This window comes from Xiphophorus maculatus, chromosome 8 (assembly GCF_002775205.1).
Source record: "Xiphophorus maculatus strain JP 163 A chromosome 8, X_maculatus-5.0-male, whole genome shotgun sequence".
In the NCBI taxonomy this organism is placed as follows: Eukaryota; Metazoa; Chordata; class Actinopteri; order Cyprinodontiformes; family Poeciliidae; genus Xiphophorus; species Xiphophorus maculatus.
This window is the reverse complement of record NC_036450.1, coordinates 2,184,109-2,327,114: the sequence shown is the minus strand read 5'-3', so window position 1 is coordinate 2,327,114 and position 143,006 is coordinate 2,184,109. Positions and strand designations below refer to the sequence as shown.

Genomic DNA, 143,006 nt, shown 5'->3' with positions numbered 1-143,006 from the left:
AATTTCAGCTTCACTCTGAGACAAAATGGCTTCCAGATCAGACGATGATCTCTGCTGTCCGGTCTGTCAGGAAATATTTAAGGATCCGGTTCTTCTGTCATGTAGCCACAGCTTCTGTAAGGAGTGTCTGAAGAAATGTTGGAGCACAAGAACTGGTCGTTCATGTCCAGTTTGTAGGAAAAGATCTACATCAGATGCTCCACCCTGTAATCTGGCTCTGAAGAATCTCTGTGAGTCTTTCTTACAGCAGAGAGAGCAGAGAGCTTCAGAGGATCTCTGCTCTCTGCACTCTGAGAAACTCAAACTCTTCTGTCTGGACCATCAGCAGCCAGTTTGTCTCGTCTGCAGAGATTCAGATTTACACAAAAACCATAAATTCAAACCCATCGATGAAGCTGCTCAGCAACACAAGAAGAACCTTCAGGAAACTCTGGAGCCTTTAAAGAAGAAGCTGGAGCTCAGGAAGAAAGTTCAGGAGGAGTTTGATCAGACAGCAGAACACCTGAAGGTCCAGGCCCGACACACAGAGAGGCAGATTATGGAGCAGTTTAAGCAGCTTCATCAGTTTCTAGCAGAGGAAGAGGAGGCCAGGCTGGCTGCACTGAGGGAGGAAGAGGAGCAGAAGAGAGGGATGATGAAGGAGAAGATGGAGGCTCTGAGCAGAGAGATAGCAGCTCTTTCAGACACAGTCAGAGCCACAGAGGAGGAGCTGAGAGCTGAAGACGTCTCATTCCTGCACAACTACAAGGCTGCAGTGGAAAGAGTCCAGCGCTGCCCCCTGCTGGAGGATCCACAGCTGCCCTCAGGAGCTCTGATAGACCAGGCCAAACATCTGGGCAACCTGGCCTTCAACATCTGGAGCAACATGGAGAACATGGTAACCTACACTCCTCTGGTTCTGGACCCAAACACGGCTGGTCCAGCACTCCATCTGTCTGAAGATCTGACCAATGGGTGGAGAGAAGAGGATCAACAGCTTCCTGATAATCCAGAGAGGTTTCGTTACTGTTGGCGTGCTGTTCTGAGTTCTCAGGGTTTTAACTCAGGGAACCACAGCTGGGATGTTGATGTTGGAGACAGTTCATTCTGGATACTTGGTGTGTTAGAAGAGTTTGTTCAGAGGAAGAGATATATAGAGTCTGGATTGTTGACTGTAGAGTTTTATTCAGGTAAATACTATGCACAGTCTCCACCAGCTCCTCCCACATGTCTCTCAGTCCAGAAGAATCTCCAGAGGATCAGAGTGAATCTGGACTGGGACAGAGGAAAGCTGTCCTTCTCTGATCTGGATACTAACACACACATACACACCTTCACACACACCTTCACTCACAAGATGTTTCCATTCTTCGCCGCTGATGACACAGTAAAGATCGTACCGATGAAGATCTCAGTGATCAAGCAGCAGCTCTGATGATCTCAGCATGAAGATCACAAAGTCCAAATAAAAACTTATTGATCAGATTGAAACTGTGAGTTTTAAAGAGGAAACTGGAGATGATCTGATCATCTGGAGATTCTTCATCTCTGACTTTCCAACTATTGTTTCCATTCTAGCAGAAATTAATGTCAATATGTTGAATTGAATGCTGTCTATTTGTAGCTGCTTAGTGATAAAACTGAACTACTGAATGAATCTGAAATGACCTTTTCAGTTACTTCTAAGTTTTTATTTGTGTTGCTTTGACTATTTCCCTGATCAATGCTGTGTTTAAACTTTCTATCATCACTTTTATTCTTCAGTAAATACCAGAAAATACTGTGATAATAATCTAAGTCCATGTTGTCCATCGTTAATAACAGGAGATTTTAATCTGGTCTAGAGACTTTCTGTTCAGTTCAGTTCCAAACACTTTGGTTCATCAGACCTTCATAATTAAGAGATTATCATCCAGTTTGTTACTATAAAGATTTCAGAACAATGATAAACTCTACATGATGTTTGTGAAGCAGCAAAAACTGAATATTGTTGCAGGAGGGCAGCGTTAATCTTTCATTTCTGATTCTTTAGTCTGAGTTTAGTTTTGGTTTTGAAACAAAACAGAGGAAGAAGTTTTGGACTTTTCATCTCTGTATAATTTGTTTTCCATTTTTAGGGAGACGATGTATGAAATAAGTGCAGAACTGTAATAAATGTTATTTCCATTCATTTCTTCTCTGAGGTTTTATTTTGGTTTCCATTTCCAGAACTTACTGTCATTTTTAGAGTCTCAGTTTGGATCCACAGTTTGAAAGTCAGAATGTGATGGAATCAATCAAATTAGCATCAAATCATTTCTGATTCATTCACTGTTGTGTCAAATAGTAGAACCTCCTCCAAACTCCAGTTAGTTTCTTCTGATGGTTTTAGTTTCATTTGAAGGCATTTGGTTCAGCCAGCAGGGGGCGCCGAGGCAAGCCGTTCATGTATCTTTCATGGTTCTGGGATCTTTTAAACATATCAGGCTTTTAAATCCTTTTCACATGTGAATCCTTCACTTATGGTCTAGTTAAAGTATAACTGCAATGCTTTGGTCTGATTCCTGGTCATTGTAGCTCCACAGACCCTCATCTTCATGTTCTGAGGCCTTTTAGAGCAACTTGTTTGTAAATTCTTTGTTTTGTTGCAAAGTTGTATTAAATGTCCAGTAATGTTTCCTCTGATTGTGGCAGGTTAATTTCTATCTATTTTAATAATAATGGCCTTGTGGTCTGTAAGGATAGAAGGTTCTATCTCTGAGTTCATCACTTTATCTACAATATCCAAAGAAATCAGCCAAAAGTCAAAGTGAGACTGTTGAGATCTGTCCCTGTTCCTCCATGTTAAACATTGGAATCAAAATGTTTATTTCTCCATATATTGATCAGGTCCGTTCTATTACAGGAAGGTTCTAGACTGGATGCTGATCCGTTTCCTGGTGGCCGTCTGTCTGCTCTCTCGTCCATCAGGGTTAAAATGAATGAATGAAACTTTATTTCCAGCATGATAGTAGTATAAAATCATGCACTAGAACAAGGAATGAAAAAGACATATTTTTGTACCACAGTAATCTTAACATGCTGGAAAAGGAGCAGGAAGAAGAAAGAAACTGATGACCTCTGACCCCATAAACTCAGACAATATTTTCAGATGGACCCTCATTAATAAATCCAATCAAAACTAAAAATAAACTGGTTCATTAATTTTCCATTTTATCTGGGTTTACATATGTCTAAATATATACATCCATACCCACACACTCATATGCGTTAGCCTCAGTTTACGGAAACACATCAGTGCCAACTCTCACCCATATTTCTATATCTTGTGAAAATGACCTCCTTATATTTCCTTTTAAATTGTATTAAATTCTGACTTTGTTTTAACTCCTCATTTAACTTGTTCCATAATTTTACCCCATGAATTGAAATTCAAAACTCTTTCTTGTTGTTGTTAAACTGCGAATCCTTAAGTTTGAGTTGAAGTTTTATCTCCTTCTCTTTCATAAAACTTGCTCTCTATGAGCTCAGGCTGCAGTTTATTAGACGCCTTAAACAGAATTTGACCAATTTTAAATTCCACCAGATCTTCAATTTAGGAGTTTTAGATTTTAATAATAACAGGTTTGTGTTCTCATAATAACCAACATTATGGATGATTCTAATGTTTCTGTAGGAAACTCAGTGGATGTAAAGAGCTTTAATTAATTCCCCACACCTCTGAACAATATGTTAAATATGTTAAATCAGAGAGTTATATAGAATATGAAGTGATTTATTATCCAGAATATGTCCAGCTTTAGCCAGGATTGATTTGCTGCTACTTAGTTTATTCTGTAAATGTTTAATATGAGGTTTCCAACTGATTTTGTTCATCACTCTGAGAAACTTATTAACATAAACCCTTTCTAGAGTTACACCCTCTGTCTGAACTTGAGTATTTTTCTAACAGTTTCCAAAAACCCTGATTTTAGTGATAATTTATTGTCAAACCGTTTCTTTAATTTACTGATTTCTGAGGCGACGATGGAAAGAAGTTGTTGTAAGTTTTCACCAGAGACCAGAATATTTGTGTCGTCAGCAAATAACACAAATTTTAATACATGAAGCTCTTTGCTTATGTCGTTTATATCCAAATGAAACCAAACTGGTCCCAGTTCTGACCCTTGAGGTTCCCCACATACAATCTGCAGACAATCAGATTCAATATCTCCCATTTTCACAAATTGTTTTCTGCTCTTTAAATAATTCCTCATCCAGTTCAAAACTAACGGTCTAATATTGTAATTAAGATATCATGATTTATTGAGTCAGAAGTTTTCTATAGATCTATGAAAACCCCTACAGCTAATTTCTTACTATCTGTTGCTTTAGTCATTTCTTCTGTTCAGTCAGTTACGGCTGGTGATGTTGACCGATTTGCTCTGAATCCATATTGACTGCTGAGTAGTGAATGTTTGTCTATGAATTTTCTCTTCTGAAAAAGTTTTTCTAGGATTTCAGAGACCTGAGGGAGAAGAGAGACAGGCCTGTGATTATTGATTATTGCCAGTTTTATTCATTGGTTTGATCTTTTTTCATTGTGTTGGGAAATTGTCCCGTTTGGAACGATAAATTATAAATGTAAGTTAAAGTTTAGAGATTCCCTCAATCACCTTTTAATGGTTTTCATGTCCAGATCATCAGTCAGTGGAGGCTTTACTTTTACATTTATTCACAATATCAATGATTTCTTTCTCTTAATGGGTTCAGATACATTGAACTTTTATTTTTCTCAACATAATTTAGTTGAGTTGCTGTTTTTATGGCAGGTATTTTTTCTCCTATAATCACAAAATAACTATTGAATTTATATACTCTTCATATTGGTAATATTCTGGTCATTATGTAAAAATACTGTGGATAATTGTTAAAGTTAGAAGTTTTCCTGATAAAACCATTTAAAATGTTCCATGTGGCCTTAGTATTATTTTTATTACTATCCAATAATTTATAATAATATTCCTTTTTAAATGCCTTTATAATATTAGTGAATATATTTTTATATTTCTTATATTTATTTTCTGATTCAGAAGTTTTTATAAACTCCATATAAAGTTTGTTTTTCTTTTTACATGCATTTTGTTTCCACTGCTCATTTTTTTGCTTTTCATCTTATTTTCCTTAATTTAACAGTTTTTATCATATAATAATTTAAATATTGTTAAAAATCCTTCATATGCTGAATTCACATCATTTATTCTATAAATTAATCTCCAATCATTTGCCATCAAATCAGTTTTAGTGCCTTCAGTGAATCTTCTGACCAAACCGTCTGTATTGATCTGATGTTTCCATCAGTTTTTACAGTCAGACTGTGAACACTGGTAAATGATCAGTTATGTCATTTATTAATATTCCACTAGTGAAACTATTTTCAGGAACATTTGTATAAATATTACCAGTTAATGTTGCACAGTGCGATGTAATGCCACTGGGCCTGGTGGTTTTAGGGTTCAGGCTTAGACTGTACATGCTGTTAAATTCTTCTGTCATTCTGTTTATTCGGATCTAGAAGATCAATGTTGAAATCCACACAGATAAATGCAACTTTTTGATGAACTTTTATAAATGTTTCTTCCATCCAGTTATTGAATATTTCTATATTTGATCAGGTGATCTATAAATGTAACTCATAAAGACATTCTTCTTTTTTCCAGGAGTATTTCTAGAGTCACACATTCAGAGACGTTTTCCATGACAGTTGACTTTGTTTCTATCATCCTATAATTAATGTTCTTGTCCACTAAAAGAGCTTCACCACCTCCATTTTTGTTTTCTCTGTTTTCACAAACCATTTCATAACCATCCATTTCAATATTTTCACTATTGAGCCTCGTTTCTGATCATTTATTGATATTAAAGGTCTGAGTTGTTGGAGGGACAGTTTGATGTTGTAGAAATTTGCATACAAGCTTCTGCTGTTAAAGTGGATTATTGAAAGTTTCTGTTCAGTTTTAATGCTGCTGTTGAACTGGTCATCAGTGTAATAGTGACAACTGTAGTTGATACCAGTAAAAACATTGTTATCAGGATCAATATCATTTCCAATATCTTGCTGATGAGAGTCGTTGTACTGAAATGCAGTCAGTTCCACATCCTCATGATCACCGATCCGTAGCAAGTTTTTCCATCAGCTGAAAATCTCCTCCCATATAATTTTATCAGAAGGAAAAGAGGATAATAATGAATTGGTTTTGATTTCTATCAATGAAAATAAGGTGGAATTTTGTTTTTGGTTGTTGAAGCCATAAATATTCATTAATATAAATTGTGTCTGATCAATATCAACATCTAGAATAATTCATCTACCATCGGCGTCTGTAAGCTGCTTCCTCTGAATTTCCCCTGTAGAACAGCGCCCCCTGCTGACCTGTTGTTACCAAAAGACAAACATCTGCTTCCCCCATTGGCTCTTCCAGAATCTGATTCTGTAGCATAAAAATCTGCTCCCTTATTTTGGTAAAACCAACATATCTTTCCTCTTTACTTTATTTCTAATAATCTCAGCATTAATAGAACAGAAACGGACATTAGCTCTCGCAGAGCTCACAGTAAAACAATGTAATGTGCTGAACTGAACTGTAGGAAAGTGTTCAAGTTTTCACCACCGTAAGGAAACTTTACAAATGAAACTGATTAACTTATAACAGTAGATCTGTATTATTAACACTCTAGCTTTATGATTTCTTTCCCATTAATGTTGCTCTGTTGCCAACATAATCGGCCTTTTCTCGGCCTTAAAGCAAAAGACATGTAGCACCTTTTATTTACATTCACTGTACAATAGAGTTAAACACATTAACAGTAAAGATCAGACTGCAGTTTGTTATTTTGACTTTGACTGGATCATGATAAACTGCCTTGTTACGCCTTGGAAATCAAAACTAGCAAAACTGCTACACTGCTTTCATAGACTTAAGCTTTTTTGTCAATGTAGCAAATATCTAATTCATATTTAACTCTTTAACTTTTACGTTAATTAGAAGAGTTTGAAACTGGAGGGAGGGGCTGAGCAAGTGGCCGGAGCCGAGAACAGATAGAAAAAAATAAATTTATTTCTGACCGTCTTCAACGTAGAAACTTTAAAACCACTAAATAAAATCTGAATATTTTCTATATAAGCCCTGGTGCTTTAAGTGTTACATTTAAGTTATGATACTGACCAGATATTAATTTCCATCTACTTGTTGGTTCTCAGCCATCCAGGATATGGCAAAACTAAAAAAAGGTTTAAAAATAAAGCAACTTAACTAGTTATAATTGAAATATCTTGTATTGGGAGAAATGACAATAAATCAGTTTCTGAGGAATTGTAGTAAGAGCAGTTACTCATTAAAACTTTTTTATTTAGAACCTTAAATGTTTGTAAAGGTGTAGCAGAGATAAGATCAGTGACACTGAACAAAACTCGTAAAACTAAAATTCAAATTCAACATTTGAATTTAATTGTACTTTTCAGCAGGCTGCTCACTGAGAAAAACATGTTTGATGTGCATTACTAGTCATGTTTGGTCCTGCAGCTTGAATGTGATTTAAAAACTTTCTAAACCACATTTTACGTTACATTTCAGTGTAACTTTGCCGACCCCCCAAAATTGCTGCATCTCTTTTCCAGGAGTGAGCACTGATCCTTCAGAGCCGTATTCTGATGCTTTAAATCCTCTTTATGGCAGAACTCCAGAGATTTTTCAGCCCTTCAATCTGAAGCGGATTATATTCGACAGCTTCATCAGTTTGATCAGCTCTTGTCGTTTATCTTTCTAGTTGCAGCCGAGATGATCGTGTCTCCATTGGGTCTTAACATCGTGGTCTGACATTAATCTGGTCCTTAGTTGGCTTCTTTGTCTTGAGTTAACTCCATACCTTTGTGGAATAAAATAATTATTCACAATGTGTTTACTTTTATTAGAAGTTTATTTAATATTAATCTTACAATGTTTAATCAGTTTGTATAAAGTTATTGTTTCTCTTTTTAGCCTTCACAGTTTGCCTCAGTGTGTCAGAAGCTTAGCAACAGGCGATCAGTAAATAGTTTTCATACATTGCAGAGTGACAGACCAGACCGAAGGCTCAGCGATTATTATTAGGCACAGAATATTCTGTCTGAAACCCATTTTTAATTGAAAGTTGCATTTTTCTCTGTGTGTGTATTAATCTGATTAGCTCCTTGGGATGTTGGTGATGACACTCTGTCTGTGGGAGAAGGACAGTATACAGTTTATATAGAGAGGTGATTCCTTTGTCTAGTTAGATCTCTTCTGGGTTCTCCATCTGTGCAGATGTGAAATAAAGCTGCGTTTTGTTCTTTCTCTTTAACAAAGTTTGGACTTTGTTCATTTTTCTCGCTCCACACCTTCAACAAAAGTCCAGATTGTCTCCAGATGTTTTAAATAACTGGCTTTTCCCTTTTTGGAGATTTGTTATTTGTTCCAGAGGTAAAGTCTTCAGCATTTGCCTGATCCGATGCTTGATATATGCTATCAGTCCTTCAGCTTGAAGTAGACACATATCAATCACATTTGGTAAACAAAGTATTTTTGGGATACAGATCTAAAATGAGAAAAACCGGATCTAGTACAAAGTCTTTTGAGTCAAGATGTTCCACAGTTTGTTTTATTGCTTTCCATAACGTCAGAATTTCCCTGCATTCCCAGAAACAATGAAACAGTTTCCCTTTTTCTGCTAGGCATTTTGTGCATGTGTCTGGTATATTAGGATTATAGCGATTTAGGGTTAGGGTATAAACAACTCAGTCATCCTTGTTTCATGGGTTTAATTAATGTCTTTCACTGAAGAGTTGCTGATTGTTTGCTGTGAATAATGTTGATCTTTGTCAGTTTTGATGCTTTAATGCTGTGATCTATTTGATTTGTCTCTTAAAGTTTGAACAACATCCTAAAATGAAGCTGCTTTCATATCTGCATTCCTCTCTTTCTCTTTCTCTCTTTCGCTCCATTTTAATAATTTTTTTTCTTGCACACAAAAAGCCCTGAAGTCACGTTTCTGTCAGGTCTAAATACCTATTAAGACAGGAAAGACAAGAGAGTTAGATTCTTTGTTTCTCGCGAGGAGAGCAGACAGAGATGTGCTTTCAGTTACAAATCTCCAACCGCTCTGAAAACACATCTCCCGCTCCCTCTATTTTATTGCTTTTTTAGGGGACCCTCTTACACTGAGCGCTTTGCAACTTCTAAAAGGGAGGGGCAAAACAATTTATCACAATAGTTGCAGCGCTTAATGACTTTTACTATTTAGACACATGTTATCTACAATCTAAATCATTCTTGCTCCAGTTGAGTACCAGACACGGCCGACGTTGAGTAAAACAAGTTGTATATCACACAGGAGGGCAGAGTTTATTGCTGGGCAATAAACTCTGCTAGAAGAGTTGTCTCCGCTATCTCCCAGGCTTTGCTGATGGCATCTCAAGGAAGTCACAGGAAGGAATCAAAGTTATTTAACACACAAAAACATTACTTAAAATAGTAGAAAAAGAGAAAAGCATATAATTAAACATTATTTAAATGTAACTTCAAGACTACATGATACAACGAATATTTGATAAATACTAATAATACAATTTACCTAACATTTCCCTCCTGTTTTAACAAATATTTGGGAGATCATGTTTTGGAAAGCAAACATGATTACACTCAGGGGTCATACCCAGTCCAAAAGCCAGGATCTGGATACCTGTCAGAAGAATCCTCATCAGAGTATTCTTTGTCAACATCAGATTTTTTCTCTAATAAAGGATACATCTGTGCCATCTGGTCCTCCATGGGTGAAATCGCTGTGGTAATGAGACGGTTAAACAAAGAACGCAGGTATGGAACAAAACAACATCCACACAAAGTCAAAATTGCAGCAAAAACTGCAATTGATACTAAGACAGAGGACACAAGGTTTCTATACTTCCCAAAGGCATCCATCCATGCATCCCACATGGAAGTATCCACTCCAGAGTGTTCCTTCATTTTGCCATTAAGGGTACGGAGCCCTGTAATGGCCTTCGTCAAGCTCCCATCAGCTGCTGTATGATTTGGCAAAAATGTGCAACACTTTTCTCCAAAAATCATGCACACCCCTCCTTTCTCAGCCAGCAGCATGTCAAGAGCTATGCGGTTCTGAAAAGCCATCAGTGAAGTTGCAGCCAGCTGTTCATGGACTGCCTCGAACCCAGCCTGTGTCCAGTTGCCCAGTCTTTGTACATTGTAATGGATGTAATTTATTCCGTCTACGTTTTTGTTAATCGTGCACCACCAACAAATTGTAGATTCAAAACCAGCCCAGCAGATGTAGAATAGACATATACAGGTAATAACAGAGAAACTAATGCACAAAACCCTGTAATCACCAGCTTCAAAAGACATGTTTCCAAAGTAATGTTTTGCCAAAATGTTAAACATATGCAGATTTTATAAAATAGAACTAAACAAACAAAACAAAACAATAAACAAAAGCTTAAAATTTGCTGCAGTTGTACACTTTACATTTATCATCAAAACAATGAATATCAATGTGAATTAGACAGTCCAGTTTAAATTACTTTTATAGTACAAACTGGATCTTACTGGTTATTTGTCTAAAACATTCAACATGCTTTCCTTAAACAAAATTCAAAAGCGTTAAACTTGGAGAAATTATAATGTCAATGTATAATCTAACAAATCTAGACATTTTCAAAATATACCAATTTTACCTAGGTCTATTACTTGTCGTTGAATTTAAAGTTTTATTCAAAATCGTTTTAAATGGATGTAAATCAAAACAAAAATCAAGTTTAGAAAAATCATTATAATCCCACCTGAATACTTTTACTGATTAGTGATAACTTTAATCAATAACAGATTCTTCAAAACATTTCTTAAAGCATTCTTGCTCCATTAAATTAATGCTCTGAAAATGGCTAACACAATAATATGTTTAATTTCTATAATTGTTTTCCCAAGTTAATTTATCAAAATATGCTTCATTAATCGCTATAAATTTGTTATCTATCGTTTCAAAATACTTTAGCCCATTATCAGAACATCTTTCAATGGAGAACGACTCAAATCCATTCAAAAGAAACATATTTTCACCAGACCATATCCTTCCTTTCACTTTTTTTTAATGTGTAACACAGATCAAACATGTTCTTCAAAAATAAAAAATATTATTCAAGTAATATAATAGATAAACCTATAACATATTCTCCCCCCTGATGATGCATTATTTGCTAATGCATCACATTTCTACTACTTTAAATAACGATGTTGATAAAACAGGTTTATGATGTTCCCTGAGAAATTCTACCAAATTCAATGCTGCCTTTTCCCTAAAAGGTAAAACTCGTCAAAACAAACAAAACAATTTATGTTAGCATGCTTAAAATCTTCAAGATTACCATTTTCCCAAAACACTTCACATTACAGTGTTAAAGCTCCTTATCTCATTTTACTCTTATGATTGTCATATATTTTATTTTACAAACTCCTCAAAAATTTTCACTAGTGTTTGACAAGGCGTGTTTACCAATGAAGACTCTGTGAAGGTTTTGCATTAACCAGCCAGAGAGACGTTGAAGAAAATTCAAAATATAGTCTACAAAGAAAATCCAAAAATAATAAATTGGGCCCAAACTAAAATCAACATAACAAAGTACAATTCAGTTGGTAACAGAACAAACTCAAGCACAAACTGACCTAACAAGACATGAGGGGAACGTAGATAATGGCTGATCAGACCATTAACACACACTAAGGGGTAATTAAACACACAAAACCCTAACAAATACTGGTCAGTATATCACTAAATCTGCAAATGAAAGAAATTAATTAGTAATATCTAACATAGTAAAAGCACTGATACTTAAAGTTAACTAAATGAGGGCGCAGCAAACAGTCAACCACAGAGTCAGACTCATGAAAACAAATTTAAAAACAAAAATCTAAACCACTCACTACTCAATATATATAGTAATATGAAAGGAAAACAGAAAATCATTAGCAAGAGTATCTGTGTGTGACAGAGTCAGTGTTTAGATGCTAAAATCTTATATTTAACATTTTCCACATTATGCCTTGCTCACTATGCATGTGCTTGTTTAAACTATCTACTGGAAAGAGAAAATGTTTCACTAAAGCTAGGAAACAAAACAGCATCAAAATCCTGCCTCAATGTGATGGTAAAGACTCCCTAAAAATTTATGAAATCCTTATATGTTTAGATTTCACAAGTTATATGTTAAAGTCACTACACTATCCTGAGCAATCTCTATTGTCAGACCACAAAACAAATTCTGAAGCCCACCATAAAACCCCCTTTCACCTCTCGGAGGAGCCGACTTTTATGGCAGGAAAGAGAGCCGATAAGGATGTCAGGAAGAACTCCCAATACTTTAAATACTTTAGTAGGCTTTGGCACGTAAAGCATCAGATATGTGTTAGTCTCTAATTGTAAAATTTGAACTTAAAAAACCTTTCGTCGTACCACTACTAAAATTGTAACTTATATTCAGACTTCTTGTCAAGAGGTACTTTAAATGATGGGAGAGACAATGATGTGCCTTACAGCAGCTTGTACTTTTCTGCTGAACTGCTGTAAGCAGAGGTTACTTCGCACTTAAAAAATAGTGGTATGCAAAAAGGCTTCACATGTTAATTAGTTGAATCTAGTGGGGTAGCAGTTACAGCCCAGCTCTGTGGCCCCCCTGCGGAGCTGCAAGTCCCCTTACAGTTAGAGCCTGTTTCACTAAAGATCTTTGTTTGGTCTGTATCCTCTACCCATTTTAAAAGTCCCATTGTAGCTAATTGTATTTCATTCTATCAACATTTTTATTTCCTTATTTCATTTGCAGCCCTCTTCTTTCTGTAGGCACTTTTGAAATGAAATAACCTTTTGTAATACATTAAAAGTTCTTAAACACGGTGCTCTTTGAATGACGGCATTATTTACTGCTTGTAAATCTTGAGCCATGCGCCATCCAACAGAAGGTAGTTGTTTTGTTTTAACAGGAAAAATAGGAGTGTTACATGGAGAATTTTCACACTACACTATGACTCCTGCCTCAATAAGATCTTTAATTACTGGTTTTATACCCTCCTGTGCATCTGTTTTTAAAGGATATTGCTTAACTTTTGGTCTAAACTCTGTTTTGGGTCTAATTTGCACTGGCAAAGCTTCCTTCACAAGACCCACGTCTGTGGGTCCCTTTGACCATAATTTATCAGGAACGTCTTTTAAAAGAACTTCCTCTTCTTCTGTAAGTAACATTTGTCAGTTTTGTTTGGAGTACAAATGCTGTCCCTTTTGCACCCCTGTTGTCCAGAACAATGCTTTTCTAGTTAAACCAGTAGAAGCACTAGTTTCTATGTTTGAGGAAGTAGTTACCCAATCGGTAGCTGCTTCTCCTTCCTCAACAAGATTACCTAATTGATTCCACTGCTCATTTCTTTGTTTAAACAGAGATACATGCGGGGAGGTCCACGTTCTGTCTAAAGATTTTAAATCATCAGGAAGAGCAACAGCTGCAACGGCTGTGTGTTCTCAACCGCATTTTTGAACCCAAGAATTATGTGTTAGTTGTCTGGAGGCATTTTATCCTAGGGGGCAGAGATGGCTCCCTCAGTCAGGAGTGCCTGAGTAAAGTTAGGTGGGGGTCTGTCGGGCACATCTAATGTATAACAATAGTGTGGATTTCCATTGCCCTTAACAACAAAGAAATCTCCCCTTTTTTTTTATTTCTGACTGCCTTTTAACTGCTATGTGCCCATCAGTGGTTGGAATCAAAGCTAATCCTAGCTACATAAGGCCATCTCTGCATGAAAAGTGTCATTTCTGGTCTTACACTGTCCATAGATAATAAAACCTGTAGATTTAAATTGGACCTCTTCACTCTCTAAACTTTCTTGATAAAATATTTGCTCCTCATCTTGGAAAAAAGCTCCTGAAACCTTTTTCTTTTCTTTTAAGACCTTTTCTGCATGTATAGCGTGGTTAATGTATTCATCTAAAGTCCCAGTCCCCAATCCTATGTAATGTTTAGCTACCCATGTTCTAATCGCATCTTTTGACCCTGCGTGTAATGCATTCTTTAGCTGCTGTTTATATGGACCATTTTCATCATCATTTTCCACCAACCCACTGTGTGTTCTAAATACTTTTGTCATTCTCAGGCTGTATTCGTCAAATGATTCTTCCTCCTTCTGTTTGACTCTACTTATCTCAGTGTAGTTTGCTCTGCGTTGATATCTTTGAACTGTCCTTGCTGCTAAAGCATTAACTCTGTTTGTTAATTCATTACTATTGTGTGCAAGAACTTGAGGAGGGTTCCCTGCTAATAATGGGGTCTAGTCTCCTCGAACATGATGCCAGTCACTGCCTAGAGCAGTCATCCAGGCTTGTTGAACCTCATTTCCGTTTAAATGATAAGATTCACGTATGTTATTCATGTCTTCAACAAAGCGGTTCACATCCTCTTTAAGAGGTGTGATCCCTTCTAGCGCCTTTTTTATATCCTCCAGGGTCCACGTTCTATATACCAGAATCGTGGGCGCTGCTCCATCTTCCCCTGCATTAGGATTTGCTACTTGTATCATAGGATAAAGATCAGTCGTGTGTGGCTGACTATTTGGCTCTTCTGAAGGGCAACATGGAGGAGGGAGATAAGGCTCAGTGGGAGCTGTAGCTCCCTGCACCAAAGTTTCCCCCCAGTTCTTAGACCACTTAAAGTTTACTTTTTGTGATCTAGTGATAGGCCCCTCACTACCTTTCTCTTCATATTGTGGGGGTGAGGGTAAGTCGGGGTATAGTTTTGTAGTTTGTACTATTTGTTTCTCCCCTTCTGTTTTGTTATTTTGATATCTGTTAACTTCAGCTACTTCCCCTCCCCCTCCTGCTGCTTGCTGCTCCGCTGCCTGCCTTTTCACACCTCTAGGCCCTGTCTCATCATCCTCCCTTCTATAGAACATCAGGTTTTTTGATTTCTTTTCCCCCTCTTCTCTGTTTTGTGCTAATTCTAACCAAAATTTTACATCCTCATAGCCTTCTTTACGCATTTTCTTTTGGTTTGAATTTGTTTTTTGTTTTATTTTATCCTGCAGTACTGATAGTTTTTGTTAGTTTAGACGGCCGTCAAAGTTATAGTTTGTTATCCATTTATCTAAATGTTTTATTTTATGCGGATCCTGATTTTCAACATATTTCCAGTCATTTGATTTCAAACTGTGTGTTGGCTTATTCTTGCTTATACTTTTTCCCATTTTTTAATTTTTTTACATTTAAATTTAGCCCAGTTTGTCGACGCCTAGGGAGTCCTAAAAACTGGGGTTCTGTTCAGTAGGCCAGCAATTGAAACAACCTGTTGAGGTAACCCACGCTTCAACTCTTTCGAGTGGGAGTTCTTACCTCTGCATCCTCAAGAGGTTTGCTGGTTACAATCCTACTGTTTTTATATGAGATAAAACACCAAGTGGTATTTATATCTCCAATCACACTCACACGGAATTTAAACGCCCGCCTCGTCGGACTCCGCCATCCGTTCCAATTACAATTTTAGGGCCTGATTTAAATATTTGTATTGTTGTTTAAATTTTATTTTTATATATCGAATTGAAGAAAAAATTTTTTTTTTTTTTTTTTTTTATCGCCTAATTGATTAAATTTATTGCAGGTTTATACTAGGCTCCGTGCGCCTTTTCCACGAAATTTTTGATCAAGGACTTCGGACGCCCTTCACGGATTCTATGTTTTATTTTTACCTGTTAGAGTCTAGAATTTACAGGGTTTTCTTATTCCCGCAATGACCCTCAGTCATTCGCCACACTTTTAAACAAGAATCCACTCACCCTCTGTCTTCCCCTCAGAGCCGTCAACCGTAAGATCCCAGCAGGCAGGCAGAGCGCCAGCCCTTGAACAGGATTTGATAAGTTTCCACTAGGAAACTTGCCGTGCGCACGGTCTTTACTGGGGTCCACCATGCCCGCTGGAATCCTTCCGGTATTTTGGCATCCGGCTCGAAGGACCAAATAATGTCAGGTCTAAATACCTATTAAACAAAACACAGGAAAGACAAGAGAGTTAGATTCTTTGTTTCTCGCGAGGAGAGCAGACAGAGATGTGCTTTCAGTTACAAATCTCCAACCGCTCTGAAAACACATCTCCCGCTCCCTCTATTTTATTGCTTTTTTAGGGGACCCTCTTACACTGAGCGCTTTGCAACTTCTAAAAGGGAGGGGCAAAACAATTTATCACAATAGTTGCAGCGCTTAATGACTTTTACTATTTAGACACATGTTATCTACAATCTAAATCATTCTTGCTCCAGTTGAGTACCAGACACGGCCGACGTTGAGTAAAACAAGTTGTATATCACACAGGAGGGCAGAGTTTATTGTTGGGCAATAAACTCTGCTAGAAGAGTTGTCTCCGCTATCTCCCAGGCTTTGCTGATGGCATCTCAAGGAAGTCACAGGAAGGAATCAAAGTTATTTAACACACAAAAACATTACTTAAAATAGTAGAAAAAGAGAAAAGCATATAATTAAACATTATTTAAATGTAACTTCAAGACTACATGATACAACGAATATTTGATAAATACTAATAATACAATTTACCTAACAGTTTCCTTGTCTAGCTTAAAGCTAGTCCAGAGCATATGTTACATTTATGGCTCATGGAAAATGAAAATCACAGTTTGTGGCATATTTGATTTAAATTTTTGCAAATTTTGTTTCCCAGCAGATGGACGGTTGGTTGGTTGGTTGGTTTGACTGGCTGGTTCTATAATTGACATGTTAACTGGTTGGTTGGTTGGTTTTATGATTAGCTGGCTTGGTGGTTGGTTGACTGTTAGCTTTAGCTTTACTATTAAAAACCACCTAGATTAGTATGAAATAACTGAAGCAACAGTTTGACTTTCCTTCTCTAAAATCTTCATCCATCAATAATTCAGTCGGCTTTAATAATGAATAATGTCTGTGTCGCTGTTTGCCAGCATAAATGGCAGAAGTTCATCAATAGTGGGCGTTTCTTCTACTGTAGTAGATTTTATTTCTATTTACTTAATTTATATTCTCAGATATATTTTATTGTTTGCATTTACAGTATTTTGTGTAATAATTAAAAATTAACATTTTAAGCCTCAGTGTGAAAAAACATTTCAGATTCTAAAAACAATTTTTTGAAAGAAGGAAAATTTTACTCAACACCAAACATTACCTTCACCTCCAGTGCTGTAGTTTTTCTGAAACTGCAGATTTACTGTAAATCCTCTAGAGGGCGCCACATCTCCGTCTAAAGACTGAAATTCCAACAGGAACTGTTAGAAAAAACAGGAAACAGTTGAGAGAAAAAAACTCATTGACTAAACACCCTGAGGATGAACTCTGACACCTGCCTTCGTCTCCGACTGAAATCAAACTAACACTGAACAAGGAGAATAGAGAGAGAACTGAGCAACTAGACACTGAAACACAGACTGCTGCAGGAGGAAAAACAAGACAATCAAAGTCAAAGTAAGTTCAGAAAGTTTCTACAGGAGAGAAACTGACTTCCTGGTTTGACTTTCTGTCTGCTGTGATTCCAGCTTCACTCTGAGACAAAATGGCTTCCAGATCAGACGATAATCTCTGCTGTCCGGTCTGTCAGGAAATATTTAAGGATCCGGTTATTCTGTCATGTAGCCACAGCTTCTGTAAGGAGTGTCTGCAGAAATATTGGAGAGAGAAACCAGGGAGAGAGTGTCCACTTTGTAAAAGGAGATCTTCTAAAGGTCTTCCACCTTTTAATCTGGGACTAAAGAACCTGATTGAGTCTTTCTTACAGCAGAGAGAGCAGAGAGCTTCAGAGGATCTCTGCTCTCTGCACTCTGAGAAACTCAAACTCTTCTGTCTGAACCATCAGCAGCCAGTTTGTGTCGTCTGCAGAGATTCAGATTTACACACCAAGCACAGATTCAGACCCATCGATGAAGCTGCTCAGCATCACAGGAAGAAACTTCAGGAAACTCTGAAGCCTTTAAAGAAGAAGCTGGAGCTCAAGAAGAAAGTTCAGGAGGAGTTTGATCAGACAGCAGAACACCTGAAGGTCCAGGCCCAACACACAGAGTGGCAGATTATGGAGCAGTTTAAGCAGCTTCATCAGTTTCTAGCAGAGGAAGAGGAGGCCAGGCTGGCTGAACTGAGGGAGGAAGAGGAGCAGAAGAGAGGGATGATGAAGGAGAAGATGGAGGCTCTGAGCAGAGAGATAGCAGCTCTTTCAGACACAGTCAGAGCCACAGAGGAGGAGCTGAGAGCTGAAGACGTCTCATTCCTGCACAACTACAAGGCTGCAGTGGAAAGAGTCCAGCGCTGCCCCCTGCTGGAGGATCCACAGCTGCCCCCAGGAGCTCTGATAGACCAGGCCAAACATCTGGGCAACCTGGCCTTCAACATCTGGAGCAACATGGAGAACATGGTGACCTACACTCCTCTGGTTCTGGACCCAAACACGGCTGGTCCAAAACTCCATCTGTCTGAAGATCTGACCAATGGGTGGAGAGAAGAGGATCAACAGCTTCCTGATAATCCAGAGAGGTTTCGTTACTGTTGGCGTGCTGTTCTGAGTTCTCAGGGTTTTAATTCAGGGAACCACAGCTGGGATGTTGATGTTGGAGACAGTTCATTCTGGATACTTGGTGTGTTAGAAGAGTCTGTTCAGAGGAAGACAGTAATAGAGTCTGGATTGTGGACTCTAGAGTTAACTTCAGGTAACTACGCAGCATGTTCTCTAGTAGGTCCAACCCCTCGTCTCTCAGTCCAGAAGAAACTCCAGAGGATCAGAGTGAATCTGGACTGGGACAGAGGAAAGCTGTCCTTCTCTGATCTGGATACTAACACACACATACACACCTTCACACACACCTTCACTGACAAGATGTTTCCATTCTTCGCCGCTGATAAAACAGTAAAGATCGTACCGATGAAGATCTCAGTGATCAAGCAGCAGCTCTGATGATCTCAGCATGAAGATCACAAAGTCCAAATAAAAACTTATTGATCAGATTGAAACTGTGAGTTTTAAAGAGGAAACTGGAGATGATCTGATCATCTGGAGATTCTTCATCTCTGACTTTCCAACTATTGTTTCCATTCTAGCAGAAATTAATGTCAATATGTTGAATTGAATGCTGTCTATTTGTAGCTGCTTAGTGATAAAACTGAACTACTGAATGAATCTGAAATGACCTTTTCAGTTACTTCTAAGTTTTTATTTGTGTTGCTTTGACTATTTCCCTGATCAATGCTGTGTTTAAACTTTCTATCATCACTTTTATTATTCAGTAAATACCAGAAAATACTGTGATAATAATCTAAGTCCATGTTGTCCATCGTTAATAACAGGAGATTTTAATCTGGTCTAGAGACTTTCTGTTCAGTTCAGTTCCAAACACTTTGGTTCATCAGACCTTCATAATTAAGAGATTATCATCCAGTTTGTTACTATAAAGATTTCAGAACAATGATAAACTCTACATGATGTTTGTGAAGCAGCAAAAACTGAATATTGTTGCAGGAGGGCAGCGTTAATCTTTCATTTCTGATTCTTTAGTCTGAGTTTAGTTTTGGTTTTGAAACAAAACAGAGGAAGAAGTTTTGGACTTTTCATCTCTGTATAATTTGTTTTCCATTTTTAGGGAGATGATGTATGAAATAAGTGCAGAACTGTAATAAATGTTATTTCCATTCATTTCTTCTCTGAGGTTTTATTTTGGTTTCCATTTCCAGAACTTACTGTCATTTTTAGAGTCTCAGTTTGGATCCACAGTTTGAAAGTCAGAATGTGATGGAATCAATCAAATTAGCATCAAATCATTTCTGATTCATTCACTGTTGTGTCAAATAGTAGAACCTCCTCCAAACTCCAGTTTGTTTCTTCTGATGGTTTTAGTTTCATTTGAAGGCATTTGGTTCAGCCAGCAGGGGGCGCCGAGGCAAGCCCTTCATGTATCTTTCATGGTTCTGGGATCTTTTAAACATATCAGGCTTTTAAATCCTTTTCACATGTGAATCCTTCACTTATGGTCTAGTTAAAGTATAACTGCAATGCTTTGGTCTGATTCCTGGTTATTGTAGCTCCACAGACCCTCATCTTCCTGTTCTGAGGCCTTTTAGAGCAACTTGTTTGTAAATTCTTTGTTTTGTTGCAAAGTTGTATTAAATGTCCAGTAATGTTTCCTCTGATTGTGGCAGGTTAATTTCTATCTATTTTAATAATAATGGCCTTGTGGTCTGTAAGGATAGAAGGTTCTATCTCTGAGTCCATCACTTTATCTACAATATCCAAAGAAATCAGCCAAAAGTCAAAGTGAGACTGTTGAGATCTGTCCCTGTTCCTCCATGTTAAACATTGGAATCAAAATGTTTATTTCTCCATATATTGATCAGGTCCGTTCTATTACAGGAAGGTTCTAGACTGGATGCTGATCCGTTTCCTGGTGGCCGTCTGTCTGCTCTCTCGTCCATCAGGGTTAAAATGAATGAATGAAACTTTATTTCCAACATGATAGTAGTATAAAATCATGCACTAGAACAAGGAATGAAAAAGACATATTTTTGTACCACAGTAATCTTAACATGCTGGAAAAGGAGCAGGAAGAAGAAAGAAACTGATGACCTCTGACCCCATAAACTCAGACAATATTTTCAGATGGGCCCTCATTAATAAATCCAATCAAAACTAAAAATAAACTGGTTCATTAATTTTCCATTTTATCTGGGTTTACATATGTCTAAATATATACATCCATACCCACACACTCATATGCGTTAGCCTCAGTTTACGGAAACACATTAGTGCCAACTCTCAGCTATATTTCTATATCTTGTGAAAATGACCTCCTTATATTTCCTTTTAAATTGTATTAAATTCTGACTTTGTTTTAACTCCTCATTTAACTTGTTCCATAATTTTACCCCATGAATTGAAATTCAAAACTCTTTCTTGTTGTTGTTAAACTGCGAATCCTTAAGTTTGAGTTGAAGTTTTATCTCCTTCTCTTTCATAAAACTTGCTCTCTATGAGCTCAGGCTGCAGTTTATTAGACGCCTTAAACAGAATTTGACCAATTTTAAATTCCACCAGATCTTCAATTTAAGAGTTTTAGATTTTAATAATAACAGGTTTGTGTTCTCATAATAACCAACATTATGGATGATTCCAATGTTTCTGTAGGAAACTCAGTGGATGTAAAGAGCTTTAATTAATTCCCCACACCTCTGAACAATATGTTAAATATGTTAAATCAGAGAGTTATATAGAATATGAAGTGATTTATTATCCAGAATATGTCCAGCTTTAGCCAGGATTGATTTGCTGCTACTTAGTTTATTCTGTAAATGTTTAATATGAGGTTTCCAACTGATTTTGTTCATCACTCTGAAAAACATATTATCATAAACCCTTTCTAGAGTTACACCCTCTGTCTGAACTTGAACTTGAGTATTTTTGTAACCCTGATGTTAGTGATAATTTATTGTCAAACCATTTCTTTAATTGACTGATTTCTGATGAATATTGCCAGCAATCGTCCCACTTTATGAACGCTACGTCAGAAACCCAGCGAGTGCTGTTAGCATCTTACAAGATGGCGTACCAAACTGCTCAGTGTAAGAAACCTGACACCATAGCGGAGGAGCTGATACTGCCTGCAGCGTTAGACATGGCCTCTACCATGCTGGATGACAAAAGTACTGCAAAAATAAAAACTATCCCTTTGTCCAATGACTCTGTTGCCAGACGTATAAATGACTCTGCTAACAATCTTCAAGAACAGCTGGTAGATGAACTCAAAGACAATGTTTTGCCCTACAACTCGACAAAGCAACTGGCAGCAACCAAGACTGTTTGTTTGTGTCTTATGTACATTTTGATGTGACAAACTCTCTGTGTGAGGATCTACTTTTTAGTAAATATGTCAGAAACAGAGCTATTCAAAATCCTGGACTGCTTCCTGACTGAGAATGGGCTGAAATGGGAGAACTGCATCGGCGTTTGCAGTGATGGTGCTCAGACCATGGCAGGGATGAGAAACAGAGTTCAGGCTCTGATCAAAAAGGCCTCAGCCAATGCTAAGTTTACACACTGTGTTATACATAGAGAAGCACTGGCTTCAAGGCACCTTTCCTCTGAATTAAAGGAGGTTGTGGCTGACATCATAGGTGTGGTCAATTTTATAAAGACCAGACCTCTAAAAACAAGAGTCTTCTCTGCCATCTGTGAGGAGATGGGAGCTGAACACCAAGCTGTGATGTTTCACAGTGAAGCACGGTGGCCGTCACCAGGAAAAGTTTTGTCCTGAGTTTTTGAGATCAGAGAGGAGATGAGAATGTTTTTGGTTCAGGAGCACAAGTATGAAGTCACAGAAAAATGTAGTGATGAGAACTTTCTGGCAAAACTGGCCTACCTGAGTGACATATTAGGAAGGCTTAATGAAGTGAATCTACAGCTGCAAGGGAAAGATAAACCCCTCCCTCAGGTCACAGACAAGATCAGCTCTTTGACTCGAAAGCTCTCGATGTGGAGCAGGCGACTTGATGAAGGAAATACTGACTCATTGGGGAACCTGCATGAATTTGTGGACAGTGCTGAGGATGATGCCACCTCAGTGATTCCCTGCATCAAGCAACATATTTCATCATTGATGGGATTCTTTCCTGAAAACAGTTCCCAGTATGACTGGGTCAGAGATCCTTTTAATGAACCAGCTCCTACTGGTTTCAGCTCTGCAGAGGAGGACCAGTTCATCGACATGACATCTGACTCCACATTGAGACTGAGGTTCACATCACAGACACTGAGTGAATTCATGCTGAGTGTAGAGAGGGAGGATCCACTCTTAGGGCAGAAGGCTGTCGGCGTTTTTATTCCTTTTGCAACATCATATCTTTGTGAGACTGGCTTCTCTGCTGCTGCTGCACTAAAGACCAAGTCCAGGTTTCAGCTAAACATTGAACAGGAGCTGAGAGTTGCCGTGTCATGCTTCAGACCCGCTTCCAAAAGCTGTGCTCTGCAAAACGTGCTCAATGCAGCCATTAGTGGAGCGTGGCCCATCTCTATCCCCCTCAGAACAGAGTTGTAACTACATGTACTCTCATGTGAGAAAAGTAACACATTTCCAAGAATGACTGACTGGGAACCTCCAGGGTCTCTCAGGATACATACTGGCTTTAAATCAGAGGGATCAGCTGTCAGTGAGATTAAGCCATCGAAAATGAATGGTTCAAAACAGGGATCAGGTAGTTTGTCACCACAATCATGTGCTCTTATTACAGGGTTCTTTTTTTCACAAAAACAACACATTTAGTATGCTGTGAATTTGGCTGTTTTGCGTTTTAAAGCTAAACAATCAACGATGACATGTCCAGGTTTGTTACAGTAGAAACATTCACGGTTTTCTTTTGGAACTGTGGTTTTAACCATCGGGGACTGTGGCACAGAGCTAACATGTGACTTTTCATTAAGAATGAAGGACTTATGGGTAAGAGCATACTCATCAGCAAGAACAGTAGCAGACGCTAGAGTAATCACCTTCTGTTCATTTAGATACAACACCACCCGCTCTGGAATGCACTTCTTAAAGTCTTCCAACAACATTAGCTCACGTAAAGTGTCATAATTGTTGACCTTGGATGCAGCACACCATTTATCAAAGAGAATGCATTTCTCTCTGGCAAACTCAAAATGTGTTTTTCCATCAGTTTTCTTCTGCTGTCGAAACTTCTGTATATAAGCTTCTGGGACCAACTCATAAGCTTGTAAGACAACAGCTTTAACCAGATCGTAATCTAAGTTATCTTCTAAAGGAAGAGCTGCCAACACCTCTTGACCTTTACCAGAAAACTTATATTGTAACAAAAGAGGCCAGGTTTCTCTAGGCCATTGCAAAGCACCAGCAATGCATCCAAATGCTGCAAAGTATGAGTCCACCTCAGGTTCTCTGAAAGCAGGTACTAGAGAAATACACTTACTGATGTCGGATGGCATAGCAGACATGGTGGTGGAACCTGGTGTGATAGAGGCAGAGGGTGCTCGAGTCTGGGCCTCCAGCTCAAGTTTGCGCAGCTTTATAGCTTTATCAGCCTCTATTTCCAGCCTCCTGACCTCAAGCTCCAGCTGAGCTCTTCTATCCTGGGCTTTTCCTCAGCCTCCATTTGGAGACGTGCCAACCGCACCTTCAAACGAGCTCCATCTCGTCCTTCTGAACTCACAGAGGACAGTGGATCATAGCGAGGGAGTGTATGAGGTGTCTTCCCCCGGTCACTCACTGCTGCCTCCACACTAGGACCATCTTGGAGATCCTCCACAGACGAGGCCTTTTGGCTCGGCACTGCAACTTCCAGGCAGCCAATCAGAAGATGTGCTCTCACAGCTGAACCTGCATAACAATGAGAAGAGCCTGCACAGCCTCAAGAGGCCAGGGGCCGTAACACACAGAATAATAATTTACCTTATTCTCCATGAAAAGATCAAATTGATCCCACACAGGAGAAATCTTCCTCTTCCTCTGTTGATCCATGCAGGTATTCAAATACGAGCCAAAAACCAACACAGAGCAAAGGACAAAATGTATCTCCATCCAACAAAACCCACAAACGTGACGGCACAGTTTCTCCCTCATAAATACAATTTGATGCGTTCACAACCAAACGACACAGAAAGTGTATCGGTCATGTGGTTTTCCTTAAAGTGATATGGACTCCGACACGGGGGTTCATCTTGTTTGCTTGGCACATGTACCGAGGTTTCTGTGTCGTCTGGCCCATCGCTACTACGGACCCGGCCTCTCTGCACCATTAGCTAGCACCTGCAAGCTAGCACCTTTAGCTCGCGCACTTGGACTGACAGAAGCCCTGAAGTCAAGTTTCCTTGAGAAATCCATTCAGCTGTGAAAAACGCCTGGGTGGACCTAGCTCCGCCTTCAAGACACAGCTCCTCCTCAGAGCTGCAGTTTCAGACCTTCCGCATCATAGAGCTCCCCTCCTTGTTACTCCCCCGCTCAGCTCCTTCAAACTAGCCAGCAACAATTAGCAAACACCTGGTGGAGCATTGTATCTGCTGAGCTCATTATAGGAGCTACTTCTCAGTTCAACACTGGTAAAAATGTTGATAAAGGTTAATAGAGGAGCCATGTTGTGATGATTTCATGAAGCTGGAGTTGGAAAGAATAGGAGGTTCTTAAAGAGACAAAGGCACAAATTCAAGAACAAAATTACAAAAGCAAATTTCTTTTTATTCATATCTGATATAATAAGCATTTTCAAAACAACTGATATAATTTCTTGATTGTGCTACAAAATGGCACCAAGTGACTGGAAATCTCATAGCACTGCCACTTTAGCACATATGTTATTGAAACAATCCAGCTGCCTTTGCTTTAGCTATGGCAACAAAACAGAAATTACCTGACCATAACTATTAGAAGTATGAAATAACTGAAGCAACAGTTTGACTCCTTCACTCAGATCTTCAATTAGCAATCAGTCAGTCGGCTTTAATAAAGAGTAATGTCTGTGTCGCTCTTTGCCAGCTTTGGTGGAGGAGAATCATCAGGTATCAATAGTGGGTAATTCTTCTACTGTAGTAGATTTTATTTTTAATTACTTAATTCATTATTATTATTTATAATTCTAAATATATTTATTTTCAGACAATAAATATATTTTATTTTGGTTTTCATGTATAGCATTTGGTGTAATATTTCCATTATTTGGATTTCCAGGCGCAGTTTGAAAAAAAATGGCAGAAAATTTCATTCAATGCCAAAAACTAATATCACCACCAGAACTATGTTGATTTTCCAAAACTACAGCTTTACATAAAATCCTCTACTGGGCGCCACATCTCTGACTCAAGTTCCTCTTCAAACAGGAACTGTTAGAAAAAACAGGAAACGGTTTAGAAAGAAAAACTCATTGACTAAACACCCTGAGGAGGAACTCTGACACCTGCCTTCGTCTCCGACTGAAATCAAACTAACACTGAACAAGGAGAACAGAGAGAGAACTGAGCAACTAGACACTGAAACACAGACTGCTGCAGGAGGAAAAACAAGACAATCAAAGTCAAAGTAAGTTCAGAAAGTTTCTACAGGAGAGAAACTGACTTCCTGGTTTGACTTTCTGTCTGCTGTGGTTTCAGCTTCACTCTGAGACAAAATGGCTTCCAGATCAGACGATGATCTCTGCTGTCCGGTCTGTCTGGAAATATTTAAGGATCCGGTTCTTCTGTCATGTAGCCACAGCTTCTGTAAGGAGTGTCTGCAGAAATATTGGAGAGACAAACCAGGGAGAGAGTGTCCAGTTTGTACAAGGAGATCTTCAAGAGATCATCCACCTTTAAATCTGGCTCTGAAGAATCTCTGTGAGTCTTTCTTACAGCAGAGAGAGCAGAGAGCTTCAGAGGATCTCTGCTCTCTGCACTCTGAGAAACTCAAACTCTTCTGTCTGGACCATCAGCAGCCAGTTTGTCTCGTCTGCAGAGATTCAGATTTACACAAAAACCATAAATTCAAACCCATCGATGAAGCTGCTCAGCAACACAAGAAGAACCTTCAGGAAACTCTGGAGCCTTTAAAGAAGAAGCTGGAGCTCAGGAAGAAAGTTCAGGAGGAGTTTGATCAGACAGCAGAACACCTGAAGGTCCAGGCCCGACACACAGAGAGGCAGATTATGGAGCAGTTTAAGCAGCTTCATCAGTTTCTAGCAGAGGAAGAGGAGGCCAGGCTGGCTGCACTGAGGGAGGAAGAGGAGCAGAAGAGAGGGATGATGAAGGAGAAGATGGAGGCTCTGAGCAGAGAGATAGCAGCTCTTTCAGACACAGTCAGAGCCACAGAGGAGGAGCTGAGAGCTGAAGACGTCTCATTCCTGCACAACTACAAGGCTGCAGTGGAAAGAGTCCAGCGCTGCCCCCTGCTGGAGGATCCACAGCTGCCCTCAGGAGCTCTGATAGACCAGGCCAAACATCTGGGCAACCTGGCCTTCAACATCTGGAGCAACATGGAGAACATGGTGACCTACACTCCTCTGGTTCTGGACCCAAACACAGCTGGTCCAGATCTCCATCTGTATGAAGATCTGACCAGCTTTAGAATAGGAGAGGAACAGCAGCTTCCTGATAATCCAGAGAGATTTGATTATTACTGGTGCTGGTCTGTTGTGAGTTCTGATGGTTTTAACTCAGGGAACCACAGCTGGGATGTTGATGTTGGAGACAGTAAAGCCTGGAGCCTTGGTGTGTTGGAAGAGTCTGTTCAGAGGAAGGGAGACATAAAGTCTGGATGTTTGGTTATTTATCTCTCTTCAGGTAATTACTCAGCATTTTCTCTACCAGCTCCTTCCACTCGTCTCTCAGTCCAGAAGAATTTCCAGAGGATCAGAGTGAATCTGGACTGGGACAGAGGAAAGCTGTCCTTCTCTGATCTGGATACTAACACACACATACACACCTTCACACACACCTTCACTCACAAGATGTTTCCACTCTTCTCCACTAATAAAACATTAAAGATCGTACCGATGAAGATCTCAGTGATCAAGCAGCAGCTCTGATGATCTCAGCATGAAGATCACAAAGTCCAAATAAAAACTTATTGATCAGATTGAAACTGTGAGTTTTAAAGAGGAAACTGGAGATGATCTGATCATCTGGAGATTCTTCATCTCTGATTTTCCAACTATTGTTTCCATTCTAGCAGAAATTAATGTCAATATGTTGAATTGAATGCTGTCTATTTGTAGCTGCTTAGTGATAAAACTGAACTACTGAATGAATCTGAAATGACCTTTTCAGTTACTTCTAAGTTTTTATTTGTGTTGCTTTGACTATTTCCCTGATCAATGCTGTGTTTAAACTTTCTATTATCACTTTTATTATTCAGTAAATACCAGAAAATACTGTGATAATAATCTAAGTCCATGTTGTCCATCGTTAATAACAGGAGATTTTAATCTGGTCTAGAGACTTTCTGTTCAGTTCAGTTCCAAACACTTTGGTTCATCAGACCTTCATAATTAAGAGATTATCATCCAGTTTGTTACTATAAAGATTTCAGAACAATGATAAACTCTACATGATGTTTGTCAAGCAGCAAAAACTGAATATTGTTGCAGGAGGGCAGCGTTAATCTTTCATTTCTGATTCTTTAGTCTGAGTTTAGTTTTGGTTTTGAAACAAAACAGAGGAAGAAGTTTTGGACTTTTCATCTCTGTATAATTTGTTTTCCATTTTTAGGGAGACGATGTATGAAATAACTGCAGAACTGTAATAAATGTTATTTCCATTCATTTCTTCTCTGAGGTTTTATTTTGGTTTCCATTTCCAGAACTTACTGTCATTTTTAGAGTCTCAGTTTGGATCCACAGCCAGCAGGGGGCGCCAAGCCAAGCTGTTCATGCAGCTTTCATGGTACTGGGATCTTTTAAACGTGTCAGGCTTTTAAATCCTTCCTTTCCACATGTAGATCCTTCATTTATGGTCTATATAAAGTAGATCTGCAATGCTTTGCAGGTCTACAGACCCTCGTTTCCCTGTTCTGAGGCGTTTTAGAGCAACTCATTTGGTTTCGGTCTTTTGAAATATTAATGAGACATTTTATGCTGCGCCATGCTCCAGGTCACAGCATTCCACTCCACCCTGTTTGGACATTTTTGTAGTTTGATACAAGCCATAAAATTATCTACTGACAAAGAAACTTTTTATTCCAAAGTTTATTCAAAATGTCAACAACCATCCAGTTTGCTACCATGTTGGATCCAGACCAGGAGAATGAAGAACCATGCATTCAAATGAACGCACCACAGTGGTGTCATTACTGCATTTACACCCTCACCATCCATACCAACTACCTACAGTACATTATGTAGTGTAGTTTAACTGCAGTGTCCATGCATATCAGATACCTTTTAAAATATTTATGCTTCCACAACATGAATGAAGTAAACAAGACCTCAACATAATTAAGGAGGTAGCTAATGGGGGCATCAAGACTGAATGCATTTGGATCACATGTTCTCCAAGATAAGAATTGTGAAAACAAAGTCAAACTACAAGTGCAAGCAGTTATAATGGGTCCCTCACCAGCCGACCAGCCCTTGGCTCGACTCCCCCATCGCTTCCCATCAGAGCGACTGGTGCTCTGCAAGCCTGAACCGCCTGCAGAGGGCTGGTTTTCATTCCTGAAAGGTTTTCATTCCTGAAAGGTTTTCAGTCCTCAAAGGTTTTCATTCCTGAAAGGTTTTCAGTCCTCAAAGGTTTTCAGTCCTCAAAGGTTTTCATTCCTCAAAGGTTTTCAGTCCTCAAAGGTTTTTATTCCTCAAAGGTTTTCATTCCTCAAAGGTTTTCATTCCTGAAAATAAATGTCCCATTGCTCCAATGTGAGCCACCACCCTTTATTGATGTTCACAGTCAGCTTGTACATGAAACCCATTAAAGTTTATTTAAATGTGTTTAAACACACTGAGCTCTAATTAAGCAGTTTGAGTCCCGTTTGACATGTTGCTGGCCTCCATATTGTGTGTTTGACTCCATTGTGTGGATAAATAAGACGACTGCAGTATGGAGACAATAAAGCCTGTTGAATCTTTGCCATTATTCACTTTTCTAAAGTCTTTAGTCTGATACAGCTGAGATAGTTACTGATATTAGCAACCAGAGAAGAAGAAACAACCAGAAGGCTTTTGGTTGAGAGCAAATGATCACATTTGGTTGGCAGGACTGGATTATTGATTATGGATTAAACTGTTTAAAGTTGATAGAAACAAACTGATCTGAAATGAAGCAAACTGAGTGAAACTGTACACTATTGCTGGCCCAGATAAGGTGGGTTTGGCTCCATCATGTGGCCAAAAAGGATGACTACACTATGGAGGCAATGTGATTCTTCTTTTTTCTATGGATTTTTATATTGTCAGAAATTCAAAAGGTTCGTAAAATGTTCTTTTTGTGCTAAAAATCTGAATATTTTTACAAAATAACCAACATTGCTTGTGTAGAGGAATATAATTATATTCCTCTACATATCTACATAGGGGGGATATGTAGAGGAATATAATTATATTATACATTATAATTATATCTACATAGGGGGGATATGTAGAGGATGGTAATAATATGACATGAAATATGTTAAATGAAATATATATCAGGCCACATGGAAAATCCTTATGTGCAGCTCGCATGCGAGTTATTAATGGGACTTTGGAATCCAATAACGGAGGCATCAAAGATTTCTCTATACAAGTAATGAAGACCTTTTAATTGGAACATATTGTACTACAAGATACTGGTCAGTATTTTCTGTCTTCTCAGGACGACCCAGAGAGACTGGTGGTTCAGGGACCCTTTGTGTGCTGGACTCAGAGACTCATGGACAATGGAGAATGTGTCCCTGAACCAGGACTGTGAGAGGCAGAACAATAAAATCAAAGGAACATCAACCCGGAACAACAATTTACTTCTGCGACCCGAGGACAAGAACTGTGCAACACTACGTTATCCTCCATCGCTGCTAAGAACTTGTTTAGTGTTATAATTCAAGCTTATCTCTACTTGTTCAATTCTTGCCAATGTGACCAATGATGATGTTGGGTGAAAATCATTGCGGGTACTGTGGTCCGCAGTTCCATTTGTGCCTGCAGGTGGTTGCCTCTGGGACCATAGGAGAATTATTTCCCGTGAACGAAAGAAGCACAGACAGGGTTTTTCAATCCTATACAGGTGGAACTGTTGGCCATGGGAGAGCAATGCACTGTAATTATACATTCACTGTAAGATAAACTCGTTAACACCCTCTCCACCACATAGTGGTATTAAAAAAGAGGATAATTTTATGTTAACTTTGGACAAAACGTTTGGCTCTTTCCTCTTTAATCTTCCGAGTCCTCGGCGAGTGGCGGCGGCGTGCACTAAAGTGAGACAACAACAAAGCGCGTTGACGTCACAGATCACAGAGTTTAATCTCATACAAAGCAATCAACAACAAAACTGCAGAGGAACAGAGATATGCATTTTTCTCATAAAAATAAAGACAGACAAGGGGAAGACAGACAAACACAAAAAAAGACAAACAAAAAGCAAAGACGCGTCTTTGGAGAGAGCCGATGTAAAAAAGGCAAAATGGTGGCCGCTCTCTGCATTTTCTCTCCTGACACGTAATCTTATACTAAGGGGGTGTATTTTCTATTTAATTTATGCACTCAAGGCGTTCCTCCTGTTGACCAACTGGAAACTCCCTTCAGCACTCAGAGAAACTTGTAACTCCCCTAATTTACATCAAAGATCCAAGGCCATCTGGCAAAACAAAGAAGCAAACCGCTGCCCTGACCCCCTGTGGCTCCCACGGTCATTCTGGGCACAGTAAAATCCTGAGATAAGACCTCACAGATACCTGTGAAATCTAAAGTCTCTGTTTCCCAAGGAAAATGCTAATTTTATGGCTGCGTGGTTTGGCCTCACAGCAGGGAGACCCCAATGAGTGATCTGCATTTTGGCCCCTGTTTGTCTGAATGCCTGCTCATCTGCTCAATCCCAAATGCTCAACAGAAAACTGTTCCAAATAAGAGTGCTGAATTTACCTTTTACACATGTCGTAAGATTGACTATATTAAGCACTAAAAATAATCATTTTTTCCTTAACAGTCCCCCTTTTGAGGTCTTCATAAAAGACCTCAGTAAAAATTGATTAAGCCTTCTAATACAAAACCAAAAAAACTGTGTATTAAACTAATAAAAAGAAAAAAAAGAAAAAAATAAAAATAAAAAATCCAAAAGAGTGACGTAGCCTAATTATATAACAGTGGACAGACAGCGGAGCACCTTCTCACATAGGCTGCTCCAGCTCTGCTGCCGTAGGGACAGATACAGGAAATCCTTCCTGCCACAGGCCATCTCACTGTACAATAAAAGCTAAATCATTGTTCTGCACTAATCAGTCCGATTTTGCACAACTGCACTATGGCACACTGCTGTAAATATATTTACATATACATATCTGCATTTTTTGAATCTTTGCAAGGACTGCTCTTAGGTTGCTTTTTAAATTAACAGCATTTCATATTTTTACAATTTATAGCATTTTATTTTTTATTTTATCTACAACTACTACTCAGTGGTAGTTGTTATTGTGTCTTGTCTCTTATGCTGTAACTGCGAAGTAATTTCCCTGCTGGGATGAATAAAGTACTTCTATTCTATTCTATTCTATTAACAATATATTGAATAAGCTTGTAATTGTGTTATCTACATTAACATTTTATCTTCACTGGTTCATAAGTAGACTTCTACCCATACAATTCTCTTTAAGAAAATCATTCCTAATTAGAAAATAATTGTACTTATTTTAGGGGGGATATGTAGAGGAATATAATTATATTAATAGTTAAAAATTATGTTGCTTGGTGGGTTCGCACTAAGATATGTTTTAACCTAAAAGAAATGTATTGTGTCAAATGGACTGGGTCAATCTGAAGAAGTGGAAATACTCTTAATGGAGTTGTTTTTTACTGAGGAAATCTGGCGCCATAAAAGGTCAATCGGACTTAGCCTCCCAACTTCTCTGGCGTGCAAAGCCAAAGAGAGACGGAAAGAATGTCTGGGAAATAAACTGTTTGGATAGATAAGAATAATAATTGGCTTGTTTAGCACTTTTGAAACGTAGCAGATGTTGGAGATCAATAGGTCTGAATATGCCCAAAGAAACTCCAATACACACTCATTTAAAAGCTGATGGAGTTCTTACGTAAGGACACACGTCAAACACGGGCAGTAATGCTGTTGGTCAAAACTTACCAACTTACACCAGTGAAAATGAGATTCTATAAAACAGAATGACTCTAAGAATACGGAGAGATTTGGGGGAGTTTTGACTTTGTACTGTAAGATGATCTGTGGAACAATGTAATAAATCTCCACCCGCCATGGCCTGCAGCAAAAGGACTCGTCTCTGAGTATTATTTCTTATCTATAAATATAATTAAGAGCTAAGACCTTTTTCAAACCTACACTTGTCATTTATGCTGGCCTGCTGGTCTGTTGAAGTATAAATGCAGAAAACATTAAACATTAACAGCATTTAAAGTCGATGCTTGATTTGGTGTTATTCTGAGAAAGAAGCTCAGATTCTTCCCAAACATTGCAGAATGACTACGGCTGATGTGTTCCACCACTGGGAGCCATTTATTTATGATTGTGGAAGGATTGTGGAAGATGCAGATATTTGTGTTAAACACAAACTTGTGAAAAACCAGAGTGAACCTTTTGAAGATGTGGCCAGAGAGCATGAAATGTTGAGAACAATTTAATGAAAGCATCCTGAAAATTTGAGCTCATGTGGATGAACGTGTGATTGTTTGGGGTTTTTTAAAGTTTGGAGGTCAGGTGAAGGATTTGTCACATTTTTGAAAATAACACCTCCCCCACTTCAACCAACCATGTTAAAAATGTCAGCTAAGACCTATGGCCTGGAGGTTTGTGCAAAGTTTGGCAAACATCTGATGTGTGGTTTTTGCGCAGCATATTTCACAATTTTACAGCGTCACCTAGTGGTGGATATTGACAAGAACTAGCTAGACATGGTCGATGTGTTTGTAGTTGCTGGTATGAAGGAAATTGTGAGATTTTTTAAGATTCCAAAATTACGGCCAACTTAATGTTCAGCTGCGTGTGTAGCCATGTTTAATTAGCTGTTACGTTCTAATCGGGCAAAAAGTAAAAAAATCTGCCACACTAACTTTTTCTGTTTCTTCTTTAGCGTATATTGTGCTGGTTTCATTGGGCTCAGAACTGATCCTTGGGGCCCAGATTGGTTTTGGCTGATGCAATCTTTGTGCTTCTCTGCTGAAAAATATTAGAGCACCGACATTTTTTGCGCTGTGGCTCATCTGTTGGATAATCTTTCTAAGAAGCTTTGCCCATATCAATTTTGTTAATGTGACTTCTAGTTTTGGAGTTATGAGCTGAAACACATTTCTTACCACAGCGCCACCTGCAGGTGAATGTGGCTGAATTTTTGTATCTGAGAAGTGGGGTGGGTACTTAACCCACACCAAATACAAGTCGTAATAAGTTTCAAGAGGTAGTCTGCATAAGAATATCAGCAGAGAAACATAATAATAATAAGAAGAAGAATGAAAAACGTAGTAAAACCAAAAGGGTTCGCTGGGAGCAGGGAAACTGCCAGGCCTCGTATTGGCCGTCCGCTCACTTCCACGGCTTGGAACCCGAATAATTATATCCAAAACATGCAGCACAGTTATATCCTCCAGGAGGAAGCTAAAAGCTAGCACAGTGCTAAAAGAAACCGAAGGCTCAATGCTACCATCACACCGATGACCAGGACACCATCATGACGCCACGCGGTGAACCGCAGCTTACCGCTTTGCTGTGTTCCTTGTTTCAGTAAACAGAAGCAACTGATGCCTCAATCAGACAAAGTCTTTCACAAAATCCTTCTTGATACCAAAATGGACAAACCTCACTGATGTGGGAAAATTCCTGAGAAAAATAAAATGTAACCAGACACTTTAAAAGCCTCTGATGCCGGGGGGCGATGTGAGGAATCCTGAGTGTTGATACGAGCTACAACCAAACATTTTGACTTGTTGAACTGAACTTGGACTACAAGTTCAGTTCTGCCAAACCTGAGGGAAAAAAAACGAGGATTCACTAAACTGGTTAGCCGGAAGTCATGACCATTTTTAGAAGTTCAAGAGCAAATGCAGCGACATCATAACCAAGAAATGTTAAATAAATAAACTGAAAAATATAACAAAACAATATAAAGGCTGAAAAAAGAAAATGTAGCTCCAACTTTAAAAAAAGTTTAAGTTGTTACATGCAATTAAATTAAGCTTATTAAATGTATTTTATTTATATTTGACATGACAAATTAATAAACTTAATAAATTGGATAAATTTGATTACTTGTAACAGATTATTTTTTAAAGTTAGATCACCTGTGTAGTTTTTTCAGTAAATGTACTGTATGCTGTATTTGGACGCGGTTGCATGGCAACAGTGGCCAGGTGTAGGTTTACCTGTAACCTGAGCCGGATCTCTTATTGTTGGTTTCAGTGAAACAACCAGAGAACAACAGAAGAAGAGACTCTGAACTGAGACCTCCAGATCTCAGCAGGTGAGTTTTATCCTGATTATGGTTTTATGAATCAAACTTTTCTCTGTCTGTAAAACCTGCATCATGATGGGAAGTTATTTGGCAGCTTTTAGTGCCTTCTAGCGGACAAAAGGCGTCATTACATCTAGATTTACCGTTTTGCTACAAACGCAAACAGAAGGAATATGAAAGTAAATATAAAGTATCTGTGATATAAATGTGACAGGAAGAGGAGCAGAAGTGAAATCAGAGGTGAAGATGGCTTTAGCCAGCGGCCACTGGCTGGAGAAAGAAATCAGAGGAGAACCTCCGAGTCCCAGGTCAGTGTGACGAAGGGCCGGCCCAAGGCAATGCAAGTTGAGCGGCTGCTTAGGGCACCAAGAGCACCAAGCTAGCATAATTAAGATATATATATATTTAAAATAACATTAAATAATTCAAACTAAATGCTATTAAACATGGAAAAAACAATTTCCATATTGTTTTTATAGTTGTGACACAATAATAGTTAATCTCTCTCTGTTGATGGCTGCTGCCTCTGTTGGGGAAAAATAAAATATTAACCTGTTTTAATTGTAAATTTAGTGTTTATCACCTGAAGTTACTTTCAAACAGTTAAATTAAATATGGCACCTAAAATACTACTCTGCATTTCAAAATCCAAATAATTATTTTGTTTGTTATTCCTGTAAGTCTAAAATCATCAGCCATAATAACTCTGATGTGATGTAAGCTAATTCCAAATTAAGCTAATGCTAGCAAGTACGCTACACAGAGTAGTTTATGAACGATAAGGCATCTGATGTTGAGATGTTGAAATGGGGCCCCCAAAAATCTGCTTGGGGCCCCAAACAGGCTTGGTCCGGCCCTGAAGTGACGTCAGGAGCAGCTAATTAAAGTGAATAACACTTTGTGACGCCGACGTGTTTTAAACTGAGCATGTTTCTGCAGACATGGTCACGCTGTAGCTGTGGCTGGAAGCATCGCCTTTCTGTTCGGAGGAGCGAGTAGCATCAGCCCAGAGGTGACGAAAACACTCAAACTAAAACAAGAAACACATTTATGATCATTTACTCTCCTTTTGGTACATTTAAAGGAAATTAAATCTTAATTTATTAACTTTGTTTTCCTTCTTTAGGTCAGTCCTGTTTACTTCTCTGACTTCTACATGCTAACAGGTAGCAGACCAATAGCATGTAGCCTTCAGTGTTTCATTTTATGCTTTAATGTTGACAAAAAACACAACAGACTGTCCAGTAAGCCTGTTGTCCATTAAAAATAGTTTTTCTTATTTGCTGTTTCTTGCTAAACGTTGCAGTTTGGCTGTGAACTCATGAAGTTTCTCTGTGACGTAGCTGCGATCTGGAAATGATTCCCAGGTTTGATGATTGCAGTGACTCCTGATGATGTGACCTGGGAGGAGATTCCTCAGAGCGGAGAAATCCCGTCGGCCAGAGAAGGACACACACTCTGGTAAATCCCACTCCAACATGGCCGCCAGCAGGTAGCATGGAGGTAGCGATGAATCAGAACAGGTGACAAAACTTTCTACAGAAACTAAACTGAAGTCATTGTCTGTGAACCTAAAGAGGAACGATCTGGAACCACAGCTTCAGTTATCACAGCTGGAAACCAGAGATCAGGCTGAAATCTGGGTTTGGACATCCAGAGCCACATAAAGACGGTTACAAAATCAGCCTTCTATCACCTGAAGAACATTTCCAGGATTAAAGGACTAATGTCCCAGCAAGATCTAGAGCAGAGGTGTCCAAAGTGTGGCCGTGGGGCCATTTACGGCCCTTGGAACAATTCTGAGTGGCCCTTGATCACAGTCCAGGAAGTTGGTGGAGATTTAAAAACAATATTGGGGTGAATTGCAACACAAAGTATTCATCCAGGTTTTTACTTTAATTTATTTTCCTTTAATAGGAAACAGAGTCACAAAAAACAGTTTCCTTTCCTTTGTTAGGGAAATGAAATGAAACTGCTGAGCAGTCTTCAACCACTTCAAAATAAGAGCATGGACATAAACTTCTAACTACTTCAGATGTCAAACTTTATTCAACTGAAAGTTTACAAAACTGTACAAAAGTTTACAAAAGTAAATTAGTGCTTTAGAATTTATCCAAAAGCTAATGCTAAAGCTAAGTGTGCTAAAGGTGTTCAAAGTTAGCTGTGCGATTAGCGCAGTAGAGGAAGTGTTTCCATCACTGGACTTGGCTAAAGGGTTTACTGTGTTATGATTGTATCCTTGGTTTGTATTTATTATTGGAATCTCCAGAATCATAACTTTCTAAATATTCAAGGATCCTTGAATACTTGAATGGAAAGATTGTTGCAACAAAAAGGACACGCCTCCTTGCTATTTTCTGCCTGCTGGACATAGAAGCGCTAATGAGTTAATCACTAACTGCACAGGTACAAATATGGGACATTAACTGGGGAAAAGCAGCTTATGTCCAAAGAAAGTTTGACCAACCTTTGAAAACCCAACTGCACTGTTGATGTTTGGCCCTGATGTGATGAGACATCGTCTGCTGCTCAGCGTCGTCAGAGGGAAGCTGTATCTGTTTGGAGGATCCTCCAGTCCTGAAGCGTCCGAATGCCTCCCAGGCGTCTACAGCTTCGACGTCGGTGAGGCCAGTGCCCCATCGCCTCCTTCCCTCCTGGTTTGGTCTTTAGCTTCACGTCTCTCGGCGTTCTGATGACGTTCCATGTTCTCTGCAGTGTCTTTGGCCTGGGAATGCCTGTCAGCCGGCGGCGTGGCTCCCAGGGTTCTCCGGTACGGCTCTGCTGCCGCTGGAGACAACATCTACATGTACGGAGGGCGGCTGGAGGGCGAGCCAACCGACGACCTCCTGGTCTTCAACACAGGTTAAAAACTCATCCTGAATCATTTCTGTCCAGAGAAAATGAAGCATGTTGGACTGAAGTCTGGATCCTGACTTTGTTTCAGTGTCTGTCACCTGGACTCCGGTTAAAACCAGCGGATCGCTTCCTCCTGCCCTGTGAGACTCAATCAGATCAAATCACATTGATCCACTTTAATCACTGAGTCACATCCTGGATATTCATATCGTCTGTTTCTGCCTCTCCAGATGGGGGCAGAGTTTCACTCAGGCTGGAGATCAGCTCTTCATGTTTGGTGGTTACGGAGCAGGAGGAACGTTTTGTAAGGACCTTTATGCTCTGAACACAGGTAAACTTTGGCTCAGGTTGGGATCCACTTTGAAGCAACACATCATGACACAATATGTGTTTATTTTAAACGTCTTCAACTCAATAAATAAACATGAAAATGTTGATTCTGATTTCATTACAGGAATGTTAAAATCAGCGGTACAAAACCTGAAAGTATCAAAACTTTTTAAGATTCAAAGAATCCCCATGTAAAAACCAGTTTTTATGGATTTCTAACCAACTCTCCCAGTTTTTGAGACTAAATTCAGACTAAGAAACCAAAAGGAAACCTTTGTGCTCCAAGCTCTGGTTAGTTAGGGAGTCTCTTTGTGTTTTCAGAGAAGCTGCAGTGGCAGAAATGGGAGGTGAAGGGAGAATCCCCTCCAGTCTGTAGTGGACAGACACTGACTGCACACCATGACAAGGTACACACACACACACACACACACCCACACACACACACACACACACACACACACACACACTGAAGAGGTGAACTGGTGTAGAGACACTATTAAACTGCTGAAGAAAAAGTTCTTTAGGGTTTGAAATGTTTCTTTTTTTCATTTCTCATGTTTCATCATGTTTATATGACAATAATGTCCTGGTCAGGCATGAAAAGGGAAAATGTATGGAAAGCAGTTAAAAAATATCCAAAGAAAACCCCTGAAGCATTTTGAGAAATGTGAAGAACTACAGATTAAGACTACTTATTGATTGCATTGATTGATTTATTGATCAGATATTGGATTGGTTGGTTTGTTTAATTACTGGTTGTTTTTACGGACGGACGGACGGACGTTTCCTCAACCAAACTGATTGGACCACATTTCCCAGCATTCACTGCAATGAAGACTAAAACTAACCTCTGCAGTAAAACTCAGAGCATAACAACTGTAGTATTGGACGGAGAAACAGATGGATGTCTTGTTGGATGGAGAAACAGGTGGATGTCTTGTTGGATGGAGAAACAGATGGATGTCTTGTTGGATGGAGAAAGGAAGCTGAAGGACTGAATGTAACCTGGAAACAGTCAGAGTTGGGCTGAACCAGAGACCTGGGAGCCTTGGACTGGTCCTCTGACATCATTTCAAATCTCAGTGAGCCTGATCACCGAACAAGTAGGAAAAACAGCTTCATTATTTAATATGTTGGTTAAATAAATAACTCAGTCATCCTTGTTTCATGTGTTTGGTTAATGGTTTTAATTGAAGAGTTGCTGATTGTTTGCTGTAAATAATGTTGATCTTTGTCATTTTTGATGGTTTAATGCTGTGATCTGTTTGATTTGTCTCTTATGCAAAGTTTGAACAACATCATAAAATGAAGCTGCTTTCATATCTGCATTCCTCTCTTCCTCTTTATTTCTTTCTCTCCATTTTAATAATTTTTTTCTTACACACACTCACTGTGTTTTCATACCATAAAGCCCTGAAGTCACGTTTCCTTGTCTAGCTTAAAGCTAGTCCAGAGCATATGTTACATTTATGGCTCACGGAAAATGAAAATCACAGTTTGTGGCATATATGCAAATTTTGATTCCCAGCAGATGGACAGACGGTTGGTTGACTGGTTGGTCAATTTGTTGGTCAATTTGTTGGTTCTGTGATTGGCTGGTTGGTTTGACTGGCTGGTTCTATAATTGACATGTTGGTTGGTTGGTTGGTTGGTTTTATGATTAGCTGGCTTGGTGGTTGGTTGACTGTTAGCTTTAGCTTTACTATTATAAACCACCTAGATTAGTATGAAATAACTGAAGCAACAGTTTGACTTTCCTTCTCTAAAATCTTCATCTATCAATAATTCAGTCGGCTTTAATAATGAATAATGTCTGTGTCGCTGTTTGCCAGCATAAATGGCAGAAGTTCATCAATAGTGGGCGTTTCTTCTACTGTAGTAGATTTTATTTCTATTTATTTAATTTATATTCTCAGATATATTTGATTGTTTGCATTTACAGTATTTTGTGTAATATTTAAAAATTAACATTTTAAGCCTCAGTATGAAAAAAACATTTCAGATTCTAAAAACTATTTTTTGAAAGAAGGAAAATTTTACTCAACACCAAACATTACCTTCACCTCCAGTGCTGTAGTTTTTCTGAAACAGAAGATTCACTGTAAATCCTCTAGAGGGCGCCACATCTCTGCCTCAAGACTGAAATTCCAACAGGAACTCTTGGAATAAATGAACAGGAAACAGTTGAGAGAAAAACTCACTGACTAAACACCCTGAGGAGGAACTCTGACTCCTGCCTTCGTCTCCGACTGAAATCAAACTAACACTGAACAAGGAGAACAGAGAGAGAACTGAGCAACTAGACACTGAAACACAGACTGCTGCAGGAGGAAAAACAAGACAATCAAAGTGAAAGTAAGTTCAGAAAGTTTCTACAGGAGAGAAACTGACTTCCTGGTTTGACTTTCTGTCTGCTGTGGTTTCTGCTTCACTCTGAGACAAAATGGCTTCCAGATCAGACGATGATCTCTGCTGTCCGGTCTGTCTGGAAATATTTAAGGATCCGGTTCTTCTGTCATGTAGCCACAGCTTCTGTAAGGAGTGTCTGCAGAAATATTGGAGAGAGAAACCAGGAAGAGAGTGTCCAGTTTGTAAAAGGAGATCTTCAAGAGAACTTCCACCTTTTAATCTGGCTCTGAAGAATCTGTGTGAGTCTTTCTTACAGCAGAGAGAGCAGAGAGCTTCAGAGGATCTCTGCTCTCTGCACTCTGAGAAACTCAAACTCTTCTGTCTGGACCATCAGCAGCCAGTTTGTCTCGTCTGCAGTCATTCAGATTTACACAAAAACCATAAATTCAAACCCATCGATGAAGCTGCTCAGCAACACAAGAAGAAACTTCAGGAAACTCTGGAGCCTTTAAAGAAGAAGCTGGAGCTCAGGAAGAAAGTTCAGGAGGAGTTTGATCAGACAGCAGAACACCTGAAGGTCCAGGCCCGACACACAGAGAGGCAGATTATGGAGCAGTTTAAGCAGCTTCATCAGTTTCTAGCAGAGGAAGAGGAGGCCAGGCTGGCTGCACTGAGGGAGGAAGAGGAGCAGAAGAGAGGGATGATGAAGGAGAAGATGGAGGCTCTGAGCAGAGAGATAGCAGCTCTTTCAGACACAGTCAGAGCCACAGAGGAGGAGCTGAGAGCTGAAGACGTCTCATTCCTGCACAACTACAAGGCTGCAGTGGAAAGAGTCCAGCGCTGCCCCCTGCTGGAGGATCCACAGCTGCCCTCAGGAGCTCTGATAGACCAGGCCAAACATCTGGGCAACCTGGCCTTCAACATCTGGAGCAACATGGAGAACATGGTGACCTACACTCCTCTGGTTCTGGACCCAAACACGGCTGGTTCAGGACTCCATCTGTCTGAAGATCTGACCAGCTTTAGAATAGGAGAGGAACAGCAGCTTCCTGATAATCCAGAGAGATTTGATTTATTGTATTCTGTTCTGAGTTCTGATGGTTTTAACTCAGGGAACCACAGCTGGGATGTTGATGTTGGAGGCAGTGAAGCCTGGAGCCTTGGTGTGTTAGAAGAGTCTGTTCAGAGGAAGGGAGACATAAAGTCTGGATTGTTGGTTATTGGGTTCTCTTCAGGTAAATACTCAGCACGTTCTCTACCAGCTCCTTCCACTCGTCTCTCAGTCCAGAAGAAACTCCAGAGGATCAGAGTGAATCTGGACTGGGACAGAGGAAAACTGTCCTTCTCTGATCTGGATACTAACACACACATACACACCTTCACACACACCTTCACTCACAAGATGTTTCCATACTTCGCCACTAAAAAAACATTAAAGATCGTACCGATGAAGATCTCAGTGATCAAGCAGCAGCTCTGATGATCTCAGCATGAAGATCACAAAGTCCAAATAAAAACTTATTGATCAGATTGAAACTGTGAGTTTTAAAGAGGAAACTGGAGATGATCTGATCATCTGGAGATTCTTCATCTCTGACTTTCCAACTATTGTTTCCATTCTAGCAGAAATTAATGTCAATATGTTGAATTGAATGCTGTCTATTTGTAGCTGCTTAGTGATAAAACTGAACTACTGAATGAATCTGAAATGACCTTTTCAGTTACTTCTAAGTTTTTATTTGTGTTGCTTTGACTATTTCCCTGATCAATGCTGTGTTTAAACTTTCTATCATCACTTTTATTATTCAGTAAATACCAGAAAATACTGTGATAATAATCTAAGTCCATGTTGTCCATCGTTAATAACAGGAGATTTTAATCTGGTCTAGAGACTTTCTGTTCAGTTCAGTTCCAAACACTTTGGTTCATCAGACCTTCATAATTAAGAGATTATCATCCAGTTTGTTACTATAAAGATTTCAGAACAATGATAAACTCTACATGATGTTTGTGAAGCAGCAAAAACTGAATATTGTTGCAGGAGGGCAGCGTTAATCTTTCATTTCTGATTCTTTAGTCTGAGTTTAGTTTTGGTTTTGAAACAAAACAGAGGAAGAAGTTTTGGACTTTTCATCTCTGTATAATTTGTTTTCCATTTTTAGGGAGATGATGTATGAAATAAGTGCAGAACTGTAATAAATGTTATTTCCATTCATTTCTTCTCTGAGGTTTTATTTTGGTTTCCATTTCCAGAACTTACTGTCATTTTTAGAGTCTCAGTTTGGATCCACAGTTTGAAAGTCAGAATGTGATGGAATCAATCAAATCAGCATCAAATCATTTCTGATTCATTCACTGTTGTGTCAAATAGTAGAACCTCCTCCAAACTCCAGTTTGTTTCTTCTGATGGTTTTAGTTTCATTTGAAGGCATTTGGTTCAGCCAGCAGGGGGCGCCGAGGCAAGCCCTTCGTGTATCTTTCATGGTTCTGGGATCTTTTAAACATATCAGGCTTTTAAATCCTTTTCACATGTGAATCCTTCACTTATGGTCTAGTTAAAGTATAACTGCAATGCTTTGGTCTGATTCCTGGTTATTGTAGCTCCACAGACCCTCATCTTCCTGTTCTGAGGCCTTTTAGAGCAACTTGTTTGTAAATTCTTTGTTTTGTTGCAAAGTTGTATTAAATGTCCAGTAATGTTTCCTCTGATTGTGGCAGGTTAATTTCTATCTATTTTAATAATAATGGCCTTGTGGTCTGTAAGGATAGAAGGTTCTATCTCTGAGTTCATCACTTTATCTACAATATCCAAAGAAATCAGCCAAAAGTCAAAGTGAGACTGTTGAGATCTGTCCCTGTTCCTCCATGTTAAACATTGGAATCAAAATGTTTATTTCTCCATATATTGATCAGGTCCGTTCTATTACAGGAAGGTTCTAGACTGGATGCTGATCCGTTTCCTGGTGGCCGTCTGTCTGCTCTCTCGTCCATCAGGGTTAAAATGAATGAATGAAACTTTATTTCCAACATGATAGTAGTATAAAATCATGCACTAGAACAAGGAATGCAAAAGACATATTTTTGTACCACAGTAATCTTAACATGCTGGAAAAGGAGCAGGAAGAAGAAAGAAACTGATGACCTCTGACCCCATAAACTCAGACAATATTTTCAGATGGACCCTCATTAATAAATCCAATCAAAACTAAAAATAAACTGGTTCATTAATTTTCCATTTGATCTGGGTTTACATATGTCTAAATATATACATCCATACCCACACACTCATATGCGTTAGCCTCAGTTTACGGAAACACATTAGTGCCAACTCTCACCCATATTTCTATATCTTGTGAAAATGACCTCCTTATATTTCCTTTTAAATTGTATTAAATTCTGACTTTGTTTTAACTCCTCATTTAACTTGTTCCTTAATTTTACCCCATGAATTGAAACTCAAAAACTCTTTCTTGTTGTTGTTAAACTACGAATCCTTAAGTTTGAGTTGAAGTTTTATCTCCTTCTCTTTCATAAAACTTGCTCTCTATGAGCTCAGGCTGCAGTTTATTAGACGCCTTAAGCAGAATTTGACCAATTTTAAATTCCACCAGATCTTCAATTTAAGAGTTTTAGATTTTAATAATAACAGGTTTGTGTTCTCATAATAACCAACATTATGGATGATTCTAATGTTTCTGTAGGAAACTCAGTGGATGTAAAGACCTTTAATTAATTCCCCACACCTCTGAACAATATGTTAAATATGTTAAATCAGAGAGTTATATAGAATATGAAGTGATTTATTATCCAGAATATGTCCAGCATTAGCCAGGATTGATTTGCTGCTACTTAGTTTATTGTGTAAATGTTTAATATGAGGTTTCCAACTGATTTTGTTCATCACTCTGAGAAACTTATTAACATAAACCCTTTCTAGAGTTACACCCTCTGTCTGAACTTGAGTATTTTTCTAACAGTTTCCAAAAACCCTGATTTTATTGATAATTTATTGTCAAACCGTTTCTTTAATTTACTGATTTCTGAGGCGACGATGGAAAGAAGTTGTTGTAAGTTTTCACCAGAGACCAGAATATTTGTGTCGTCAGCAAATAACACAAATTTTAACACATGAAGCTCTTTGCTTATGTCGTTTATATCCAAATGAAACCAAACTGGTCCCAGTTCTGACCCTTGAGGTTCCCCACATACAATCTGCAGACAATCAGATTCAATATCTCCCATTTTCACAAATTGTTTTCTGCTCTTTAAATAATTCCTCATCCAGTTCTAAACTAACGGTCTAATATTGTAATTAATATATCATGATTTATTGAGTCAGAAGTTTTCTATAGATCTATGAAAACCCCTACAGCTAATTTCTTACTATCTGTTGCTTTAGTCATTTCTTCTGTTCAGTCAGTTACGGCTGGTGATGTTGACCGATTTGCTCTGAATCCATATTGACTGCTGAGTAGTGAATGTTTGTCTATGAATTTTCTCTTCTGAAAAAGTTTTTCTAGGATTTCAGAGACCTGAGGGAGAAGAGAGACAGGCCTGTGATTATTGATTATTGACAGTTTTATTCATTGGTTTGATCTTTTTTCATTGTGTTGGGAAATTGTCCCGTTTGGAACGATAAATTATAAATGTAAGTTAAAGTTTAGAGATTCCCTCAATCACCTTTTAATGGTTTTCATGTCCAGATCATCAGTCAGTGGAGGCTTTACTTTTACATTTATTCACAATATCAATGATTTCTTTCTCTTAATGGGTTCAGATACATTGAACTTTTATTTTTCTCAACATAATTTAGATGAGTTGCTGTTTTTATGGCAGGTATTTTTCCTCCTATAATCACAAAATAACTATTGAATTTATTTACTCTTCATATTGGTAATATTCTGGTCATTATGTAAAAATACTGAGGATAATTGTTAAAGTTAGAAGTTTTCCTGATAAAACCATTTAAAATGTTCCATGTTGCCTTAGTATTATTTTTATTACTATCCAATAATTTATAATAATATTCCTTTTTACATATCTTACGGAGCCCCTAAGGGGACATGGAGAGAAAAAAAAAAGGAAAGAAATCCCGACTTATTATCTCGAGATCCCGACTTATTATCTCGAGATCCCGACTTATTATCCCGACTTATTATCTCGAGATCCCGACTTATTATCTCGAGATCCCGCGACATTTCTGAAAAATCGCGAGTTACTTTTTTTGGGGGGAAAGGCATGTTTTTATGCGGTAAACGTGGGGGAGTGTGTCTACATTGATTATGGAGGACGACTTATATCATTTTCTGCGGTCCAGAGATGTCCCAGAGGAGGATATCATGCACATGCAATTTAGCGTACATCCATCGGTAACCGTGAAGCTGTCCAGAGGACTGTAGCTGGTTATTAATGAATTCTACCAAAACTGCCAAGTCGGAAAAGGACTTGCGCCGAATGAGTCCCCGCGCTCTGAAAACTCTCTTCAGATGTCTCTCACTAATACTAAATCCATGTCTGCTGTCAAGCGCTGATTTAATGTGTTTATACTCAAGCCCAAGCTCGAAATAAAAATCTATATATCTACCCCCACAGTGATGGAGGACACCCACATGGGTGGGTGTCCTCCATCACTGTGATTAGGTCGTTATGTACTGATGTCGGGATCTCGAGATAATAAGTCGGGATCTCGAGATAATAAGTCGGGATTTCTTTCCTTTTTTTTTTCCTCTCCATGTCCCCTTAGGGGCTCCGTAATATCTTTATAATATTAGTGAATATATTTTTATATTTCTTATATTTATTTTCTGATTCAGAAGTTTTTATAAACTCCATAAAAAAAATTGTTTTTCTTTTTACATGCATTTTGTTTCCACTGCTCATTTTTTGCTTTTCATCTTATTTTCCTTAATTTAACAGTTTTTATCATATAGTAATTTAAATATTGTTAAAAATCCTTCATATGCTGAATTCACATCATTTATTCTATAAATTAATCTCCAATCATTTGCCATCAAATCAGTTTTAGTGCCTTCAGTGAATCTTCTGACCAAACCGTCTGTATTGATCTGATGTTTCCATCAGTTTTTACAGTCAGACTGTGAACACTGGTAAATGATCAGTTATGTCATTTATTAATATTCCACTAGTTAAACTATTTTCAGGAACATTTGTATAAATATTACCAGTTAATGTTGCACAGTGCGATGTAATGCCACTGGGCCTGGTGGTTTTAGGGTTCAGGCTTAGACTGTACATGCTGTTAAATTCTTCTGTCATTCTGTTTATTCGGATCTAGAAGATCAATGTTGAAATTCACACAGATAAATGCAACTTTTTGATGAACTTTTATAAATGTTTCTTCCATCCAGTTATTGAATATTTCTATATTTGATCAGGTGATCTATAAATGTAACTCATAAAGACATTCTTCTTTTTTCCAGGAGTATTTCTAGAGTCACACATTCAGAGACGTTTTCCATGACAGTTGACTTTGTTTCTATCATCCTATAATTAATGTTCTTGTCCACTAAAAGAGCTTCACCACCTCCATTTTTGTTTTCTCTGTTTTTACAAACCATTTCATAACCATCCATTTCAATATTTTCACTATTGAGCCTCGTTTCTGATCATTTATTGATATTAAAGGTCTGAGTTGTTGGAGGGACAGTTTGATGTTGTAGAAATTTGCATACAAGCTTCTGCTGTTAAAGTGGATTATTGAAAGTTTCTGTTCAGTTTTAATGCTGCTGTTGAACTGGTCATCAGTGTAATAGTGACAACTGTAGTCGATACCAGTAAAAACATTATCAGGATCAATATCATTTCCAATATCTTGCTGATGAGAGTCGTTGTAGTGAAATGCAGTCAGTTCCACATCCTCATGATCACCGATCCGTAGCAAGTTTTTCCATCAGCTGAAAATCTCCTCCCATATAATTTTATCAGAAGGAAAAGAGGATAATAATGAATTGGTTTTGATTTCTGTCAATGAAAATAAGGTGGAATTTTGTTTTTGGTTGTTGAAGCCATAAATATTCATTAATATAAATTGTGTCTGATCAATATCAACATCTAGAATAATTCATCTACCATCGGCGTCTGTAAGCTGCTTCCTCTGAATTCCCCCTGTAGAACAGCGCCCCCTGCTGACCTGTTGTTACCAAAAGACAAACATCTGCTTCCCCCATTGGCTCTTCCAGAATCTGATTCTGTAGCATAAAAATCTGCTCCCTTGTTTTGGTAAAACCAACATATCTTTCCTCTTTACTTTATTTCTAATAATCTCAGCATTAATAGAACAGAAACGGACATTAGCTCTCGCAGAGCTCACAGTAAAACAATGTAATGTGCTGAACTGAACTGTATGAAAGTGTTCAAGTTTTCACCACCGTAAGGAAACTTTACAAATGAAACTGATTAACTTATAACAGTAGATCTGTATTATTAAAACTCTAGCTTTATGATTTCTTTCCCATTAATGTTGCTCTGTTGCCAACATAATCGGCCTTTTCTCGGCCTTAAAGCAAAAGACATGTAACACCTTTTATTTACATTCACTGTACAATAGAGTTAAACACATTAACAGTAAAGATCAGACTGCAGTTTGTTATTTCATTACTTTGACTGGATCATGATAAACTGCCTTGTTACGCCTTGGAAATCAAAACTAGCAAAACTGCTACACTGCTTTCATAGACTTAAGCTTTTTTGTCAATGTAGCAAATATCTAATTCATATTTAACTCTTTAACTTTTACGTTAATTAGAAGAGTTTGAAACTGGAGGGAGGGGCTGAGCAAGTGGCCGGAGCCGAGAACAGATAGAAAAAAACTAAATTTATTTCTGACCGTCTTCAACGTAGAAACTTTAAAACCACTAAATAAAATCTGAATATTTTCTATATAAGCCCTGGTGCTTTAAGTGTTACATTTAAGTTATGATACTGACCAGATATTAATTTCTATCCACTTGTTGGTTCTCAGCCATCCAGGATATGGCAAAACTAAAAAAAGGTTTAAAAATAAAGCAACTTAACTAGTTATAATTGAAATAACTTGTATTGGGAGAAATGACAATAAATCAGTTTTTGAGGAATTGTAGTAAGAGCAGTTACTCATTAAAACTATTTTATTTAGAACCTTAAATGTTTGTAAAGGTGTAGCAGAGATAAGATCAGTGACACTGAACAAAACTCGTAAAACTAAACTTCAAATTCAACATTTGAATTTAATTGTACTTTTCAGCAGGCTGCTCACTGAGAAAAACATGTTTGATGTGCATTACTAGTCATCTTTGGTCCTGCAGCTTGAATGTGATTTAAAAACTTTCTAAACCACATTTTACGTTACATTTCAGTGTAACTTTGCCGACCCCCCAAAATTGCTGCATCTTTTTTCCAGGAGTGAGCACTGATCCTTCAGAGCCGTATTCTGATGCTTTAAATCCTCTTTATGGCAGAACTCCAGAGATTTTTCAGCCCTTCAGTCTGAAGCGGATTATATTCGACAGCTTCATCAGTTTGATCAGCTCTTGTCGTTTATCTTTCTAGTTGCAGCCGAGATGATCGTGTCTCCATTGGGTCTTAACATCCCTCAACCTCCGTTCCCTGTTGTCTGAGACATTCACTGAGCACATTGTCTGTTGAGGCTTTGTCCCTGATGTATTTATGGATCTTAGTTGTTTCGTCCTGGACTGTGGTTCTCACACTCACTAGTCCTCTGCCTCCTTCCTTGCGGCTCGTGTACAGTCTCAGGGTGCTGGATTTGGGATGGAACCCTCCCTGCATTGTTAGTAGTTTTCTAGTCTTAATATCCGTGGCTTTTATCTCCTCCTTTGGCCAGCTAATTATTCCAGCAGGGTATCTGATTACTGGCAGGGCATAGCTGTTTATCGCACGGATTTTGTTCTTGCCATAGAGCTGGCTTCTCAGGACTTGCCTTATTCGTTGGAGGTATTTAGCTGTGGCTAAATATATATATATATATATATATATATATATATATATATATATATATATATATACAGTACAGACCAAAAGTTTGGACACACCTTTTAATTCAATGACTTTCGTTTATTTTTATGACTATTGACATTGTAGATTCACACTGAAGGCATCAAAACTATGAATAGCACATGTGGAAATATGCACTAAACAATAAAGTGTAAAACAACTGAAAATAGCCCTTATATTCTAGTTTCTTCAAAGTAGCAACCTTTTGCTGTGATTACTGCTTTGCACACACTCTGCATTTTCTTGATGAGCTTCAAGAGGTCGTCACCTGAAATGGTTTTCACTTCATAGGTCAACCTGCCCTGTCAGGTTAATAAGTGGGATTTATTACCTTATAAATAGTCATGAAAATAAAGAAAACCCATTGAATTAGAAAGGTGTGTCCAAACTTTTGGTCTGTACTGTATATATATATAAATATATCTATCTATCTATCTATCTATCTATCTATCTATCTATCTATCTATCTATCTATCTATCTATCTATCTATCTATCTATCTATCTATCTATCTATCTATCTATCTATCTATCTATCTATCTATCTATCTTTATGTATATATATATAGATATGTATATCTATATATATATATATATATATATATATATATATATATATATATATATATAAATCTAGAGAGAGATATAGATATAAAGATATAGATATATCTATACTAATATAGACATATATATATCACAACTAATAGGATTATTTGTTTATATCTTAAACAAATAATAAATGAATAGAAAGTATCACATATGTAGATAGATCGATAAATAGATCTATAGATAAATCTATCGATTGATCTATCTATAGATCTATATATATAGATAGATTGATCTATCTATAGATCTATATAAATATATATATATATTTATATATATATAGATGGATAGATATAGATTGATATATATAGATACGTAGATATAGATATATCTTTTGATTGATAGATGGATAGATATATCTATTTATATATAGTAATGGTAATATTAATAATAATAATAATAATTATTATTATTATTAACATCCATCCGTTATAAATCACACTAAATCTTTTTGGACTGTGGGAGGAAGCCGGAGCGCCCGGAGAGAACCCAAATATGGACAATGGAGAACCAGAAAACCCCATGCAGACAGAACCAGGCTGGGATTCAAACCCAGGACTTTTGGGTCCTGGGTTTGGACCCAAAACCCAGGACCCAAGGCAGCAGGCAGCAGTGTTACCCACTGAGCCACTGAGCAGCCCTGATGTTTTATTTACACCAAAGGAGAATTTAGAAACTAATTAACCAAACAGTGATGACTTTAGATTGTGGCAGGAAGCCGGAGCGCCCGGAGAGAAACCTGCAAACAGGATGTTAACTTTTGATAGTTTATTCACAAAATTCAATGTTTCTTCCTCCTCTAAAAAAACAGCTTTGTTGTTTTGGAGGTTAGTGGCAGGAGAAACCATTAGGTGGGATTTTCTGTGGAGTGTGGCGTTTCTCTTCATGTGTTTGCTTCTCATTATGAATCCTGCTTTTGTACACGTTTTCTTGAGAACAGGTTCAGAAAGCTTTAAAAACTGAGAACCATTTCTGAACCTGTTGGGAAATTTTACAGAGGTTGTCCTCTGCAGAGGACTTTATGGCAGCTGGAGTCTCAGGATGATCTTTGCGCTGATCCTAGAAAACTTCACAATCTCTATCAGATTTTCTTTTAGGCAATCGGAAACATCCGTTCCCAAATTAATTTTTTCGTCATCTTCTGAGGTTGAATATATATATATATATATATATATTAATATATATATAGCTCCACAGCTATACTGTTCTGCATAGGCCTGAACCCCCTCAGCCAAATTATCAACAAGACTGGCTACGGATACCGACTCAAAAATGGGGCCAACATCAGCCACCTTCTCTACATGGATGACATCAAGCTGTATGCCAAGAGTGAGCGAGACATCGACTCACTGATCCACACCACCAGGATCTACAGCACGGACATTGGGATGCCATTCGGACTAGAGAAGTGTGGTCGGCTGATCACAAAGAGGGGGAAGGTCATCCGCACAGAAGGGGTCTCACTCCCAGAAGGACCAATAGCAGACATAGAGGACAGCTACAAGTACCTAGGTATACCACAAGCAAATGGCAAGGAGCCACAGCTAAATACCTCCAACGAATAAGGCGAGTCCTGAGAAGCCAGCTCAATGGCAAGAACAAAATCCGTGCGATAAACAGCTATGCCCTGCCAGTAATCAGATACCCTGCTGGAATAATTAGCTGGCCAAAGGAGGAGATAAAAGCCACGGATATTAAGACTAGAAAACTACTAACAATGCAGGGAGGGTTCCATCCCAAATCCAGCACCCTGAGACTGTACACGAGCCGCAAGGAAGGAGGCAGAGGACTAGTGAGTGTGAGAACCACAGTCCAGGACGAAACAACTAAGATCCATAAATACATCAGGGACAAAGCCTCAACAGACAATGTGCTCAGTGAATGTCTCAGACAACAGGGAACGGAGGTTGAGGTGCCAGAGATACCATCATGGGAGGACAAGCCCCTACATGGGATGTACCACCAGCAAATAACCCAAGTGGCTGATATCAGTAAATCCTACCAATGGCTGGAAAAAGCTGGACTCAAGGACAGCACAGAGGCCCTCATCCTGGCCGCCCAGGAACAGGCCCTAAACACCAGAGCAATAGAGGCCCAGATCTACCACACCAGACAAGACCCAAGGTGTAGGTTGTGCAAGGAGGCCCCTGAGACAGTCCAGCACATAACAGCAGGGTGCAAGATACTGGCAGGGAAAGCGTACATGGAACGACATAACCAAGTTGCAGGCATAGTGTACAGAAACATCTGTGCAGAATATGGACTGGAAACCCCGAGATCAAAGTGAGAAACACCCCCAAAGGTGACGGAGAACGCCAGAGCTAAGATCCTGTGGGACTTCCAGATCCAGACAGACAAAATGGTAATGGCGAACCAACCAGACATTGTCGTAGTGGATAAACAACAGAGGAAAGCCGTTGTGGTAGATGTAGCAATACCAAGCGACTGCAACATCAGGAAAAAGGAGCACGAGAAACTAGAGAAATACCAGGGCCTCAGGGAGGAACTGGAGAGGGCCTGGAAGGTGAAGACCACAGTGGTGCCTGTGGTCATCGGGGCCCTCGGGGCAGTCACCCCCAAACTGGACCAATGGCTACAACAGATCCCAGGAACAACATCAGACATCTCAGTCCAGAAATGTGCAGTCCTTGGCACAGCCAAGATACTGCGCAGGACCCTCAAGCTCCCAGGCCTCTGGTAGAGGACCCGAGCTCAGAGGATAAGAACCACCCGCGGTGGGTGAGAAGGGAATTTTTTATATATATGTATATATACTGTATATATACAGTATATATAGTGGTTCAAACTCCACTCATCAGTTTTAGCTCACAGAAAAAGCAAACTGACCAATAAGATTTAGGCGTTGGCATGCCCTTTGACCCCCACAGACTCAGACTGATGTTTGCTACAAACAAGATGTTTTGGCACAAAAGAACTTTTTCTTCTCTCCACAATTTTAATAGTAAAGTAAAATACAATAACTTTTCTTTTTTTATTTAAAAGAAAATCTCTCAGTGCCTCCAGCTGCAGCTGCAACAATCCAGACTCTCAGTGACTTGTGGGTAATTTAGAATCACACAGAAAAGTTTCAAAAGGGAATCAAACTTAAAACTCTGAACTGAGAACTTCTGATCACATAATAGCAATTAACCATATCTGCATGGTAAATTATTACTGATAACTATTGTCAATAGTCCCTAACATTAATCTGATCAGGCAGCATGTAATCATATATACATATATGTATTATTGTTATAAAGGCTGAGCCAAGAAAATTTATGTCTGTATCAAACAAGTAGCCCTTCGTGTTACTCTGGACCAGTGAAGCAGCTCCCAGTCTCAGAGAGGTTGGTGACCCCTGACCTATTCGTATGCTTTGTTCTTTAAATGAGCACTTATTTTGGTTATTGCTATTATTTATTAAATATCACCAACTCGACATCCTAAACAAAGAATCAGACCGCAATAATCAGCTAAAATCACAATAAGAAACTTAAATCAGAGCTAAATGTTCTGTACCATGTCAGCCTCAGGAGATGATTGATGATCAAGAGATGCTGATTTCTGGTTCTTAAGGTTCTGATGGGTCTGCAGTTCCTCTCCTGATCCTTTTATTTATTTATTTTTTTGTCTTTCGATGTACACAGTATCCATCCTCTCTGAAATTGTTCAGCTTATAATGCGCGTCTTTTCACGCATTGTATTTTTAAAAGCGTTTTTGCGACAGTGAATCGGGTCGAGGACGTTTAAAAAAACGCGGGTTGATAGCAGCTCACCGCGGCTGCGCAGTGTCCGTCGCTAGGCAACGGTGACGTTCAGCGTCGGTCCGTACCGTCCTGGGGTCCTTTAGCTCCCGCCACAAGAATTTAGCTGACCTTAATATTTCCTGTGTTTTGTTTTGGTCATTATTGTTAAACTTAGTGTTGATGTGTGTATGATAGGCGTTTCTATCGGACAGTTATGTATCGGTTCAATACGGGACGCACATTTAACGGCCAAATATGGGACGACTCTGTATTCTACGGGAAGGGTGGCAAACTGATTCAGGGGTGCTGAGATGCAGTTTTAGGGGCTAAAGCCCCTAATACAGGCCTAGATACGCCACTGGCTAAGATTGAGTTTTGTTCAAACGTCTGAGTGTGTTGTTGAACCTTGAGGTAACGTAGCTGTAGAACTGGCAGTTTGGGTCCCAGGTGCAGGCGTTCTCACACGACTCAGCGTTGTTCAGTGGGAAAGAGAGCAAGTCAGAGTTTGGGAAATCCACTCCTTCATACATTGTAATGTGACCTGGTGAGGATGGATTCATCTCTGGAACAGGAAGTTTGCAGAAGTGGAGTTGGTGGGGATGAAGAGGAGCGTGGGGGGAGGAGGGGACAGGGTGCTGATGCACTCCTGGTCGCTGGAAGGCCTTTTCTTCTCTAGTGCTAAGAATAAAGCCAAAACTTGCATGTGAATGCCAGACGGTCTTATTCAACAAATTAGGATATACGTCCTGATCAGGGTTGTCAGATTAATAGTACCTTTCGAAAATAATATTTTACTAGGTTATAAACATACTACAAAATATAAATATGTTAAAACAGAAGTAATCTAATTCATCTACATAATGTCTTTCACTTGGTGATGGAACTACCAACAAAGTAACTTTTCAGTCATATTCTAGTTTATGGAATCAGCCTGTGTTTGCTGAAGGCTTACCTGCTGTTGAAAACAGTTTCACAAGTCAGTCATATTTTTGTGAAGAATTATCATATAGTTGCCTTTTGTTGTCTGATTTTATCAAGTGCCAAAAACATCAACAACATGAGATTCTGTAACAATCAAAATGTTATTAAACATTTCAAAAGCAGAATAAGTAACTTCTGTGTAAACAAATGAATCCTTGTCAGTGCAAACTTTGTATTTTTCAATGATGTGATTCTGACTCCACAGCTGTCCCTCAGTTGGTTGGCAAAACCTTTTGTCCTGCTGAATTACACATAGCAGATGAGATATGATGTGTGTTTAATGAAGCAAATATTAAAGAAGCAAAACCTTTTTGGGTCTGGTTGGAGCAGTTGGTAAGTAGAGTGACCATCAATATCACTGGATTCTATAAAATGTGGCTTAAAGCTGAGATGCTGATGTTTGGATATGTAAAATATATATTCTCTCTGCTAATAAATCTATAGTTTGGTTTCTGTCAGTTCTAGAAATAAGAGAGAACAAAGCAAATTTCTCTTTATAATGGCCCATAATTTAATTTGACTTAATAGGAGCCATGATTTAAAATTTTAACAAACTTTGGCTCCTATATCCTTTATGAAATATTTCATCCTATTTGATGATTGCTCTGAATATCGCCACGTCCTACAAACAAATGATGAAATTTTTCTTTGCCTTCTTTTTTCTGATTCTTTGCTTGATTGTGTCATTTCCCCACCCCTGAAATTCCTGACTCATTGTAAAGCAATAGCGCATGTAGCGCACAGTGAGTGACGTGATGTCCAATCCACTAGATCGCTGAGCGGACTTGCCATTTACGTTTTACAAAGGAATTTTAAAAAGCATCACCTGGCTGGTGATGCTTTGAATACAGCGTGCAGCTGCTGCCGAGTTACACAGATGCAGGCATATGAAGAAAAAAAAGATGCAGGAAATATTGGTGGGGACTGTCCCCTTCATGCCAGAGTTGGTGGGGACATGTCCACACCAGTCCTTCAGGAAGTTATGCCTATGCTTCTTATCGACATCAATACAGCTCACTTGATTCAAGCATGGTGCATAAGTTTTCAATAGAGTTCATTTCTGGGTTATTCTTGAAGCTTCAAGTTTGCCTGCTTTGTCCATTACAGACCAAACTGCAAGTGGTGTGGTGACATGCTTCGTAACTGATGAGATCCTGCTGAGTTTCTTGGATGGTGGTCACGTAAACAAACAGAATACATAGAAAAGGTGCAAAATAGCACCACTAAGCTGATGATGCTGTTCTTTACCATTCTAAATTAGCTCAAATGATCATCAATTTACAGTCTATATTTAATATTTTTGAGCATAACTTGGTCACTTCAGAATTATGATTAAATTCTAAGAAAACTAAACGGATGAGCTTTTCTCTGGATAAACAAATTAAACAAACGAGTTGAAATTGAGATAAGTCCTTTTTTTATACAATTAAGTCTTGTCTTTTGGAGCAAGAAGCATTTTATAAATCAACCTATAAATACTGCTTTTTGATCTTTTATTCGTCATTGATTATTGTCCTCCCAGGTTGCTTTTCTGTTTCCTTTCGATGTTGGATTCACTGGCATCATCTTATTTATAAGGATTTACAAAGATCATCCCATGACTTATTTTTATTGACTGTTCCTAGAGTCTGCACTGACTTTGGTAAAATAACTTCATTTTGCAGCAATTCTTTAGTTGAACTCTCACCGTCACCACAATGTAAAGCACGTGACTGGTCAGAAGTATTTCTAGTAAAACACTATGGTATTTAAGTCCAAATTCTCCAAAGATTTGACAGAACTAGATAAAAAAGAAAGAAAACCTGTCAGCATGATTCCACTCAGACTACAGTGAGTTTACCCATAGTAAAACTGCAACTTTGAATCAATAGAAGCTATAATGCTCCAGACAAATAATTACATTGAATGCATTAAATTAGATTTTCAAACAGCACAAGAAAGTTTATATTATCCTCTCCAAAACTGACAGAATTAGAATTTTAATGCATCTTTATTAAGCAAGCTTTTAGCAGGGATAAGTGACAGACAGATTAATTATCAATGATTACAAAATAAGAATAAAAATTAAAATCATTATAAACCTCCTTCATTCTAGCCTAACTTCTTTCCCTAAACTGTGTCACTAATTTACTGAGCGAGGCTTTGGGGAGCAATTCAACTCATACCCAGAGGATGGATGATCTTGGCAACAGAAAACTTCAAATGTCCTTGGTCAGAGTCTTTGTCTTTGTACGGCAAAATCCTCTTCAGAATAGAAGCACAGCAGAACTGGTTGTTGTCTTCTGAACGCTCAGATCTTCCACTGGCTATCTGGCTTACTTCCTTAATTTAATTTTGAAGAAAACATCTTACTCCCTCTTTGGAGCTCTCCTACCTCCCCACTCAGCTCAGTTTTGACATCTGCTCTAGTTTCAACACAGTCTGGGAAAAACATGTCACTTCACTTCACACAATGTATCATTACTCCAGTTACAATTCTGTAGATCATCATAAATCATTAAACATAATCAACTTTACAATCAGGGTGAAGTAGACATTAGCTTCCTTAAACTAGAAAAGGAGACTCTGTTCCCTAAGAGATCGATTTTAAAATATAGCTGAGCACTTAGTCCTGATCGCACAAATACAATGAAATGAAACCCTAACCCTTTCATATTGTTAACCCTTACCCTAAACAATATGGAAATTGAAAGCCAGCACTTTATTATTCATGGAAATCCATAGATAATAAGAATAACTATTTCTCAAGCACTTAAAACTCTAAGCATTTGGCAGTTGAAAGTTGTTAATCTTGCTATAAAGTTGTGTAAGAAGCCCAGTCATTAAAAAGTTTAATGCAGCTGCAGGATTCAAAGGAAACAGTTCCTCAGGGTGAAGCCCGACACCACGCCAGCTAGGTTGGCCACTTTGGGAGGAGCAGGCATGGTGATAACACGCTTCAGATAGCAGAGACGGCTGTAAAACAAAAACAATTATTTTAGTTTAAAGCTCTTTAGCTGTCTACCAGGCTTTATTGTACAACAACAACAATAATAATATTAACAAGGCCATCTATTATTAAACTTACTGAAGGTGTATTAATTTCATTTATTTTTTTTGTTTGTTTGCACTGAAACAGATGCTGTCGTAGACACTTCATGAGGATATTATCATGATAATTATCAAAACCATTCAGGACAGAAAAAGCATAGTTTAAAATATTGCTCTATTCTTTGCCAAGGAAAGGGTGTAATCAGATTTTAAGTATGTAAAATTGCACATCCCAGATTTCACCATCCTGTTATTAATAAGTCAAAGACGTCAAAATGGGAAATGTTTGGAAACAAGTAATAAAAACAATAAAGCACAAATAATTAAGACGGTTCTGTTTACTGAATAATAGCTAAGATTGAGTTTTGTTCAAACGTCTGAGTGTGTTGTTGAACCTTGAGGTAACGTAGCTGTAGAACTGGCAGTTTGGGTCCGAGGTGCAGGCGTTCTCACACAACTCAACGTTGTTCAGTGGGAAAGAGCGAATGTCAGAGTTTGGGAAATCCACTCCTTTATACATTGTAACGTGACTTGGTGAGGTTGGATTTATCTCTGGAAAAGGAAGTTTGCAGAAATGGAGTACATTTTGTAAGCCAACAGGACCATCCGACAGAGACTGTGTGTGTTTCTCCAACATGACTTTCCTCTAAATGCTAAAGCTAGTTTTGCATTGCCTACATACCGTTACGCAGCGGACAGGATTGGGATGGCAGCCCAGATGTTACACCATTCTCAACTTTGGGGACCATTTGATTTGGATTGTTCTTCAGATAACATTTAAATTGGTTGCTAGGGTAAACAAAAGATATGCATTTCTCATTCTGTTAAAGTCCTCAAAATGTTCTCTTGTTACTGTCTGTTGTTTCTGATGGAAAGTAAAACCAACATTGCTTACCTGACAAAAGAGAAGTAAGTGCATTTTGGGTGAGCGGAGCACAACACCTGACACAGTTCAGGAGAGCCAGCTTGGTGAACCTCGATGTCGTAACCAGGAAAGTTAGTGTTTGGAAATAGTGTGTCCTCACACTCTGTAGGATATAAACAGTACAATTAAAAGGCTGACGGATGGCATCCTGATATTTTTACCTTGTTAGAGAGGATTTGATTACCTGTGTGACAGGATGGAATTATTTGTAATTCACGAGAAAATCCAGATATTCTGTCAGCAAGAGCTATGACAGCTGGGGTTCTTGGTACTGACCAGCTGTATTTAAGGTAGCACTGGTGCCTAAGCACAAATAGGTTTGTCAGACTTGCAGAATATCTACAGTCAAAGCAGAAAATATTTTTTTAGCTTCTGCTAACTTACCGGATATTTGTGTCGCTAAACTTCTCATTGACGAAAGTGAAGAACTGGCAGAAAGGATCGTCAGTGCAGGCTTTCTGACACGCCTTGTAATCCACCGTGAAGATGCTTCTGTAGTCCGCTTCAGGGAAGTCCACATTCTCATAAACTTTGGATAGTGACAGAGCTGCCAGGAAGTGAACAACAGTGAAAAGTTTTACTGCTTAATTACCAATACATTTCAAATGTTATAAATGGCTGTGTGCTTACTCGGTAGTGGATTGCAGGACTTCAGAGAATAACCAGCAGTGGTGCCCTGCTTGGGATTCTGATTGTCCGGTTTTCCTGAGGAGGAGGCCTTAAGGAAGCAGTAGTAGTATCTGGCGAGAAGACAGGAAGTGAGGTCAATGAGCTCAGGACAATATCTTATTCAGTTCCATCAAGGGCAATCTTTTTCAATCTGTTTACACCCCAAACACCACAGTCTGTATTACAGTTAGACATTTCTAAAACAGACAAATGGACCCAGTCATTTTTTGGAGTGGGACAAAAAATTGACTCTGGGATTTATTGGCCATGCCGACTAAATACAATTTAGTATTAAATTGTATTACATGTATACAGTTTAACTGACAACAGTTGATGGTTTTGTTGGATTTAGATTTGAATTCATCTTTTCATTTCCCAAACATATTCCTTCTGTAACTTTTCAAACTTCAGTAGCTTTGAGCTTAATCTTGAAAATACTGGGGGAAATGTCAACCAATTAAATTTTATTTGTATAACAATCAATCAATCAATCAAATTTTATTTGTATAGCACATTTCAGCAGCAAGGCATTTCAAAGTGCTTTACATCATTACAAACACAGAAACACAATGCAATATAGAATCAATCATTAAGTCAAGTTCCATCAATAAATTTGTAATTGATTACATTTCAAATACAATCCTAAACAGGTGGGTTTTTAGTTGAGATTTAAAAGAAGTCAGTGTTTCAGCTGTTTTACAGTTTTCTGGAAGTTTGTTCCAAATTTGTGGTGCATAGATGCTGAAAGCTGCTTCTCCTCGTTTGGTTCTGGTTCTGGGGATGCAGAGCAGAACCAGAACCAGAACCTGAGAGGTCTGGAAGGTTGATACAACAACAGCAGATCTTTAATGTATTGTGGTGCTAAGCCGTTCAGTGATTTATAAACTAACAACAGTATTTTAAAGTCTATTCTTTGAGCTACAGGGAGCCAGTGGAGGGACTTTAAAACTGGTGTTATGTGCTCTATCTTTCTGGTTTTAGTGAGAACGCCAGCAGCAGCATTCTGGATCAGCTGCATATGTAAAACTTTGGTCATTGAAGATTTTTACATTGATTTATTCATATTATTATTATTATACATGTTTTTTGATGAAAAGTAAATAAAAACAGAGAAACATGTTTTTTTCTAAAGGAAAAAACAAAACAAAAAAAAGACATGCTCCTTTTATCATGTTTTATTACACTTTTCAAAATACTTATCTCATAGCATATAAAACATGGAATGAAATCATTTGAAGTCTAAATCTGCCACAGGTGTAAAAAACAAACAAAAAAAGTGTGGCTTTTCTTTGCAGAGTTTTTCAGCAGTGAACCGAGGAAAACATGTTCATTTCCTTTGGTCGTTGCGTACCTGTTATCAATCTTGGAGTCAGGACGAATAAACGCCCAGAAGAGACAAGGCGCCTCCTGAGTGCAGAGGAACTGACAGTGTTCAGCATCCGGAGAGAAAAGGCTTTTGAAGTCTGAACCTGGAAAGTCCCAATCCACCCAAAGTCCTGAGTCACATCCTGGGAAAAAAAATATTTAAACTAGTTTTAACATTAAAACAAATACTAACACCTGAACTTAATACACAACTCTTACCAAAGCTGCCAGCACAGAAATAGAGCAGAGCCACTAAAATGAAGAGAGTCTTCATCTTGTCAGTCAGCCAGGAAGGTCTCAGTGGAAACAGCAGCAGATATTGATGTCAACTAGCTGAGGAACGACTGCAGGTCGTATTTATATGTTTCATGGGGGTGTGACCAGGGCTGGACTGGGACCAAAAAAATGACTGGAATTTTTTGGCCATGCCGGCTCATCATTAACATGTACATGATACATGAGCTACTGAAGGCACACTGTATTGTTTCAAAAATAAAAAATAAAGTACATCACTGTACGCAAGAGGAGAGGAGCCATGTTAAATCGATAGGCTCTTTCACTACGTAGATATTTTCATATTGGATGTCAAAAAACTCCACAAGAGATGTAATGTTTGTACAAACACACAGTTATGGCCGTAGCAAGACCATATATCAATGTAAAATAAAGCTAATCACAGCTGTACGTTGTAAGACCTGCAAAAATATATGTGTCCAAGTAACCAGTAACCTTGGCTGTCAGGATGTTATAACATTTTAGCCCGCATCAGAACTGCAGAACTGTACAAAACTGCATTTGAGGCAATCCAGGTGGCGACTTCTTTTTTGGCCAGGCAGTGTATTCATATGTATTATATTCTATCTCTGTGTGAGTTTATTTGCTATCATTGCTTTTTGTTGCATAGAAATGTTCCCATTGTGGGATAATAAGGAATATCTTATTCTATTCGTAATTTGTATTCAGTTGAGCTTGGTGTTATTCTGGAGGCTTAAAGTTTTCCTGCTTTTTCCCTTAGAGAACCATCAGCATGGCTGCACATAGTTTCGATGGTGACATTTTGTATGATTTATGGGCCCTTCCTGAGTTTCCTGGTGCAAGTGACATCAACAGAATAAATAGAAAAGAGCAAATATGAAGCTAATCAAATAAGAAAGGTTTGCAAAAGAGAAGAATTTATACTTGATTCTTCCTACTTTTGTTTCCTAATCATGTTTTATTTAATTTTGCCTGTTTGTGCATTGAAATTAATTTTACTGTCACTCTGTTTTGGGCGGTTTGTTGTTTTTTTGTTGTTTATTTCTACAAAATTATTATTTATTAAAGAAATGTGGGGATTTTAGGTAGGGTAGCACCAGAGTATTTAATATTAAAATAATCACTTAAACCTTCATTTATTGAGTTTTATTTGAATTGTTTGAATGGAAGCCTGCTTTTGGTCAATGTGAAGTCTTATAGCCATAATGTGGATTATCAATGCTCTGTGGTGGTTGTTGTGACAACGGTTTTGAAACTTTTTTTTATTATTTGACAAGGGAGATACGGGTGGAGCGAAACTTTATATGCTGCACACATCTTTCCCAAACAATATCTTATTCACAGTGATGACATTTACCTTCTACACATGGAAGGTTTTGCTTGTATTCTGCTGAATTATATATATTAACTTGCTTATTAAAGTACTGAGGCTTTAATCATACAATCCACACAGAGCTGCTCCTGAATCGTTCTTTTGGTTACATCAGAACATATCACAACAGTTATACTGTGAAACATGTAATGATATTTAATAAATGTAGCTGTTTGATCATACATTTCTGAAAAAATTTGTTATGTAACCAGTAACCTTGGATGTCAGGATGTTGTATAACATTTTAGCCCGCATCAGATTATTTATTTTTTTTACATATATTGACTGAAGGCCCAATTAGTCAACAATTAAAAAAAGACAGTTTTACTAGCTGCTTGATTTTTACACAACTTTAAAATCAGGTTTAAGTGGACATTCGCCTTCTTAAACTAGATAAGGAAACTCTGTCCCCTATTTTGACAAGTTCAAGAGTTCGATTTTAAAATATAGCTGAGCACTTAGTCCTGATCCTACAAATCCAGTGAAATGGCCCCATACCATAATATGAAAATGAGAGCCAGCACTGTATTATTCATGGAAATCCATAGATAATAAGAATAATTAAAGCTGCAAGCAGCCTCGGGCGGCCCTCGCAGCAAGCGCCGCTCCGGCCTATTGGCCACCGCGGGGGTTCCGGCCACCGCAGAAGCTCTCGCGCGTTTTCCAGAGCCGCAGCCAACTCCCCACCGCAGAAGCTCCGCCGCAGTTTCCAGCACCGCCGCCCGCTAGCCGCCGCAGTAGCTGTCGCGCATTTTCTCCGCCCGTCCACCGGGCGACACGCGTGAATGCGTTCGGCGGCGCTCCCCGACGACTGTCAAAAAATCTGGTGCAGATCGGTCCATGCGTCGAGGAGATACGGCCGATGTATTACCTTAGGGGGCGCAGTGGAGTCAAATTACATCTCAAACCCGTCGGGCTCTTTAGAGGTGAACAAAGATCATACATATCCAGTTTGGTGCCAATCGGATGATCCATGCGTGAATTAGAGCCAAACGTATGCATATGGCGAGGGACTGATATTCGCCATTTGGCCACGCCCACACGGTTCAGCCAGCAGCGAGCATTGACAGAGTTTATCATCCGAATCACCTTGATTAGGTCAAGAGAGCCATAAACAGAGCTTTCCAAGGAAAAAAACGGCACTTCCGGTTCTGAGGGGGCGGGGCTTAGATGACGTCATAATATGATGACATGGGGTCGTCAGGGTCCCGCCAGGGTCACTCGTGCAAAGTTTGGTGCAGAAGCTATCGACCGTTCACAGTAGAATTACAAATTTTTAATTTTTTCCTACATTACAAAATTGAACTCTGTCTTTCCGTAGGGCAATGCTGCCCTCTGGTGTCGAATTACTGAAATAATGAAACTATTTCAGTAATTTCAGTAATTCGACACCAGAGGGCAGCATTGCACTACGGAATGATAAAGGATCCCCTTTGTAATTACATATTACACAGTCGATCACAGGGGAACTTTGAGCCCTGCTAACCCCGCTTCAACATGCTCCAAAACTCACCATATTGATAACTTTACATCAGACATGCCTTATGATCAGACTGACCGAGTTTGAAGCCGATCAATCGAAATCCCTAGGAGGAATTCGATCAAATACGAAGGCTCTAAATGTCAAAATCGAGGTCAAATGAACTTCAATCTAAAATGGCCGACTTCCTGTTGGGTTTAGAGCATGGCTCCAAGAGACTTTTTTGTACGTCCCGACAAGATACACATGTGTACCAAGTTTCGTAATTCTAGGATAAAGCATGGCTTGGGGCTGATTTTTTAAAATATTCCAGGGGGAGATGTAGAGAAATTAGGCTACGCCCACCAAATTTCGCTATGGATTCCTGTTCGGGGATGGATAAGGATCCATCCTAGTGAGTTTGGAGCAGCTCACCCCGAAACTGTGGAATTCAGAGCCAAACGAAATTCGATGGCGTTCGCAACGCCGCCATGCCCACCTGCTTCATCGCAGCCGGTCGGGGTTGGAATCCACAACACACCAACATGTCTTCTGTCTCTGGACACAGTTTCATGTTGATTAGGTCAAAGGGCTAAGATAGCGACCGTTCACAGTAAAACATGACACTTCCTGTTCTCAGGGGGCGTGGCCTACGTAAAAAAATAATTTCACCACAGGGTATTTTAGGTAACCCCATAACGATCAATCCCAGAAAGTTTGGTCCCTCTATGTGTTTTTATATAGGAAATATAAGAGTTTCGTGTTTCATGGCGAGTAGCTGAACTTTGACCCCTGGTAACCCCCCTTCAGCAAGCTCATACAGTCACCAATTTGATAACTTTAAATCAGACATGCCTTATGATCAGACTGACCGAGTTTGAAGTCGATCAATCGAAATCCCTAGGAGGAGTTCGATCAAATGCAAAGGCTGTAAACGTCAAACTCGAGGTCCAAAATGGACCTTCAATACAAAATGGCCGACTTCCTGTTGGGTTTAGAGCATGGCTCCAAGAGACTTTTTTGTACGTCCTGACATGATACACATGTGTACCAAGTTTCGTAATTCTAGGTTTAAGCATGGCTTGGGGCTGTTCATTTAAAATACTCTAGGGGTCGCTATAGAAAAATTAGGCCACGCCCACCAAATATCGCTATGGATTCCTGTTCGGGGATGGATAAGGATCCATCCTAGTGAGTTTGGAGCAGCTCACCCCGAAACTGTGGAATTTAGAGCCAAACGAAATTCGATGGCGTTCGCAACGCCGCCACGCCCACCTGCTTCATCGCAGCCGGTCGGGGTTGGAATCCACAACACACCAACATGTCTTCTGTCTCTGGACACAGTTTCATGTTGATTAGGTCAAAGGGCTAAGATAGCGACCGTTCACAGTAAAACATTACACTTCCTGCTCTCAGGGGGCGTGGCCTACGTAAAAAAAAAATTTCACCACAGGGTATCTTAGGACACCCGATGACGACCAATCACTGAAAGTTTGGTCCCTCTATGTGTTTTTGTATAGGAAATATAAGAGTTTTCTGTTTCATGGCGTGTAGGTGAACTTTGACCCCTGCTAACCCCCCTTCAACATGCTCCAAAACTCACCAATTTGATAACTTTAAATCAGACATGCCTTATGATCAGACTGACCGAGTTTGAAGCCGATCAATCGAAATCCCTAGGAGGAGTTCGATCAAATACGAAGGCTGTAAACGTCAAAATCGAGGAAAAAAATGGACGTTCAATACAAAATGGCCGACTTCCTGTGATAGTTGCACTATGACATTACTTGTAAATTCTGAGCGTCTTAGTGAGCTCTACAACTGTACCGAATTTCAAGTCTCTACGATGAAGTAAGTGAATAGCAATGGGTCTGTTGAAAATTGCTAGTTGCTGCCGTTGAGCAATTTTTTTTGCGATTTTTGCGGCGACCTTAAAATTCAAAATTTTTAAACCGCCTAGTCGCTTCCGCCAAGTTTGGTGAGTTTTTGAATATGATAAAGCCCCCAAAAAGGCTCCTCTTTGGGGGGGCAGAATAATAATAATAATAATAATAATAAACAGTACAGATACAATAGGCCTTCGCAGCGCTTTGCTGCTCGGGCCTAACTATTTCTCAAGCACTTAAAACTCTAAGCATTTCACAGTTGAAAATTGTTAATATTGCTATAAAAGTTGTGTAAGAAGCCCAGTCATTAAAAAGTTTAATGCAGCTGCTTAAGCTAACATGGGAGTCAAGGAAGTGTTTGTATTAGCAGAAAACTGTCAATATTCTTAAGTTACAGGTAATCGTGTTTATTGATGACCAGATAGCCATGCCCATGCTCAGCTGCGTCTGGCTTTAGAATCAAGAGGCATGAGATTTACCTTTTAATCATGCATGTCAGTGGGAAATCACCTGACTGCAAGTCATGTCCTTGAAAAGTCAGAAGAAGGAAACTATTGTTGATAGAAAGTTATGATAATGACAAACTGCAGAGGATACAAACGGACTGAGAACAAGCCGCTTAGCAAAGAAGAAACATATTTAAAGTCACTCTAAAGATGTAAAAGAAAATTTTAAAAAAGAATGAAGGCATAAAATTACAAGAATAAAGTTTGATGAGAGTAAAGTTGAAATAAAGCGAGAATAAAGTCATAATTTTACAACTTTATTTTCATATTATTTTGTCTTCTTCTCGTATGACTTTATTCTGGCAATATTATGACTTTGCTCTCATATTACAACTTTTTTCTCACAATAGCATGGCTTTGTTCTCGTAATTCTATTGCTTTATTCTCATAATTGTACCTTTATATTTCTGATTTTTTTTTTTTGTTTGTTTTTTTGTTAGTGTGACCCTAATACTTCATCGAAGAGTTTTAGGGCCATTTTTATATATACTGATAAGACTTCAAGCTAAACATGTTGAATTTTGTGGGTGTAATGTGACATATTGTGAAAGCCTTAAAGAGATATGAATGCATTTCCAAATCGTTGCCTAATCCCACTATTGTTTGGACATAGAATGCTTTTAATACATTGCTGAGGAATGATTTTCTGTTTGGAGCCGAATGCAAATATATGGTCTGAATCCAACAGGATATTTAACCAATTTTCTCATCAGCCTATTTGATTTGTTCAGTTTTCTGATAAAGACTGTTTGCTTTTTTTTTTTTTCTATGTGTGTGACAAATGTTGACATTGGTTTTGTGAATGTGTATTTCATATTTCCTGGTCAGAGAGTGTGGAGACATTTTGTATAGACATTTTTTTAAATTTTTTGGAGGTTTACATGTATGTTTTATTTAGCTGATTGAAGTCTTGGGAGGTGATTAACATACAGAATGAAATAACGACATTTCATTTTGACTGGCCATCACTGAATTATAAAACGAAACGTGGTTTCATTGTTGTTGAACTTGTGCTTTGTTTGTGATCTAGAGTTGTTTTCCAAAACCAACCAATCTTCTGCTCCTTCAGAACATTCTTTCTCCTCTCATCATGGGGTCGGTGGAGTTCAGAGCTAAGTAGAGCTAACAATTGATTCCTGGTGTGTGGTTGCTAATGTGTTGCTTGAAAATTAATAATAGTAAAGATAGCACGATAAGGAAATTCTCTTTTGGTTTCATAATTCAGTGACCAATAAAAATGAAATGCCAATATTTCATTATGAGCAGGTAAAGTTAGGTTTATTGACGCGTCGAGTAGTGAGTAGTGAATGTTTGTCTATGAATTTTCTCTTCTGAAAAAGTTTTTCTAGGATTTCAGAGACCTGAAGGAGAAGAGAGACAGGCCTGTAATTATTGATTATTGCCAGTTTTATTCATTGGTTTGATCTTTTTTCATTGTGTTGGGAAATTGTCCCGTTTGGAACGATAAATTATAAATGTAAGTTAAAGTTTAGAGATTCCCTCAATCACCTTTTAATGGTTTTCATGTCCAGATCATCAGTCAGTGGAGGCTTTACTTTTACATTTATTCACAATATCAATGATTTCTTTCTCTTAATGGGTTCAGATACATTGAACTTTTATTTTTCTCAACATAATTTAGATGAGTTGCTGTTTTTATGGCAGGTATTTTTTCTCCCATATTCACAAAATAACTATTGAATTTATTTACTCTTCATATTGGTAATATTCTGGTCATTATGTAAAAATACTGTGGATAATTGTTAAAGTTAGAAGTTTTCCTGATAAAACCATTTAAAATGTTCCATGTGGCCTTAGTATTATTTTTATTACTATCCAATAATTTATAATAATATTCCTTTTTACATGCCTTTATAATATTAGTTAACATATTTTTATATTTCTTATATTTATTTTCTAATTCAGAAGTTTTTATAAACTCCATAAAAAGTTTGTTTTTCTTTTTACATGCATTTTGTTTCCACTGCTCATTTTTTTGCTTTTCATCTTATTTTCCTTAATTTAACAGTTTTTATCATATAGTAATTTAAATATTGTTAAAAATCCTTCATATGCTGAATTCACATCATTTATTCTATAAATTAATCTCCAATCATTTGCCATCAAATCAGTTTTAGTGCCTTCAGTGAATCTTCTGACCAAACCGTCTGTATTGATCTGATGTTTCCATCAGTTTTTACAGTCAGACTGTGAACACTGGTAAATGATCAGTTATGTCATTTATTAATATTCCACTAGTTAAACTATTTTCAGGAACATTTGTATAAATATTACCAGTTAATGTTGCACAGTGCGATGTAATGCCACTGGGCCTGGTGGTTTTAGGGTTCAGGCTTAGACTGTACATGCTGTTAAATTCTTCTGTCATTCTGTTTATTCGGATCTAGAAGATCAATGTTGAAATCCACACAGATAAATGCAACTTTTTGATGAACTTTTATAAATGTTTCTTCCATCCAGTTATTGAATATTTCTATATTTGATCAGGTGATCTATAAATGTAACTCATAAAGACATTCTTCTTTTTTCCAGGAGTATTTCTAGAGTCACACATTCAGAGACGTTTTCCATGACAGTTGACTTTGTTTCTATCATCCTATAATTAATGTTCTTGTCCACTAAAAGAGCTTCACCACCTCCATTTTTGTTTTCTCTGTTTTCACAAACCATTTCATAACCATCCATTTCAATATTTTCACTATTGAGCCTCGTTTCTGATCATTTATTGATATTAAAGGTCTGAGTTGTTGGAGGGACAGTTTGATGTTGTAGAAATTTGCATACAAGCTTCTGCTGTTAAAGTGGATTATTGAAAGTTTCTGTTCAGTTTTAATGCTGCTGTTGAACTGGTCATCAGTGTAATAGTGACAACTGTAGTTGATACCAGTAAAAACATTGTTATCAGGATCAATATCATTTCCAATATCTTGCTGATGAGAGTCGTTGTAGTGAAATGCAGTCAGTTCCACATCCTCATGATCACCGATCCGTAGCAAGTTTTTCCATCAGCTGAAAATCTCCTCCCATATAATTTTATCAGAAGGAAAAGAGGATAATAATGAATTGGTTTTGATTTCTATCAATGAAAATAAGGTGGAATTTTGTTTTTGGTTGTTGAAGCCATAAATATTCATTAATATAAATTGTGTCTGATCAATATCAACATCTAGAATAATTCATCTACCATCGGCATCTGTAAGCTGCTTCCTCTGAATTTCCCCTGTAGAACAGCGCCCCCTGCTGACCTGTTGTTACCAAAAGACAAACATCTGCTTCCCCCATTGGCTCTTCCAGAATCTGATTCTGTAGCATAAAAATCTGCTCCCTTATTTTGGTAAAACCAACATATCTTTCCTCTTTACTTTATTTCTAATAATCTCAGCATTAATAGAACAGAAACGGACATTAGCTCTCGCAGAGCTCACAGTAAAACAATGTAATGTGCTGAACTGAACTGTAGGAAAGTGTTCAAGTTTTCACCACCGTAAGGAAACTTTACAAATGAAACTGATTAACTTATAACAGTAGATCTGTATTATTAACACTCTAGCTTTATGATTTCTTTCCCATTAATGTTGCTCTGTTGCCAACATAATCGGCCTTTTCTCGGCCTTAAAGCAAAAGACATGTAACACCTTTTATTTACATTCACTGTACAATAGAGTTAAACACATTAACAGTAAAGATCAGACTGCAGGTTGTTATTTCATTACTTTGACTGGATCATGATAAACTGCCTTGTTACGCCTTGGAAATCAAAACTAGCAAAACTGCTACACTGCTTTCATAGACTTAAGCTTTTTTGTCAATGTAGCAAATATCTAATTCATATTTAACTCTTTAACTTTTACGTTAATTAGAAGAGTTTGAAACTGGAGGGAGGGGCTGAGCAAGTGGCCGGAGCCGAGAACAGATAGAAAAAAACTACATTTATTTCTGACCGTCTTCAACGTAGAAACTTTAAAACCACTAAATAAAATCTGAATATTTTCTATATAAGCCCTGGTGCTTTAAGTGTTACATTTAAGTTATGATACTGACCAGATATTAATTTCTAGCTACTTGTTGGTTCTCAGCCATCCAGGATATGGCAAAACTAAAAAAAGGTTTAAAAATAAAGCAACTTAACTAGTTATAATTTAAATAACTTGTATTGGGAGAAATGACAATAAATCAGTTTCTGAGGAATTGTAGTAAGAGCAGTTACTCATTAAAACTTTTTTATTTAGAACCTTAAATGTTTGTAAAGGTGTAGCAGAGATAAGATCAGTGACACTGAACAAAACTCGTAAAACTAAAATTCAAATTCAACATTTGAATTTAATTGTACTTTTCAGCAGGCTGCTCACTGAGAAAAACATGTTTGATGTGCATTACTAGTCATGTTTGGTCCTGCAGCTTGAATGTGATTTAAAAACTTTCTAAACCACATTTTACGTTACATTTCAGTGTAACTTTGCCGACCCCCCAAAATTGCTGCATCTTTTTTCCAGGAGTGAGCACTGATCCTTCAGAGCCGTATTCTGATGCTTTAAATCCTCTTTATGGCAGAACTCCAGAGATTTTTCAGCCCTTCAGTCTGAAGTGGATTATATTCGACAGCTTCATCAGTTTGATCAGCTCTTGTCGTTTATCTTTCTAGTTGCAGCCGAGATGATCGTGTCTCCATTGGGTCTTAGCATCGTGGTCTGACATTAATCTGGTCCTTAGTTGGCTTCTTTGTCTTGAGTTAACTCCATACCTTTGTGGAATAAAATAAATATTCACAGTGTGTTTACTTTTATTAGAAGTTTATTTAATATTAATCTTACAATGTTTAATCAGTTTGTATAAAGTTATTGTTTCTCTTTTTAGCCTCCACAGTTTGCCTCAGTGTGTCAGAAGCTTAGCAACAGGCGATCAGTAAATAGTTTTCATACCTTGCAGAGTGACAGACCAGACCGACGACTCAGCGATTATTATTAAGCACAGAATATTCTGTCTGAAACCCATTTTTAACTGAAGGTTGCATTTTTCTCTGTGTGTGTATTAATCTGATTAGCTCCTTGGGATGTTGGTGATGACACTCTGTCTGTGGGAGAAGGACAGTATACAGTTTATATAGAGAGGTGATTCCTTTGTCTAGTTAGATCTCTTCTGAGTTCTCCATCTGTGCAGATGTGAAATAAAGCTGTGTTTTGTTCTTTCTCTTTAACAAAGTTTGGACTTTGTTCATTTTTCTCGCTTCACAATTTGGCGTCACGAACAGGATTGTTCCCGGTTCGTCCTTCCAGTGGACAGCCAGGAGGTTGATTTAGAAAAATTAGAGGATAAATAAGAAAATAAATAAAAACATAAATAAAAAAAAAAAAGAAAATGTGAGGATCTTTTAATAAAGGTCAAAATACTGAAGAATACGTTCCATGTGGCCCAGAAATAGATCATATGGTTAGAATTCATGGCAGAGTTTGTTGTCAACATGTTCCACAGTGGCACACAGAGTTTGGTTTTCCTAAGAATGGCAGCTTAGAGGTAGACCACATCAGAGACTTAGAGCAGAAACTCTTAGCACAACGCGCCAAACTGATGCAACACACAAAGATTTCAAAGACACACCTGCAAGCACTACAATCACACAAAGAAACGTTCAATCTCTGGGAAAGAGAAGCCTTTTGCAGGGATCAAAAACACCAGAGCAAACTACAGATGGTTCAGAAATTTGCACACAAGGGGAATGAAAAATATAAGACTAAAAAAGAACAGGAAAAATCTAATAAAACAAAATGTGTTTCTTCTCACGCATGTACATCACTGGCTGTACCTGGCTTGAGTCCAACGGCACCAACTGACCCTTCAGCAAACCCATCTGTGGCTCCACTCTACCCAGTGCTCCAAGTCCTTGGAACTCCACCACCGTACCGTCCAAAGACTGATGGTCCAGGACTGAAGAATCCATTCTGGGATCCCTCGGACGACTCCCTGCCTCTGGCTATCCTCCACCAATCAAAGACTGAGCAGAAACCCCGTCCTGTTGACCTTGAGCAACAACAGGACCAGGACAGAGTTCCCTCACGAGGCGTAACCCTGCCAGGCCCGCCACCACGACCCCCTACAACTGAACATGGTCGTTACCTTCGCTCCAAAGACCAACCCCTGACCCCACCATCACCTGGCATCTCTGGAAGCCGGTACCAAGGACAGAAGGTTGAAATCTATCCCATGGTTGAAGTCCCTGGCCTCAAAGGCCCTGACCTTCTCTACAGAGCTTGGGGACCAGATGACCTCATTGCTGTAGCCAAACAGCACCTTCCCCCTATTGAGAAAGGAGGCAGAGTCATCGCTGAAGCCCTAGAGTATCTCAGCAAAACCATGAGACCAACCATCTACGAACTTAAGACTGTTTTGCTCCATGTTTATGGTCCAACTGTGGTTTAACTTCTTCTCCATGCCCAACACAATGAGAAGCTCTGCAACGATCGCCAAAAGAAGAACAAAGACCACAAAGAAAAGCTCATGGAAGATGCTCAGCTCACCCTGATTCAACACATCACTGCTCAGAACTCCAACCACCGCCCACCTGCAGTTGATCAATATGGAGGTCCCTCACAAGATCCATGTTTCAACTGTGGCCAGATTGGACACTGGGCTCGAGAATGCCCTCAGAAGAAGTGAGACAGAAGCAGAGGCAGAGGTTTCCACCACCATCAAGGACGTCCAAACCCACGTGGTGGCTTTGGCCCACGTGACCGAGGGTTCCTAACTCGGGGTGGTTTCAACAATCAAAGAGGACGTTACTAGAGCCAGCAGCTAGCCCGGTGCCGTTGGATCAACCCATGGTTCAGCAAACTGCAAGTACCAGCACACACACATATATGGTATATCATCAAAATGCATATCAGAAGTTGCCAATGTTGACAGTGCAAGTTAAAGGGGTTGACATACATTTTTTAGTAGATTCTGGTGCTACCAACTTAGCAGCTCTAACATTACATCCGAAATGTGCTCTGTTGCAGTATGTTGACAATCCCCTATTGGCAGCACCTGATGCTGAACTCTGTAAAAATGAAATTACTCCATTTTCTTGCTGATAATGGACACAAAGTTAGCAAAACCAAATTGCAGTTTGTGCAACCTTGTGTGACATTCCTGGGACACGTGATTTCAGAGCAAGGCAGAACTATTTCTGAAAAACGCATTTCAGCAATAGTTCAGCTGCCCCTCCCACAAACAAAGAAGCAGTTAATGTCCTTTCTAGGACTGTGTGGTTACTGCAGGCATTTTATCCCAAATTATGCTGAGGTTGAGAAACCATTAAGAGAAATATGTCATGAAAAAGGGTTATTAATGAGCTCGAAGGTTACATGGACAGCTGAAGCATTAACATCATTTGAAGCGCTGAAAAAACAATTACAAAAAGCACCCACTCTAGGCATTCCTGATCCAACTTGTCCGTTTACACAGACAGTGGATGAGCGGGGTGGCTGTATGACGTCAGTTTTGCTCCAAAAACATGGTGACAGATTGAAACCAGTCGCCTACTTCTCCTCCAAATTGGATGTTGTCACAGCTGGGCTTCTACACTGTGCGCGAGTGGCAGTCGTATAAAAAGCTGTTTTAGCATCCAGAGACATTGTGGGTTATTCTGATCTGACCCTACTCGTTCCCCACTCTGTCACACTCATTCTAAATGAGCAGAGGACGGCGCATCTGTCAACTGCCAGATGGCTGCGTTACCACTGTGTTCTTTTAGATATGTCAAACATAACCATTAAACGCTGCACAGTTTTAAATCCAGCTTCTCTTTTGCCAGCACCTGTGGAAGGCCAACCACATGACTGTGTTGCTAAATGGGACGTCCTGTGTTTTCCCCGTCCTGATCTGAAGCAGGAACCGCTCTCAGATGCAGAACTCACATTGTTTGTTGATGGAAGTGCATCCAGAGATCCGCACTCTGGCACCATCTTGCTGCCTTCGGCTATTGCTGTGGTTAAATGTGCAGCTCACACCACTTCAAAAGACCCAGTTTCTTTAGGCAACGAGGCAGCTGCTGCTGCTGCAAAATCTGCAGCCAGAAGGTCTCTACCCAACACTCATTCGCCACTAAAAGTAAAAACACTAGCACCATTGCCTCTTACTTTACAAGATTTTCAATCCCATGCAAATCCCAAAGAAAAGTCTGTCTGGAAGTCTCATGGTGCTGAACTTAAAGATGGTGTTTGGATTGGTCCAAATGACAATCCCTGCCTCCCTGAAAAGTTTTTCAGACCCTTCTGCGTGACGTCACATGGTGTTGACCATGTGTCGAAGGGAGGAATGTTGAGGGAGATGGACAAATTATGGTTTACAGTAAATTTTTCAAAATCAGCTCAAACCTTTTTGAAAATTGCATTATTTGTGCTCAAAACAAATAACCTCAGTCCATTTGAAATTCTCTTTGCAGGTCCTCCAAACATGGGGATGGGACCCCCAGATAGTTCTGGGAAAGATCTAACCACATGTGATGATAACATGATTAACTATTGCATTTCTCTAACAGATCAACTGAAAACCATTAGACAACAGGCCCAAGATGACCAGCAGTACCAGCTACTAAACCACTGCATGATATACAACCAGGAGATTTTGTGTTTATTAGGAATTTTAGGAGGAAAAACTGGTGATCCCACCGGGGCCGTCCATCAGAGGGTGGCATCCCAGGGGCTTACAAAAAAGCCTCCAACAAAGCATCTCTGAAAAAATAGAGTTGCCAACATCAGCTCACTCAGTAGGTCACCCAGTACCTAGCTGAGGCAGCATTAAGAACATGGAGGGAACCAGACGACATCATCAGCGACACTGGATCACAGAGGCCATCTGGTGTTGGTGTTTCCTCGTGGCATTTGCATTAATTGTGGTGGAAGACAGAAAAGACAGCGACAATGAGGAGTTATTACTTAATCCAAGTTTTTATTGCTCTAAGTATCGTTGTATTATCATATTATCAAGGAATTTGAAGTTTCTAACTCTATTGAAACTTTTTGTTGTACGTGTTTTCATCTTTATTTTTATTCATCTTACCTTAGGAATAATTATTTTTAAGTTGTTTCAAGAGAAACAAAAGGGAGGAATTGTGGAATAAAATAAATATTCACAATGTGTTTACTTTTATTATAAGTTTATTTAATATTAATCTTACAATGTTTATTCAGTTTGTATAAAGTTATTGTTTCTCTTTTTAGCCTTCACAGTTTGCCTCAGTGTGTCAGAAGCTTAGCAACAGGCGATCAGTAAATAGTTTTCATACCTTGCAGAGTGACAGACCAGACCGACGACTCAGCGATTATTATTAGGCACAGAATATTCTGTCTGAAACCCATTTTTAACTGAAAGTTGCATTTTTCTCTGTGTGTGTATTAATCTGATTAGCTCCTTGGGATGTTGGTGATGACACTCTGTCTGTGGGAGAAGGACAGTATACAGTTTATATAGAGAGGTGATTCCTTTGTCTAGTTAGATCTCTTCTGAGTTCTCCATCTGTGCAGATGTGAAATAAAGCTGCGTTTTGTTCTTTCTCTTTAACAAGGTTTGGACTTTGTTCATTTTTCTCGCTCCACACCTTCAACAAAAGTCCAGATTGTCTCCAGATGTTTTAAATAACTGGCTTTTCCCTTTTTGGAGATTTGTTATTTGTTCCAGAGGTAAAGTCTTCGGCATTTGCCTGATCCGATGCTTGATATATGCTATCAGTCCTTCAGCTTGAAGTAGACACATATCAATCACATTTGGTAAACAAAGTATTTTTGGGATACAGATCTAAAATGAGAAAAACCGGATCTAGTACAAAGTCTTTTGAGTCAAGATGTTCCACAGTTTGTTTTATTGCTTTTCAAAACTTCAGAATTTCCCTGCATTCCCAGAAACAATGAAACAGTTTCCCTTTTTCTGCTAGGCATTTTGTGCATGTGTCTGGTATATTAGGATTATAGCGATTTAGGGTTAGGATATAAACAACTCAGTCATCCTTGTTTCATGTATTTAATTAATGTCTTTCACTGAAGAGTTGCTGATTGTTTGCTGTGAATAATGTTGATCTTTGTCAGTTTTGATGCTTTAATGCTGTGATCTATTTGATTTGTCTCTTAAAGTTTGAACAACATCCTAAAATGAAGCTGCTTTCATATCTGCATTCCTCTCTTCCTCTTTCTCTCTTTCGCTCCATTTTAATAATTTTTTTCTTGCACACATAAAGCCCTGAAGTCACGTTTCCTTGTCTAGCTTAAAGCTAGTCCAGAGCATATGTTACATTTATGGCTCATGGAAAATGAAAATCACAGTTTGTGGCATATTTGATTTAAATTTTTGCAAATTTTGATTCCCAACAGATGGAGAGACGGTTGGTTGACTGGTTGGCCAATTTGTTGGTTCTGTGATTGGCTGGTTGGTTTGACTGGCTGGTTCTATAATTGACATGTTGACTGGTTGGTTGGTTGGTTTTATGATTAGCTGGCTTGGTGGTTGGTTGACTGTTAGCTTTAGCTTTACTATTAAAAACCACCTAGATTAGCATGAAATAACTGAAGCAACATTTTGACTTTCCTTCTCTAAAATCTTCATCTATCAATAATTCAGTCGGCTTTAATAATGAATAATGTCTGTGTCGCTGTTTGCCAGCATAAATGGCAGAAGTTCATCAATAGTGGGCGTTTCTTCTACTGTAGTAGATTTTATTTCTATTTATTTAATTTATATTCTCAGATATATTTTATTGTTTTCATTTACAGTATTTTGTGTAATATTTAAAAATTAACATTTTAAGCCTCAGTATGAAAAAACATTTCAGATTCTTAAAACTATTTTACTCAACACCAAACATTACCTTCACCTCCAGTGCTGTAGTTTTTACTAAAACTGCAGGTTCATAGTAAATCCTCTAGAGGGCGCCACATCTCTGCCTCAAGACGGAAATTCCAACAGGAACTTTTAGAAAAAATGAACAGGAAACAGTTGAGAGAAAAACTCACTGAGTAAACACCCTGGGGAGGAACTCTGACTCCTGCCTTCGTCTCCGACTGAAATCAAACTAACACTGAACAAGGAGAACAGAGAGAGAACTGAGCAACTAGACACTGAAACACAGACTGCTGCAGGAGGAAAAACAAGACAATCAAAGTGAAAGTAAGTTCAGAAAGTTTCTACAGGAGAGAAACTGACTTCCTGGTTTGACTTTCTGTCTGCTGTGATTCCAGCTTCACTCTGAGACAAAATGGCTTCCAGATCAGACGATGATCTCTGCTGTCCGGTCTGTCTGGAAATATTTAAGGATCCAGTTATTCTGTCATGTAGCCACAGCTTCTGTAAGGAGTGTCTGCAGAAATATTGGAGAGACAAACCAGGAAGAGAGTGTCCACTTTGTAAAAGGAGATCTTCTAAAGATAGACCACCTTTAAATCTGGCTCTGAAGAATCTCTGTGAGTCTTTCTTACAGCAGGGAGAGCAGAGAGCTTCAGAGGATCTCTGCTCTCTGCACTCTGAGAAACTCAAACTCTTCTGTCTGGACCATCAGCAGCCAGTTTGTCTCGTCTGCAGAGATTCAGATTTACACACCAATCACAGATTCAGACCCATCGATGAAGCTGCTCAGCAACACAAGAAGAACCTTCAGGAAACTCTGGAGCCTTTAAAGAAGAAGCTGGAGCTCAGGAAGAAAGTTCAGGAGGAGTTTGATCAGACAGCAGAACACCTGAAGGTCCAGGCCCGACACACAGAGAGGCAGATTATGGAGCAGTTTAAGCAGCTTCATCAGTTTCTAGCAGAGGAAGAGGAGGCCAGGCTGGCTGCACTGAGGGAGGAAGAGGAGCAGAAGAGAGGGATGATGAAGGAGAAGATGGAGGCTCTGAGCAGAGAGATAGCAGCTCTTTCAGACACAGTCAGAGCCACAGAGGAGGAGCTGAGAGCTGAAGACGTCTCATTCCTGCACAACTACAAGGCTGCAGTGGAAAGAGTCCAGCGCTGCCCCCTGCTGGAGGATCCACAGCTGCCCTCAGGAGCTCTGATAGACCAGGCCAAACATCTGGGCAACCTGGCCTTCAACATCTGGAGCAACATGGAGAACATGGTGACCTACACTCCTCTGGTTCTGGACCCAAACACGGCTGGACCAGGATTCTATGTGTCTGAAGATCTGACCAATGGGAGGTGGGGAGAGAAACAGCAGCTTCCTGATAATCCAGAGAGATTTGATGCATGGCGTGCTGTTCTGAGTTCTGATGGTTTTAACTCAGGGAACCACAGCTGGGATGTTGATGTTGGAGACAGTAAAGACTGGTTACTTGGTGTGTTAGAAGAGTCTGTTCAGAGGAAGGGATACATAAAGTCTGGATTGTTGGTTATATTTTTCTCTTCAGGTGAATACGCAGCATGGTCTACACCAGCTCCTCCCACATGTCTCTCAGTCCAGAATCTCCAGAGGATCAGAGTGAATCTGGACTGGGACAGAGGAAAGCTGTCCTTCTCTGATCTGGATACTAACACACACATACACACCTTCACACACACCTTCACTCACAAGATGCTTCCATTCTTCGCCACTTGTAAAACATTAAAGATCGTACCGATGAAGATCTCAGTGATCAAGCAGCAGCTCTGATGATCTCAGCATGAAGATCACAAAGTCCAAATAAAAACTTATTGATCAGATTGAAACTGTGAGTTTTAAAGAGGAAACTGGAGATGATCTGATCATCTGGAGATTCTTCATCTCTGACTTTCCAACTATTGTTTCCATTCTAGCAGAAATTAATGTCAATATGTTGAATTGAATGCTGTCTATTTGTAGCTGCTTAGTGATAAAACTGAACTACTGAATGAATCTGAAATGACCTTTTCAGTTACTTCTAAGTTTTTATTTGTGTTGCTTTGACTATTTCCCTGATCAATGCTGTGTTTAAACTTTCTATCATCACTTTTATTATTCAGTAAATGCCAGAAAATACTGTGATAATAATCTAAGTCCATGTTGTCCATCGTTAATAACAGGAGATTTTAATCTGGTCTAGAGACTTTCTGTTCAGTTCAGTTCCAAACACTTTGGTTCAACAGACCTTCATAATTAAGAGATTATCATCCAGTTTGTTACTATAAAGATTTCAGAACAATGATAAACTCTACATGATGTTTGTGAAGCACCAAAAACTGAATATTGTTGCAGGAGGGCAGCGTTAATCTTTCATTTCTGATTCTTTAGTCTGAGTTTAGTTTTGGTTTTGAAACAAAACAGAGGAAGAAGTTTTGGACTTTTCATCTCTGTATAATTTGTTTTCCATTTTTAGGGAGATGATGTATGAAATAAGTGCAGAACTGTAATAAATGTTATTTCCATTCATTTCTTCTCTGAGGTTTTATTTTGGTTTCCATTTCCAGAACTTAATGTCATTTTTAGAGTCTCAGTTTGGATCCACAGTTTGAAAGTCAGAATGTGATGGAATCAATCAAATTAGCATCAAATCGTTTCTGATTCATTCACTGTTGTGTCAAATAGTAGAACCTCCTCCAAACTCCAGTTTGTTTCTTCTGATGGTTTTAGTTTCATTTGAAGGCATTTGGTTCAGCCAGCAGGGGGCGCCGAGGCAAGCCCTTCATGTATCTTTCATGGTTCTGGGATCTTTTAAACATATCAGGCTTTTAAATCCTTTTCACATGTGAATCCTTCACTTATGGTCTAGTTAAAGTATAACTGCAATGCTTTGGTCTGATTCCTGGTTATTGTAGCTCCACAGACCCTCATCTTCCTGTTCTGAGGCCTTTTAGAGCAACTTGTTTGTAAATTCTTTGTTTTGTTGCAAAGTTGTATTAAATGTCCAGTAATGTTTCCTCTGATTGTGGCAGGTTAATTTCTATCTATTTTAATAATAATGGCCTTGTGGTCTGTAAAGATAGAAGGTTCTATCTCTGAGTCCATCACTTTATCTACAATATCCAAAGAAATCAGCCAAAAGTCAAAGTGAGACTGTTGAGATCTGTCCCTGTTCCTCCATGTTAAACATTGGAATCAAAATGTTTATTTCTCCATATATTGATCAGGTCCGTTCTATTACAGGAAGGTTCTAGACTGGATGCTGATCCGTTTCCTGGTGGCCGTCTGTCTGCTCTCTCGTCCATCAGGGTTAAAATGAATGAATGAAACTTTATTTCCAACATGATAGTAGTATAAAATCATGCACTAGAACAAGGAAGGCAAAAGACATATTTTTGTACCACAGTAATCTTAACATGCTGGAAAAGGAGCAGGAAGAAGAAAGAAACTGATGACCTCTGACCCCATAAACTCAGACAATATTTTCAGATGGGCCCTCATTAATAAATCCAATCAAAACTAAAAATAAACTGGTTCATTAATTTTCCATTTTATCTGGGTTTACATATGTCTAAATATCCGGGGTGATTCTAGGATCTGCTTAGCCCCCAGCAGGGCTTATTTACATTTGTTCACAAACAAAATTAACATGTTGTCAGTAAAAAAAGAAAGAAAAATGTTCGTTTTATTTAAACATATACCTACAAAGAGTCAAATCAGAGAAACTTTACATTTTTCCCAGAGGTGTATAAACTCAGTGTGAAACAGAATCAGACCACATCATACCTGCTAACATCTGCTAACATTAATGAGACACAAGCAGCTGTGGAGTCACACAGTCCTAGTGTGGAAATTAAAATAAAATCTACTTAAAACTATGCATTTCTAGTTATTTGAAGAACATTTTACTAAATGCATAGGACTAATAAACCTAAAACCAGTTTATCATCAAGGTAAAAGTTCAGGTTAAGGACTAGTGGAAACTAGTCCTTAACCTGAACTTTATTTGAAAATCATACTTAGAAATTGCATTACCCTTATTTTTATCTGAACCTTATGCGACTGTTGGCCTTTTTTCTTTAAATATGAATGTTTGTCCATCTATAGAAAAGTACAAATTATGAGTCGGGTTTTACTGTTTCAGTTCACAGATCATGAAGTGGGTATGTCATAGTTTCAGTACCAAACACCTTTCTGTTCACACAGAACCAGCCTGACATTCTGCACTGGTCTTTAGTTTGACCTTATTTAAGTGACTCCAGAGAGATTTGGGAAATTAATTACAAAACAACACAACAGTCACTAATCAAACTTAAAAAAAGACCAATAAGAGTAATTAACAAGGCTAAGGACCAGGATCAGACTAACACATTATTTATCCAAATATTTTGCACATATACAATATTTTGTACTGAAGTACAAAATACTCTTCAAATAAATAAAGCCAATACTGTACACAATTTCATTCATAAATATAAAAGTAATTCTAAATTAATTAAGTACTGCATTGCCCACTGCAAAACACCACTAAGCATAATATTTGGCATTGCAAATTGTCATCTGATTAAAGATGCTGATGATACAAGTCTGACCCCTTATAGCTGGTTAAAATTATCTATCTATATATATATATATATATATATATATATATATATATATATATATATATATATATATATATATATATATATATATATATAGTGGTTCAAACTCCACTCATCAGTTTTAGCTCACAGAAAAAGCAAACTGACCAATAAGATTTAGGCGTTGGCGTGCCCTTTGACCCCCACAGACTCAGACTGATGTTTGCTACAAACAAGATGTTTTGGCACAAAATAACTTTTTCTTCTCTCCACAATTTTAATAGTAAAGTAAAATACAATAACTTTTCTTTTTTTTATTTAAAGGAAAATCTCACAGTGCGTCCAGCTGCAGCTGCAACAATCCAGACTCTCAGTGACTTGTGGGTAATTTAGAATCACACAGAAAAGCTTCAAAAGGGAATCAAACTCAAAACTCTGAACTGAGAACTTCTGATCACATAATAGCAATTAACCATATCTGCATGGTAAATTATTACTGATAACTATTGTCAATAGTCCCTAACATTAATCTGATCAGGCAGCATGTAATTATATATACATATATGTATTATTGTTATAAAGGCCAAGCCAAGAAAATTTATGTCTGTATCAAACAAGTAGCCCTTCGTGTTACTCTGGACCAGTGAAATAGCTCCCAGTCTCAGAGAGGTTGGTGACCCCTGACCTATTCGTATGCTTTGTTCTTTAAATGGCCACTTATTTTGGCTATTGCTATTATTTATTAAATATCACCAACTCGACATTCTAAACAAAGAATCAGACCGCAATAATCAGCTAAAATCACAATAAGAAACTTAAATCAGAGCTAAATGTTCTGTACCATGTCAGCCTCAGGAGATGATTGATGATCAAGAGACGCTGAGTTCTGGTTCTTAAGGTTCTGATGGGTCTGCAGTTCCTCTCCTGATCCTTTTATTTATTTATTTTTTTGTCTTTCGATGTACACAGTATCCATCCTCTCTGAAATTGTTCAGCTTATAATGCGCGTCTTTTCACGCATTGTATTTTTAAAAGCGTTTTTGCGACAGTGAATCGGGTCGAGGACATTTAAAAAGACGCGGGTTGATAGCAGCTCACCGCGGTTGCACAGTGTCCATCGCTAGGCAACGGTGACGTTCAGCGTCGGTCCGTAGCGTCCTGGGGTCCTTTAGCTCCCGCCACAAGAATTTAGCTGACCTTAATATTTCCTGTGTTTTATTTTGGTCATTATTGTTAAACTTAGTGTTGATGTGTGTATGATAGGCGTTTCTATCAGACAGTTATGTATCGGTTCAATACGGGACGCACATTTAACGGCCAAATATGGGACGACTCTGTATTCTACGGGATGGGTGGCAACCTGGATCAGGGGTGCTGAGATGCAGTTTTAGGGGCTAAAGCCAGTTTGAATTTTCTACGCCACTGGCTAAGATTGAGTTTTGTTCAAACGTCTGAGTGTGTTGTTGAACCTTGAGGTAACGTAGCTGTAGAACTGGCAGTTTGGGTCCCAGGTGCAGACGTTCTCACACGACTCAGCGTTGTTCAGTGGGAAAGAGCGAATGTCAGAGTTTGGGAAATCCACTCCTTCATACATTTTAATGTGACCTGGTGAGGTTGGATTCATCTCTGGAACAGGAAGTTTGCAGAAGTGGAGTTGGTGGGGATGAAGAGGAGCGTGGGGGGAGGAGGGGACAGGGTGCTGATGCACTCCTGGTCGCTGGAAGGCCTTTTCTTCTCTAGTGCTAAGAATAAAGCCAAAACTTACATGTGAATGCCAGACAGTCTTATTCAACAAATTAGGATATACGTCCTAATCAGGGTTGTCAGATTAATAGTACCTTTCGAAAATAATATTTTACTAGGTTATAAACATACTACAAAATATAAATATGTTAAAACAGAAGTAATCTAATTCATCTACATAATGTCTTTCACTTGGTGATGGAACTACCAACAAAGTAACTTTTCAGTCATATTCTAGTTTATGGAATCAGCCTGTGTTTGCTGAAGGCTTACCTGCTGTTGAAAACAGTTTCACAAGTCAGTCATATTTTTGTGAAGAATTATCACATAGTTGCCTTTTGTTGTCTGATTTTATCAAGTGCCAAAAACATCAACAACATGAGATTCTGTAACAATCAAAATGTTATTAAACATTTCAAAAGCAGAATAAGTAACTTATGTGTAAACAAATGAATCCTTGTCAGTGCAAACTTTGTATTTTTCAGTGATGTGATTCTGACTCCACAGGTTGGCAAAACCTTTTGTCCTGCTGAATTACACATAGCAGATGAGATATGATGTGTGTTTAATGAAGCAAATATTAAAGAAGCAAAACCTTTTTGGGTCTGGTTGGAGCAGTTGGTGAGTAGAGTGACCATCAATATCACTGGATTCTATAAAATGTGGCTTAAAGCTGAGATGCTGATGTTTGGATATGTAAAATATATATTCTCTCTGCTAATAAATCTATAGTTTGGTTTCTGTCAGTTCTAGAAATAAGAGAGAACAAAGCAAATTTCTCTTTATAATGGCCCATAATTTAATTTGACTTAATAGGAGCCATGATTTAAAATTTTAACAAACTTTGGCTCCTATATCCTTTATGAAATATTTCATCCTATTTGATGATTGCTCTGAATATCGCCACATCCTACAAACAAATGATGAAATTTTTCTTTGCCTTCTTTTTTCTGATTCTTTGCTTGATTGTGTCATTTCCCCACCCCTGAAATTCCTGACTCATTGTAAAGCAATAGCGCATGTAGCGCACAGTGAGTGACGTGATGTCCAATCCACTAGATCGCTGAGCGGACTTGCCATTTACGTTTTACAAAGGAATTTTAAAAAGCATCACCTGGCTGGTGATGCTTTGAATACAGTGTGCAGCTGCTGCCGAGTTACACAGATGCAGGCACATGAAGAAAAAAAAGATGCAGGAAATATTGGTGGGGACTGTGCCCTTCATGCCAGAGTTGGTGGGGACATGTCCACACCAGTCCTTCAGGAAGTTACGCCTATGCTTCTTATCGACATCAATACAGCTCACTTGATTCAAGCATGGTGCATAAGTTTTCAATAGAGTTCATTTCTGGGTTATTCTTGAAGCTTCAACTTTGCCTGCTTTGTCCATTACAGACCAAACTGCAAGTGGTGTGGTGACATGCTTCATAACTGATGAGATCCTGCTGAGTTTCTTGGATGGTGGTCACGTAAACAAACAGAATACATAGAAAAGGTGCAAAATAGCACCACTAAGCTGATGATGCTGTTCTTTACCATTCTAAATGATCATCAATTTACAGTCTATATTTAATATTTTTGAGCATAACTTGGTCACTTCAGAATTATGATTAAATTCTAAGAAAACTAAACGGATGAGCTTTTCTCTGGATAAACAAATTAAACAAACGAGTTGAAATTGAGATAAGTCCTTTTTTTATACAATTAAGTCTTGTCTTTTGGAGCAAGAAGCATTTTATAAATCAACCTATAAATACTGCTTTTTGATCTTTTATTCGTCATTGATTATTGTCCTCCCAGGTTGCTTTTCTGTTTCCTTTCGATGTTGGATTCACTGGCATCATCTTATTTATAAGGATTTACAAAGATCATCCCATGACTTATTTTTATTGACTGTTCCTAGAGTCTGCACTGACTTTGGTAAAATAACTTCATTTTGCAGCAATTCTTTAGTTGAACTCTCACCGTCACCACAATGTAAAGCACGTGACTGGCCAGAAGTATTTCTAGTAAAACACTATGGTATTTAAGTCCAAATTCTCCAAAGATTTGACAGAACTAGATAAAAAAGAAAGAAAACCTGTCAGCATGATTCCACTCAGACTACAGTGAGTTTACCCATAGTAAAACTGCAACTTTGAATCAATAGAAGCTATAATGCTCCAGACAAATAATTACATTGAATGCATTAAATTAGATTTTCAAACAGCACAAGAAAGTTTATATTATCCTCTCCAAAACTGACAGAATTAGAATTTTAATGCATCTTTATTAAGCAAGCTTTTAGCAGGGATAAGTGACAGACAGATTAATTATCAATGATTACAAAATAAGAATAAAAATTAAAATCATTATAAACCTCCTTCATTCTAGCCTAACTTCTTTCCCTAAACTGTGTCACTAATTTACTGAGCGAGGCTTTGGGGAGCAATTCAACTCATATCCAGAGGATGGATGATCTTGGCAACAGAAAACTTCAAATGCCCTTGGTCAGAGTCTTTGTCTTTGTACGGCAAAATCCTCTTCAGAATAGAAGCACAGCAGAACTGGTTGTTGTCTTCTGAACGCTCAGATCTTCCACTGGCTATCTGGCTTACTTCCTTAATTTAATTTTGAAGAAAACATCTTACTCCCTCTTTGGAGCTCTCCTACCTCCCCGCTCAGCTCAGTTTTGACATCTGCTCTAGTTTCAACACAGTCTGGGAAAAAATGTCACTTCACTTCACACAATGTATCATTACTCCAGTTACAATTCTGTAGATCATCATAAATCATTAAACATAATCAACTTTACAATCAGGGTGAAGTAGACATTAGCTTCCTTAAACTAGAAAAGGAGACTCTGTTCCCTAAGAGATCGATTTTAAAATATAGCTGAGCACTTAGTCCTGATCCCACAAATACAATGAAATGAAACCCTAACCCTTTCATATTGTTAACCCTTACCCTAAACAATATGGAAATTGAAAGCCAGCACTTTATTATTCATGGAAATCCATAGATAATAAGAATAACTATTTCTCAAGCACTTAAAACTCTAAGCATTTGGCAGTTGAAAGTTGTTAATCTTGCTATAAAGTTGTGTAAGAAGCCCAGTCATTAAAAAGTTTAATGCAGCTGCAGGATTCAAAGGAAACAGTTCCTCAGGGTGAAGCCCGACACCACGCCAGCTAGGTTGGCCACTTTGGGAGGAGCAGGCATGGTGATGACACGCTTCAGATAGCAGAGACGGCTGTAAAACAAAAACAATTATTTTAGTTTAAAGCTCTTTAGCTGTCTACCAGGCTTTATTGTACAACAACAATAATAATAATAATATTAACAAGGCCATCTATTATTAAACTTACTGAAGGTGTATTAATTTCATTTATTTTTTTGTTTGTTTGCACTGAAACAGATGCTGTTGTAGACACTTCATGAGGATATTATCATGATAATTATCAAAACCATTCAGGACAGAAAAAGCATAGTTTAAAATATTGCTCTATTCTTTGCCAAGGAAAAGATGTAATCAGATTTTAAGTATGTAAAATTGCACATCCCAGATTTCACCATCCTGTTATTAATAAGTCAAAGATGTCAAAATGGGAAATGTTTGGAAAAAAGTAGATAAAAAAAATAAAGCACAAATAATTAAGACGGTTCTGTTTACTGAATAATAGCTAAGATTGAGTTTTGTTCAAACGTCTGAGTGTGTTGTTGAACCTTGAGGTAACGTAGCTGTAGAACTGGCAGTTTGGGTCCGAGGTGCAGGCGTTCTCACACAACTCAACGTTGTTCAGTGGGAAAGAGCGAATGTCAGAGTTTGGGAAATCCACTCCTTCATACATTGTAACGTGACCTGGTGAGCATGGATTCTTCTCTGGAACAGGAAGTTTGCAGAAATGGAGTACATTTTTTAAGCCAACAGGACCATCCGACAGAGACTGTGTGTGTTTCTCCAACATGACTTTCCTCTAAATGCTAAAGCTAGTTTTGCATTGCCTACATACCGTTACGCAGCGGACAGGATTGGGATGGCAGCCCAGATGTTACACCATTCTCAACTTTGGGGACCATTTGATTTGGATTGTTCTTCAGATAACATTTAAATTGGTTGCTAGGGTAAACAAAAGATATGCATTTCTCATTCTGTTAAAGTCCTCAAAATGTTCTCTTGTTACTGTCTGTTGTTTCTGATGGAAAGTAAAACCAACATTGCTTACCTGACAAAAGAGAAGTAAGTGCATTTTGGGTGAGCAGAGCACAACACCTGACACAGTTCAGGAGAGCCAGCTTGGTGAACCTCGATGTCGTAACCAGGAAAGTTAGTGTTTGGAAATAGTGTGTCCTCACACTCTGTAGGATACAAGCAGTACAATTAAAAGGCTGACGGATGGCATCCTGATATTTTTACCTTGTTAGAGAGGATTTGATTACCTGTGTGATAGGATGGAATTATTTGTAATTCACGAGAAAATCCAGATATTCTGTCAGCAAGAGCTATGACAGCTGGGGTTCTTGGTACTGACCAGCTGTATTTAAGGTAGCACTGGTGCCTAAGCACAAATAGGTTTGTCAGACTTGCAGAATATCTACAGTCAAAGCAGAAAATATTTTTTTAGCTTCTGTTAACTTACCGGATATTTGTGTCGCTAAATTTCTCATTGACGAAAGTGAAGAACTGGCAGAAAGGATCGTCAGTGCAGGCTTTCTGACACGCCTTGTAATCCACCGTGAAAATGCTTCTGTAGTCCGCCCCAGGGAAGTCCACATTCTCATAAACTTTGGATAGTGACAGAGCTGCCAGGAAGTGAACAACAGTGAAAAGTTTTACTGCTTAATTACCAATACATTTCAAATGTTATAAATGGCTGTGTGCTTACTCGGTAGTGGATTGCAGGACTTCAGAGAATAACCAGCAGTGGTGCCCTGCTTGGGATTCTGATTGTCCGGTTTTCCTGAGGAGGAGGCCTTAAGGAAGCAGTAGTAGAATCTGGCGAGAAGACAGGAAGTGAGGTCAATGAACTCAGGACAATATCTTATTCAGTTCCATCAAGGGCAATCTTTTTCAATCTGTTTACACCCCAAACACCACAGTCTGCATTACAGTTAGACATTTCTAAAACAGACAAATGGACCCAGTCATTTTTTGGAGTGGGACAAAAAATTGACTCTGGGATTTATTGGCCATGCTGACTAGATACAATTTAGTATTAAATTGTATTACATGTATACAGTTTAACTGACAACAGTTGATGGTTTTGTTGGATTTAGATTTGAATTCATCTTTTAATTTCCCAAACATATTCCTTCTGTAACTTTTCAAACTTCAGTAGCTTTGAGCTTAATCTTGAAAATACTGGGGGAAATGTCAACCAATTAAATTTTATTTGTATAACAATCAATCAATCAATCAAATTTTATTTGTATAGCACATTTCAGCAGCAAGGCATTTCAAAGTGCTTTACATCATTACAAACACAGAAACACAATGCAACATAGAATCAATAATCAAAACATGACATTAAGTCAAGTTCCATCAATAAATTTGTAATTGATTACATTTCAAATACAATTCTAAACAGGTGGGTTTTTAGTTGAGATTTAAAAGAAGTCAGTGTTTCTGCTGTTTTACAGTTTTCTGGAAGTTTGTTCCAAATTTGTGGTGCATAGATGCTGAAAGCTGCTTCTCCTCGTTTGGTTCTGGTTCTGGGGATGCAGAGCAGAACCAGAACCAGAATCTAAGAGGTCTGGAAGGTTGATACAACAACAGCAGATATTTAATGTATTGTGGTGCTAAGCCGTTCAGTGATTTATAAACTAACAACAGTATTTTAAAGTCTATTCTTTGAGCTACAGGGAGCCAGTGGAGGGACTTTAAAACTGGTGTTATGTTCTCTATCTTCCTGGTTTTAGTCAGAACGCCAGCAGCAGCATTCTGGATCAGCTGCATATGTAAAACATTGGTCTTTGAAGATTTTTACATTGATTTATTCATATTATTATTATTATACATGTTTTTGATGAAAAGTAAATAAAAACAGAGAAACATGTTTTTTTCTAAAGGAAAAAAACAAAACAAAAAAAGACATGCTCCTTTTATCATGTTTTATTACACTTTTCAAAATACTTACCTCATAGCACATAAAACATGGAATGAAATCATTTGAAGTCTAAATCTGCCACAGGTGTAAAAAACAAACAAAAAAAGTGTGGCTTTTCTTTGCAGTTTTTCAGGAATGAACCGAGGAAAACATGTTCATTTCTTTTGGTCGTTGCGTACCTGTTATCAATCTTGGAGTCAGGACGAATAAACGCCCAGAAGAGACAAGGCGCCTCCTGAGTGCAGAGGAACTGACAGTGTTCAGCATCCGGAGAGAAAAGGCTTTTGAAGTCTGAACCTGGAAAGTCCCAATCCACCCAAAGTCCTGAGTCACATCCTGGGAAAAAAATATTTTAACTAGTTTTAACATTAAAATAAATACTAACACCTGAACTTAATACACAACTCTTACCAAAGCTGCCAGCACAGAAATAGAGCAGAGCCACTAAAATGAAGAGAGTCTTCATCTTGTCAGTCAGTCAGCCAGGAAGGTCTCAGTGGAAACAGCAGCAGATATTGATGTCAACTAGCTGAGGAACGACTGCAGGTCGTATTTATATGTTTCATGGGGGTGTGACCAGGGCTGGACTGGGACCAAAAAAATGACTCTGGAATTTTTTGGCCATGCCGGCTCATCATTAACATGTACATGATACATGAGCTACTGAAGGCACACTGTATTGTTTCAAAAATAAAAAATAAAGTACATCACTGTACGCAAGAGGAGAGGAGCCATGTTAAATCGATAGGCTCTTTCACTACGTAGATATTTTCATATTGGATGTCAAAAAACTCCACAAGAGATGTAATGTTTGTACAAACACACAGTTATGGCCGTAGCAAGACCATATATCAATGTAAAATAAAGCTAATCACAGCTGTACGTTGTAAGACCTGCAAAAATATATGTGTCCAAGTAACCAGTAACCTTGGATGTCAGGATGTTGTATAACATTTTAGCCCGCATCAGATTATTTTTTTACATATATTGACTGAAGGCCCAATTAGTCAAAAATTAAAAAAAGACAGTTTTACTAGCTGCTTGATTTTTACACAACTTTAAAATCAGGTTTAAGTGGACATTCGCCTTCTTAAACTGGATAAGGAAACTCTGTTCCCTATTTTGACAAGTTCAAGAGTTCGATTTTAAAATATAGCTGAGCACTTAGTCCTGATCCTACAAATCCAGTGAAATGGCCCCATACCATAATATGAAAATGAGAGCCAGCACTGTATTATTTATGGAAATCCATAGATAATAAGAATAACAATTTCTCAAGCACTTAAAACTCTAAGCATTTCACAGTTGAAAATTGTTAATCAAAAGCAGCATTCTGTAAGGAAAAGACTGGGTTTATTTGATTGCACACCTGGTGACAATAAGGAGATTTTGGACTGATGTGCAAAATTTGTAGCTACAGAAACAACAGATGTTCAAAATCGGGTTTGATTAAATGATTTCTCTTTTGTTTTGTTTTTCTCACATTTTTAGATTTTTCCTTTTTTTAGACTACCTAACAAATGACATTTTGTTATTCTTAGATAAGGTGATATAAAATAGATTATAGATCATTTAATTCCTTCATTGTCTTTTCCATGCAAGATAATGATTGTTTAAATACATAAAAATATTTTTCATGCTGTTAAGACAACAGACAGCACATCTGAGGTAAAGGAGGAAAACCTTTTGAATTTTAGATTTTACTGAATACGTGAGTGAAAATTATCCCAGCAATGTGTTTAGTTTACAAACTAAATATTTATTTTGCTAACTAAAGTATTTTTCTGCTAGGTGAATATTAATTTTCTTTTTTCTGATTTTGTTATTTTATGTTACAGTTATAGATAATCATCATTTTAGTCCTTAAAATACCAAAACTTCTTCATAAGTTTATATTTGCTCCATCGGATGATGTAATTTTTAGATATTAAATTATCTTTTGATCCGTACTTGAGTCGCTTTTTTACCAAAGAGATTTTTACTCTATTGAATCATTTATTTAATGGAAACTTTTGACTTTTGAGTAAATAAATGTTGAAGTAGTACTACTCTTACTGCAGTACAACTTTTGGCCATGAGTAGCTATATTAAATGCTTAGGGTAATTATAAATAAAACTACTTATTTAGATTTTGATCCAAGATTGAAAGAAGAATTTGAAGTGAAATAAACGGTTATTTTAACTTGATATTGTCAATGAAAATAATAAAGCAATGTTTGCTCTTTAACCAGGTGAGGACAGTTTTTTTCTGGCATATTGTGAAATAATCATTTGATTTAAATTGCAACACTAAGCCGAAACTTAACTCAAGATTTAAAAACTTAAAAAACAAAGTTTAGATGACTTATCTTGTTAAATCAACTTCACGAACTTTAATTTCTGGGTTAAAACACAAACAATTTTCTTGTTGAATTAAATTAGATTTTAAACGCAGCAGGTGGACTTTGATTTTCAAGTTAAACCACCTTCAAGTGTTTTACTCAAACTTAATGTAATATTTTGCATGTAATACAGTTTTTAATGAGTTAATATTTACTAATAAAAGTTTAAATAATTAAAGTTGTAAAATAAACAATTACGTGATTGGGTTTCATTGAAGTTATGAGGAGTGAAATGGGGAATCGGACACAATGTCCTTCACCAGTAGGTGGCAGTAAAGTCCCTTTAAGTTGGTTGCCGTCGGTCTTACGACAGGAGAAGAAGGAAGAGGTTGAACTTTCCCAGGACTCCGGTCCAAGTTATGGTGAGCAAGGAGAAGAGGTTGAACTTTCCCAGGACTCCGGTCCAAGTGACGCTGAGCAGCAAGCAGAGAAATCCTGTTCTGTTGCTTCCAAATGTGTCATAATCGGTCGGTTTATATCAAACCACATCAATATGGATTCATTTATCTGGTTAGTGTTTAACTTAAGAGGTTTTATGTGGGTTAGTGTTGGGTAAATGAGGCGTCATGTATCGTTCAACCCATAGCAAGACTGTATTGATACTGCATCAATTCTGTGTCACTGAATACTGACACCTGCTGGACATTAAAAATCCCTACAGGCAAAGCAGTTCACAGACTGATTTGATGACTTAGTCTACACAATAAGATTTAAGTCATTTTATTTTATTGTATATTATATATTGTATTATGTCATATCCCCAGTTAAAATCAAAATATATTTGATATTCTTCAATACAGTCAATAAATAATGTGAACATGTACCAAGTGATGAAAATGAAAGTGAACGTGTTTGGAATGAGGATGTTTGTGGACTGGGTTGTTTTTTCCCCCAAAACTTTTCATTAAAAAAATAAGTTTTTCTAATATTTTGAAATTTAGTCTGTTCTGTTTTTTTGACACAACTTCTCCTGCTGTAGAAAAAATTAAAAAGTAAACAATACATTTATATGAAATAATTCATAAAAAGCAACTGAGTAGAATGGCTGTATACCTGAGTTTATCCAGGTGTATCTGCGACTTCATTCTGATGCCCTATGCCTCAGCATTGAGGAGGTGAATTTATTTAAATAAAGCAGCTTTTAGTGACACTGTATATTGTTCACATAACTTACATATTTTGTACGCAGATCTTTATGGATGTGTTTTGCTGGAAATGTCTTTTTTTGTATTTATTTATAGCGGGATTCTCTTTATTTTCCTTTTTCTGCCTAAAGATTTTTATTTATGGAGGGTAATTTAAGAATAAAATTATAAAATGTATAATTTCAAAGGAGAAACATATGCAAAGCTTAACCTGCAGAACATAATATGAAAGTAAACTAAGAGTCAATTTCAGCTGAATTTGGATTCAGAAAGATCGAGTAGAAAAGTAGAAACTGAAAAGAACCGAATGAAACAGCTACGAAGTGATAACCAATACCTTATTTTCTGACGTAAGATTAAAATGGTCCCAAACTACGAAACCTTTCGTTTGCCTTGAGGCTCCATAGTTGACGCTGTACCGTAAAAGATCAAGAATTATTTTGGCAAATGCATCCAAGTGCATCCCGTTGACAGTTTCGCTTCCGTATATACACAGTTTGGCGCGTCAGTCTCATTTCAAAACAGTTCCTGTAACTGTCACGTGACTTGCTGAAAACAACACGCGCACCGACGCGGGTTTTGGTCTATGAGCTTGACACATGCGCCGACGCATCGGTGTTGCCGGACCCATCACTAATATGGGTCACGTTGCTATACTAGACAATACCAATGCACGCTAGCATCACAGCTAACAAACTAGCTACTTGACACCATCTTGGTTAGTTTGGTAATGCAGCTTGATACTGGGTTAAATTAACCCTTTGCAGTTGGTTTTCATGCTGGTTAAAATAACTAGTAGCATCAGTAGCTAAGCAAGTTGGATAGCTTTACCTTTGTTCACAACATTTAGCATATTCATTTAGTAATAAGTCACGTGGGAGGTTCCTGTTTCTGTATAATATATTTTTAGGTGGTATTTTGTTAACTGCATTTTTTCTGGCATGTGAAAGACTTCATTAGGAAAATATCAGTCTGCAGTTTCCCTGGAAATCCCTCCATATTAAGGAGCACAAAGCCTAACTATCACTGGTGGATCGACCCATAAACAAGTGAGAACAAGACGACTAACTGTAAGAGATAAGAGTCAGTTTGTAGTTGTTGATATCTTGATAGAAAGGTGAACATTTTGTGAGTATGCTGTGTGTAATGTCATGTTAACAAGAACATAAAATTGATCCTTATGACTTTTTAGAAAATGTTTTATTAGAACAATTTCTTGACATGGTCCACACATAAGTATGAACACATTGCCCCATTTTCACAGAATTAGCTCTACAGACATGTAGTTAAGATCATTTTCCCCAAATATCACAAAGACTGAAGTCCATTGTTCCAGGTAAGAGATAACAGAAGACCATCTTCTTATATAAATGTCCTTCCTCAGTCTCAGAGTTGCAGTTATTTCCTCCATTAAGTTGACAGTCTTCAGCTCTGAATCCATTGTTCCAGGATTGGTGGATGTGGTTTCAGCCAGTTTGCAGTAATAACCTGATGAGCAATTAGCACAAGGGCTTCAGCATATAAACTGTATCAATTTCTCCAGCAGCAAAGTTTATATCATCCAAAACTAAATGGTGAATTTCCAACGTTGTAGTGAAGTTTAATATTTTCCCTATTTCTCCTTTTACCCAACAGAGTTTCACCACAGGACACGCCCAAAATATATGGGAAAAATCCTCCATCTGTCCACATCTTGACCTGCAGAGGGCGCTAGTGTTACTCTCATAACTTTGTATTACCATTGGGGTTTTAAAAAATCTCATTCTTAATGCTGTAGTTCCATTCTAATTTAAATTGAATTTTTAGTGTGAATATTTAGTTAGTAGGGTTTTTCTTTGCTACCGTATCAAACCTCAAACCTCCAACCTGTAGCAAACATAAATAAAAGTTTTAAATCCATAAATAAAATACAATTGACTTACTAAAGATACTATAATTGCTGCAGAGTTATCAGAAAATGTAGATTCCCCCTAGCAATATTAAGTAATGTTACCTAGTGAAGTGCACCTGAAATATATTTATTAAGACATAACAAACAAACCAATAATAATTTTTCTCTTGCTTCTTTTCAGTAAATGGAAGAGTTATACGTTGGACAGTTTCATTCAAAGGATTCCTGGATGTTCGGTTGTTCATGCAGCATAGTTCAGAAAGAGCATTTTAAATCTGATCATCACAGACATGCAGCCGCTGTCCGTGGTGGAAGATGAAGGATTCCAGAAGATTATCTCCACCTTCAATCCAAATCATGTCCTTCCTTCCAGGACCTACTTTGTAAAAATGGTGGAGGAAAAAGTCTGAGAAAATTAAAGACGAGTTGAGAAACATCGTAAAAGAGACGGACAGCATTGATCTCACAGCAGACATTTGGACCAGCGTTGCCACAGAGGCGTATTTTGTTGTGACGAGCCGCTTTGTTGGAGAGGACTGGAAAATGGAGTCCACAGCCTGACGACAATGAAGAGAGACACAGCAGCAAACATTGCAAAGTGGCTGGAGGATGTTATTGCAAAGTTTGATGTTCCACCTGAGAAAGTCAAAGCTGTCATCCATGACAATGGTGCCAATATTGTAGCAGCAGTGAAGATTTTGGCAGGAAAGCATAAATGGGCATCTGTGAGGTGTGCAAAGCACACCCTGAACCTGGTGGTACAGAACGCTCTGAAGAGCAACCAGAGCATCTCCAAGTGTGGCAGCTGCAAGATGTCTAGTTCAACATTTTAAAAAGTGAACTGGCTTCACAAAGCTGAAGGATGAGCAGCAGCAGATGGAACAGCAGCACACAAGCTCAGACAAGATGTAAGGACTCGTTGGAACAGGACTTTCTACAGACTGTCCAGGCTGATGGAGCAAAGATGGCCGATAACTGCTGCTCTATCCTATGATTCCTGTTCCTTAAGATTACAGAGATATAATGACTTAATCTGAAAAGTTTTGTAATTAAGCCTCTGTCTGCCCATTTACCAAATCCCCCACCGAGTTTCGTAGGTATAAAATTAGCGATGCCGGTTATTCTTTACGAAATTTCGTTCTGTATACACCCTGTGCATGCAAAATGAGTTTTTCTAAAACTGCAGATTAAGATTATATCCTCTAGAGGGCGCCACATCTCTGCCTAAAGACTGATTCCAACAGGAACACCTGAGGAAAAAACAGGAAACAGTCCCCATCAGGGACTGTGGCACAGAGCTAACATGTGACTTTTCATTAAGAATGAAGGACTTATGGGTAAGAGCATACTCATCAGCAAGAACAGTAGCAGACGCTAGAGTAATCACCTTCTGTTCATTTAAATACAACACCACCCGCTCTGGAATGCACTTCTTAAAGTCTTCCAACAACATTAGCTCACGTAAAGTGTCATAATTGTTGACCTTGGATGCAGCACACCATTTATCAAAGAGAATGCATTTCTCTCTGGCAAACTCAACATGTGTTTGTCCAGCAGTTTTCTTCTGCTGTCGAAACTTCTGTATATAAGCTTCTGGGACCAACTCATAAGCTTGTAAGACAACAGCTTTAACCAGATCGTAATCTAAGTTATCTTCTAAAGGAAGAGCTGCCAACACCTCTTGACCTTTACCAGAAAACTTATATTGTAACAAAAGAGGCCAGGTTTCTCTAGGCCATTGCAAAGCACCAGCAATGCATCCAAATGCTGCAAAGTATGAGTCCACCTCAGGTTCTCTGAAAGCAGGTACTAAAGAAATACACTTACTGATGTCAGATGGCATAGCAGACATGGTGGTGGAACCTGGTGTGATAGAGGCAGAGGGTGCTCGAGTCTGGGCCTCCAGCTCAAGTTTGCGCAGCTTTATAGCTTTATCAGCCTCTATTTCCAGCCTCCTGACCTCAAGCTCCAGCTGAGCTCTTCTATCCTGGGCTTTTTCCTCAGCCTCCATTTGGAGACGTGCCAACCGCACCTTCAAACGAGCTCCATCTCGTCCTTCTGAACTCACAGAGGACAGTGGATCATAGCGAGGGAGTGTATGAGGTGTCTTCCCCCGGTCACTCACTGCTGCCTCCACACTAGGACCATCTTGGAGATCCTCCACAGACGAGGCCTTTTGGCTCGGCACTGCAACTTCCAGGCAGCCAATCAGAAGATGTGCTCTCACAGCTGAACCTGCATAACAATGAGAAGAGCCTGCACAGCCTCAAGAGGCCAGGGGCCGTAACACACAGAATAATAATTTACCTTATTCTCCATGAAAAGATCAAATTGATCCCACACAGGAGAAATCTTCCTCTTCCTCTGTTGATCCATGCAGGTATTCAAATACGAGCCAAAAACCAACACAGAGCAAAGGACAAAATGTATCTCCATCCAACAAAACCCACAAACGTGACGGCACAGTTTCTCCCTCATAAATACAATTTGATGCGTTCACAACCAAACGACAGGAAGTGTATCGGTCATGTGGTTTTCCTTAAAGTGATACGGACACCGACACAGGGGTTCATCTTGTTTGCTTGGCACATGTACCGAGGTTTCTGTGTCGTCTGGCCCATCGCTACTACGGACCCGGCCTCTCTGCACCATTAGCTAGCACCTGCAAGCTAGCACCTTTAGCTCGCGCACTTGGACTGACAGAAGCCCTGAAGTCAAGTTTCCTTGAGAAATCCATTCAGCTGTGAAAAACGCCTGGGTGGACCTAGCTCCGCCTTCAAGACACAGCTCCTCCTCAGAGCTGCAGTTTCATACCTTCCGCATCATAGAGCTCCCCTCCTTGTTACTCCCCCACTCAGCTCCTTCAAACTAGCCAGCAACAATTAGCAAACACCTGGTGGAGCATTGTATCTGCTGAGCTCATTATAGGAGCTACTTCTCAGTTCAACACTGGTAAAAATGTTGATAAAGGTTAATAGAGGAGCCATGTTGTGATGATTTCATGAAGCTGGAGTTGGAAAGAATAGGAGGTTCTTAAAGAGACAAAGGCACAAATTCAAGAACAAAATTACAAAAGCAAATTTCTTTTTATTCATATCTGATATAATATGCATTTTCAAAACAACTGATATAATTTCTTGATTGTGCTACAAAATGGCACCAAGTGACTGGAAATCTCATAGCACTGCCACTTTAGCACATATGTTATTGAAACAATCCAGCTGCCTTTGCTTTAGCTATGGCAACAAAACAGAAATTACCTGACCATAACTATTAGAAGTATGAAATAACTGAAGCAACAGTTTGACTCCTTCATTCAGATCTTCAATTAGCAATCAGTCAGTCGGCTTTAATGAAGAGTAATGTCTGTCGCTGTTTGCCAGCTTTGGTGGAGGAGAATCATCAGGTATCAATAGTGGGTAATTCTTCTACTGTAGTAGATTTTATTTTTAATTACTTAATTCATTATTATTATTTATAATTCTAAATATATTTATTTTCAGAAAATAAATATATTTTATTTTGGTTTTCATGTATAGCATTTGGTGTAATATTTCCATTATTTGGATTTCCAGTTGCAGTTTGAAAAAAAATGGCAGAAAATTTCATTCAACGCCAAGAACTAATATCTCCACCAGTACTATGTTGATTTTCCAAAACTACAGCTTTACATAAAATCCTCTACTGGGCGCCACATCTCTGACTCAAGTTCCTCTTCAAACAGGAACTCTTAGAAAAAACAGGAAACGGTTTAGAAAGAAAAACTCATTGACTAAACACCCTGAGGAGGAACTCTGACACCTGCCTTCGTCTCCGACTGAAATCAAACTAACACTGAACAAGGAGAACAGAGAGAGAACTGAGCAACTAGACACTGAAACACAGACTGCTGCAGGAGGAAAAACAAGACAATCAAAGTCAAAGTAAGTTCAGAAAGTTTCTACAGGAGAGAAACTGACTTCCTGGTTTGACTTTCTGTCTGCTGTGGTTTCTGCTTCACTCTGAGACAAAATGGCTTCCAGATCAGACGATGATCTCTGCTGTCCGGTCTGTCTGGAAATATTTAAGGATCCAGTTCTTCTGTCATGTAGCCACAGCTTCTGTAAGGAGTGTCTGCAGAAATATTGGAGAGACAAACCAGGGAGAGAGTGTCCAGTTTGTACAAGGAGATCTTCAAGAGATCAACCACCTTTTAATCTGGCTCTGAAGAATCTGTGTGAGTCTTTCTTACAGCAGAGAGAGCAGAGAGCTTCAGAGGATCTCTGCTCTCTGCACTCTGAGAAACTCAAACTCTTCTGTCTGGACCATCAGCAGCCAGTTTGTCTCGTCTGCAGTCATTCAGATTTACACAAAAACCATAAATTCAAACCCATCGATGAAGCTGCTCAGCAACACAAGAAGAACCTTCAGGAAACTCTGGAGCCTTTAAAGAAGAAGCTGGAGCTCAGGAAGAAAGTTCAGGAGGAGTTTGATCAGACAGCAGAACACCTGAAGGTCCAGGCCCGACACACAGAGAGGCAGATTATGGAGCAGTTTAAGCAGCTTCATCAGTTTCTAGCAGAGGAAGAGGAGGCCAGGCTGGCTGCACTGAGGGAGGAAGAGGAGCAGAAGAGAGGGATGATGAAGGAGAAGATGGAGGCTCTGAGCAGAGAGATAGCAGCTCTTTCAGACACAGTCAGAGCCACAGAGGAGGAGCTGAGAGCTGAAGACGTCTCATTCCTGCACAACTACAAGGCTGCAGTGGAAAGAGTCCAGCGCTGCCCCCTGCTGGAGGATCCACAGCTGCCCTCAGGAGCTCTGATAGACCAGGCCAAACATCTGGGCAACCTGGCCTTCAACATCTGGAGCAACATGGAGAACATGGTGACCTACACTCCTCTGGTTCTGGACCCAAACACAGCTGGACCAGATCTCCATCTGTATGAAGATCTGACCAGCTTTAGAATAGGAGAGGAACAGCAGCTTCCTGATAATCCAGAGAGATTTGATTATTACTGGTGCTGGTCTGTTGTGAGTTCTGATGGTTTTAACTCAGGGAACCACAGCTGGGATGTTGATGTTGGAGACAGTAAAGCCTGGAGCCTTGGTGTGTTAGAAGAGTCTGTTCAGAGGAAGGGAGACATAAAGTCTGGATGTTTGGTTATAGATTTCTCTTCAGGTAAATACTCAGCATTTTCTCTACCAGCTCCTTCCACTCGTCTCTCAGTCCAGAAGAATCTCCAGAGGGTCAGAGTGAATCTGGACTGGGACAGAGGAAAGCTGTCCTTCTCTGATCTGGATACTAACACACACATACACACCTTCACACACACCTTCACTCACAAGATGTTTCCACTCTTCTCCACTAATAAAACATTAAAGATCGTACCGATGAAGATCTCAGTGATCAAGCAGCAGCTCTGATGATCTCAGCATGAAGATCACAAAGTCCAAATAAAAACTTATTGATCAGATTGAAACTGTGAGTTTTAAAGAGGAAACTGGAGATGATCTGATCATCTGGAGATTCTTCATCTCTGACTTTCCAACTATTGTTTCCATTCTAGCAGAAATTAATGTCAATATGTTGAATTGAATGCTGTCTATTTGTAGCTGCTTAGTGATAAAACTGAACTACTGAATGAATCTGAAATGACCTTTTCAGTTACTTCTAAGTTTTTATTTGTGTTGCTTTGACTATTTCCCTGATCAATGCTGTGTTTAAACTTTCTATCATCACTTTTATTATTCAGTAAATACCAGAAAATACTGTGATAATAATCTAAGTCCATGTTGTCCATCGTTAATAACAGGAGATTTTAATCTGGTCTAGAGACTTTCTGTTCAGTTCAGTTCCAAACACTTTGGTTCATCAGACCTTCATAATTAAGAGATTATCATCCAGTTTGTTACCATAAAGATTTCAGAACAATGATAAACTCTACATGATGTTTGTGAAGCACCAAAAACTGAATATTGTTGCAGGAGGGCAGCGTTAATCTTTCATTTCTGATTCTTTAGTCTGAGTTTAGTTTTGGTTTTGAAGCAAAACAGAGGAAGAAGTTTTGGACTTTTCATCTCTGTATAATTTGTTTTCCATTTTTAGGGAGATGATGTATGAAATAACTGCAGAACTGTAATAAATGTTTTTTTCCATTCATTTCTTCTCTGAGGTTTTATTTTGGTTTCCATTTCCAGAACTTACTGTCATTTTTAGAGTCTCAGTTTGTATCCACAGCCAGCAGGGGGCGCCAAGCCAAGCTGTTCATGCAGCTTTCATGGTACTGGGATCTTTTAAACGTGTCATGCTTTTAAATCCTTCCTTTCCACATGTAGATCCTTCTTTTATGGTCTATATAAAGTAGATCTGCAATGCTTTGCAGGTCTACAGACCCTCGTTTCCCTGTTCTGAGGCGTTTTAGAGCTTCGGTCTTTTGAAATATTAATGAGACATTTTATGCCGCGCCATGATCCAGGTCACAGCGTTCCACTCCACCCTGTTTGGACATTTTTGTAGTTTGATACAAGCCATAAAATTATCTACTGACAAAGAAACTTTTTATTCCAAAATTTATTCAAAATGTCAACAACCATCCAGTTTGCTACCATGTTGGAGCCAGACCAGGAGAATGAAGAACCATGCATTCAAATGAACGCACCACAGTGGTGTCATTACTGCATTTACACCCTCACCATCCATACCAACTACCTACAGTACATTATGTAGTGTAGTTTAACTGCAGTGTCCATGCATATCAGATACCTTTTAAAATATTTATGCTTCCACAACATGAATGAAGTAAACTAGAAAAACAAAATTTCGGAAGAAATTTAGCCGGGGCCTGCCAAGGCGCGCCCGTGGGGTTTGGGCCCGGCGTCGTCACGCCACAAATTGGCATCGACGCTAAAGAACGCCGCAACGTAATCAATGGCACGCGGAGAACCACAAGAACGTTAAGTAAGGTGGACGTGCACCATTCAGTATGATTTAAAATTTTTGTCAAGGCTTTTATTTTGGAAGTTTTGTTAAACTTCATTTCAAAGGGCCAAACTAATCCCATGCGTAATAGTCATTGGGTTAAATCAGTTATATAATGCTCAACAGAGCAATTATCTGATTTAAAAATATTCAAGGGTTTTATTTTGAAATTTGCAGTATGCTTCATTTCAGAGGGCCAAACTATTCCATTGTGTAACAGTGCTTTGGATAAAAAAGTCACATAAAGCCAAAAAGCGCAATTACCTGATGTAAAAATATTCAAGGCTTTTATTTTGAAATTATTATTATGCTCCATTTTAAAGTTCCGAACGAATCCCATGTGTAACAGTGCTTTGGATGAAAAAGTCATATAAAGCCAAAAAGAGCAATTACATGATGTAAAAATATTCAAGGCTTTTATTTTGAAATTTTCAATATGCTTCATTTTAAAGTTCCAAACTAATCCCATGTGTAACAGTTACTGAGTTAAATCAGTTATATACAGCCCATAGCAGCACGTAGTTCTAAAGGCCAGTTCAGTCCTGATCTGTTTCAACTGAGTGTTCCACTATAGATAGAACTACAGTGATGCGTATTTGTAGTCCTAATCAGCAGCCAATAGCCTCTTGAGTTCCGTTGCTATGGTAAATAAGTTTCTCACCAAGGTGTGAAGTGTTAGTGAAAGAGCCTGAGAGCCTCAGAAAATCCTGTTGCATGACTTTGCTCTGAAGCACCGTGACAGAAAACCGTACGGTCTAGATAAATTTCGAAAACATTTTACCGGAGCAGACAGGCGTATCAATGTCAGGACCGATTTTGATACTAATCGTGCGATATTTGTGGGCGTGATGGCGATTTGAAAATTATCTTGGGCTCAAAAAATCTCTCCATTTCTCACTCTAGCCGGGATGGGCTCTCACTCTAATTTTAGGAAAAAGGAGAAACTTTGGGTCGCTTAGAGGCAAATTGTGGACAAACCGTAACTGGTATCGACGAGCCGTCTTCACTTTCGAAGAGATCACAGACGTATCTACAAAATGAAATTTGAATGGCATTTCTACGTGAATTTGTGACGACACAGAAAATCCTCAAAAATAGGGTATTTCCAGGATTTTTCCCATTGACTTATAATGGGGGTTTTTTCGTAGTTTTTTGCGAATTATGTCACCATGTTAACCCCAAATCCCACCAAAAGTAATAGCAACAATGGCGTGAATTTTCTGCACGTTTTGATACCTCATTTGTAGGTGTGCACCCAGCGGTATGAGCCGCATTAACGGTTACGGAAGAAAAATAAAGAATAAAGAGACGCTTCTCTCCGACTAACACTGAACAAGGAGAACAGAGAGAGAACTGAGCAACTAGACACTGAAACACAGACTGCTGCAGGAGGAAAAACAAGACAATCAAAGTCAAAGTAAGTTCAGAAAGTTTCTACAGGAGAGAAACTGACTTCCTGGTTTGACTTTCTGTCTGCTGTGGTTTCTGCTTCACTCTGAGACAAAATGGCTTCCAGATCAGACGATGATCTCTGCTGTCCGGTCTGTCTGGAAATATTTAAGGATCCAGTTCTTCTGTCATGTAGCCACAGCTTCTGTAAGGAGTGTCTGCAGAAATATTGGAGAGACAAACCAGGGAGAGAGTGTCCAGTTTGTACAAGGAGATCTTCAAGAGATCAACCACCTTTTAATCTGGCTCTGAAGAATCTGTGTGAGTCTTTCTTACAGCAGAGAGAGCAGAGAGCTTCAGAGGATCTCTGCTCTCTGCACTCTGAGAAACTCAAACTCTTCTGTCTGAACCATCAGCAGCCAGTTTGTCTCGTCTGCAGTCATTCAGATTTACACAAAAACCATAAATTCAAACCCATCGATGAAGCTGCTCAGCAACACAAGAAGAACCTTCAGGAAACTCTGGAGCCTTTAAAGAAGAAGCTGGAGCTCAGGAAGAAAGTTCAGGAGGAGTTTGATCAGACAGCAGAACACCTGAAGGTCCAGGCCCGACACACAGAGAGGCAGATTATGGAGCAGTTTAAGCAGCTTCATCAGTTTCTAGCAGAGGAAGAGGAGGCCAGGCTGGCTGCACTGAGGGAGGAAGAGGAGCAGAAGAGAGGGATGATGAAGGAGAAGATGGAGGCTCTGAGCAGAGAGATAGCAGCTCTTTCAGACACAGTCAGAGCCACAGAGGAGGAGCTGAGAGCTGAAGACGTCTCATTCCTGCACAACTACAAGGCTGCAGTGGAAAGAGTCCAGCGCTGCCCCCTGCTGGAGGATCCACAGCTGCCCTCAGGAGCTCTGATAGACCAGGCCATTTGTATTGCGTATTTGTAGTCCAAATCAGCAGCCAATAGCCTCTTGAGTTCCGTTGCTATGTTAAATAAGTTTCTCACCAAGGTGTGAAGTGTTAGTGAAAGAGCCTGAGAGCCTCAGAAAATCCTGTTGCATGACTTTGCTCTGAAGCACCGTGACAGAAAACCGTACGGTCTAGATAAATTTCGAAAACATTTTACCGGAGCAGACAGGCGTATCAATGTCAGGACCGATTTTGATACTAATCGTGCGATATTTGTGGGCGTGATGGCGATTTGAAAATTATCTTGGGCTCAAAAAATCTCTCCATTTCTCACTCTAGCCGGGATGGGCTCTCACTCTAATTTTAGGAAAAAGGAGAAACTTTGGGTCGCTTAGAGGCAAATTGTGGACAAACCGTAACTGGTATCGACGAGCCGTCTTCACTTTCGAAGAGATCACAGACGTATCTACAAAATGAAATTTGAATGGCATTTCTACGTGAATTTGTGACGACACAGAAAATCCTCAAAAATAGGGTATTTCCAGGATTTTTCCCATTGACTTATAATGGGGGGTTTTTCGTAGTTTTTTGCGAATTATGTCACCATGTTAACCCCAAATCCCACCAAAAGTAATAGCAACAATGGCGTGAATTTTCTGCACGTTTTGATACCTCATTTGTAGGTGTGCACCCAGCGGTATGAGCCGCATTAACGGTTACGGAAGAAAAATAAAGAATAAAGAGACGCTTCTCTCCGACAATAGTAATAGGTTCCTGCCATTGCTTTGCATGGCAGGCCCCAACAAGACCTCAACATAATTAAGGAGGTAGCTAATGGGGGCATCAAGACTGAATGCATTTGGATCACATGTTCTCCAAGATAAGAATTGTGAAAACAAAGTCAAACTACAAGTGCAAGCAGTTATAATGGGTCCCTCACCAGCCGACCAGCCCTTGGCTCGACTCCCCCATCGCTTCCCATCAGAGCGACTGGTGCTCTGCAAGCCTGAACCGCCTGCAGAGGGCTGGTTTTCATTCCTGAAAGGTTTTCATTCCTGAAAGGTTTTCAGTCCTCAAAGGTTTTCATTCCTGAAAGGTTTTCAGTCCTCAAAGGTTTTCAGTCCTCAAAGGTTTTCATTCCTCAAAGGTTTTCAGTCCTCAAAGGTTTTTATTCCTCAAAGGTTTTCATTCCTCAAAGGTTTTCATTCCTGAAAATAAATGTCCCATTGCTCCAATGTGAGCCACCACCCTTTATTGATGTTCACAGTCAGCTTGTACATGAAACCCATTAAAGTTTATTTAAATGTGTTTAAACACACTGAGCTCTAATTAAGCAGTTTGAGTCCCGTTTGACATGTTGCTGGCCTCCATATTGTGTGTTTGACTCCATTGTGTGGATAAATAAGACGACTGCAGTATGGAGACAATAAAGCCTGTTGAATCTTTGCCATTATTCACTTTTCTAAAGTCTTTAGTCTGATACAGCTGAGATAGTTACTGATATTAGCAACCAGAGAAGAAAAAACAACCAGAAGGCTTTTGGTTGAGAGCAAATGATCACATTTGGTTGGCAGGACTGGATTATTGATTATGGATTAAAGCAAACTGATCTGAAATGAAGCAAACTGAGTGAAACTGTACACTATTGCTGGCCCAGATAAGGTGGGTTTGGCTCCATCATGTGGCCAAATAGGATGACTACACTATGGAGGCAATGTGATTCTTCTTTTTTCTATGGATTTTTATATTGTCAGAAATTCAAAAGGTTCGTAAAATGTTCTGTTTGTGCTAAAAATCTGAATATTTTTACAAAATAACCAACATTGCTTGTGTAGAGGAATATAATGATATTCCTTTACATAGGGGGGATATGTAGAGGAATATAATTATATTATACATTATAATTATATCTACATAGGGGGGATATGTAGAGGATGGTAATAACATGACATGAAATATGTTGAATGAAATGTATATCAGGCCACATGGAAAATCCTTATGTGCAGCTCTAATGCAAGTTATTAATGGGACTTTGGAATCGAATAACGGAGGCATCAAAGATTTCTCTATACAAGTAATGAAGACCTTTTAATTGGAACATATTGTACTACAAGATACTGGTCAGTATTTTCTGTCTTCTCAGGACGACCCAGAGAGACTGGTGGTTCAGGGACCCTTTGTGTGCTGGACTCAGAGACTCATGGACAATGGAGAATGTGTCCCTGAACCAGGACTGTGAGAGGCAGAACAATAAAATCAAAGGAACATCAACCCGGAACAACAATTTACTTCTGCGACCCGAGGACAAGAACTGTGCAACACTACGTTATCCTCCATCGCTGCTAAGAACTTGTTTAGTGTTATAATTCAAGCTTATCTCTACTTGTTCAATTCTTGCCAATATGACCAGTGATGATGTTGGGTGAAAATCATTGTGGGTACTGTGGTCCGCAGTTCCATTTGTGCCTGCGGGTGGTTGCCTTTGGGACCATAGGAGAATTATTTCCCGTGAACGAAAGAAGCACAGACAGGGTTTTTCGATCCTATACAGGTGGAACTGTTGGCCATGGGAGAACAACGCACTGTAATTATACATTCACTGTAAGATAAACTCGTTAACACCCTCTCCACCACATAGTGGACAGACAGCGGAGCACCTTCTCACATAGGCTGCTCCAGCGCCGCTGTCATAGGGACAGATACAGGAAATCCTTCCTGCCACATGCCATCTCACTGTACAATAAAAGCTAAATCATTGTTCTGCACTAATCAGTGCACTGTGGCACACTTGCTGTACATATATTTACATATACATATCTGCATTTTTTTTTTTATCTTTGCAAGGACTGCTCTTAAGTTGCTTTTTATATTAACAGCATTTCATATTTTTACAATTTATAGCATTTTATATTTTATTTTTTATTTTATCTACAACTACTACTCAGTGGTAGTTGTTATTGTGTCTTGTCTCTTATGCTGTAACTGCGAAGTAATTTCCCTGCTGGGATGAATAAAGTACTTCTATTCTATTCTATTCTATTAACGATATATTGAATAAGCTTGTAATTGTGTTATCTACATTAACATTTTATCTTCACTGGTTCATAAGTAGACTTCTACCCATACAATCCTCTTTAAGAAAATCATTCCTAATTAGAAAATAAGTGTACTTATTTTAGGGGGGATATGTAGAGGAATATAATTATATTAATAGTTAAAAATTATGTTGTTTGGTGGGTTCGCACTAAGATATGTTTTAACCTAAAAGAAATGTATTGTGTCAAATGGACTGGGTCAATCTGAAGAAGCGGAAATACTCTTTCTGGAGTTGTTTTTTACTGAGGAAATCTGGCGCCATGAAAGGTCAATCTGACTTGGCCTCCCAACTTCTCTGGCGTGCAAAGCCAAAGAGAGACGGAAAGAATGTCTGGGAAATAAACTGTTTGGATAGATAAGAATAATAATTGGCTTGTTTAGCACTTTTGAAACGGAGCAGATGTTGGAGATCAATAGGTCTGAATATGCCCAAAGAAACTCCAATACACACTCATTTAAAAGCTTATGGATTTCTTACGTAAGGACACACGTCAAACACGGGCAGTAATGCTGTTGGTCAAAACTTACCAACTTACACCAGTGAAAATGAGATTCTATAAAACAGAATGACTCTAAGAATACGGAGAGATTTGGGGGAGTTTTGACTTTGTACTGTAAGATGATCTGTGGAACAATGTAATAAATCTCCACCCGCCATGGCCTGCAGCAAAAGGACTCGTCTCTGAGTATTATTTCTTATCTATATATATAATTAAGAGCTAAGACCTTTTTCAATCCTACACTTGTCATTTATGCTCGATTTTTTCCTGCTGGTCTGTTGAAGTATAAATGCAGAAAACATTAAACATAAACAGCATTTAAAGTCGATGCTTGATTTGGTGTTATTCTGAGAAAGAAGCTGTTAAGGAAAAATGATTAATTTTAGTGCTTAATACAGTTAATCTACGACATATGTAACAGTTATATTCAATACTCTTATTTGGAACAGGTTTCGTCTGAGATGCGGTAAGGAGCTGAATAAGCAGGCATCAGATAAGCAGGGCCCTTTTCCTCCCCCAAAGACAGAGCAATAAAATTAACATTCCAATGGGAGAAGAGACTTCAGAGGTGTCTGTGAAATCTCATCTTAGGACGTTTGGCGCCAGGGATCTGCCCGTATCAGACAGAGATGAGCACGAAGTGGTCCGCCCTTTTACTTAGACAAAAACCAGACACCTTTGCCATAAATGAGGGGAGTTTCCAAGTTTCTCTGAGTCCCTACGGAGTTTCTAATAGGTCAAAGAACGGAACGCCTTGACTGCATATATTAAATAGGGAAACACCTCTTTAGTTTAAGATTCCGTGTTAGAAAAAAATCCAGAGAGAGAGAGAGAGAGCGGCCGCTATTTTTTGCCTTTTTTGTCTTTGTTTTATGTTTGTTTGTCTTCCCCTTGTGTGTCTTTATTTTTATGAGAAAAATGCAATCTCTGTTCCTCTGCAGCTTTGTTGTCGATTGCTTTGTATGAGATTAAACTCTGTGATCTGTGACGTCAACACGCTTTGTTGTTGTTTCGTTTTAGCAGCACGCCGCCACTCGCCGAGGACTCGGAAGATTAAAAGAGGAAAAAGCCAAACGTTTTGTCCAAAGCTAGCATTCAATTATCCTCTTTTTTAATAATTGGGGGCTTCGTCCGGTTCTGGAATCTTGGCGGGTGGCGGTCTCTCCCCGATCGGCTCGACGGCTTGGTGCGGTAAGATACTATTTAATTATTTTTTGGTCGTCTGTAGCGCTGTGTGGTCGAGCCGGCGTGGATTGTCGTAGCCAGCTGCAGCTGTTCGGAGTTTTGAAGCTGCAGGAGAGGATAGATTGTTTTTAAGAGTTTGTTGACTTATAATTGGATTAAAAGGCTGGAACGCTTGTCTGGGGTAGACTTTGACAATTGGTGTGTGGTACACTTTATGGAAAATACACTACAGGGAATCGTAGCGGATTCAGACAGAGGATTTTGTGCTACCTCTGCCGTAAAAAGGCTGGGTTTATTAATTATGTTCTTTGCCCTGGGAATTCATTACTGGGTCCCTAAAAAAGGAATTTAGGAATTGTGTATTTAACGATAGCCTGCGGTAGGCTTTGAGCAATAGTCTGAGGTAGACTATTAAGGAAAATAGCCTGAGGTAGGTTTTACGTTTGAGTGTGTGGTACACTTTAAATAGTCTGAGGTAGACTGTTACATTTTAATTTATGCATTTTTGAAGCCGGCATTTTATTTTTATTTTTCCCCTTTGTCTCTTTTGTTTGTTTGTAACTGTGTTTGTGTTCTCTGTATTTCTTTGTGTGTGGTGATGTGTGAGCCGGCTGCTGTGGAAGCGTGAGGTGTGCATTTTCAAGAGGTGTGAAGCTGCAGAGCTCCGTGTGTCTCCGTGCGTGTGTATGCGTTAATTGCTTTGTGCGGAACGCTGTGTTTGAAAAGCACCGTTTGTGTGGATGTGAGTTGCTTTTGCTGCGTTATATTGTAAAGTTATTATGGACACTGAGTTGCGAAATGTGCTATATGCTATTTTTATGGTCGGGGTTCGTGGAAGAGTCTTAAAGGGGGAAGTAGAACGAAGGCGAAACGTGGTGTTTTAGTTTTAAAATAAGAGTTAAGTAAATAAAACTGGTACCAGGAAACGGGAAATTATTGGTTGCTGTTAAATTTTAACATAGGTTTGACATGTCTCTTTTTAAACGTGCACGGGATTTAAACAGGTTCCTGAAGATTGGAGTTTAAAATTAATTAAATGGACACATTAAAATATATTAATAAAACATTGGACAATTTCTGAAGCTTCAGTAAATTTGATATAAATTTCAGTAAAATTTGATAAAAATTACAGTAAAATTTGATAGAATAATGACCACAGACTGACACTTGGGGACTGATGAAATTTTGACTGACTATAAAACTTGGCCAGATGTGTTGTGTTTTGTGTTTTTTGTAATGTGCTTTGTGTTTTTGTTTGTGTTACAATTCATGTTGGTGTGACAGAGTGTGTGATTGGAGATAAAATACCATTTGGTACCAAAATACCATTTGGTATTTTATGTCATATAAATACTGAATTTTTCTTAGTGCTGTTTCATGGTGCAAAATTTCCAGTTTTTACAAACATCCTCTGTGTTAAATTGGACTAAATTATTAAAAGTAAGCAATAACAGCAGTAAGTGTGACCTGCAGTGTAAAGATTGGAAGGTGATTAAAGGATAGAATCTTGATAAAATAAATCATCTGAACAAATTGAAAATAAATTATGGGTTCTAAGGTTAAATAAATGAATAAATAAATAAAGAAAGAAAGAATAAGCCAAGAAAATTAGGTCACAGAGGATTGTAGAAATGCTGTCTTGGCAATTTAATAGATAAATACACACATGATTAGGTAGACAAATAAATAAACTAAAAAGTATATAGCATTGACAACTAAAATATTAGCTTAAATGTTAAGTATTCCTTTTAGGCTGACGAGGTAGGAGGAAAATAGAATAAAATACAATGAGTAAAATAGGACTTTTTTTTCATGAGTTGAGGATAAGAAAAAACGTAGATTTTCAGGGAAACAGGCTCTAACTGTAAGAGGAATTGCTCAGATAACAACAAACTGTAATATGCAGCTGATTCTAGATATTTTCACAATCAGTCCTTTTAAAACTGACCAAAACTTTAAGATAGATAAATATCATTAAATCTACAGGACTTACTGATGATTAGACAGGATAAATTAGAAGTAACTCTCTTGTTAAATAGAAATTGATTAAATATAGAAAAGTTTGCTAAAATTTACAAATTTGTTGTTGAAGGATAATATTCAGTTAGAAATAACTTATGGGTAAGAGGATCTGGTGGAATTTTTGTAGAGAATAATGTAGATCAGGGGACTTGCAGCCCCCCCCTTGCAGCAGCTCCGCAGGGGGGCCACAGAGCTGGGCTGTAACTGCTACCCCACTAGATTCAACTAATTAACATGTGAAGCCTCTTTGCAAACCACTATTTTTTAAGTGCGAAGTAACCCCCACTTGCAGTAGCTCCGCAAGACAGAACTGGAAGGTGTGATGTAAATCACTTTCTCTCCCATCATCTAAAAGTACCTCTTGACAAAATTTCAGACTATTAGTTACAATTTTAGTAGAGGAACGACAAAAGATACCCCAAAAAGGTTTTAAGTTCAAATTAAAATTAGATGAAACCAAAACATATCTGATGATTCAAGTGCAAAATAAAGTAGTAACAGAATTGGGAGTTCCTCCTGCAAATCCTTATTGGCTCTCTTTCCTGCCATAAAGTCGGTCCCTCTGAGAGGTGAGGGAGGGGTTTTGTGGTAGGCTTAAGGATTTGTTTTGTGATCTGACAATAGTAGTTGCTCAGATTAGTGTAGTGACTTTAAAATATAAATTGTGAAATCTAAAAATATAAGGATTTAATTAATCTTAGAGAGTCTTTACCATCACATAAGGCAGGATTTTGATGCAGTTTGGTTTCCTAGATTTAGTGAAACATTTTCTCTTTAAAGTAGATAGTTTGAACAAGCAAATACATAGTGAGCAAGGAATAATGTGGAAAATGTTAAATATAAGTTTTTAGCATCCACACACTGAGTCTGTGACAGCTGTCCTGACTGTCACACACAGATACTCTTGGTAATGATTTTCTGTTTTCCGTTCATATTACTTTATATATTGATTAGTGAGTAGTTTAGATTTTTATCTTTAAATTTGTTTTCATTAGTCTGACTCTTTAGTTGGCTATTTGTTGTGCACTCATTTAGTTAACTTTAAGTGTCCGTTCTTTATATTTTGTTAAATATAACAAATTAATTTCTTTCTTTTGAGTTACCAGTTTCCTCTGGACCCGTTCACCAGGGGACAGGAAAATTTGGTCTTTAGTTTAATTTCTTTCATTTGTAGATTTGGTAATATTCTGACCACTATTTGTCAAAATTTATAATTTTTGGATTTTCTTAACTAAGACTATATTTTGAATTTTTTTCTTCAACGTCTCTCTGGCTGGTTTATGCAAAACTTTCACAGAGTCTTAATTGGTAAACATGCTTTGTCAAACGCTAGTGAAAATTTTTGAGAAGTTTGTGAAATGAATTATTTGAAAATCATAACAGGAACATGAAATAATGAGTTTTACAACTGTACTGTGAAATATTTTGGGAAAATAGTAATCTTGAAGGTTTAAAGCCTGCTAAAATAAATTGTTCTGTTTGTTTTGGAAGTTTGCCTTTTAGGACGGGGGCAGCATTGAATATGGGTGGATTTTCTCAGCTAAAATAATAACCCTGTTTCAGCAACATCGTTATTTAACATAGTAGAAATTGTGATACATTAGCAAGTAATGTATCATCAAGGGGGAGAATATGTTACGGGTTTATCTCTTATATTGCTTAATTACAATACTGAAACTTATATTACTTAAACAAAATTTTTGAAGAACATGTCTGATCTGTGCTACACATAAAAGTGAAAGGAAAATATTGTTTGGTAATATATGTGCTTATTTTAAATGGATTTGAGTTGTTCTCCATTAAAAGATGTTCTGACAATGGGTTAAAGTATTTTGAAACCAATAGACAAATTTATAGTGATAATGAAGTATATTTTGGTTAATTAACTTGGGAAACAATGATAGAAATTAAAAATATTATTGTGTTAGCCATTTTCAGACCATTAATTTAATGGAGCAAGAATGTTTTAAGAAATGTTTTGAAGAATCTGTTGATTAAAGTTATCACTAATCAGTAAAATAACTCAGGTGGGTCTGAGATGTGGGAGTATAATGATTTTTCTAAACTTGATTTTGATTTTTTTTTTTTTTGATTTACATCCATTTAAAACGATTTTGAATAAAACTTTAAATTCGACGACAAGTAAAAGCCCTAGGTAAAATTGGTATATTTTGAAAATGTCTGGATTTGTTACATTATAATTTCTCCAGGTTTGACTCTTTTGAATTTTGTTTAAGGAACGCATGTAAAATGTTTTAGATAAACGACCAGTAAGATCTAGTTTGTTCTATAAAAGTAATTTAAACTGGACTGTCTAATTCACATTGATATTCATTTTTTGATGGTAAATGTAAGCTTTACAACTACGTTTTTAAGCTTTTGTTTTTGTTTTGTTTCGTTTGTTTAATCCTATTTTTACAAGATTGGTTTAAGAGGAAGATCTGCATATGTTTAATATTCTGGCAAAACGTTACTTTGGAAACATGTCTTTTGAAGCAAATGATTACAGGGTTTTGGTGTTTTCCATCGGTTGGAGCTATAGTATATAAATAATAGAAACGTAAATTGAAGGGATCATATCCACCATTTAATGAGCAGAACTGGACAAAGTAGGAGATAAGGCTTCACGTGATGAGTTGCTCATGGTTTTACACACAGACTGGCCTGGAGTTCCGAGCTCCAGGTAGGACTCTGGACTCTGCAACAAAGGCTGTTGTCATTCGAGGCGGAGTGGGACTGCTTGGAGAAGCGGTCTCACACTTATTTCGACGATAGCAGCCACAGAGCCACGAGTGTTGGAGAATTCACTCGGACACACAGTGAATTGAAGATATTTGTGATGATTACACAAATGAATGATGCCTTTGGAGAATCTGATCTCTGTTTTGTCATTACAGTTTTGCAGCTGTTTTCCTGGTGCCCTGCGGATGTGGTCTCATTCAAAATCTGCGTTCTTTGATAAAAAGGATTAAAGTAATTCCCCGGATGGAAAATAACAAAGCAAATTTATTTTTTTTAGGTGAAACCATCGTTTGATTATGCTGACAGTAATGAAGATGATATTAAAGAATGTTGTAATTGTGTTTCTGATGCTAATGAAATTCATGTTGAAAACAAAATGTCTGTTTAATAACCTGTGACAGGTCATTTCACAAGATCTAGTTTCCTCACGAGGAGATTTCACTTTCTCCTTAAAACTCACTGTTATATTGGCATAATAATCCAATTTTCAGTGAGCAACGGACGCTAAGGTGGAAACCTGAGGTTTCCCACCGAAGAAGATCAGGCTGCAAGAGGATCATCATTAACTTTTTATTGCGTGTTTTCGTTCGTTGCGAACTCTGAAAAGGACTTTCGTTTCGTTTTTTTGCGCGCATTTTTTTGAACATTTCCTGACGAAGACTTCATATTTTTTGAGAGACTGTCGACGGACATTGAAAAAAAAAAAAAACAGAAAAAAGACGAGCAGCAGATTGTAACTTTGTGTGTTTCTCATTTTTTGGCAGATTGTAATTTTGTGATGAATGTTGTCTTTTAAGTTGCAGTGCATTTCTTACTAATTTTTCTATGTATGTCCCTGTTTTATTTTTTCATTTTACACTTTGGGTTTTTGTTTGTCCTGTGTTTTGGTTGTATTGTGATAATTTTGTTTTATGATTTTATATTTTTGGAAGGATATGTATTTCTTACCCTTGGGTTTTGTTTAAAAAGGGGGACTGTATATAATTAGGGTACGTCACTCTTTTGTTTTCTATTATTTCGTTTTTTCTTTTTATTAGTTTAATACATAGTTTTGGTTCTGTATTAGAAGGCTTAATCAATTTTTTGTGAGATCTTTGGTGAAGATCTCAAAAGGGGGACTGTTAAGGAAAAATGATTAATTTTAGTGCTTAATACAGTTAATCTACGACATGTGTAACAGTTATATTCAATACTCTTATTTGGAACAGGTTTCGTCTGAGATGCGGTAAGGAGCTGAATAAGCAGGCATCAGATAAGCAGGGCCCTTTTCCTCCCCCAAAGACAGAGCAATAAAATTAACATTCCAATGGGAGAAGAGACTTCAGAGGTGTCTGTGAAATCTCATCTTAGGACATTTGGCACCAGGGATCTGCCCGTATCAGACAGAGATGAGCACGAAGTGGTCCGCCATTTTACTTAGACAAAAACCAGACACCTTTGCCAGAGCTAGCATTCAATTATCCTCTTTTTTAATAAAGCTCAGATTCTTCCCAAACATTGCAGAATGACTACGGCTGATGTGTTCCACCACTGGGAGCCATTTATTTATGATTGTGGAAGGATTGTGGAAGATGCAGACATTTGTGTTAAACACAAACTTGTGAAAAACCAGAGTGAAGCTTTGAAGATGTGGCCAGAGAGCATGAAATGTTGAGAACAATTTAATGAAAGCAATCTGAAAATTTGAGCTCATGTGGATGAACGTGTGATTGTTTGGGGTTTTTTAAAGTTTGGAGGTCAGGTGAAGCATTTGTCACATTTTTGAAAATAACACCTCCCCCACTTCAACCAACCATGTTAAAAATGTCAGCTAAGACCTATGGCCTGGAGGTTTGTGCAAAGTTTGGCAAACATCTGATGTGTGGTTTTTGCGCAGCATATTTCACAATTTTACAGCGTCACCTAGTGGTGGATATTGACAAGAACTAGCTAGACATGGTCGATGTGTTTGTAGTTGCTGGTATGAAGGAAATTGTGAGATTTTTTAAGATTCCAAAATTACGGCCAACTTAATGTTTAGCTGCGTGTGTAGCCATGTTTAATTAGCTGTTACGTTCTAATCGGGCAAAAAGTAAAAAAATCTGCCACACTAACTTTTTCAGTTTCTTCTTTAGCGTATATTGTGCTGGTTTCATTGGGCTCAGAACTGATCCTTGGGGCCCAGATTGGTTTTGGCTGATGCAATCTTTGTGCTTCTCTGCTGAAAAATATTAGAGCACCGACATTTTTTGCGCTGTGGCTCATCTGTTGGATAATCTTTCTAAGAAGCTTTGCCCATATCAATTTTGTTAATGTGACTTCTAGTTTTGGAGTTATGAGCTGAAACACACATTTCTTACCACAGCGCCACCTGCAGGTGAATGTGGCTGAATTTTTGTATCTGAGAAGTGGGGTGGGTACTTAACCCACACCAAATACAAGTTGTAATAAGTTTCAAGAGGTAGTCTGCATAAGAATATCAGCAGAGAAACATAATAATAATAAGAAGAATGAAAAACGTAGTAAAACCAAAAGGGTTCGCTGGGAGCAGGGAAACTGCCAGGCCTCGTATTGGCCGTCCGCTCACTTCCACGGCTTGGAACCCGAATAATTATATCCAAAACATGCAGCACAGTTATATCCTCCAGGAGGAAGCTAAAAGCTAGCACAGTGCTAAAAGAAACCGAAGGCTCAATGCTACCATCACAACGATGACCAGGACACCATCATGACGCCACGCGGTGAACCGCAGCTTACCGCTTTGCTGTGTTCCTTGTTTCAGTAAACAGAAGCAACTGATGCCTCAATCAGACAAAGTCTTTCACAAAATCCTTCTTGATACCAAAATGGACAAACCTCACTGATGTGGGAAAATTCCTGAGAAAAATAAAATGTAACCAGACCCTTTAAAAGCCTCTGATGCCGGGGGGCGATGTGAGGAATCCTGAGTGTTGATACGAGCTACAACCAAACATTTTGACTTGTTGAACTGAACTTGGACTACAAGTTCAGTTCTGCCAAACCTGAGGGGAAAAAATGAGGATTCACTAAACTGGTTAGCTGGAAGTCATGACCATTTTTAGAAGTTCAAGAGCAAATGCAGCGACATCATAACCAAGAAACGTTAAATAAACTGAAAAATATAACAAAACAATATAAAGGCTGAAAAAAGAAAATGTAGCTCCAACCTTAAAAAAAAGTTTAAGTTGTTACATGCAATTAAATTAAGCTTATTAAATGTATTTTATTTATATTTGACATGACAAATTAATAAACTTAATAAATTGGATACATTTGATTACTTGTAACAGATTATTTTTTAAAGTTAGATCACCTGTGTAGTTTTTTCAGTAAATGTACTGTATGCTGTATTTGGACGCGGTTGCATGGCAACAGTGGCCAGGTGTAGGTTTACCTGTAACCTGAGCCGGATCTCTTATTGTTGGTTTCAGTGAAACAACCAGAGAACAACAGAAGAAGAGACTCTGAACTGAGACCTCCAGATCTCAGCAGGTGAGTTTTATCCTGATTATGGTTTTATGAATCAAACTTTTCTCTGTCTGTAAAACCTGCATCATGATGGGAAGTTATTTGGCAGCTTTTAGTGCCTTCTAGCGGACAAAAGGCGTCATTACATCTAGATTTACCGTTTTGCTACAAACGCAAACAGAAGGAATATGAAAGTAAATATAAAGTATCTGTGATATAAATGTGTGACAGGAAGAGGAGCAGAAGTGAAATCAGAGGTGAAGATGGCTTTAGCCAGCGGACACTGGCTGGAGAAAGAAATCAGAGGAGAACCTCCGAGTCCCAGGTCAGTGTGACGAAGGGCCGGCCCAAGGCAATGCAAGTTGAGCGGCTGCTTAGGGCACCAAGAGCACCAAGCTAGCATAATTAAGATATATATATATATTTAAAATAACATTAAATAATTCAAACTAAATGCTATTAAACATGGAAAAAAACAATTTCCATATTGTTTTTATAGTTGTGACACAATAATAGTTAATCTCTCTCTGTTGATGGCTGCTGCCTCTGTTGGGGAAAAATAAAATATTAACCTGTTTTAATTGTAAATTTAGTGTTTATCACCTGAAGTTACTTTCAAACAGTTAAATTAAATATGGCACCTAAAATACTACTCTGCATTTCAAAATCCAAATAATTATTTTGTTTGTTATTCCTGTGAGTCTAAAATCATCAGCCATAATAACTCTGATGTGATGTAAGCTAATTACAAATTAAGCTAATGCTAGCAAGTACGCTACACAGAGTAGTTTATGAACGATAAGGCATCTGATGTTGAGATGTTGAAATGGGGCCCCCAAAAATCTGCTTGGGGCCCCAAACAGGCTTGGTCCGGCCCTGAAGTGACGTCAGGAGCAGCTAATTAAAGTGAATAACAGTTTGTGACGCCGACGTGTTTTAAACTGAGCATGTTTCTGCAGACATGGTCACGCTGTAGCTGTGGCTGGAAGCGTCGCCTTTCTGTTCGGAGGAGCGAGTAGCATCAGCCCAGAGGTGACGAAAACACTCAAACTAAAACAAGAAACACATTTATGATCATTTACTCTCTTTTTGGTACATTTAAAGGAAATTAAATCTTAATTTATTAACTTTGTTTTCCTTCTTTAGGTCAGTCCTGTTTACTTCTCTGACTTCTACATGCTAACAGGTAGCAGACCAATAGCATGTAGCCTTCAGTGTTTCATTTTATGCTTTAATGTTGACAAAAAACACAACAGACTGTCCAGTAAGCCTGTTGTCCATTAAAACAGTTTTTCTAAAATAATAATCAGAATAAAATCCATTCTTGACTCTTATTTGCTGTTTCTTGCTAAACGTTGCAGTTTGGCTGTGAACTCATGAAGTTTCTCTGTGACGTAGCTGCGATCTGGAAATGATTCCCAGGTTTGATGATTGCAGTGACTCCTGATGATGTGACCTGGGAGGAGATTCCTCAGAGCGGAGAAATCCCGTCGGCCAGAGAAGGACACACACTCTGGTAAATCCCACTCCAACATGGCCGCCAGCAGGTAGCATGGAGGTAGCGATGAATCAGAACAGGTGACAAAACTTTCTACAGAAACTAAACTGAAGTTATTGTCTGTGAACCTAAAGAGGAACGATCTGGAACCACAGCTTCAGTTATCACAGCTGGAAACCAGAGATCAGGCTGAAATCTGGGTTTGGACCTCCAGAGCCACATAAAGACGGTTACAAAATCGGCCTTCTATGACCTGAAGAACATTTCCAGGATTAAAGGACTAATGTCCCAGCAAGATCTAGAGCGGAGGTGTCCAAAGTGTGGCCGTGGGGCCATTTACGGCCCTGGGAACAATTCTGAGTGGCTCTTGATCACAGTCCAGGAAGTTGGCGGAGATTTAAAAACAATATTGGGGTGAATTGCAACACAAAGTATTCATCCAGGTTTTTACTTTGAATTTATTTTCCTTTAATAGGAAACTGAGTCACAAAAAACAGTTTCCTTTCCTTTGTTAGGGAAATGAAATGAAACTGCTGAGCAGTCTTCAACCACTTCAAAATAAGAGCATGGACATAAACTTCTAACTACTTCAGATGTCAAACTTTATTCAACTGAAAGTTTACAAAACTGTACAAAAGTTTACAAAAGTAAATTAGCGCTTTAGAATTTATCCAAAAGCTAATGCTAAAGCTAAGTGTGCTAAAGGTGTTCAAAGTTAGCTGTGCTATTAGCGCAGTAGCGGAAGTGTTTCCATCACTGGACTTGACTAAAGGGTTTACTGTGTTATGATTGTATCCTTGGTTTGTATTTATTATTGGAATCTCCAGAATCATAACTTTCTAAATATTCAAGGATCCTTGAATCCTTGAAGGGAAAGATTGTTGCAACAAAAAGGACACGCCTCCTTGCTATTTTCTGCCTGCTGGACATAGAAGCGCTAATGAGTTAATCACTAACTGCACAGGTACAAATATGGGACATTAACTGGGGAAAAGCAGCTTATGTCCAAAGAAAGTTTGACCAACCTTTGAAAACTCAACTGCACTGTTGATGTTTGGCCCTGATGTGATGAGACATCGTCTGCTGCTCAGCGTCGTCAGAGGGAAGCTGTATCTGTTTGGAGGATCCTCCAGTCCTGAAGCCTCCGAATGCCTCCCAGGCGTCTACAGCTTCGACGTCGGTGAGGCCAGTGCCCCATCGCCTCCTTCCCTCCTGGTTTGGTCTTTAGCTTCACGTCTCTCGGCGTTCTGATGACGTTCCATGTTCTCTGCAGTGTCTTTGGCCTGGGAATGCCTGTCAGCCGGCGGCGTGGCTCCCAGGGTTCTCCGGTCCGGCTCTGCTGCCGCTGGAGACAACATCTACATGTACGGAGGGCGGCTGGAGGGCGAGCCAACCGACGACCTCCTGGTCTTCAACACAGGTTAAAAACTCATCCTGAATCATTTCTGTCCAGAGAAAATGAAGCATGTTGGACTGAAGTCTGGATCCTGACTTTGTTTCAGTGTCTGTCACCTGGACTCCGGTTAAAACCAGCGGATCGCTTCCTCCTGCCCTGTGAGACTCAATCAGATCAAATCACATTGATCCACTTTAATCACCGAGTCACATCCTGGATATTCATATCGTCTGTTTCTGCCTCTCCAGATGGGGGCAGAGTTTCACTCAGGCTGGAGATCAGCTCTTCATGTTTGGAGGTTACGGAGCAGGAGGAACGTTTTGTAAGGACCTTTACGCTCTGAACACAGGTAAACTTTGGCTCAGGTTGGGATCCACTTTGAAGCAACACATCATGACACAATATGTGTTTATTTTAAACGTCTTCAACTCAATAAATAAATATGAAAATGTTGATTCTGATTTCATTACAGGAATGTTAAAATCAGCTGTACAAAACCTGAAAGTATCAAAACTTTTTAAGATTCAAAGAATCCCCATGTAAAAACCAGTTTTTATGGATTTCTAACCAACTCTCCCAGTTTTTGAGACTAAATTCAGACTAAGAAACCAAAAGGAAACCTTTGTGCTCCAAGCTCTGGTTAGTTAGGGAGTCTCTTTGTGTTTTCAGAGAAGCTGCAGTGGCAGAAATGGGAGGTGAAGGGAGAATCTCCTCCAGTCTGTAGTGGACAGACACTGACTGCACACCATGACAAGGTACACACACACACACACAGTGTTGTATAGTAACGAAGTAAAAATACTTCACTACTTTACTTAAGTATATTTTGGAGTACTTCATACTTTCCTCAAGTATGAACATTTTTGATGACTTTCACTTTTACTTCACTATATTTCCGAACTTAATTGCGTACTTTTACTCCGATACATTTTCAATGTGTGGTTTAGTTACTCGTTACAAAAAAGCGAGAGAGAGAAACAAAGTGTTTTGATCCCACCTACTGATTAGCAAGTAGCAAGCAGGCTACCGAACAAAGTCGGTAGCCTACTTGCCTGGGCTTGTTCATCACCACCAATAGGATACACCTGTTTCGCTTCTCCCATTAAACACAAAGCAAGTCTCGCAATCAGCAGCAGCCACATGGAGGAGGAGACGGAGACCACAACGACTGCAACTACGTCGGACACGGCTCCAGGGGAACCACCAGCTGGTGATGAGAGCCCATGGCCTTATTTAAACACAATATACTCTTTCGTAGGTGTTAAAGATTCGTCGTACCGCATGCAGTTTATGTTATTCCTGCCCGAAAATGTGGAAATTCTATCTTACAAAAACTCCCCATCCAACTTGAAGAAACACATCGAGGTAACGTCTTATGAAATGGTTATAATCCTCCTGTTTCAGTAACTATAGCTTGGTCACTAGGCACTACTGTATTGTGAAATCTTGACCATAAATGAACTTTGTTTGGCATTGTTTCAGTTCCATACGTGGTGTATTTAGCTTAGGCCTAATGTTGACTGTAGCAGGCTACCTAGACTCCTCTGTTCAAGGGGGACAGAAGCCATAGCGATAGCAATTTAGACTAAATTTAAAGAAGATAGGAAAGGCATGCAAGTTCAAAACCAGGTTTACAGATGCCAATAAGCTGCATTTCCCTCCCAATTCTTTTTTTCTTTTGCATAATGACCAGTTGTGTGCACCACCTACTGACTGTAGGATTGACTGATTCACTGATTTGTGAAGTAGAGTAATCGTAACAGCTCTTTTTCTTCATGTTGGCCGCATTTTCTGTACTATTTATTTTTCTCATTTTCAGCACTGACCTTACTAAAAGGGAAAACTTGAGGCTTACAAAAACTTTGTATTTTCTGTCCTGGAGGGTTTACTAAGAAGCTGGTTCAGTTGTAAAGCAGGTTAAGTTAACCTTGTGCTATAGGTAAAGCACCTAATTTTCTTAACTAAATGATGCCTGCAGGTATATCTATTAGCAGGTTTAATTTTGCCTGTACTTGGTTGGGTACATTATTTTAAGTGTATTTGACAAGTTGACCAAAATATAAAAAATGTCATTCAAACTGCATTTGCCTTGTTTTACTTTTCATTACATTACTTGAGTACATCCATTTTTACAGTAATTTCCATACTTAAGTACAAGAAGTTTCAGATACTTTAAGACTTTAACTCAAGTAACATTTCAGTCAGTGACTTGGACTTTTACCAAAGTCATATTTTGGAGAGGTACTTATACTTTTACTTGACTCTGAGATTTCAGTACTTTATACAACACTGCACACACACACACACACACACACACACACACACACACACTGAAGAGGTGAACTGGTGTAGAGACACTATTAAACTGCTGAAGAAAAAGTTCTTTAGGGTTTGAAATGTTTCTTTTTTTCATGTCTCATGTTTCATCATGTTTATATGACAATAATGTCCTGGTCAGGTACGAAAAGGGAAAATGTATGGAAAGCAGTTAAAAAATATCCAAAGAAAACCCCTGAAGTATTTTGAGAAATGTGAAGAACTACAGATTAAGACTACTTATTGATTGCATTGATTGATTGATTGATCAGATATTGGATTGGTTGGTTTAAGTCTTATATTCTCAGATATATTTCATTGTTTTCATTTACAGTATTTTGTGTAATATTTAAAAATTAACATTTTAAGCCTCAGTGTGAAAAAACATTTCAGATTCTAAAAACTATTCTTTGTAAGAAGGAAAATTCTACTCAACACCAAACATTACCTTCACCTCCAGTGCTGTAGTTTTTCTGAAACTGCAGGTTGACTGTAAATCCTCCAGAGGGCGCCACATCTCCGTCTAAAGACTGAAATTCCAACAGGAACTCTTGGAAAAAATGAACAGGAAACAGTTGAGAGAAAAACTCACTGAGTAAACACCCTGAGGAGGAACTCTGAGTCCTGCCTTCGTCTCCGACTGAAATCAAACTAACACTGAACAAGGAGAACAGAGAGAGAACTGAGCAACTAGACACTGAAACACAGACTGCTGCAGGAGGAAAAACAAGACAATCAAAGTCAAAGTAAGTTCAGAAAGTTTCTACAGGAGAGAAACTGACTTCCTGGTTTGACTTTCTGTCTGCTGTGATTTCAGCTTCACTCTGAGACAAAATGGCTTCCAGATCAGACGATGATCTCTGCTGTCCGGTCTGTGTGGAAATATTTAAGGATCCGGTTATTCTGTCATGTAGCCACAGCTTCTGTAAGGAGTGTCTGCAGAAATATTGGAGAGAGAAACCAGTAAAAGAGTGTCCACTTTGTAAAAGGAGATCTTCTAAAGATATTCCACCTTTAAATCTGGCTCTGAAGAATCTCTGTGAGTCTTTCTTACAGCAGAGAGAGCAGAGAGCTTCAGAGGATCTCTGCTCTCTGCACTCTGAGAAACTCAAACTCTTCTGTCTGGACCATCAGCAGCCAGTTTGTCTCGTCTGCAGAGATTCAGAAAAACACACCAATCACAGATTCAGACCCATCGAGGAAGTTGCTCAGCAACACAAGAAGAACCTTCAGGAAACTCTGGAGCCTTTAAAGAAGAAGCTGGAGCTCAGGAAGAAAGTTCAGGAGGAGTTTGATCAGACAGCAGAACACCTGAAGGTCCAGGCCCGACACACAGAGAGGCAGATTATGGAGCAGTTTAAGCAGCTTCATCAGTTTCTAGCAGAGGAAGAGGAGGCCAGGCTGGCTGCACTGAGGGAGGAAGAGGAGCAGAAGAGGGAGAAGATGGAGGCTCTGAGCAGAGAGATAGCAGCTCTGTCAGACACAATCAGAGCCACAGAGGAGGAGCTGAGAGCTGAAGACGTCTCATTCCTGCACAACTACAAGGCTGCAGTGGAAAGAGTCCAGCGCTGCCCCCTGCTGGAGGATCCACAGCTGCCCTCAGGAGCTCTGATAGACCAGGCCAAACATCTGGGCAACCTGGCCTTCAACATCTGGAGCAACATGGAGAACATGGTGACCTACACTCCTCTGGTTCTGGACCCAAACACGGCTGGGTCAAGACTCCATCTGTCTGAAAATCTGACCAGCATTAGAGTAGGAGTGGAACAGCAACTTCCTGATAATCCAGAGAGATTTGATTATTACTGGTGCTCGTCTGTTCTGAGTTCTGATGGTTTTAACTCAGGGAACCACAGCTGGGATGTTGATGTTGGAGACAGTGAAGCCTGGAGACTTGGTGTGTTAGAAGAGTCTGTTCAGAGGAAGGAAAGCATAAAGTCTGGATTGTTGTTTATAAATAATTACTATGCATTTTCTCCACCAGCTCCTTCCACTCGTCTCTCAGTCCAGAAGAATCCCCAGAGGATCAGAGTGAATCTGGACTGGGACAGAGGAAAGCTGTCCTTCTCTGATCTGGATACTAACACACACATACACACCTTCACACACACCTTCACTCACAAGATGTTTCCATTCTTCGCCACTGATAAAACATTAAAGATCGTACCGATGAAGATCTCAGTGATCAAGCAGCAGCTCTGATGATCTCAGCATGAAGATCAGAGAGAGAAAGAACCTCAGAGGACACAAGTCAACAGTCTAACTGTCTAATTTTACACCGACAGAAAGAGAAACAAAAGACAAACCACAGCAAGAAAAGATGTATTCATATGTAATAACAATTATAAAATTGCTGAAAAGTACATGGTACAAATTAATAGAAGGTATATTTGGTGACGACCGTAGCCCAACGTGAAGTTTATCTGAATTCAAACTTGGTTTTTGTTTTAATACAACTCAGAGTGAGAGGTCTTTGTTTCTGTTCTAGTCTCTGGATATTTTTTATGCTTTTAGGGAGCTGATGTATAAAAATATGTGAAGTTTAATTAAAATGTGATTTAAAAAGATCCCAGCAGAACCTGCAAGTTTTCATTTGGTATTTGCTTTTGTTTCACATGTTACATGTTTGGACCTTTAGAAAACAAAATGTCACTTTGAGTGCTGCTGTTTAGCTGCGTGCTAACAGTTTTAACATGTGGAGTCTGTTTTGTCTCTTACAATCAATAAAAACATCCCGTGCCATAACACAGATATTTCTTGTATACGGTTGTTGGATAAATTGTATTTTTAGTAATTATCAAATATTCGTTGTATCATGTAGTCTTGTAGTTACATTTAGAGAATGTTTAATTATATGTTTTTTCTTTGTTTCTTCTTTTTTAAGTAATGTTTCTGTGTGTTAAATAACTGATTCTTTCCTGTGACTTCCTTGAGATGCCATCAGCAAAGCCTGGGAGATAGCAGAGACAACTCTTCTAGCAGAGTTTATTGCCCAGCAATAAACTCTGCTCTCCTGTGTGATATACAACTTGTTTTACTCAATGCCGGCTGTGTCTGGTACTCGATTGGAGCAAGAAGGATTTAGATTGTAGATAACATGTGTCTAAATAGTAAACGTCATTAGCGCTGCAACTATGTGATGAATTGTTTTTCCCCCTCCCTTTGAGAAGTTGCAAGCGCCCAATGTACGAGGGTTTCTGAGAGTAATAAAAAGAGAGGAGCGGACAGATGTGTTTCAGAGCGATAGGAGATTTGTAACTGAAAGCACATCTCTGTCCGTTCTCCTCGCGAGTACAAAGAATCTAACTCTCTTGTCTTTCCTGTGTTTGTTTAAATTGTCTCTAATAGGTATTTAGACCTGACAACAGTCTTTGTTGTGTTTCTTCCCTTGAAGGACATCTATCTGTTTGGAGGACAAATCTGCAGTAAGGAATCCACAGCAACGTCGTCCAATGAAATCCATAAACTCAGTATTGGTATGTGGTAGTAAAAGTGTCAGTTTGATGTAAATAAATGCAGAAGAGTGAAATATTTCATTCTGTGTCTCCAGCCAAGATGAAGTGGAAGGTTCCTCTGTATGTTGGGATTCCTCCGGCCCGTCGGCACGGCCACGCTGCCTTCATCCTGCACAGTCACGTCAGATGGCTTCTCATATTTATACTCATATATATATATTTATATATCAGAATGACATCACATGTTCTCCAACACCACGTTTCTGTTCGCTGGTCCACAGCTGTATGTGTTTGGAGGGAAGAATGAAGAGCAGGATTTGAATGACTTGAAGGTGATGAAGCTGATCAATCCGTCTGAGAGACAACCAGGTACATTAACCACCTGTCCTTCCTGTCTGGAGTCAACAAAGTATAAAAACCTTTAAAGTGATTCAAGTTTCAATAAAGTCAAAAAATCTCCCACTAAAAAACTTTCAAAAACTCAAGTGCTACACCTAAAAATAGAGCATTAATTCATCATAAATAGTGTAAAATACGATGTAGTCTGAATATATAATATTATAGAATAACAATATTAATGTGATTTAAAGATAGTAAACATTTGGATCACACTGAAGCTGGACAATATTATACAGAATAGAAGGCATCATTTGTTTATTTCTCATTACTTGCAACATTTGAACAATTTGAGACTTTCAGAATTAAAAAATAATATTACAACTTTTAGAAAGAGCATTAAAAAGTAACTTTGTTCTGATAAGAAGTGAACTGAATACATTGGTTGGTTGGATCTTTGCTTTGTATTATTTCAAAATCAGTGATTAATTGGTTGTTTACCTGGTTGGATGATTGATTTGTTGGATGGTTGGTTGGATGAACAATTGGTTCGATGAGTATTGACTGGTGGTTGGTTGTTTGGATGGTTGATGTACCATTGATTGGTTGATTGGTTGAATGAACTTTGGTTTTGGTTGAGTTTGATTAGTTGGGTGGCTAATTGGTTGGATGAAAGGTTGGTTGGTTTTTGGAGAGCTGGTTAGTTAGATGAATGATTAGTTGGATGGATGATCGGTTGGCTGGTTGGTTAAATGGATGGTTAGTTGGTTGATTGGTTGGTTGGTTGATTGGTTGGTTGTTTGGATGTTTAGCTGGTTGTCTTCCTGTGTGATTGACTGACTGACTGGTTTGATGAACTGGTTTTTCCCCAGTGATGAAGGAGATCCTGTCAGAGTTCGGTCTGCAGGGCGTCAGCCACAGGTTGGTGGTCCAGCAGCTGTTTCTCTGTTTCAGGTGGAGCTGATCGTCGCGCTCCACCAGAGTCTCATCTCTCAGTTTTACAAACGTTCTTTCACTCTGGTTTTTACTGCCAACAGCTTCACTCCCACTAAGGTTCCCAACGTTCGCTATGAGCTGAGCGACGCGGCTCCGTCCACCCAGCCCAGAACAGCAGCAGCAGCTAATATACAGGTGGAGCACACACACACACACACACACGCCCACACACACACACACACTTCTGTTTCGGGTTTGGGTTGAAACTCTGCGATGACTCAAACTTTTCCTGCTGCAGGTTTGTGTCCACAGAGACTTCAGCGCCGTTCGAGATCAGGCCATGAAAATGATCCAGGCAGCCTTCACTCTGTTGGACCAGGAGTTTCAGAAACTAGATCGGTTCATTCATTCATTCATTCATTCATTCATTCATTCATTCATTCATTCATTCATTCATCTCTTTGTAGCTTCTGTATCGACTAACTCTACAGATGATTTATTTTCTTTATTCAGGGAGAAGTTAGAAGTTTCTAAAGCCGCTGCAGCTCTACACAGGGACAGAAAGGAGCATGAAGCTCACAGAGAACGACAACAACAGGTTAATCTGGTTTAATCCTGTTCACTCTAATTTACAGCAAATAAAGAAATGTATGGTGCAGTTTATATAGGTGTCTGTGTAATTGGGGCCTGCCATGCAAAGCAATGGCAGGAACCTATTGCTATTGTCGGAGAAAGTGTTTCTTTATTCTTTATTTTTCTTCCGTAACCGTTAATGCGGCTCATACCGCTTGGTGCACACCTACAAATGAGGTATCAAAACCTGCAGAAAATTCACGCCATTCCAGCTATTACTTCTGGTGGGATTTGGGCTTAACGTGGCGACATAATTCGCAAAAAACTACGAAAAAAAACCCATTATAACTCAATGGGAAAAATCCTAGAAATACCCTATTTTTGAGGATTTGCTGTGTCGTCACAAATTCACCTAGAAATGCCATTCAAATTTCATTTTGTAGATACGTCTGTGATCTCTTCGAAAGTGAAGACGGCTCGTCGATACCAGTTACGGTTTGTCCACAATTTGCCTCTAAGCGACCCAAAGTTTCTCATTTTTCTTCACATTAGAGTGACAGCCCATCTCGGTTCATATCTGGGCACAACATTTCTTTCTCTCATCACTGTAAATGCTCTGAGTGAGGTACAGATATGAATCTCGGGACTATCGCAGAAGACACATTGAACTGTCATACGCTTAAAACGCTTTTCGAATATGTATTACGGTTCCCGAACAAGAAGGATTTGTTTCCAATGCTTTTTTTCAGTAAAGTGTGTTTGCTCAAACACACTTGTGTGTTTGACAGCTCAGAGCTCAGAGCTCACACCTGCTGAGACCATTATTTGCCATAGCAACGGAACTCAAGAGGCTATTGGCTGCTGGTTAGGACTACGAATACGCATCACTGTAGTTCTATCTATAGTGGAATACTCAGTTGAAACAGATCAGGACTGAACTGGCCTTTACAACTAATTGCTGCTTTGGGCTGTATATAACTGATTTAACTCAGTAACTGTTACACATGGGATTAGTTTTACACTTTAAAATTAAGCATATTGAAAATTTCACAATAAAAGCCCTGAATATTTTTACATGACGTAATTGCTCTTTTTTGGCTTTATTTGACTTTTTCATCCAAAGCACTGTTACACATGGTATTAGTTTGGCCCTTTAAAATGAAGCTTAACAAAAATTTCAAAATAAAAGCCTTGAATATTTTTACATGACATAATTGCTCTTTTTGGCTTTATTTGACTTTTTCATCCAAAGCACTGTTACACATGGTATTAGTTCAGAACTTTAAAATGAAGCATACTGAAAATTTCAAAATAAAAGCCTTGAATATTTTTACATCATGTAATTGCTCTTTTTGGCTTTATATGACTTTTTCATCCAAAGCACTGTTACACATGGGATTAGTTTGGAACTTTAAAATGAAGCATACTGAAAATTTCAAAATAAAAGCCTTGAATATTTTTACATCATGTAATTGCTCTTTTTGGCTTTATTTGACTTTTTCATCCAAAGCACTGTTACACATGGTATTAGTTTGGAACTTTAAAATGGAGCATAATAATAATTTCAAAATAAAAGCCTTGAATATTTTTACATCATGTAATTGCTGTTTTTGGCTTTGTATGACTTTTTCATCCAAAGCACTGTTACACATGGGATTAGTTCGGAACTTTAAAATGAAACATACTGAAAATTTCAAAATAAAAGCCTTGAATATTTTTACATCATGTAATTGCTCTTTTTGGCTTTATTTGACTTTTTCATCCAAAGCACTGTTACACATGGGATTAGTTTGGCCCTTTGAAATGAAGCATACTGAAAATTTTAAAATAAAAGCCTTGAATATTTTTACATGACGTAATTGCTGTTTGTGGCTTTATGTGACTTTTTCATCCAAAGCACTGTTACACATGGGATTAGTTTGGCCCTTTGAAATGAAGCATACTGAAAATTTTAAAATAAAAGCCTTGAATATTTTTACATGACGTAATTGCTCTTTTTGGCTTTATTTTACTTTTCCATCCAAAGCACTGTTACACATGGGATTAGTTTGGAACTTTAAAATTAAGCATACTGAAAATTTCAAAATAAAAGCCTTGAATATTTTACATGACGTAATTGCTTTTTTTGGCCGTATATGACTTTTTCATCCAAAGCACTGTTACACATGGGATTAGTTCGGAACTTTAAAATGGAGCATACTGAAAATTTCAAAATAAAAGCCTTGAATATTTTTACGTCAGCTACTTGTGTTTTGAGCATTATATAACTATTTTAACCCAAGGACTATTACGCATGGGATTAGTTTGGCCCTTTGAAATGAAGTTTAACAAAACTTCCAAAATAAAAGCCTTGACAACATTTTAAATCGTACCGAATGGTGCACGTCCGCCTCGCTTAACGTTCTTGCGGTTCTCCGCGTGCCACTGGTTACGTTGCGGCGTTCTTTGGCGTCGACGCCGATTTGTGGCGTGACGACGCCGGGCCCAAGCCCGACGGGCGCGCCTTGGCAGGCCCCGGCTAAATTTCTTCAGAAATTTTGTTTTTCTAGTTTAATCTAATCTAATCTAATCTGAAGAAATAATTTTGCCTAATCTGGAGAAACTCAAATCTAATCTAATCTTGATCAACTTGAATTTAAGCTCGCCTAATTTGGGCACACACCAATTTAGTGCAATATAATGTAATCTGGAGAAACTTTAATCTTTTCTAATCTAATCCAGAAAAACTCTAAACTCATCTGGACAAATACGAGTACAGTGTAATCTAATCCAACCTGGAGAAACTAATCTATTCTGGACAGATAAAGGCAGTCCAGTCTGAAGAAACTCCCATGTAATCTAATCTAATCTTGAGAAACGTTGACATAATCTGGTCAGGACAAACTCTGATCTGATGTGATCAGTTCTAAAATGACAAAATCTCAAATATTTTTGGACCGTACAGAATATAATTTAATCTCAAAAGGTTTGAGATTACAAAGCAAATGTAATCTCAGCTGGTCTAAAGTCTCTAAACAAATCAGATTTAATCTGATAGCAACAGGTTACAGTCATCCTAATCTGGTTTCAGTTTGCAGATTATGACATTAAAATATTTTTCTTCCTGGATGTTTTTAGGAGCTGAAGGAGATGCTGGAGAAACATCGCAACCAGAACGAGGCGTGGCTCCGGGCGAGAGCCGAGGAGAACGACCGAGAGAGGAGGGAGCTCAGCAGGCTGCGGGTCAGACACACACACACACACACACACCTACACACACACACACACACACACACACCGACACACACACCTACACACACACACCTACACACACACACTCCTCACAGTCCTGACCAGCACCTCTACTCTCTTAAATTTTAATTTAAACAGTGTTTATTTGGTTTTGGTCTGTACGTTAATCTCCTGGCCGTTTCCTCAGGAGGAGGTTCTGCAGGACCAGGAGAGGCTGAAGGAGGAGCAGAGCAGCGTCCAGAAACGCAGCGAACATCTGCTGTCCATCATGCAGCAGTTCAAAGGAATGTAGAAAACACTCAGCAAAAACCATGAAAATGGGAAATTATTTGAAATAGAAAGTTTGTTTGATTCTGACAATAAAAACTTTGAAAAGTTTGTCAAAACAAAGATGGCGTCTGTTGGATTGAATAGTAATTATACTGGAAACGAAGGAAGCTGAAACTGGTGGAAGCATGAGAAATAATTTAAAAACTACTGATTACATTAATCTAAAATAAAAAAAAATATGTTTAAATGTCATGTTTGGTTTTGAATGAAAAACCCAGCAATGGAGCTCCTCCACCTCCTTTCTGAGCTAATACTCAAAAACAACCAATCAGAGCCAGGAGGAGGGTCTTAGCGCTGTCAATCATCCTCGTGTTCATGGCTCTCAAACTCTTCATGCCATGAATAAAGCTAGTTACTATGGCAACAGATAAATGATTTTCTTCTAACGCTGAGTTGTTTCTCTGTCATTAGCACACTGAGCAGCAAGTTCATGACTTGATTGACAGCGCTAAGACCTTCGTTTTTGAGTAGGAGGGGTGTGTTTCTGCAGATTGCAATAATAACTCAGGGAAGAGGTGGAGGAGCTTGAGTTTTTTATAGATTATTATACGTATTTTAATAAATATGAACAAAAGATATAATTTTTTATAAAAGTTAAATAGTGCAGCTTTAGAAATATTTTCTGAAGGACGAAGGGAGGAAATTGGGAACAAATTGGGAAATTTACTGAAAGAAAAACACAACTAATGTGGAAAAGATTCTTTATGTTTCAGAATTTGGATTCTGCAGGAAATGTAGAGCAAAAATGATCTGAAACAAAAATCTAAAGTACGAAATGTTTTTAAAAATGTATTTAGTTCAGTTTGGTTCTGTTGCATTAAATCAGTTTTAATGTATGACAAGCTGCAGTTTTACATCCTTAAAAGCTGATTTAAGAAGAAAAAATAAAAATTTGCCTCAGATTTTATGTGTAAAAACAATTTTTTAATTTAATTTAATTTTTTAAAATTTTTCTTAATTTTGTTTTGAAATCATTCCAACATGATGATTTGCTTTATAGCTGACACTGCAGAGGAGAACAAAAGAAAACATTTCCACCTTAAACCCATCACTAAATCTGTTTATTATCCAATCACCACTGTGGACAGGTGGACATGTCCCCCAGCGTGTCTCTCTCCCGGCTGTCTGTCTCCTCCGCTGTCGCATTAAACCGAAGGACGGATCACTATTCAGCAGGGAAAAACAGCGTAATGCGCCAGTCCGGGTTCTTGTGTTTCCTCTCGGTCGCACTATTTGGCAGAAGGCAGCAGGGGCGGAGAGCGAGAGGGAGAGGGAGGGGCGTCAAGGGGCCGGCGCCACCACCGGAAGTCCGCTCAGCTAACCAAAAATAAAAGGTAGTTTCATTAAATACTGCACATGGAGAGTTAAACCTGTGCAAAAAAATCATTTAAAGTTGGACTAAAATGTACAAATTCAGCTGGAATCACAATAATTGTTGCAAAGTTCGTGACAACATTATGAAATAAAATAAACCTCCACAAATCTACAGACCTGTGGTTATGATTTTACTCTCTGGGAATTTACTGCAAACTAACTATGAATCAGTTATTTTTCATTTACGAAGAAAATACTTAAAACTAAGCAACTGCAACTGGATATAATGCAGAAAAATTAATAATTATGATTGAACAAAACAAGAATCCAGACCTTAATGGTAAAAATGTGTCAAAAAATAAAATATAATTATTTTTTTATTATGGGTACATCATGTAACAATGAATATCCTAAAAAATTAATTGAGACAGGAAATTTTTTAAAGTTAAAAATCAACTGTTTTTAAGCACAATTGTTTACCAAAACGTTAAATAATGATCTTTTTCTAATGAAATAAAGGCTATCATGCAGATTAGATAGATAGATAGATAGATAGATAGATAGATAGATAGATAGATAGATAGATAGATAGATAGATAGATAGATAGATAGATAGATAGATAGATAGATAGATAGATAGATAGATAGATAGATAGATAGATAGATAGATAGATAGATAGATAGATAGATAGATAGATAGATAGATAGATTTCAATCCCTTCTGGGATTAATAAACTATTTTCTAGTAATAAACATGATTGGTAAAGTTATTTTCAAGAAGTGCTTTTAATCTGATAAGTGAGCAAAATCAGAAAGCATATTCTAATTTAGTGAATTGTAAATATATCTTAAAAATATTTTCTTTATGCCATAAAGATTAAAAAGTGCTTAAAATAAAAAAGCATGTTAGAATAAAATATATTTTGACAAATTAAATTAAGATCGACTTTTTTCTCCTTAAATAATGTATGTGGAGACACTAATTCATTTTCGAATAATAATATTAAGTAATAAGAACTATGGATTTGATGGCGTGCTCGGGCGGTTTTATTTTGAAAGGCTCAGCCGGATGTTTGGCGCCGCGCTGCTTCCACCTTGACCGTTGGAGGTGAGATGGCCGTGAAGTGTCTCTGGTTCCTGTGAAGTCGGAGCGGGCTGTGCGGACAGACCAGCGGGAGGCCAGGAACCGCTCCGTTTCCCCGCCGGGTCTCCTTCCTTCCCCCCAGTTTCACGGTAAGACCGGAGGAAGCGCCGCCCGGTCTGCCTGCAGGTAAACAACCAGCAACAACACACGGAGCGGAGCGTTCGTTTTGTTGGCTGCGTTCTCCCGCCGAGGGGGAGGGGCGGGAGAGGCAGCAGCAGACAGCCGGAGACCGAACCCAGTCCCCGGCTGTCTCCCCGTCTGGGACCGTCCCGGTCCCGGGTTGGACTCTCAGACTGTCCCGCTGTTGTTGAGTGGACTGCGGCGGGTGTCCGCCCCCTTCCCCCGTCCGATCCGTTTATAATGGACTGAGAAGATAAAGGGAAAAGGCGAGCAACATGGCTGACGCTGGCCCTGCTGCAGAACCTGCTGTTTCATTTTCTCACTGCAGACATTCATGATAAAATATCACATTTTCAACACAGTCAAAGCAGCTGCTGCGTTTTGGTTTTCATTATCCTAAATGACTGCAGCAAAACAAAAATAACAATTAAAAAATGCAGTTTTCAACTCCAGGTCTTCCTCTGACTGATGCATTTTGGTGCATTGTCATAATCTGATGCAGCAGTAGGAGCAGGAAGAAGTTGTTGGAATATCTGGGAACCAGAACCAGCCTGTCCTCCGAAACCTGGGCCGGTCAGTCCAGGTGAAGCGGCTCCGGGCCAATCAGAAAGCAGACGTCTCACTGACAGGAAGTGAAAGTTCATTTTCCAAACACCCCTTTTGAGAACCAGAGATTAGCCAATATGAGTCCAGACACAGAAAAATCTGATTTTCCCTCCAGTTATTAAATGCATCTAAACATTCATTTAAGTGTTTCTGCTTAAATGATGATCAGATTTATTAAAACTTTTAGAATATACAGAAATATGAGCTTTTAAATATAATGTGGTTGAACACCACTTGGTCAGGTTTTTTTTCTTCCACTCAACTTTCCACTCTGACTGTCCTTTCTAGTGGACTGCTCTAGGATTTTGTTGGACATAACATAAAACTTCTTTATTCAACTAAATTTCTCAAAATCTCAATTTTGTGTGTAATTAATCCCTAAAATCTGGAATTAGAATCACATGAACTTTTATTTTAGGATTAATGCAACTTAACATTTCAGGATTGAAAAATCTTCTTTTTGTTTCTTTTTAGACTGAAACTTTGGCTTTCATTTCCCTTGAACAATAATTATGAAGATTAACAGAAAGAAACTGAAACATTTCAGTCTGTGTGAGATTCTAATTCAGAGGTTTTCAACATGGGGGTCCTGGACCCTCAGGGGGTCGCGGTGGGACTTCATGCGGACTGTGAGATTTCTGATTAGACATTTTTAATGTTTTTAAAAAAAAAATCAAAGTTATGCGTTTAAATACACATTAGCTTGAATCTAACACCTTATAATTTGATAACAGGAGGCATAAAATAATGAATTGCTCAGGTCAGAACCTAAGCAAATACAAATTTTGTTTTTAGGAAAAGTTGGGTCAATATTGATATTGGACCCCCGAATACATAAAATGGAAATAAGTATTAGTTGTTGATACCGTCCCAGTTTTACTAGTCCGATACCAATATGTTAAAAAACAACTAACATCATCCGATACGATATTAATTCAGATATGCTGTGCATTCCTACTGATTTTGTTAATTAAGAAAAAAACCTGGCTTTGTGGAGAAATGATATTCTCTTCCTGGTTGCCAAGGCGACCCAACAGGTTTTCTGTCAGAAGCATTTCTGGGTTCTGCTGTTTCAGAACATGAATTTCTGTCCTGGTGGATGTCTGCTTGGGAAAAACATAAATATTATTAATAGTTAATAAATTCCAGGTTAATCTGAAAGAAATTAACCTGAAATGTTTCGCTGCTGATCAGGTAAACATACCGTTTATATCTCTGAATGTCCAGTTTAGTTTGGTGGGACTAAAACAGAAAACAAACACATTTCAGATTATTTTATAATCCCAGACTTGTGGGAACGTTTTGCAGATGTTTCCATGGTGATCCAACATGGCGGCCCTTTAAGACATTCCCAGTACTGAAGTATGGAGTAAGGCAGTAACTGGTTTGTTATTAGAGAAGCATCTCACTGTTTTGGTGGGAGTTTATACAGTCGGTCAAACACTCATTCATGGCACCGATGTTCTTCCAAAGAAGCTGGCAAAGAGCGATCCGATCCGTAACCTCAAAACAATTCTGCAGGGTTTCTTCAGATTCCTGTGACTACTTGCAATTCTACAACTCACGTCCCTTAAACCATCGATATTGATGTGTTTTTTATTAGGATTTTATGTTATAGACCCGACTGTGAAGCTGCAGGCAGATCGTACGTCAGTTTGAACAATTCTTTTAGTCCATTTGTGTTCAAGCCGCCTGACTTGGTACCGTGTTGAACCACCTTCTGCTGCAGGTTTCCTAGGGTTTGTCTCCATCAGTTTTAAACATCTGGAGTCTAAACTTTGTCTCCATTCTTTGTAAAATAGCTCAAGTTCAGTTAGAATGGGACTTTTCAGGTCTTTGTCTAGGCCACTTTAACTCATGAAGTAGTATTGATCTAAACCTTTCTACTGAAGCTTTGGCTGGATGTTTAGGTTTGTCGTTTTCTTGTCAGCTTTCTTATCCATTCTGAACACAAAAAAAGCATTCCTGCTGCATGATGCTGCCACCACCATGTCCCACCATGGGGATGATGTGCAGTGTTAGCTTGTTTGAAATCAACTTGGTGTGTTTTTATTGGCGTTGATTTCCTTAATTTTGTGAAATCAGTCTTTGGTCTAAAATCAGCCAATGTCTTCTGCAGTTAAAGAGGTTTGACTGTTGGCTCCGCCCACCAGGTCATGTCTGCAAGTTTGTAGTTGACAATAGTCACCCCACTGTTGCCAACTCAGCAACTTTCTTGCTATACTTAGCAACATTTCAGACAAATAAATCGGTATCGTCCAAAATCGGAATCGGTAGATCAGGCTGTTTAAAGATTGGTGATCGGCCAAAGAACTGCAGTCGGTTCATCGTTAAAATGAATTTGTGAGATTCTACCCAGATAATGAAGTGATGGAAACAAATGTTTGAAATGGGATTCAGCCCAAGAATGAATCAGATGTGAAACATGTGCAGCTTAGATTCACATGTTTCACATTTGCATGTTTTATGCTCCTTCCTTGTGCCTCCATGTTGCTGAGTAAGTATGTCGTAAAGAAGCCCGTCTTTTGTCTCGGGGAGGAAGTTCTGATGCCCTTGACCGAACGTTTGGATCAGGAAACTCTGCAGGACGACCTGAGCAGAACTAGATCCAATCCAGATGTTTTTGGGGGAGGAGGAAAAAACGTTGCATTTTTCTGCACAGATCTTACATCACCGGTACCGACCGTAAATCTCTGGCCGCAGTCCTTTGTTTGTCCAGAACCGAGCGGCGGTATTCCAGCTGCGGTCTGAGGTCGGATGGAGGTGGAAGCATTTGGCGCACCGACCCGGTTTGTGTTCGGTCTCATGGTGACGTCCGGCATCATCCGGCTCTCTGGGGATCAGCCGATGACTCAGCGCGTCGCCCGGCACGCCTGGAGGAAAATCACCAGCAGCTGTGGCCCATTTCTGCAGAACCTTCTGAGGTTCTGGTCGGCCAGGAATGCGTTTGAGGTTTGACCATCTCAGCTGGAAAAAAACAAGTTTGTCATAAACTTCTAGAGGAATAAAAGCTCCTTTTATCCCGCCTCTCTTAGGGTTCCAATCGGGTCGAGCCGTTTGGTTCTGGTCTGCCGTCTCTTTAAGGGAGTGAGCGGTTAGAGGGGCAGATGTTACATAACACCGACCCTGCAGATAAATAATCCACCACACGCCTCCTCACATGCTCCACTGATCAATAATTAAGGTCCCGTGTTCGGGAAGTTTTCCCCTCTGGGTCAGAACCCGATCAGCCGTCTCCTTCAGAGACGACGACTTCACGTTTAACAGAACCTCATCATCTAGAGGAGGAACTGTTGGATCTGTCAGCGTTTGACATATTAGAATCAAATCTTCAATTAAAATCATAAATATCTGCAAAACTTAATAATTCTTGACTTTCGCTGAACCAGGTTGTTTTCTGTCTCTATCGTTGTGTACGATTGGAAATACATTTATTTTTGGAAAAAACTGAAACTCTTCCAAAGATGTCTGACGTATTTGGTGGAAAAGCAAAACAAAATCTACAAAAACTAAACAGATTTAGTGTTAAATATTATTTAAACAAAAGGTTTATATAAACCTGCCATGATAAAAGAATTTTTCTGGACGATAAATTGTCCCAGAAGTTATTGTGATAAACGATAATATTTTTGTTTTGAGATCATTTTCAAATGATATAATTGAAGAACCAACATTCTCAAAGATCAATAAAATTAAATTCAAATGAACATTTGACACTGGACCTGGAAGACATTTAAAATATCCAAAACAAACAACAAATTAAATGAATTATAAAGAAAATTGAGATCAAATCACCAGACTAAAACTTTTATCATCCAGTTTTTAGTAGAAAAAGAGAAAAACAATAAATCATGCAAATAGAAATTATTGATATCAAAGTTGCATCAATTGATTGATTGGTTATTGCGACAGGCCTTGGTTTAGGCCAGTGGGGGAGTCTGGAAAAACATGAAGTATAATTCAACTTTTTTTCTTCCTCCAAACTTTCTTCTGGATGTTTCCGTCTTTACTTGTGCCTGGTGATTTGGTGATCGACTCCCCCTGCTGGTCTGGAGGATTTCCGTTTTATGAAGCGAGTTTGCAGCTTTTTATACTTACTGCTTTATTTATTTCTGCTAATTGCAACATTTTCTCTTTTGCTTCTTTTTCCTGCGGTTGCAGAATTTTGTGTGTTTTGTAATTTGTTTGATTTGTTGCTATAAAGTCAACAATAATTAATTTTTTCCATGAATTCTGTTGTTTTCATCGTCTTTCATTTCAAACATGTTTTTTCTACTGGATTAAATAAATTTGAATCATTAATAGTTTGAAATTCCACCTTCACTCATTCTTTGAAATGTACTGAGAAACATTTTAAACTCACCAACATGTTAGCTTGACCTCTAGGCTGCCATCTGCCAGAATCAGATGTTTGGACTAGACCTCTGGTTGTCAAGGACATTTTTAAGGGAATCTGGAAAAAGAAACATTCCTGGAGGTGAAAGTTGGATCAGACTTAGAAATAAATTGAGTTTATTAAATATTCCCAACCAGTGAGCCTGGAACAGAAACTGGGTTCTGGATACAAACCTTTTCTTCTTTTTTGTGTTTTCAAGATTTTTTAATGATAATTTGTCGTCCAGCTCCAGGTTGTTTTAATTCAGACTGAAGCTTTGTAGATGTTTTTAGTGTATTGAGCTGAAGCTCTGATTTAAAACTAAAATCTTTTACAATGTAAAACTTTTGAGTGTAAAATGTTGGACTGAACCTTTTTGTGTTTTCCAGGTTTGATTCTGATTCAGTTCAGGAGCTGAAGGACGAGCGGCTGCATCGACTCTCCTCCTGAGATCAGGTAGGACTTTATCAGGCCGTCCTGTCATGACCTTTAACCTTTGACCTGGAGAGACAGAGATGGAGCTGAAGCTCACTGATCATTTGGTTTTTGCTAAAAAGAAAAAGTTTTTGTTCATCTCAGATCTTTAGGACTTCAATGGATCTGAAGTAAGAATTGACCTTTGACCTCCAGAGAGGAACTTCTGCAGGATTAATTTGATCCACAGTTCATCCAACCAACCAAACATCCATCCATCCATCCATCCATCCATCCATCCATCCATCCATCCATCTTCATGCTCTGTGCAGTAAAATCTGTTCTGAACTTTTGAAATGGACCCTAAAGGTCATCTGAAGGTCATCTAACCCCCCTTCCCCCTCCCCTCTCTGTGGTTCCAGACCTGGAGACCCGGTTCTGGTTGTAGCCCAGTGGTGAGGCAGCCCGGCTGCCCCTCTGCCTCCAGATGAATGAAGAGCCCACCGGGTCACAGAGACACAGCTGATGCAGGTCAGTGCCACACACACACACACACACACACACACACACACACACACACACACACACACACACACACACACACACACACACACACAACCACACACACACACACTGCCACCATGGTTCCCTCAGATGAAGTCCAGTAGAACCGGCGTTTCTGAATCGTTCCTGGTTTTTCCTCTCAGGGCATGCAGGTGTTTCTGCAAACATGATGAAGAAGAAGAATCCACACAAGTGAGTAGAAGCTTCCAGCCTCCCAGTTCCCCGTCTGACTGGGGGAACCGGGCCGGTTAACTGGGTTCTGTCTGCTCCTGCAGAAAGCATAAGAGCAGCCTGGGCCCGCCCACCAAGGTTCTGTCCCAGCCGCGGCGCAACATCGTGGGCTGCAGGATCCAGCACATCTGGAAGGACGGTGGAGGACACGTGGTGTGGAAGGGAACGGTTCTGGATCAGGTGATCTGGGTCCAACCCGCCGGGTCAAACACGCTTCAGAAACACTGAGGAAGTTTTACATTAAAGTCAACTTTTTAGACTTTAAAATAGTCAAAGAAGTTTGGACCGTTTCTCTTACCCGTTCTGTTATAGCGCCGCCGCCATCTTTGTTTCTTTATGCTGCTGGATGACCAGCGGCGCCCTCTGCTGGATGGCAGACAAACTGCAACAATAAGAGAAAGTCTAAGCGGAGGTTATTAGTTGATCGACTGGAACTAATTTTAATCTAATATTTATTCATTTAATTGTTTTTAGTTCACAGATTTCAGGGATTTTTGGTTCTGGAGTTTTAGAGGAGGATAAACTAACGTTTGTTTCCACCAGGTGCCTGTGAATCCGTCGCTCTACCTGATAAAGTACGACGGGTTTGACTGCGTTTACGGCCTGGAGCTGCATAAGGACGAGCGGGTTCAGGGCCTGGAGGTTCTGCCCGACCGGCTCGGTGAGAACCAGCTCAGACGGAAACACGACACTGCAAAAACGTTTTTCATCTTGTATTTTTGAAGAGTTTTTATTATTTATGTACATATTTACATTTATTTTTCTTGAGATCTTTTCATTCAATTTTTCCCCATAATTGGACAAATCACAAAACATTTCTGATAAAAACTAAATTCAATACATAAGAAAAGTTACTATAGATACTGAGTTCAGTAAATTTGACATATCATTACCAAGTAATATTATACAAGGCACTTTAGCATTAGCTTCCACTAAATAAAATTTTGCTATAGCGTTTTAGCATTAGCTGACATTAAATACTGTATTGCAAAACTAAATACTATGTTGTTTTAGCACTTTAATGTTAGTTTGCGCTAAGTACTATTTTGCTGTAGCGCTTTAGCATTAGCTTCTGTTAAGTACCATTTTGGTTTAGTGTTTGCAAAACTGATGTTTAGGGTTAGCGCTTTAGGGTTAGCGCAGCTAGCTTTTTAGTTAGCTGCTCTAACTTAATAGATAGATAGATAAATCTTTATTGTTTTTTGTGAATTTTCTTCATTTTTTCCTCATGTAAAGATTCTTGAGCTGAAACATTTGACAGAAGCTCAGAGACAAACTGCTGCGTCTGACAGAGTCTTTTGTCCACAGCTAAGTCGCGCCTGACGGACGTTAGCCTAGCCGACGCCATGATCGGGAAGGCCGTGGAGCACATGTTCGAGACGGAGGAGGGCCCGAAGGAGGAGTGGAGGGGGATGGTTCTGGCCCGCGCCCCCATCATGACCACCTGGTTCTACATCACCTACGAGAAGGACCCGGTTCTGTACATGTACCAGCTGCTGGACGACTACAAGGAGGGCGACCTGCGCATCATGCCCGACTCCAGTGAGTCCGCTCTCATTCGGTGTTTTCAGAGTTTCCCGTGCGTTGAGGTTAACGTGTCGCTTGGCGTCCGCAGACGACAGCGTCCCGGCGGAGCGGGAGCCCGGCGAGGTGGTGGACAGCCTGGTGGGCAAACAGGTGGAGTACGCCAAAGAGGACGGCGGCAAACGAACAGGCATGGTCATCCACCAGGTGGAGGCCAAGCCGTCCGTCTACTTCATCAAGTTCGACGACGACTTCCTCATTTACGTCTACGACCTGGTCAAGACTTCGTAAAGACTCTGCGGACGGCGCCACCCCGACGTGACGGAAAGTAAAAAAAAAAAAAAAAAAAAAAGCAGCTCTTGCCGACGCGACTGAAGCATTTAACCCAGCACACGTTAATCCGACCATCCAAGACAAAAACACTGAGATTAATCTCAGTGTTAATCTTAAACGGGATGAAGGCGAGTCGAGGGCATCTCAAAACCCTTTGGAGTAAATTTTCATTTCATTTTACGTTAAACTTTAATTGGTTTGAGGCCGTTAAACCTTCCTGGATGAAGAAACGGGTCCGTTTACTTTTTTAAATTGGGGAAGAACCATGAAGGCTTTTTGTTGACACAAAGCAGATCCATGGTTTTGACCATAGTAGCCGACTTCGCTTGGAAAAAAAAAAAAAAAGGAAAACCTGAACTTTGTTGATTTCCAGTGAAAAAAGTTCTCTGATCAAATAAAGACAAGAAGAAGAAAAAGACTGGAGTTCTGGGAATGAAGGAGTTGCACTGTTTGGACTCTTTAACTCAGTGTTTGTGATCCTTTTTAATCAAGAAGCAGATATGGAGGCCCATTTCTGCCAGAAATAAAACCGACAAATAATTTGAAATTTTTAAAATCGTACCATGGATCAGTATTATCACCTAGGAAAATTAGTTTAAAGTGGTTTAAAAATATGTAAGAAAATATTTTACCTGTTTATTTCACAGTTTCAAAATTAGAAATTAATCAGTTAGCACAAATTAACAAGCCCTCACCCAACGTTGTTTTTTTAAGAATAGAAAATTTAATGTTTGGCTTATATCTCAAATTCTGATTAAGTGCATTTTTTTGAGATTCTTTTTTCACCGCATCACAAATGACATTCAGTGCAGAATTTTTTCTAAAAAAAAATAAAAGCCGCCTAGTCACAGATTAATCACAGACAGGAAGTTGGGCATGAAAAATATCCATCAAAACTCTGAGAT

The 143,006-nt window shown here is 38.7% G+C and overlaps 11 protein-coding genes across 17 annotated transcripts in view; 9 read left to right on the top strand and 2 right to left on the bottom strand.

The window, feature by feature from the left end:
- LOC111609541 (nuclear factor 7, brain-like) overlaps window positions 1-2,149 on the top strand; it is a 2,371-nt gene extending 222 nt beyond the window's left edge. The window contains exon 2 of the mRNA XM_023338647.1: window positions 9-2,149. Within this exon, the coding sequence (XP_023194415.1) occupies window positions 26-1,414 (1,389 nt within the window). The 5' untranslated portion in view covers window positions 9-25 and the 3' untranslated portion in view covers window positions 1,415-2,149. The remainder of the gene's footprint in view (window positions 1-8) is intronic.
- Window positions 2,150-17,338: 15,189 nt separating this feature from the next.
- LOC111609540 (nuclear factor 7, brain-like) lies at window positions 17,339-19,713 on the top strand. Its single transcript, XM_023338646.1, has 2 exons — window positions 17,339-17,501; window positions 17,573-19,713. The coding sequence occupies exon 2, from the start codon at window positions 17,590-17,592 to the stop codon at window positions 18,976-18,978; it is 1,389 nt and encodes a 462-aa protein (XP_023194414.1). The 5' UTR covers window positions 17,339-17,501; window positions 17,573-17,589; the 3' UTR covers window positions 18,979-19,713.
- A 6,216-nt stretch (window positions 19,714-25,929) lies between these two features.
- LOC111609566 (nuclear factor 7, brain-like) lies at window positions 25,930-28,369 on the top strand. Its single transcript, XM_023338707.1, has 2 exons — window positions 25,930-26,092; window positions 26,164-28,369. Exon 2 carries the CDS (start codon window positions 26,181-26,183, stop codon window positions 27,570-27,572), a length of 1,392 nt encoding a protein of 463 aa, XP_023194475.1. The 5' UTR covers window positions 25,930-26,092; window positions 26,164-26,180; the 3' UTR covers window positions 27,573-28,369.
- A 12,153-nt stretch (window positions 28,370-40,522) lies between these two features.
- LOC111609567 (nuclear factor 7, ovary-like) lies at window positions 40,523-42,893 on the top strand. Its single transcript, XM_023338708.1, has 2 exons — window positions 40,523-40,684; window positions 40,756-42,893. The coding sequence occupies exon 2, from the start codon at window positions 40,773-40,775 to the stop codon at window positions 42,156-42,158; it is 1,386 nt and encodes a 461-aa protein (XP_023194476.1). The 5' UTR covers window positions 40,523-40,684; window positions 40,756-40,772; the 3' UTR covers window positions 42,159-42,893.
- Window positions 42,894-56,989: 14,096 nt separating this feature from the next.
- LOC111609537 (coagulation factor XI-like) lies at window positions 56,990-61,314 on the bottom strand. Its single transcript, XM_023338639.1, has 9 exons — window positions 61,227-61,314; window positions 60,994-61,150; window positions 59,604-59,713; window positions 59,358-59,520; window positions 59,158-59,276; window positions 58,944-59,076; window positions 58,731-58,837; window positions 58,444-58,600; window positions 56,990-57,973 (listed from the first exon to the last, which is right to left on the bottom strand). Exons 1-9 carry the CDS (start codon window positions 61,279-61,281, stop codon window positions 57,868-57,870), a joined length of 1,107 nt encoding a protein of 368 aa, XP_023194407.1. The 5' UTR covers window positions 61,282-61,314; the 3' UTR covers window positions 56,990-57,867.
- A 16,152-nt stretch (window positions 61,315-77,466) lies between these two features.
- Window positions 77,467-79,845, top strand: LOC111609410 (nuclear factor 7, ovary-like). Its single transcript, XM_023337744.1, has 2 exons — window positions 77,467-77,639; window positions 77,711-79,845. The coding sequence occupies exon 2, from the start codon at window positions 77,728-77,730 to the stop codon at window positions 79,108-79,110; it is 1,383 nt and encodes a 460-aa protein (XP_023193512.1). The 5' UTR covers window positions 77,467-77,639; window positions 77,711-77,727; the 3' UTR covers window positions 79,111-79,845.
- Window positions 79,846-85,895: 6,050 nt separating this feature from the next.
- On the bottom strand, window positions 85,896-90,200 carry LOC102220399 (coagulation factor XI-like). Its single transcript, XM_023338641.1, has 9 exons — window positions 90,140-90,200; window positions 89,908-90,064; window positions 88,508-88,617; window positions 88,262-88,424; window positions 88,062-88,180; window positions 87,848-87,980; window positions 87,635-87,741; window positions 87,348-87,504; window positions 85,896-86,874 (listed from the first exon to the last, which is right to left on the bottom strand). Exons 1-9 carry the CDS (start codon window positions 90,192-90,194, stop codon window positions 86,769-86,771), a joined length of 1,107 nt encoding a protein of 368 aa, XP_023194409.1. The 5' UTR covers window positions 90,195-90,200; the 3' UTR covers window positions 85,896-86,768.
- Window positions 90,201-98,903: 8,703 nt separating this feature from the next.
- Window positions 98,904-125,894, top strand: LOC111609521 (nuclear factor 7, ovary-like). Of its 2 annotated transcripts, none has more exons than XM_023338500.1 (2): window positions 98,904-100,552; window positions 124,822-125,894. In XM_023338500.1, exon 1 carries the CDS (start codon window positions 99,157-99,159, stop codon window positions 100,546-100,548), a length of 1,392 nt encoding a protein of 463 aa, XP_023194268.1. In that variant the 5' UTR covers window positions 98,904-99,156; the 3' UTR covers window positions 100,549-100,552; window positions 124,822-125,894. The 2 variants fall into 2 exon arrangements, with proteins under 2 accessions (XP_023194268.1, XP_023194269.1); XM_023338501.1 differs by lacking the exon at window positions 124,822-125,894 and having other exon boundaries at window positions 98,904-99,068; window positions 99,140-101,284.
- LOC111609552 (rab9 effector protein with kelch motifs-like) lies at window positions 117,669-131,500 on the top strand. The gene is made up of 18 exons (XM_023338675.1): window positions 117,669-117,730; window positions 118,365-118,437; window positions 118,552-118,591; window positions 118,843-118,921; window positions 119,995-120,083; window positions 120,177-120,323; window positions 120,406-120,457; window positions 120,548-120,648; window positions 120,969-121,054; window positions 126,010-126,091; window positions 126,166-126,251; window positions 126,352-126,439; window positions 127,279-127,327; window positions 127,444-127,537; window positions 127,641-127,741; window positions 127,856-127,940; window positions 131,033-131,137; window positions 131,334-131,500. The coding sequence occupies exons 1-18, from the start codon at window positions 117,669-117,671 to the stop codon at window positions 131,436-131,438; spliced, it is 1,524 nt and encodes a 507-aa protein (XP_023194443.1). The 3' UTR covers window positions 131,439-131,500.
- Window positions 123,213-124,842, top strand: LOC102218423 (nuclear factor 7, brain-like). Its single transcript, XM_014475776.2, has 2 exons — window positions 123,213-123,361; window positions 123,433-124,842. The coding sequence occupies exon 2, from the start codon at window positions 123,450-123,452 to the stop codon at window positions 124,815-124,817; it is 1,368 nt and encodes a 455-aa protein (XP_014331262.2). The 5' UTR covers window positions 123,213-123,361; window positions 123,433-123,449; the 3' UTR covers window positions 124,818-124,842.
- Window positions 131,501-133,890: 2,390 nt separating the features above from the next.
- LOC102228860 (spindlin-1-like) lies at window positions 133,891-142,542 on the top strand. Of its 6 annotated transcripts, none has more exons than XM_023338090.1 (9): window positions 133,891-134,023; window positions 139,425-139,491; window positions 139,615-139,640; window positions 139,872-139,980; window positions 140,157-140,205; window positions 140,289-140,424; window positions 140,788-140,905; window positions 141,553-141,786; window positions 141,860-142,542. In XM_023338090.1, exons 4-9 carry the CDS (start codon window positions 139,941-139,943, stop codon window positions 142,057-142,059), a joined length of 777 nt encoding a protein of 258 aa, XP_023193858.1. In that variant the 5' UTR covers window positions 133,891-134,023; window positions 139,425-139,491; window positions 139,615-139,640; window positions 139,872-139,940; the 3' UTR covers window positions 142,060-142,542. The 6 variants fall into 6 exon arrangements, with proteins under 6 accessions (XP_023193858.1, XP_023193856.1, XP_023193857.1 ...); XM_023338088.1 differs by having other exon boundaries at window positions 139,615-139,775; XM_023338089.1 differs by having other exon boundaries at window positions 139,615-139,780.
- Window positions 142,543-143,006: the final 464 nt, after the last annotated feature.

What these genes read in the sequence shown, in the direction of transcription:
- LOC111609540 (XM_023338646.1), top strand. Translation starts at nt 17,590, where the DNA reads ATGGCTTCCAGATCAGACGATAATCTCTGCTGTCCGGTCTGTCAGGAA.
- LOC111609566 (XM_023338707.1), top strand. Translation starts at nt 26,181, where the DNA reads ATGGCTTCCAGATCAGACGATGATCTCTGCTGTCCGGTCTGTCTGGAA.
- LOC111609567 (XM_023338708.1), top strand. Translation starts at nt 40,773, where the DNA reads ATGGCTTCCAGATCAGACGATGATCTCTGCTGTCCGGTCTGTCTGGAA.
- LOC111609537 (XM_023338639.1), bottom strand. Translation starts at nt 61,281, where the DNA reads ATGAAGACTCTCTTCATTTTAGTGGCTCTGCTCTATTTCTGTGCTGGC. An exon ending in ATCCTGTCCGCTGCGTAACG is followed by an intron (nt 58,601 to 58,730) that starts GTATGTAGGCAA and finishes TTCCTTTTCCAG; the next exon opens with AGATAAATCCAACCTCACCA. An exon ending in TACAGCTACGTTACCTCAAG is followed by an intron (nt 57,974 to 58,443) that starts GTTCAACAACAC and finishes TTTGTTTTACAG; the next exon opens with CCGTCTCTGCTATCTGAAGC.
- LOC111609410 (XM_023337744.1), top strand. Translation starts at nt 77,728, where the DNA reads ATGGCTTCCAGATCAGACGATGATCTCTGCTGTCCGGTCTGTCTGGAA.
- LOC102220399 (XM_023338641.1), bottom strand. Translation starts at nt 90,194, where the DNA reads ATGAAGACTCTCTTCATTTTAGTGGCTCTGCTCTATTTCTGTGCTGGC. An exon ending in TTTCTGTGCTGGCAGCTTTG is followed by an intron (nt 90,065 to 90,139) that starts GTAAGAGTTGTG and finishes TTTTTTTCCCAG; the next exon opens with GATGTGACTCAGGACTTTGG. An exon ending in ACTTACTTCTCTTTTGTCAG is followed by an intron (nt 87,742 to 87,847) that starts GTAAGCAATGTT and finishes TGTTTACCCTAG; the next exon opens with CAACCAATTTAAATGTTATC.
- LOC111609521 (XM_023338500.1), top strand. Translation starts at nt 99,157, where the DNA reads ATGGCTTCCAGATCAGACGATGATCTCTGCTGTCCGGTCTGTCTGGAA.
- LOC111609552 (XM_023338675.1), top strand. Translation starts at nt 117,669, where the DNA reads ATGGCTTTAGCCAGCGGACACTGGCTGGAGAAAGAAATCAGAGGAGAA. An exon ending in AGAGAAGGACACACACTCTG is followed by an intron (nt 118,922 to 119,994) that starts GTAAATCCCACT and finishes TCTGCTGCTCAG; the next exon opens with CGTCGTCAGAGGGAAGCTGT. An exon ending in CAGCAGCAGCTAATATACAG is followed by an intron (nt 127,538 to 127,640) that starts GTGGAGCACACA and finishes TTCCTGCTGCAG; the next exon opens with GTTTGTGTCCACAGAGACTT.
- LOC102218423 (XM_014475776.2), top strand. Translation starts at nt 123,450, where the DNA reads ATGGCTTCCAGATCAGACGATGATCTCTGCTGTCCGGTCTGTGTGGAA.
- LOC102228860 (XM_005813655.3), top strand. Translation starts at nt 139,941, where the DNA reads ATGAAGAGCCCACCGGGTCACAGAGACACAGCTGATGCAG. An exon ending in AAGAAGAAGAATCCACACAA is followed by an intron (nt 140,206 to 140,288) that starts GTGAGTAGAAGC and finishes CTGCTCCTGCAG; the next exon opens with AAAGCATAAGAGCAGCCTGG. An exon ending in GGTTCTGCCCGACCGGCTCG is followed by an intron (nt 140,906 to 141,552) that starts GTGAGAACCAGC and finishes TTTTGTCCACAG; the next exon opens with CTAAGTCGCGCCTGACGGAC.